At 47.5% G+C, this 144,179-nt stretch overlaps 2 protein-coding genes and 1 long non-coding RNA gene across 5 annotated transcripts; all 3 read right to left on the bottom strand.

Moving 5' to 3' along the window:
* Positions 1-6,502: 6,502 nt before the first annotated feature.
* Positions 6,503-9,754, bottom strand: LOC113890164. The gene is made up of 2 exons (XR_003510436.1): positions 8,707-9,754; positions 6,503-7,952 (listed from the first exon to the last, which is right to left on the bottom strand). It is a non-coding gene; the product is annotated as an uncharacterized LOC113890164 (long non-coding RNA).
* Positions 9,755-34,208: 24,454 nt separating this feature from the next.
* Positions 34,209-38,505, bottom strand: SMIM12 (small integral membrane protein 12). 2 transcript variants are annotated; one of them, XM_027537909.1, is made up of 2 exons: positions 38,397-38,505; positions 34,209-35,141 (listed from the first exon to the last, which is right to left on the bottom strand). In XM_027537909.1, the coding sequence occupies exon 2, from the start codon at positions 35,134-35,136 to the stop codon at positions 34,858-34,860; it is 279 nt and encodes a 92-aa protein (XP_027393710.1). In that variant the 5' UTR covers positions 35,137-35,141; positions 38,397-38,505; the 3' UTR covers positions 34,209-34,857. The 2 variants fall into 2 exon arrangements, with proteins under 2 accessions (XP_027393710.1, XP_027393711.1); XM_027537910.1 differs by lacking the exon at positions 38,397-38,505 and adding an exon at positions 35,223-35,322.
* Positions 38,506-45,813: 7,308 nt separating this feature from the next.
* Positions 45,814-107,688, bottom strand: DLGAP3 (DLG associated protein 3). 2 transcript variants are annotated; one of them, XM_027537908.1, is made up of 13 exons: positions 103,826-103,920; positions 103,481-103,589; positions 85,811-85,893; positions 83,247-84,404; positions 78,813-79,018; positions 78,411-78,483; positions 67,527-67,740; positions 66,933-67,246; positions 66,403-66,488; positions 48,881-49,365; positions 47,844-47,935; positions 47,439-47,582; positions 45,814-46,718 (listed from the first exon to the last, which is right to left on the bottom strand). In XM_027537908.1, exons 4-13 carry the CDS (start codon positions 84,351-84,353, stop codon positions 46,500-46,502), a joined length of 2,940 nt encoding a protein of 979 aa, XP_027393709.1. In that variant the 5' UTR covers positions 84,354-84,404; positions 85,811-85,893; positions 103,481-103,589; positions 103,826-103,920; the 3' UTR covers positions 45,814-46,499. The 2 variants fall into 2 exon arrangements, with proteins under 2 accessions (XP_027393709.1, XP_027393708.1); XM_027537907.1 differs by lacking the exons at positions 103,481-103,589; positions 103,826-103,920 and adding an exon at positions 107,550-107,688.
* Positions 107,689-144,179: the final 36,491 nt, after the last annotated feature.

The following is a 144,179-nucleotide window of genomic DNA, read 5'->3' as shown; positions in this document are numbered from 1 at the left end:
AGACTTCACTTTCCTTTCACTTTAAGCTACTGTGGGCTTCCTAGGTGGCACTAGAGGTAAAGAACCCGCCTGGCAGTGCAGGGGACATAAGAGAAGATCCCCTGGAGGAGGCGACTCCCATGGACAGAGGAGCCTGGCGGGCTACAGCCCCTTGGGTCGCAAACAGTTGGACACAACTGAAGCGACATAGCACACACATTACTTGCTGGAGTTTTATCAGAGCCTAACTGACCTGTGAGGGAAGGAAAATATTCAGCTCCAATCCCCTATTGCCAACTTGTCTCACCAACGGGAAGCAGGGAGGAAATACATGAGAAGATCTTGTGAGGCTCACAGTCAAGAACCTCATAGAGACAATCATAGGACTACAGAACACTTGCCTTGTCCCCACACCTCCCCACCACATTACTAAAGTTCTATTTACAGCAGTTCTCTTTACCTAGTACATCATGACCAGCTAGCAGGAAAAAAGTATGAGACATACTAAAAGGCAAAAACAGTTTGAGGAGACAGAGCAAACATCAGAACCAGATACAGATATGATGGGGATGTTGAATTTACCAGCCTGGGAATTGTAAATAACTATGATTAATATGATAAGGGCTCTAGTGAATAAAAGAGATAAGATGCAAGAACAGGTGGTCGATGTAAGCAGAGAGACAGAAATGCTAAGAAAGAATCAAAAGAACTACTAGAGATTTTTTTAAAACGGTATAATAGAATTAAAGAATGCCTTTGAGGAGTTTATAAGTAGAATGCACACAGCTGAGGAAAGAATCTCTGAGCTTAAAGATAACACAGAAGAAAATTTCAAAACTGAAAAGCAAACAAAAAAACCTGAAACCAACAACAGAATAGAATATCCAGGAACTATGGGATAACTACGAAAAGTATAATATATACATAATGGGAATAAAAGAAGAAGAAAAAGATAAAAGAACAGAAGAATTATTTGAAGCAATAATGACTCAGAATTTCCCCAAAATTAATGTCTGATACCAAACCACAGACCTAAGAAGCTCAGGAAACAATAAGCAGGATAAATGTCAAAAATACTAAAACCAGGCAAGTGTGGCATCACTGACTCAATAGACATGGGTTTGAGCAAACTCCAGGAGATGGTGAAGGACAGGAAAGCCTGGTGTGCTGCAGTCTATGGGGTCTCAAAGAGTCAGACACGACTGAGTGACTGAACAACAACAAGGCAAGTGTGTGTTAGTCACTCAGTCATGTCCAACTCTTTGCGACCCCCATGGACTATAGTCCACCAGGCTCCTCTATGCATGGGATTTCCCAGGCAAGAATGCTGGAGTGGGTTGCCATTCCCTTCTCAAGAGTATCTTCCCAACCCAGGGATTGAACCCAAGTTTGCTGCATTGCAAGCAGATTCTTTACCATAGGAACCACCAGGGAAAATATCATATTCAAATTGCAGAAAATCAAAAATGAAGAAAAAAAAGTCCTGAAAGAATTCAGAAGGGAAAAACACCTTACCTATAGGAAGAACAAAGATAAGAATTACATCTACCTCTCCTCAGAAACTATGCAAGCAAGAAGAAAGTAAAGTGAAATAAACTCAGAACAGAGGGTAAGGACCTCAACTTGACAAAGAGCATCTACAAAAAACCTACAGTAAGCATACCTCGTGGTGAGAAACTAGAAACTTTCCCACTCAGATTAGGAATAAGGCAAAGATGTCTCCTTTCTCCACTCCTTCTCAATGTCACAATCAAAGGAGTCAAAAAGTTATGTCTATGTACTGCTGCTGCTGCTGCTAAGTCGCTTCAGTCGTGTCCGACTCTGTGCGACCCCATAGACGGCAGCCCACCAGGCTCTCCCGTCCCTGGGATTCTCCAGGCAAGAACACTGGAGTGGGTTGCCATTTCCTTCTCCAATGCATGAAAGTGTAAAGTGAAAGTGAAGTTGTTCAGTCATGTCCGACTCTTCGCAACCCCATGGACTGCAGCCCACCAGGCTCCTCTGTCCATGGGATTTTCCAGGCAAGAGTACTGGAGTGGGGTGCCATCGCCTTCTCAGATGTCTATGCACACACTACTGTAAGTGGATAACCAACAAGGACCTTCTGTATAGCACATGGAACTCTGCTCACTGCTATGTGGCAGCCTCCAGAGGGAGGTTTAACGTTGTTTGTTAACCAGCTATATTCCAATATAAAATAAAGAGTGTATATGCATGTAGACAAAAAAGAACTATTAAAAAATACTTATGTCCACAAAATGAAAAACAAAGAAATTTTATACCCACACAAAAACTTGCACATAGATGTTTATAGCAGCTTTATTAAAATTTTCCAAAACTTGGAGACAGCTAAGATAGCCTTAAGTAGGTGAGTGGATAAACTGTGGTACATTCAGACAATGGAATATTATACAGCACTAACAAGAAATGAGCTATTAAGCCAATGAAAGACAGGAAAGAAATTTAAATGCTTATTACCTAGTAAAAGAAGTTAAAAAGCTTACATACTGTATGATTCCAACTATAGGACATTCTGGCAAAGGTGAAATTATGGCAACAATGAAAAAAGATCAATGGTTGCCAAGGGTTAGAGAGGAGAGAGGGATAAATAAGAGTACTGATGATTTTAGGACAATTAAAATATTCTGTATGGTACTCTAACAGTGAATACATGTCCTTATACAGTTGTCAAAACCCACAGAATATACAGCAGGAAGAGTGAACCCTAATGTAAACTAAAGACTTTGAGTGATGATGATGTATCAATGTAGGTTCATTAATTACAACAAATGTATCACTCTGGTTCTGGATGTTGATAGTGGGAGAGACTGGAGGTGGGGAGGGAAGAAGGAAGGCGGTATATGCGAACTCCGTACTTTCTGTTCAATTTTGCTGTAAACCTAAAACTTCTGTAAAAATGATTTGTATTTTTTAATATAAATTTATTTATTTTAATTGGAGGTTAATTACTTTACAATATTGTATTGGTTTTGCCATACATCAACATGAATCCTTTAACTAAAAAGGAAAAATGGAAAAAATATACCACACAAATACTAACAGATAGTTGAATGGCTATATAGACAAGATATACTTTAGAACAAAGAATACTACCAGGGGTAGGAGAGCATCTCATAATGTAAAGGCACCAATTCAAGGGACTTCCCTGGTGGCCCAGTGGTTAAGACACCACACTTCCATTGCAGGGGGTGTGGGTTCAATCCCTGGTTGGGGAACTAAGATCCCACATGCCACACAGTGTAGCCAAAAAAAAAAAAACAAGTTTAAGAAGATATCAGATCAGATCAGATCAGTCGCTCAGTCGTGTCCGACTCTTTGCGACCCCATGAATCGCAGCACGCCAGGCCTCCCTGTCCATCACCAACTCCCGGAGTTCACTCAGACTCACGTCCATCGAGTCAGTGATGCCATCCAGCCATCTCATCCTCTGCCGTCCCCTTCTTCTCCTGCCCCCAATCCCTCCCAGCATCAGAGTCTTTTCCAATGAGTCAACTCTTCGCATGAGGTGGCCAAAGTACTGGAGTTTCAGCTTTAGCATCATTCCTTCCAAGAAATCCCAGGGCTGATCTCCTTCAGAATGGACTGGTTGGATCCCCTTGCAGTCCAAGGGACTCTCAAGAGTCTTCTCCAACACCATAGTTCAAAAGCATCAATTCTTCAGCACTCAGCCTTCTTCACAGTCCAACTCTCACATCCATACATGACCACAGGAAAAACCATAGCCTTGACTAGACAGACCTTTGTTGGCAAAGTAATGTCTCTGCTTTTCTTAAATGGGTATTAATGCTCCTAATAACAGAGTCTCAAAATGCAATATTCTTAAAAAAAAAAAAAAAAAAGAACTAGGTTGGAGGACAAACACTACCTGTTTTTAGGACTTACTGTGATTTAAAAGGTGTGGTATTAGTAGAGCAATAAACAATAGATCAACAGAACGGAATAGAAAATTCAGAAATAGATCTACACATATGTTGCCAGTTGCTTTTTCACAAAGATGTAAGATAAGCAAGTGAGGAAAGGATGGTTTCTTCATCAGATGGTCCTGGAACAATTGGATATTGAAGGGAAAAGGAACCTGAGCCCTTACCTCACACCATACATAGAAATTAGCATCAAGTAGGTCAAAACCCTAAACATGAGAGCTAATAATAAAAACTTCTAGAAGCAAAAAGAAGATAAATTCTCGGGTTGAGTAAAGATTTGTTAGAACACAAAAGTACAAACCATGCAAGAAAAAATTGATAAATGGAATTTCATCAATAATATAAGTAAACAAGGAAATGCAAGTTAAAACCATAATGAAATACCATAACAAAACCCACTTGGAAGGATAAAAGATTGATCATACCAGGAACATGGATGAATTTTAAAAACAAGCTGAGTAAAAAACACAAAAGATGATAAGTTATACAATTCCATTTATAAAATTCTGGAAATGACCAAACTTCAGTGAGAGAAAGCAGATTGATGGTTGCCAATTTCCTGGGCTGTAAGTAGGGCACCATCTCTATTAGAACCTACCTCACAGGGTTGTTGCAAGGATTAAGTAAGAATTAAATGAGATAATCTCTCTAGGGAACTTAGTACAGACCTCACACATGGAAAGAATTCAGTGATGGTTGTGAAGTGAGAGTCGCTCAGTCGTGTCCGACTCTTTGCGACCCCATGGACTGTAACCTGCCAGGCTTCTCTGTTCATGGACTTCAGGCAAGAATACTGGAGTGGGTGGCCATTCCCTTCTCCAGCTATTCCCTTTTCCAGGGGATCTTCCCAACCCAGAGATTGAACCCAGGTCTCCCACATTGCAGGTGGATTCTTTACCATCTGAGCCACCAGGGAAGCCCTAGTGATTGTTAGTTACACATATTTTTCAAAGCACTGATATTTTTGTGGCAGAGCCTGCTAGGATTCACCCATATCATGTTGTCAACTTCTTCCTGGACACACTGCTAGACCCCATTTCTAGCCTCTTTGCATTTGGGTAGGACCACACAACTAGTTCTCACCCATATGTAGATGAAATGTGTATGATGAAATGTAGTGATATGAGTTACTTGTGAGCATGGCAGTTAGGAGAGGGTTGCCTTCCCCATGATCTCTCCGTTTGCTGGAGGATAGAGAGGATCCGGTGGAGGACTCAGACCCTAAAAGAGAATGAAATTACAGCCTGGAAGAAGCCTGGGTCCCTGAAGGACTGCATAAAATAGCTCCCTCCTTCCCCCACTATGAAATAAGCAACAAAGGAACTTTACCTGTATTAAGCCGTGGAGAGTTGTGAGTGTGTGTGTGTGTGTGTGTGCGTGCACGCATGTGTGCTCAGTCACTTAGTCACGTCTGACTCTTTGTGACCCCATGGACTGTAGCCCACCAGGCTCCTCCATCCATCTTGCTGAGAATATCCCAGCAAGAACACTGAAGTGGATTGCCATTTCCTCCTCCAGGGAATCTTCCTGACTCAGGGATCGAACCCAGGTCTCCTGCATTGCCAGGAGGGTTCTTTACCACTAAGCCACCTGAGAAGCCCCGTGGAGAGCTGAGTGAGTTCTTATTGCTGGTGTTATTGCTATAGCATTAGTCTGCTTGACTAATCAAATATATGTATACCCATCCTCATCCTTCCAACTCTGAACACCACTCCCCAAAAGCTCTCAGCTTTCTATTCTTCAGTTTCCATCCCTTGCTCTATGCTCAACCTCCATCTTTATTTTTTCTTATAGTCCCTAGTCCAAAGTCATTGAAAGACCAAATCCCACCAACAATTCAAGGTTCTACATAGTACACTTTATCTATGGGCAGTGAGGCACAATAGAATGAACATAACTTGGCATTTCTAAGACTTAGATCCAAATCTCTCTATAAATTGCCAGCACTGTGACCTTGGTTGTGTGCCTTTCTCTCTGAGACTCAGTGTCCCCATCTGTAAGTTGGGAATAGTGTCCCCATCTGTAAGTTGGGAATACCAGCGTCTTCTTCAAATGATTGTTGTGAAGGTTAAAGTAGGTAACAGATGGTAGAGCCTATACAGCCTGATCCACATGAGTCCTCCAAGTGAACCCAGAACTACTTGCCTCATCCCCAAAGGCTACCAAGGCTGGCCAGGCTCCCAGGAGCCAGCCTACAGAGCAGAGGTCTGTGAATAGGTGGGGAGAGGTACTCCTGGCCCCAGGTAGGATAGCATCTGCTCAACCCCTTTCCCGAACCCAAGGAAACAGGACTATAGACCTCTTACTGCTAATATTGCAGCTACCTCCTTTAAATCACACACTGACAAGTAACACCAGCAGCACCCATCATGTACTAATGCTGGTTACCATCTATGGGATTTATTGTGGTATATATTCCCCAGAAGAAAAATAAGATGCTAGAAGCACATTTCATTTTCACAGCAAGCCTAGGAGGTACTTATTCTACCGATGAAGAAAGCAGAGTTCAGATAGATTTTAAGTAACCTGCTGAAAGTCACATAGCCATTAGATAGCAAAGCTAGAAATTGACCTGTTCATACGTTCAATCTTCCTTTGATTTATTCAACAAATCATTTCTGCTCCCTGCTCTGTGCCAGGCCCTAGGCTGGGCCTGAAGACACAAAAATGCAAGGAGACCAAGTCCTCAAGGTGCTCACGGAAAGAGACCCCGACTCATTAACTACAGTCCCAAGCAGAATGGAGCCTGTGCAATACTCGTCCTGCTGTGGTCCCCTCCTCCCATTCTGCTACCTCCCAGAGCTGTAGAACCCCAGCAACAGCCCAGAGCCATTTCCTGAGGCCACTATTTTCCTTGGCTCCGTGGTGGGAGATAGTGTGCCCAGCAAGGTGGAAAACAAGACGGGGGAGGGGAAGCAGACCTTGCAGCAACCTGTCCCTGTCGCTGGTGGGAGCCTGGAACAGACGGGGCTGCTCTGGTGCGCACCCTCCAGCCCCTCCAGGCCATTGTTCCCGTGTTGTGACAGGGGGTTCAGCTGGGGCCTGCAGACCGGGGGCTTCCTCCCCAGCCCGCCAGCCTGCCGTGCTTGGACAGCTGGAGGAAACAGGCGCTGGGGAGCCAGCTCTCCACTCCAATAACAACAGGCTGCCTGCCCACTGGCGGCCTTGCTGGGGGCCCGGCCTGGAGCCAGAGAGGCCACCCCACTCCACCCCGCCACTGGCAAAACATGTTTTCTTGTTTTCCAAGGGGGGACAGGAGGCTCGTACCCATCCTGAGTCAACACGGGAGCTGATAAGCACAGACAGGCCTGGCTGCCAGGGTGCCAGCTGGGGTGGTGGAGACAGGAGTAGGGCCAGGGCCAGGCCTACCTGGGAGACCATTCTGGCCAAAAGGCCAGGTTCAGAGTCAGAAGAGGAACAGCAAGGCCCTGGCTGCTCCAGGGATAAAGCTCCCAACCTCAAATCTGCCTTTACTGAAAAGAGAAGACCTCAGGGGCTGCCAGGTTACAAGCACCATCACTGACTCTAGACACCCAGCACACTGACCTATGTGGGTGCAAGTGCCCATCCACCAGTGCCTGCTTCTCGGCCAGCCTCTACGCCAAGCCTATTACCAGCATCACCGTTTTCAGTCCTCAGAGAACATGAAAAGTGAGGACTGCTGCCCATCACCTTTCTTAGATGAGGAGACTGAGGTTCAGGGAGGCAAAGTGACACACCCAAGGCCACATGGAGACCGGTGCCCGTTTAGGATCTGAATCTACACTTGCCAGGCCAGAAACGTCATGTCCTTCTGATCACACTCTAGACAGTCCTACAGACCTTTGTATTCACAGGGGTCTTTAGCTCACGAGACACTTAACAAGTTGACTGTATTACTTTCTTTAGGGCTACAGTGGGAGCTGCTATCAACCTGCCATTTTTATCAGGAAGCTATCAGTGTCTTAGTTTCTATATTCCCCAAAGCAGATCCTGCGGTAAGGATTTGAATGCAAAGTCGTTTATTCTGGAGTTGATCCCAGGAAGCTCCTACAAGGGAGGGAAGAAGGAAACGAACTCAGAGTGACTCAAGAAGCTGGGACTGCTATGGGCAGTCGGGGCTCAGTCCTGGTGGAGACTCTGGGACACACACAGGACGAAATTGTGCCCAGAGACACGAGGAAGCTGCGGTATTTACCCACCACTTCCTCCCAGCTCTGGCTGAGAGCTAAGGTGCTGCTCCTGGTCCCTTAGCTCTCCAAGCCTTCAGACTGCCCCGTGAGGGTGCTGAGCATGGCCCTGCAGCCAGAGAAAGTCCTCAGGCAGAGAAACACAAGCTGACACAGTATGTGTGGGAACAGTCAGGGTCCAGAGGACATGAGTGGAGTGGGCACTGACAGCCACTGTGACAGTTAGTAAAACAGGGAGCATCACTCTCTTTTGTAGACATAACCCCTTGTCCCCTTAGGCTAAACCATCCCCATACACTATGCATATGAGAGTTGTGGTCCCATAGGCCCCTCCTCAGCTCTAAGAGTCTGATCTCTCATCAAGGGTGACAGCCCCTGCAGCCAACCCCAAAGGATTTGCACCCCATGAGGATATTTTGAGTCCCACCATCCTCAGCAATTCTGACCCTGCCCAGAGAGAGCCCAGGTCCTTCGATCCCTCCCACTGCCACCTCTGCCTTCCATCTCCACCCACGACTTCCCCTCCAAAAGGCTGGGATAGCATTTCTTCTCCTTTTGGGGGAGATGATCTTAATATTAAGGAGCCATATAAGCAGTTCCCCATTGCCCCTCACCATTTCTCCAATGATGCCCAGGCTCTTGTTCAAAGAAGATCCATGGTGGGCTGCTCACTCGATGCCAGAGTGCCCAATGCAGACACATAAATGAGGCTGCAGCCAGCATTCTGCTGCACAGATGAGGGAAAGCTCTGAAAGTCACCTTGTCACCTTGAGAAATGGGATATTGCCTGTCATATCATTAAACAAAGGATGTCCCGGTCATCAGCGAATGCAGCCCTCCAACAGGAACTGGTGAGCCCTGAGGAAACTCAGGAAGGAGAAGAATCCCTGACTTCTAATAGCCATCAGACTGCAGCCCCTCCTCATGGTAAACCCTGAGGAAACTCAGATGCGAAAATATAGGATACTGGTCCCAGATAGCTGAAGTACATATCAAAGAAATAATTTCCATGAGCCCAGATTCTTGCAGCTTCCCTTACACAGAAAAGCACTAGATTCCTTAAGATACTTGGTTTTAATTAACAATATCTTTTGATGATCAGACTATCTGCCCTTTGTTACAAAACTCCTGTATATCCTGACTTCCCCCTTTGCCTCCTCAGAATAGTTCTCTCAGAACTTTTTGAGGTGATGCTCCTGGGCTTGAAGTCGTAAAAATTTCTGACAAATAAAACGTAACTCCCAGGGACTTACCTTGTGGTCCAGTGGTTAGAAATCTGCCTTGCAATGTTGGGGACGTGGGTTCCAGCCCTGGTTGGGGAACTAGGATCCCAAGAGCTGAGGGGCAACAAAGCCCATATGTCACAATGAAGGCCCAGGGCAGCCTAAATAAATAAAATTTAAAACATAACTCCCAACTTTTAGGATGTGCATATATTTTTAAGTCAACAAACTTTAACCCAGGACACTCCCTCCTGATTCCAAGTCTTTGGAAAATACAGGGTGAGCATCCTGTCACTTGAGGTTTGTAACAGATGCTAGAAAGCAGTGCTCTGTCCGCTTTGGTCCCAACACTGGCCCCTACATAGGGGTACACCAAGGTAGAGGTGGGGGGGTTTCCCTGGCGGCTCATCTGGTAAAGAATCCACCTGCAATGTGGGAGACCTGGGTTCGATCCCTGGGTTGGGAAGATCCCCTGGAGAAGGGAATGGCTACCCACTCCAGTATTCTGGCCTGGAGGATTCCATGGACTGTATAGTCCATTGGGTCGCAGAGTCCGACACAACTGAGCGACTTTCACTTTTCACAAGTAGTCCACCCCACATGTGGGCAATAAAGGGGGGCATTGTCTGTAGCAAATTTTAAAATAATAAAACTGGCTAGAACTCAGCCTCCTTTTCGTTTTTGCCACACAGTGGCAATTCTAGAGAATGTTATTGACGAGCTAGCACCCCGCCACCAAGGTGGGCGGCTCCCACCACCACCCCCAAGGCACCGGCGCTCAGCGCTCAGTGCCCCTCCCCTCCCACTCTGTGACTGACATTCATGACGAGCCAGGCAGGCCTTTCCTTCCCACTGAAGGGAAGTGCTGCCTCCAAACTCTTCCTCCACACACTACCCTGTGCAATCCTGCTCTCAGCTGGCATCAATCTGATCCCTGGCACTAAGCTCCCTGGCCCAGACCTTCTCCAAGAAGTGTTCCTCAGACTGTTCTCTGACTAGGGATCTAGCCTGAACAACAATCACTCACACTTGACCCAACTCCCACCTCCTCTCTGATTTCACAGTCCTCACTCAGCTTCCCTTATTGTCCTCTGCTCTATATTTGCTCTGCTCTTGTCCCGCAGCACACCTGCTTCCTCCCCCACGGCACCCAGGGTCCTGGCCTGAGAATTCATACCCAAAATGCTTGGCCTCCAGCCGGCCTACCTCTGGGCAGTGATCTCTTGATGCTCATACTGCACAGACTCACAGGGAGCACTGGAAGGTGACATCTTCACCTGTGCATTGCGTCATCCATGTGCCCTCTGAAAAATCCCCTTAAGGGAGGTCTGGGTTTGACAGTTGATCACTATCCGAAGTTATACGATAGCTGTGCTTAGGTTTAGGGTCTGTCTCCCTCCACTGGAAAATAAATTTCAAAAGGACAGAAACCTGGTCCATCTTACTCCCCGCTGCATCCGCTACCTAGAGCAGTCCCTGGGACACGGGAGGCATGCGGAAGCTAGCAGCTCAAAGAGTCAGATGAGTTTTCCTCAGCCCACACTTTGGACCCCGCTGGGGTAGCCTCCACCTCCGAGGCCCTTGGGCTCCTCTGCCCCTCTCAGCCACCCCACAGCCCTGCTGCGCCCTCCAGACTCCTACCTGTGCTCCCACCACCCCTCTCGTTTCCTGAGGTCTGCATCTACCCCCAGCATCTGCTCAACCTCTCAGTAGTCCATGGGATCAAAACTCAGAAGGTAGGAGAGCAGAGTGTCTGAGCGCTAGGACCCTGGAAGCAGACAGTCTGATTCTTAACCTCTCCAAAGCCTAGTGTCATTTCACCAACAAGATAGCAAAAGTAGTAATACCCATCTCAAAGGTTGTTATAGGGATTGAATGGGCAGCTGAATTGTCAGATGTGTAGTGAGCCTTCGGTAGCATTTACCATTATTATTACCAAGTTAATAATATGTTTCTTGTTTATTTCTTGGTTTGGGGGTTTCTTTTTACTTTTTCACTTGTTATTTTTTATTGGAGTGCAGTTGCTTTACAATGTGTGTGTCTATACATATATGTAACATCTTTTCTTTATATATATATATATATGTACAATGGAATATTGGCCATAAAAATAATGAAATAATGTCATCTGCAGCAACACGGGTGGACCTAGAGATTCTCATATTAAGTTGAAGTAAGTCAGATAAGTGCCGCATGATATCACTCACATGTTGAATCTAAAATATGACACTGCTGCTGCTGCTGCTAAGTCACTCAGTCGTGTCCAACTCTGTGCGACCCCATAGACGGCAGCCCACCAGGCTCCCCCGTCCTGGGATTCTCCAGGCAAGAACACTGGAGTGGGTTGCCATTTCCTTCTCCAATGCATGAAAGTGAAAAGTGAAAGTGAAGTCACTCAGTCGTGCCCGACTCCTCTCCGCGACCCCATGGAGTGCAGCCCACCAGGCTCCTCCGTCCATGGGATTTTCCAGGCAAGAGTACTGGAGTGGGGTGCCATTGCCTTCTCCGAAATATGACACAAATTAACTTATCTACAAAGTAGAAACAGACTCACAGACATAGAGAACAGACTTGTGGTTCCCAAGGGATGGGGGAGGAATGGATGAGGAGTCTGGGATTAGTAGATGTAAACTATTATATAGAGAATGGAAAAACAACAAGGTCCTTCTGTATAGCACAGGAAACTATATTTAATATCTTGCGATAAAGCAAAATGGAAAACAATATGAGAAAGGATGTGTGTATGTGTATAACCAAATCACTTCAGTTCATCAGAAACTACACAACATTGTAAATCAACTACACTTTAATAAGTTTTTTAAAATGAGGCTCAGAGACCCCCACCCCACCCCAGGAATCCGAGGAGGCTCAGCGGCGGGGGCTCCAGCTGAAGTGACATCGCAGACAGAAGACCAGGGCAGACACACTGCAGGCTCAGCCCCCTGAACAGACCCTGCAGCGGCCGCCGATCCCTGGGCCATTCTCTCTGGACTCAGAGTCCTGAGCCCGATGATACATCCCCACCCGAGCTGCCAGAAAGGGCACGGGAGGACTACCTTGCAGAGGGACACCTCCGTAGTGAGGGATGGGGCTCAGCTTCCTTCCGAGACTTACGTGAGATTGCCTCAAAACCAAGAGAAGGGTGCCAGGCAGCCAAAACTCCATGGCAGAGGTCAGCCCTAGACCTTTGCCTTGAGGAGCTAACAGTATAGGAGGAGAGGTGAGCCTGACCTTGGAGCACGTGATTCCCACGTTTCCCGGGTGTTGTCAGTGGAGCTTTCTGAGGACGTGAGTATGAGGAAGGCTCAGAGAGAGGCCCTGGCTAGCCCGGTTCCCTCATTTCAGGCCTCTTAGAGCCTTTGACGGAGAAGGCAATGGCACCCCACTCCAGTACTCTTGCCTGGAAAATCCCATGGATGGAGGAGCCTGATGGGCTGCACTCCATGGGGTCGCTAGGAGTCGGACACGACAGAGCGACTTCACTTTCACTTTTCACTTTCATGCATTGGAGAAGGAAATGGCAACCCACTCCAGTGTTCTTGCCTGGAGAATCCCAGGGACGGGGAGCCTGGTGGGCTGCCGTCTATGGGGTCGTACAGAGTCGGACACGACTGAAGCAACTTAGCAGCAGCAGCAGCAGAGCCTTAGATGTGCCAGCGTGTGCTGTGAAGGTCCCGGAGAGGAAGAGAGCATCAGCTTTCCCCCTGTTCGACCACACAACCCTTTCCTTGGAGAGTATTCCATAGGACGGGTATTCTGTTCCCGTACCACATTAAGGGAAACTCCGATCTAACTCAACCTTCAGACAGGGAAACTGAGGGACTTTCCTGCCTCCGTGGCTCCCCGGCCTTCTGACTGTCCAGCCAGGACTCAGGAAAGGGACCTGCTCCCAGGAGAGGGGCCAAGATGGAGGCAGCGACCTGGGCCAAGACAATTGCTCAGGCCCTCTCCCCGGCCTGGTGCCCGCCGACATGAGCTCACCTCCAGGTGCAGATGAACAATGCACACTCTCTAGGCCTTCGGGGCCCACTTCCACCTTCAGGAAACCCCTTCCAGGGAAGGAAGGCCAGTCATGGCAGCCCAAGGCCATTCAGAGCCAGGTCCCAGTTGCCTCAGCATCAGAGGGAAGGAGGCAGGACACCCAGCCATTAGCAGGAGCCCAGGACCTGGCTGAGGAGGTGTGCCAGAGTCCAGGCCCCCTAACCTTCTCTCCCACCGCTGCATGGCTGTGTTACCTTGGGAAGGTTAGTTAAGTCTCTGAGCCTCAGTTTCTTCAGCTGAAAGAAAATCCACTGAATTATAAATGACTCCATAGGATCTCCCTGGACATCCAGTGGTTAGGACTCCACACTTCCACTGCAGGGAGTGTGGGTTTGATCCTTGGTCTGGGAACTAAGATCCCACATGCTATGATGCACAGCCAAAAAAAGATTCAGTAAAGTGTGAAGTATTCTTCAGATATGAAGTACTGTTGAAACAAATGTGCTTCTTTTTCTTAATGAGAAACCCTGAAAAAGACTTTGCAGGTAGGTCATGGCAACTCTGGGTGGGGGGTCTTCCCCAGAAAGAGGTGTCTCCTATTTGGTTATGTTAGGCATGCCCATGGCCTACCTAGAAACAGAGACAGGATAGCACTGGCATGAGGTATTCATTCCAGCAATATTTCCTGAATGCGACTAGAGTGCCAGGAATTGGGCTCAGAGTTACACACACACACACACTTCACACTGGCTCACACCTTCCATGTCTGCCCTGACAGTCCATGCTGCCCAGAATAAACTTTCCCTCTTAACCTGGGAGATTTCTATTTATCCTGCCAACCTAGGACAAGGGGTCACCTCCCCAGGGAAATTCTTCCTGGCCTCTCCTCTCTCCAACCTGAGCTGATGCCCCCTCTGTGCTTTCTGTGTGCAGACTCTCATCACTGATCCTCCTGTCCTAGAGGGATCTTACCTGTCTGTACACTTGTCTCCCGAAGTGGACTGTGAATGACGAGGGCTATAAGTCTAGTCCAGCACATACAGGTTGAGTTAAAGAATGTAACCCAACTTTCAGCTCCTTCTGTTGTGGGAAGCCTGGGGTTTTCCCTCATGCCAATCCTTGAAGCAAGAGTCCACATGCCTTCCCATTTACCCTAAAGAAAACACATTCCACATAGCATCTGACGGCTGGACATTTTGTAAAGAAGACAGACCACACGCACACCCCACAGCAAGATCCTCCAAGTACTCGTCAGACATGTTATTTCCAATCTCCTTCCTATGACACCAGTAGTCCTCGATGGTAACCAGAATGATGTCCCCCTCCCAAGAAATCCATGTCCTAATCCCCAAACCTGTGATTATGTCAGGCTACATGGCAAAGGGGAATTAACTTGCAGATGGAATTAAAGTTACTAGTTAGCTGACATTAAGGTGGGGGATTATCCTGAATTATCAAAGGGGTCATAAAAAGCAGACAAAGACAGCACAGGTGAGAGGTTAAAGTGATGTAATATGAGAAGGATTCAGGCTGGCTTTAAAGACGGGAAAAGGAGAAAGGGAGATATGTATCAAGGAATGGAGGTGGCGCCTGGAAGCTGGAAAAGGCAAGGAAACAGATTCTCCCCTGAAACCTCCAAAGAAGAATGCAGCCTGAGGATGCCTGGTTTTAGCCCAGTGAGACCAGTTTCAGACTTCTGACTCCCAGGACCACTGGAGCACACTCGTTTTAGGCCACCAAGTTCACGGTCATCTGTGTCAGCAACTACAGGGCACTAATGCATCCTCTTGCCCTTCCCCCTTACCATGCCCACACTCTCCAGCAATTCCACTCTGGCCCCAGACTTGCACAGCTCACCCAGCTGGACAAAAGCCCTGCAGTTTGCCCAAATCCACCCTTCTTAAAAGGCTGTGTAGCAACCATCTTTTGTTATACAAGGCATATCCCTCAACAAGCAGGCTCACATCTTCACAACTAATCAAAATACTCCTTCCAGATTGATACAATACTCTGAGATATTCTCCTGGAAGGAAGTGCCAATAAACTGATTTTCTCCACCTTACAAGTGAAAATAATAATTAGCTAACATCTGGGAGCACTTGCTACAAGCCAGGCACTATTTTTAGTGCTACATGTGTTAACACATTTCATCCTCTCAACAACTCACTGGAGCAGGTGCTGGTCTCAGCCCCATCTTACAAAGAGTTTAGTCACACAGCTGAGATTTTAATTCAGATGGTCTGGCTCCAGTCTGGGCTCCTAACCACTGCATATCCTGGCCCCCAGTATGAGAGCAAATGAATAAATGAGGCAGGTGTGCAAAATGCACATGGATATGCGTGCGGACGGATGTCTGTGTGTGCAGATGCTGAGGAACCAGGTCTCCTGAAGACAGAAGTCCTGTGCTCACATTTCTCACAGTCCAGCAGGAGGTGGAGACCAACTCATCAGCCCAGTGCTCTGAGGGCATCTGCTCACGGCTCTGGGAGCACAATGGGAGGGTCCTGATTAGATAGGAGTCAGGGAAGGCTTTCTGGAAGAGGTGGAACTGAGCCGAAATTTGAAGGGTGTGTAGGCAATAGTGCAAGGTGTCAAAGGGCATTGGGTCAAAAAGACCCTGAAGCCTGAAAGAGAAATGCAGAGACAAGACAGAGCCATTGAGAGACCAACACTGACTGCAGAGTAGAGAGGCAGAGAAAGAGGCAGAAAACAGCTGACTGTGTCATGCCTGGCTGTTCCTGGCCCAACCTCCCTCCAGCTCTGGGACAGAAAATAGCCTGGCTGACCCATAGTGTACAAAGCATTTCCTGTGCAGCCCTGGGGACCCCTGAGCTGCACTTTCTCAGGGGTGGGGCTGGTAGGGGTGGGGCAGTGAGGGCAGAGGAGGAGGGGATGTAGTCTCTCGGAGGAGAGTGGCTCAAGATGGGAAGGAAGCGTGTCCACGTATGTGCCGGGGCTGTGTGTGCAGGAAGGGACCCCGGGTGGGGTGATGTGCCTCTGTGTGCACATGGCTGATCCTGCGGTTCATGGGTCTCTTTGTGACAAATGAAGGCTGGGTGGACACACAGCAGGTCATGGCAGCCACCTCCCTGTCTTAGGTCTGGGGACAAAGGGCTCCTCTGGAAACTTCTTGAGGACACAAGCCGTCTCCTCTGGGAAGCCACCAGCGTCAGTGTTCCTGGAGCAGCTTCCAGGGGCCTCTTTATCCTGCCTTCTCCCTTCTCTGGTCAATGACCTGGTCCCAACTTCTGCTGGGGACTGAGTGATCCAGCCAGAACCTTCCCTGAGGACCCTTCCCAGGAACAGGAAGAGGGCTGGGTGGCCTCCAGAGCCCAGAACATCTAATGGGGGAAGACACCCTCCCCTTAGGGAGATCCCTAACATCCCCCAGGGCCTTCTCCGTGCCTCCTGCCCGGCCCTCCCCCGAGCCGCCTCCCTGAGTCCCTGTCCCCACATTTCCCAAGGTAGTTTTTGAGACTATCTTTAAACCAGCTCTCTCCATCCTGTTTTCATGCAGTTTATTATTTTACCCACAACCTCTGTTAGGTTGATTTATTTATTTTTGGCCGTGCTGGGTCTTCACTGCTGCAAGCAGCCTTTATCTTGTTGCAGGGAATAGGGGCTACGTTTCCTTTCAGTGCGCAGGCTTGTCCTGTGGTGGTTTCTCTTGTTGCAGAGCACAGGCTCTAGAGCTCGGGCTCAGTAGCTGTGGTGCACAGGCCCAGTTGCTCCACAGCATGTGGAATCTTCCCGGACCAGGGATTGAACCCTTGTCCCCTGCATTAGCAGGTGGATTCCTAGCCACTGCACCACCAGGGAAGTCCCCCTTGTTAGATTCTCTCTCCGAAACATGCGATGTCTTTGAATCTAGTGCACACATTTTTCCTGTTTGATGGACCTGCTTTCTGAAACATCCTAGCAGAGACTGAGTGGCCAGTTGCTGGACTGCTGCAAAGGGGATTTCTGACAGGGCTTTCATTTTCGGCTGGGTAGACTCACACACTCGTCCAGGTGAAACAAGGGCTTTCGGGACAATCAAAATTATGTTCCCTCACTCTCCTCCTAAGTCTGAAGTCTTAGCCCATGTCACCTCAAACTCTGACACACCTAACAACCAGCCAGGACCTTTGATTCCACCATACTGGGGCCCAGGAAGCTCACCCCAAAAGACCACAGAAGAGCTTCAAGCCTGGAGGCACACTGGCTTCTTCTGACCAGGCGGCCAGACCTTCCTGTCCCTCCCTGGGGCCACTGCTCTGGCTCCCTAGTGGCTGCACAAGTGAGAGGTGCTATCATCCACTGCCTCCTAAAGGAGACCAGTGAACTGCTGGATTAAATAACAGGAAGTAATTTGTGGAGCACCTATCATGTGTCTCCTTTAACGGACACAATTGGTAAAGAATCCGCCTGCCAATGCAGGAGACGACAGAGACGCAGGTTTGATCCCTGGGTCAGGAAGATACCCTGGAGTAGGCAATGGCAACCCACTCCAGTATTCTTGCCTGGAAAATTCCACGGACAGAGGAGCCTAATGAACTGCAGTCCATGGGGGGCAGGGGTGCAAAGAGTTGGACATGACTGAGCGTGCACACGACATGATGAACCCTCCAAGGGAACTGCTATTCTGTTGAAGAAGGGGCTTCCAGGGGAGGCTAAGCCAGGATTCCAAGTCGGGTTGTCTCTGACACATTGGATGGGCAATGCCCCCTCTCCCCAGCACCCCTTCACAAGGGGGGGGTCAGACATGGGGGCATATACGGGAAGCAGGCTCCTAGACGAAGGGGACCAGAGCACGATGACCTTCCCCCGGACCAGCTCCTGGGACTGGGTCAGAATCTCAGGGAGAGAGGAAGAACGGCTGGCTGTGGGGCTTTCTTTCCCAAGGGATCACGTGAGAGAAAGCTCACAGGCCACACTGCTCTGGGGCCCAGCAGCGATGTGCACGATCCAGATTTGGGGAGAGGAACCTTCTCCTCACTTGATGGAAATCCCTGTGGATCCAGTTCTGTGGACTGACAGAAGTATGGTGCTACCTGGTAGCCAGTCAGTTTGCAAATCTGAAGGCCCTGAGACAGCATTAGGCAGAGAATAAGGGCCTTTTCAGGGGCTCCATAGCCCTCTGTGGCTGGCAGGCCAGGACCAGTCATGAAACAACAGACTGTGAACACATGTGAGATCTACCAGGGACCCTGAGTAGACAGAAGTCTGGGTCCCAGAGGTGGGGAACTGTGAGGCAGGAAAAGTGGGACATTAAGGCCAGTGTGATTTCGTTTGCAGCCACAGGTTGGTGAGGCCAGGGAAGGTCACATCTCATGCATGATAGAGATGGGGGTGAAGCTCAAAGAGGGCAAGTTTCTGGTTCCACAGCCACACTGCATCCAGGACACCAGCCGACCTGGGTCACTTCTCACACCCACTTCAACCCCAAGGTCCCATTAATCCTCTTGGTCAGCCCCACCCCGGTTCCATTTCTTTTTTGTCTTTTCAAACTATGTATTTATTTGGCACCACCAGATCTCAGTTGCAGCATATGAGACCTTCAGTCTTCATTTCAGCACGTGGGATCTTTAGTTGCAGCATGCAGATCTACCTCCTTGACCCGGGGTTGAACTTGGGCCCTCTGCATTGGGAGCGCTGAGTCTTAGTCACGGGGCCACCAGGGAAGTCCCCCAGTTCCATTTCTAAAGCCAGTGCATTTCCACTAAAAACTACTGCAGCAGAGAGGGCTGAGCCCATGTGGCAAACCCTTGCCCTGCCCGAGAGGCATCAGCACACCTGTTTCCCCTAAATATCAGCCTCCTCTGAAGACCGGGGCCCCGTCCGCAGGCCCTGCAGAAGCGACCACGTCTCACCAAACGCTTCTCTTCCCCCAGGCGCCACCTACTAGCCAAGCACCAGTGCGTCTCTTCTCCGGGGTTTCTGGATTCGGAAACAAAGGATCAGAGTTGTTACTGTAACATGTCAGACTTGGGAGCTCTCAGCCGCTCTATTGTCCTCCACGTGGAAGAAACCGGTTTGCAACGAAATAGGCTGGAGCGTGCAAAGAGCGAGACACAGGTACGAAGTGGAGAGCGGGTGTGCTAGGGACCCTCAGGTCTGCCCCTGAAGCAGCTCTGAGAACCATGAAGCTCTTCTTTGCCTGAAAAGTGTAAGTTGGATTTTGGTCACTCGCACGAGGCCCTGCCCAGCCCCCATGTGCCCTTTCCCCTCCATCGCTGGATGGGCAAGACAAGGAGCAGCGCCAGGGAAAAGAAAAGCTGGAAGGGGGAGCGCCAGTGGGGCCGTCCCTTGGGACTTCTCCCGACAATGGCATGGGCAGCACACTGTTCTGGGTGGAGATGTGTCCCCAGATACCTCCAGCCCCTTGCCGGCAGCGAGGCAGGGAGAGGCAGAAACGGGTGGTAGGGGCAGTTGCCAGTATCTTTGGAAACCTTCTGATGCCTGGGGACCACATCCCTGACCGAACTTTGCGTGAGCAGGGAGACAAAGAGGAGAGGTCAGATGGGAGATAAGAGAATGGCTTGCTCTATGCTGGGGAGGAAGGGGCCGACCCTGGGCTCGGGTGGAGAAGGGGCTGGGAGGTGTCTGGCCAACAGAAGCAAATTAGATGCTTGTTGTTGTTGTTTGGTTGCTAGGTTGTGTCCGACTCTTCCGCCACCCCATGGGGTGCAGCCTGCCAGGCTCCTCTGTCCACGGAATTTTCCAGGCAAGAATACTGGAGTGGGTTACCATTATCCTTCTCCAGGGGATCTTCCCGACCCAGGGGTCAAACCTGCATCTCTTGAGTCCCCTGCACTGGCAGGCAGATTCTGTACCACTGAGCCACCAGGAGAGCCCTACTCAGAGCGGCTTGAGTCAGCCCTTTCTCTTTTCTTTCCTGCAGGGTCCCCAACTGTGAAACATGCAATGGGAACAGAATATACTCTGAGTTAGAGAACCCTGATATCCCCCGAGTCTGAAGACAACTCGGCCTCCTGTGCGATCCCAGGCTCACTCCTAACCTTAGCACCTGCCAAGCTCCTCTGAACTCTGACTGCTGTGAGAGTGGCACCTGCCCAAGGTGGGCAAGCACAGGGGCCCACACCACTGGCCTCCACTGGAGGCAAGCTGGAGCTCACTGTTGGTGCAAGCTGCTGGGAAAGGACAGAAAGCTGGGACATGGGCAGGGAGGGTGAGCTCCTCCACAGGCAAGATCCAGCCCAACGCTAATGATTTCAGCCAGTCTGATGTTCAAGGCAGACAGATTTCAGAACTGGAGTTTCAGGAGATGCGTGTATTCAGAGCAGGACCCCAGTCCCGCAGCTCAGGAGTACGGAAACCCAGCCCAGCCCCTCTAGGGATGAAGAGAGGGATACTAACGAGGCTAGCTGGGGTGTCAGGAAGCAACGTGAACGTGAAAGTCGCTCAGTCGTGTCCTACTCTTTGCGACTCCATGGACTATACAGTCCCTGGAATTCTCCAGCCAGAATACTGGAGTGGGTAGCCTTTCCCTTCTCCAGGGGATCTTCCCAACCCAGGGATCGAGCCCAGGTCTCCCACATTGCAGGTGGATTCTTTACCGGCTGAGCCACAAGGGAAGCCCAAAGCAGGTCAGGAAGGAAAGCAGGTCTTAAACGACATCAACTGGGAAGGTGCAGCTGGGCTGAGACGACTAAGATCCAGAGGCCTCAGAGCTGATGCTGGAGGCCAGCAAGGCCACAGGAACGGTTCTAGTGTCTACATCAAGGAAAGGAGAGACAAAGCGGGAAGAGAGTCTAGAGCAGCAGCCTTTGGGGTAAAGAGTCTCATGGTGGTAGTCGCTCCCCCAGGTCGAGGCAGTTGGGATTCGTACATGCATGGGGGCCGTGGAACACTGTCAGGCAACGCTCAGAAGGGCTCTCTGTTCAAGGTAGGGCTGGAGTGACAGAGACAAGAGGGGGAAGAAGAGAAAGGAAAGCATATCTACCTTATTTCATCTTCACAGAAACCCTGCAAAGTCAATGCGATTATCTCCACTATACAAATGGAGAGACTGAGACTCAAATAAGTCTAGTAACTTGCCTAGGGTCACACACTTAGTTAGGCCAGAGACAGGTTGGAACCCAAGTGTCTGACTCCAATGTCCACGGTTTTTCCACCTCACCATGTGGCTGAGGAACAAGTGCCCTTTCCTGGCACTGACGGATCAGGGCTTGGAGGGCAAAGCCGTGGGCAGCCAGACAGTGTTCTAACGAGCCTCTTCCTGTGCGAGGTCTGTTCTGTTACAACCTCATTACTTGGCCTGAAGTGCATTTCTAGAACTCGGACACACCCAGACCCACACATAAGGCCAAAGGCACATGGCCAAAGAAAAATTATCTGCTTCTGCGCCTTCCCTTAGTGCAGATAATTAACAGCTGATTTGATATTCTTGGCATAAAGGAAGGCAGAGCTCTGCTTTGTCTGGGCTATTAAAATGCCTCTTCACCCGCTCTGCACGGTGATTCGCTCACTCACCGGAGAACCAGACAGCATGGGCAGAAGTGAGCTGGAAGGGAAGGAGCTGAGGGTGGAGAGGGCACCACCACTGCCCAGACATCCAAAGCGTGCCAGGTACCGAGCTAAGCACTTCAACAAGTTACGCAAGTAAGATGAGTGTCCGTGCCTTACAGGAATGAAGACTGAAGCTCAGAGAGGTGAAGCAATTTGCCCAAAGTCACACCTTCGAGGGGGGCAGAGCAGGACTTCAAAACTCAGGTCTGCCTGTTTCCAAGGCCACTTTTTCTCACACTGGCTCTCGGTAGAGATCTAGAAAACCCACCTGCTAACAAAGTGCCTGAACTCCTTTCCAGCTCTCTTGGGCACCACACCTGAAGCCAGGTTCCGGCTACAGTCATCCTTTCTCCCAAAAGTTCAAGTTCCCAGGAGCAAGAGTGGACCCCAGCCCCCAAGCCCATTGTGCTACCGATGACAATGAGAGGCAGGCAGGCGTCCCCTCCTCACCCACCACTTTCCTCCCCACCCTGCGGGGTGCTGCCAGTTTAGCACAATAGAGCATTCTGTGTCCAGGAGCCTCTGCTGGCGGCCCCCTGGCTTCTGCAGCCCCTCCAGACAATGGCAGGGCCCAACAGGCCTGATAACCGGTGACAAATGTATGTGAATGACCAGCTCACAGGAAGTGGCCTTCAATAGTCCGATAGCTTCCTGTATCCTGACATTGTGAAGGCCCACTTCCTGTGCTGTCTCCGAAAATACAGCAAGGCAGAGCTGGGGGCAGGGGCAGAGTCCACCCCCCAGGCCCAGGCACTATTCAACCCTCTCCCCACCCCCACCCCCATGCCACCAGTCTCACCTGACTCCTGGCCAAAACCCGCCCCAGCCCAGGCACAACAGAGGACCTATTCTTAAGAGTCTGCAGCCTTCCTCAGTCACACCGCCCCCACCGACCCCGCCCGCCTGCGCCCAGTTCCAGGATCCCAGGCCTTCTGCTGGGAAGGGCTTTCCCATGGCTACTTGCATACCTCGGGTGCGCTATGAACACACTTCCCCTGTCCGCAGGTCACTCGACACCGAAGGATAACCTTCAACAGGCTTATGAATGCACATTAAGTCTACCCTTCCACCTTATCTCCCCAGAGGGGACAATCACAATTCCTTCAGCTTCCTCCTTGTCCAAAAAAAAAAAGCACAGCACAGCAAGAGCCGGGAAGGCGGGGACGCCTCTACCCTCGCTGAGCTCCAGCGGGACTCAGGAAAAGGCTTTCCCAGGCTTTGCCTCCCCAAGCACTATGTCCCCTAGAAGGAGCTGGCCAAAGAGACTGAGACCGCCTGCCGACTGGTAGGGCAAGCGTCCGGAGTGTCTTCCACGGAGTCAAGCACAATGCTTAGCGCTCTCCCCTTCGACCGTCTGGTGACAGAGGTAGTAAATCCTCAAGTTAAAGACAACCACTGAAATAAGCCAGACGGAGGAAGACAAATACTATATGTCATCACCTATATACAGAATCTAAAAAACAAACTGGTGAAAAACCAGACAGACAGACACTCCCAAACGAGTGGTTACCAGTGGGCAGAGGGAAGTGGGGAGGGGCAAGACAGGGGTAGGGGGTTAAGAGGTACCAACTACTGTGTATAAAATAAATAAGCTACAAAGATATGTTGTACAGCACAGAGAACATAGCTAATATTTTATCAGCTAAGTCGCGTCCGACTCTTCGAGACCCCATGGACTGCAGCACGCCAGGCTTCCCTGTCCATTGCCAACTCCCGGAGTTTACTCAAACTTATGTCCATCCAATCAGTGATGCTATCCAGCCATCTCATCCTCTGCTGTCCCCTTCTCCTCCTGCCTTCAATCTTTCCCTGCATCAGGGTCTTTTCCAATGAGTCAGCTCTTCGCATCAGGCAACCAAAGTATTGGAGTTTCAGCTTCGGCATCAGTCCTTCCAGTGAATATTCAGGGCTGATTTCCTTTAGGATGGACTGGTTGGATCTCCTTGCAGTAATATTTTACAATAACTATAAATGGGTATAATCTTTAAAAAGTGTGAATCACTCTGTTGTACACCTGCAACATAATATTGGACATCAACTACCCTCAATAAAAACAATTTTTTAAAAAAAGACAAGCACATGGAGAAGCTAAGTCACTGGCCCAGGGTCACTCAGCTAATGAGAGGCTGAGCCAGACCTCCCCAGCCTTGCTTGGCACCGGGAGATAGGTTTAGATAGAGGAAAGGGGAGGATACCTTTCAACCCCTCCTCTCATACCCGCTCTAGGACACCCACCCACCCTCCAGACATTGAAATTCCCCCAACCCTGGAGAGGGGCAGGGGGCTGCACCTCCACCCCCAGCAGCCTGCCACTGTGAGCATTGTTCTACAGTTTCAATACCAGGGCACTGAATCAGCCTCAGGCCATTGTGGTCGCTGGTAGGAGGGGGCGGCTGCTGTGGGAAGCAGGGAGAGGTCAAGAAATGACAACCTATTCATCGCCCTCAGCCACGGGAGACCTGAGAGCCAGCAGCTCAGCCAGCAGGAGCCCCAGGTTCCGTGAGTCCAGGAATCGGGCAGAACAAAGAGGTCTCTGGAGATGGAAGGAAGGAGGGGAGGAAGCCCTCGCCAACTTTCCCACCCTCCACCCTCCACCGTCACAGGGTAAAGGGAGCAACAGCCAGCTTTCCTGGGGGTACAGAAGAACCCAAAGCCACCAGCCCAGGGCATACCTCCCACTGCCTTCTCCACCTGTGACTTAGCCTCTGAGTCTCAGTGTCCTTACCTGGAAGGGATTAAATGAGATATCATGGAGCACCCAGCCCCACTCTCATTCGAGCTCAGGGAGCAAGCAGCTTTTCCTTCTCAACTTTTCTGGGCTTTCTCTGCCTCAGGTTCCCCAGACTAATAAGGTCGACGAGGGTGGTTCCTCACATCCAGCCCTTTGCCAAGAAGCAGGAAACCTCTGCCATCCCAGGACTCAAGGAGCCGGCAGGGCAGGAGGTCGCTGGCAGCCTGGCCGAAAGCACCATCATATCATGCCTGCCTCCAACGCTGGCTCCTGGACCCTCCGGGAACCCGAAGCCACGTGAGACCCAGGGCTGCTGACCCGAGGGAGGTACCCAGGGCTGAGGAGGGCCAAGGCACCAGGGGAGGCCCTTGCAGTGATCTCTAGAGCACCGAGTGGGGCGGCCTAACAGTGACAAGGATGTGGGCTCCTGGATTTGTCATCTGTGACCAATTCAGAATCCTGGTAAACCTCTGAGCCACTTTCCCCCCACACTCAGCTTTTTACCAGAGGACACAGCTCAAAGGGAAAGTCTTCACCAGAATATCAGCCTGAACCAAACCAATCGGGTAGGGATATCTTCCGGGAAAAAATGAACAGGAGGGATGCTTGGATTCTCAGTGCTGTGTCTACCCTCCCAGCATGGAAGGTCCACAGTTGCAGAGTTCAGCTAAAACCAAGACGGCTGGAGCCGTTCCCTTCAAAGTGCCCCCGCGGGGAGATTCAGGGGTTACGGCTGGCCTCTAATAGCTGCCTAAAGGCAGAAGGATGTCCAGACTCCGATAAGAAGGGGAAGGATAGGACCCGTGCCTGTGGTCCAGACCGCTGACTGCTCCTTCACCCAAGAGATCACAGGGATCATTGGCTCAGAGGGTTCCGTGAGGGAGCGGAGAAGCCAGCCCCAGCCTCACCTGAGGACCAGGCCAGGGATCCGTGGGCTCCCACCTCAGGAGGCAGGGACCTGTGTCCAAGGCTCTGGCCACAGCCACTCTCCCCAGCGGAGATTTCCCCTCTTCTGAGTCGCTACTCTGTCTGCCCTTCTGGTATGGGTTGAATTGTGTCCCCCCAAATTCATACATGGAAGGCCTGACCGCTTCCCCTGAGCTTGTGACTGCATCCAGGGACAAGGCCTTTCACAAAGTGATTAAGTGACAATGAGGCCATTCGTGGGCCCTAATCCGATCTGATCGGGGTCTTTAGAAAAAGAGGAGATCTAGACACAGATGCCAGAGGCTCAGGGGCCAAGAGGAACAACCTTTTGAGGAGACATCAAGAGCACGGCCTCTGAAGCCAAGGAGAGAGGCCCCAGAGGAAACCCACCCTGCTGGCCGGCACCTTGATCTTGGACTTTAAGTCTCCAGACTGTGGGAGAACACATTTTTGTTGTTTAAGCCACCCTGTCTGTGGTATTCTGTTGCAGCAGCTCTAGCAAGCTAAGACACTTCCCCTGCCTCGTCAGGGGATTGTGAAGAAGGGTCTGGGGGTTCTCTCCACTCCCAGCCGAGCCTCACAATGGGCTGGTGCTCTGAGAGCCATGGCAACCCAGGCAGGGCCCCTTCAGCTGAGCCCTAGCCCTTCTGCCCCTCGGAAACCCCATCTGCCTGCAGGCCTATCTGTGAGCCAACCAAGGCAGGGCTGTGTGGGCATCAGGGACTCCCCAGAGCTGGGGATGGAAGACAGAAGGAGTACTGAGGGATGCGGGCGGGGGAGGCAAACAGCAGGAGGGCAGCATCAGGTGGCAGAGCCAAGGGGCCCCAGGGCTGAGGACTGGGGCCCCTCATCATTCCCAGCCCTCTGCCACGGCACTGCCGGAGGCCTCGGTTTCCCTCTCCAGTCAGGCCAGAGACCTGAGTCTTGAAGTGTGGGTAGAGGCACCGGATGGAAAATTACCACCAATCAGGGGCTTCCCTGGGGGTCCAGTGGCTAAGACCCCATGCTCTCAGTGCAGGGGGCCTGGGTTAGATCCCTGGCCGGGGAACCAGATCCCAAGTGCCACAACCAAGACCCAGCACAGCCAAATAAACACATGCTTTTTAACTACCACTGATCAAAATAACCAACCTTTCCTAAGTGCTAACTACACGTGTAAGTCTCTTGTGCCAAATGCCTTGCGGGGGTTTTCTCTCCATCCTCACGGTAACCCTGAGGTAAGTAATATGTTAGTCCCGCCTGACACGTGAGATGAACCACTGAGAAGCAGCTTGGGAAAGGCCACGCAGCTGTCCGTGGAAGTGCTGGGCTGTGAACCCAAGCAGTCTAACTGCAGAGCCGAGTTTCTCAGAGGGCAAAGGGGGCGGGCTGGGATCCGAGCCCATCGAGGTCCTGGCGCAGGACGGTGAGGCAGGGGCCAGCCAAGGACAGGGGTTTAGGGACAACAGCAGCGGAACAACCCACCTTGTTGTCAACTGACCAAACAAGAAACACAGAGACCTCCATCTGTGGGAAAGACTGTGACCTCCTACCCTCCCACACATGAGGAAAACAGCTTGGAGAGCATCAAAGGGGCAGAGCTGCCCCAAAGGTTTATCTTTGGTCTGTATGCCGGGAAAACCAAACAGGGAAAGGCAGGAGAAGCAGGCTGCAGAGATAAGTCAGGCCAGCCGGCAGCAGAGGGGCCACGGCAGTGCCAGCTCTGCACCCGGTGCCAGCACACTCTCAAGGGTGTTTCCCTTGGTCAGGTCAACCAGTGGGCAGACCAGTGGACCCCAGTTTGCTGTGATGACGAGAAGCAAACCGGGAAGGGGAGGGGTGGTGGGGTGGCCGCAAGCCCGGCCTTGCCAAGAATTCCCAGTGTTATCTCGGGTGAGCTGCTTCCCGTTCTGGGCCTGATCCCCCGAGTGACCAGAAGCAGAACCGGGACTCCTCTCCTCTCTATTTGCGCTCCTTGGGGAGGAGGGGCAAACAAGGAGGGCTTCAGATAAACACCAGACGTCCCAGGCCAGCTCCTTGATAAAATGAGGACACCCCGGGAGTTCCCTGGAGGTCCAGTGGTTAGGACTTGGCTCTCTCACTCCTGTGGTGCGGGTTCGATCCCTGGTCAGGGAACTAAGATCCTGCAAGCCGTGCCACATAGTAAAAGAAAAAAAAAGAAAGAGAGAGAAACCTAAGATTCCCCATGGTGCGCAGTGTGGCCAAAAAATAAAGTAAAATGATTAATTAAGGAAAAAAAAAATTGAGGACACCAAAGCCTGTTCCTTCTCTTGTTTCCAAGGCTTCCAACTCACCTATGAACCCACCCTTCCCTTCCAGGCCACAGCCAGAGGGGAGGCATGAAGGGGAAGAGAGAGAGAGCACACGCACAGACGCTCCAGAAGCAGTGGTACCCTCAGGCTCACAGGCGTTCCCACGCCTTCCCAGCATCTGTGTTGCTCGGAGTCAACCCAGGGGTCCACAGAGGCTGAGAGCGAGCTCCAGCTGGTAAAGGCATTACAGTTCCCCAGGCTCTGACCCAGGGCCCCGCGGGCGCCTTGGAGGGCTCCCATCCACCCTGCTGAGCTGCTGCACGACTCTGATCACCACTACACGAAGGGTTTCCTGAATGCTTTCCTGAGGACATTGTTCCCCTCTACAGAGTCATCAAGGTCAAATTCATCATGGGCTAGGCTGGTCCAGGTCCTACCCAGTGGGGAAAGCCCGCCCTCTGTCCAAGCCCCACTTCCCCCGGGAAAATTCAGCCAGTGCGTTCACCCGTTTTAGCACATTACCAGCCTCAGCACGGCAAAGCCATAGGAAACACGGCTGCCATGAGCTCAAGACTGCCAGGCAGCACAGAGCACACACCTGGGGGGCCAGGGGCAGTGGCTGGGGATGGGGGGAATTCACAACTAGAGACAGACATCTGGGACCCTCGCTCCGTCTTCCCAAGAGGCTCGTCTCCACACCCAGCCCCAGGACGTGCTCCGTCCCAGAATCACACTCAGGGGCCTCTGAAGTCATTCAACATTTATTGGAAATGGCTCTGTGCAAGGCTTCGTCCCTGCCCTCAAGGAACTCACAGTCTAGGGGAACAGACACACAACCAACCCAATGCCCTTTGTAAATGCCGCGGGAGGAGAGCGGACCCCAGGCCGGAGAGGCAGTCTCTGCTCAAACTCCTGGGCCGTCCTGGAGTAGATCAGAATTCACCAGGCAGCCCAGGAGGCCCGCTGCGCAGCGCAGACAGAGGCCTCAGGATCCAGATGGGCACAGCACAGTCAGGAGGTGGCACAAGCCAGACTGTCCTGGGGATGGTGCGAGGGAGGCGGGGGCAAGACGGCGAAAGGACGTGCGTGGCGCACATGGGGCTCAGGTGAGAGAAGCCATGGAGGTCTTTGAGGAGTGACCTCATCAGAGATGTGTTTGAGAGAGAAAATGCTGGTAGGAATGGGAAGAATTTTCAGGAAGAGACCAAACGTTTAGGCCAGAGGTGATGAGGGCAGGGAAACGAGATGGAGAAAACAGAAGAAGGAGAGAAACTGCCATGTTTCTCTTCTTCCCCACCCGCCAGGTGGGTGGGGACGGGATGGGGCGGGAGGGTCAGAACCCAGCTGAGCAACAGGAGAAAGGAGACAGAATCTACGCTGAACACTGCGCTGGTGTTTCACAAACACTCCATCTTCATCCCCACTGTACCGAGGCTGCTTAGGAAAGCTGAAGTGACTTCCCTGGTCACACGACTAGATTACACAGTTAAGCTGCAAACCCACGTCAACACCTTGAACCATCACAAAAATCAAGACACAGAGATACATAGTGAGCTGTTTCGGAGAATGATCTGGAGCCTGGGGGGTGAAACTCACAACTTGAGACAGACATCTGGGAGTCTTCAAGGTAGATCAGCAGGTGGCTGAAGGCACAGGTGAGGCTGAAGCTGTCCGACAAGAAAACAAACATGGATGAAGCTGGAGGAACACTCATACTTAGGAGCACAGGAGGCGGCAATGGCAGAAGAGACAGCCGGGAAAGGAAACGGAGGTGGTGGTATTGAGACAGAATTCCACGACGCGTGCCGGACACTGCAAAGCGTCAGTATGGCTAGGAATGGACACCAGACTTGCAATCACAAAGGCTTTTAGCCAAACTGGCTTCAGCACTGTAGTGGTGGAGGCAGAAAGCAAGCAGCAAGGGTCAAGAGGGATGCAGGGATGGGCTGAGGAGGCTGGTTTATATAAAAAAATAAAAGAAGTCACCTTGAAGGTTGCCTCTGAAACCATACAAGGGGACGGCCAGGCCACATGGTCACATACAATCCTCCCGCTGCGCTAAGCAGCTCAGGCCCGGAACCAGACAGAAATGGACAGTGGAGCCGGGGCTGGAAGTGGAATAGGGGCAGTGGATACAGGCCTAAGGACACGAAGGACTTGACTCTTCCAGAGAAAAGAACTGCCCTTTCTGGGACTCCAGTAAACATGTTTAAAAATATCAAAAATATGTGGAGGACCCATTTGGAATTTTTAAACAAAAAACAAAGCCAAGGCTTATATCTGCACTAAGAAGGATTTGATAAACAGATAACTAAAGTTAACAAACTTAACTCAAAAGGAATAAACAGCTTTTACGTACATACAGACGATGAGATAGCTGGATGGCATCACCGACTCAATGGACATGAGCTTGAGTGAACTCCGGGAGTTGGTGAGGGACAGGGAGGCCTGGTGTGCTGCGGTCCATGGGGTTGCAAAGAGTCGAATACAACGGAGCGACTGAACTGACTGAAGTACATCAAGGTACCCATGGGACAGGAAGCAAAACGACACATACTAATTATTAATAACGCCTCTTTACTCTTAAAGCTGATTCCCCGTGACTTCTCCTTAGCAGACTTTGGAGAGACTGTTCAGGAAAAGCACAGAGGAGCATTTATGTCTGTCTATTCCATTATCAGACTGGCTGCCGTCCCAATTCGATAAAAGGGGGACTTTACCGGGATACAACAGCACTTGCGTGTTTCTGAAGCTCTAAGCTGGCTTCTCACTCTTTTTACACAACAGGGAGGACAGCGGTATCCCCATCCTTCCAAGGCCAGCCGGGGTGGAGGTCGCACCGCTCTCGTGCCTCCAGGTCCAAGGCTCCCTGTTCCAGCCATCCTGAGGGCAACACTCTCGGGTGCTCCCCCACACCTTGCTCCCCACTGCTCGTCTCTGACCTTGAGACAGCACCCATATGACTACTACTTGGCAACACAGGTCGAAGCCTGCACTTCCCTAGGCAGCCTGGTTCTGGGATAAGGCAGTCCCTCCTGTGAAACACTCCCCAAGAAGCTCTGGACCAGCAGACCTATGAGGGTGGGTCGCAGGATCACTCTCCCAGCCACAGTTGCTTGCTCTCTCCTCCTGATCGCAGCTCACCAGGACCACAAGGATACACGGAACTCTTTTTCTTGCGAAAAAACTAAAGCAGCCAACATTTACTGAGCACCTACCTACTGCCATGGGCTCTGCTAAGAACTTTACATATGATATCTTAGCTTTGCAATAACCCAGCAAAAATAGGTATTCTTATTCCTGTTTACCAGAAAACTGACACCTGAAGTTGAGAAAGGCTACATCACTCAGTTAGCAGTTGAGGCAGTATCACACATCTGCCGAACTCAGGATCCACTTTATTTTCACTGTGCCACACAGCCCTGGTTCACCATTCTACAAGTGCCCAGAGACCCGTGCCAGAGGGGAAAAGGAAAAGTAAGATAAGACACGAGCAAGCCTCTTCGTTTTCACTGCCCGGTTCCCAAGTGACTCTGGGGAGTCTAATCTCACGGTGCTTCGCTCAGCTGACAGCCTCATCAGCCTGGGCCCTGGCAAGCTGACAAGGGTCAGAGGGCCCCCGGCTGGCTTGTCCTGGCAGCTGCCCAGCTGACTTGCACTAACACAGCAACAGGCACAGGAAAGGCAAGAGAGGGAGTGGAAAAGCACCAGACACCAGGCCCCTGAGGGCAGAGCAGTGAGCCCTGACATGCTCAGACAGGGCAATGCTGCTCCAAGGCCAGCACTGGGCTCCCCTGGTGGCCCAGCAGTAAAGAAGCCGCCTGCCACTGCAGGAAGCGCAGGTTCGAGCCCTGGGTTGGGAAGACCACCTGAAGAAGGAAATGGCTACCCACTCACAACATCCTTGCCTGAAAAATCCCACGGACAAAGGAGCCTGGCAGGATACAATTCACGGAGCCGCAGAGTCAGACATAACCAGTGACTAAATAGCAACAAAGCCACCACTATTACCGGGGTGGGGAGGCAAACCCCAGGGACATCTGCTACCAGTATGTTTCAGGGAATCAGAAAGTGTGGGAGAAAACCAGGCTGTGCCCTGGTTGGTCCCAGCAAGTCTGGCCGACCTTTGCCAAATCCACGGAAAGCCTGCTGCTTGGGACTTCCCTAGTAGTCTAGTGGTTAAGACTTCCCCTTCCAACGTAGGAGGAGTGGGTTCGATCCCTGGTCAGGTGCTAAGATCCCACATGCCTCATGGGCAAAAAAACAAGTAAAACAGAAGTAATATTGTAACACATTCCAAAAATGACTTTAAAAATGGTCCACATCAAAAAAAAAAACACCACCCTGCTGCCTAACATTACCTGAGCGGAGGCAAGAAAGCAGGCGCTATCTCAGGGCCCCACAGCAGCAGGAGAGCTCAGCCAGCCTGTGGGAAACAACAGCCAGCTGGGAATATTGATAGACTTGCTACAGCAGAAATTCAGTGAGAGCAAGCCCTCCGAAATGAAATTACTTAAAGGGGGCACAAAGTGAGACTAGAAGAAGGGAGCAACTCGGATTTCCAAGGACAGGGCTTCCTCTGCCAGGCACTGGGAGGAGGGCCGGCAGGGCTGGCAGGGTTATTCTAAAACATCTGGAAACCCAGAAACGTCCTCATCCGTGGGAAAATGTTTTTGGTGTTACTTCTGTTATGGTTTCTGTCGTCCGATGTTTTGCTTAGGCTGATATTAAACTACGTATGTGCAAGATGCCCAGAAGTGTTTCGAGGGATCTCATGTTTGCCACAGTTGTCCTTAAAGGTCCTCTCTCAGATTTCATTAGAACGCGAGGGGCAGCTTGACAGGTGGCAAACTGGCAGCCGCCAGGTCAAATTAACCCTATGGGTATGTGAGCATACTTAGAATTGTTTTAAAAAATAAACTGTCAACATTTGAAAATCAGAAGTTTCCATGCCAAAAAAAAAAAATCACAAAAATCTGAATTTCTAGTATCTTTTTAGGGGAAAAAAAAAAAAGATAAAAATCTGCTATCTCTGGCCAAAAGCACAAACTGGAAGAAGCTGCACAGCCACTGCCCCCTTCAGGCAGGCCCGTGCTTTCCAGCGCCTGTCATTTAAGACACCTCACTGACCCCTGTGGGCCTGAGTGCTGCTCCCGTGAAGGGATCCCAGGCTTGGTGGCACTCGAGACTGCCACAGGGGGGCAGCACTGGCGCGCTGATGAGGCCCGCGTCAGCCCCAGCCCATAACCAAACTGATCCCAGCACATCCTTTCAGAACCAGAAACCTCATCAGTAGCAGATGCTGCTACCCCACGTTCCCCACCAAATTTACTCCCTGAGAAACAGCAGCAGTTCACCTCAACATTCCCACCAGGCTTCGGCCACTGAGGGGGAAGCCACTGACTTGACTTGCCCCTCCTTCTCTGGCGAGCATCCTTTGTATCCCCCGGTCCCCCCACGCCACAGCCAGAAGCTCGCCTGTTCAGTTCTACCTTCACCCACCTGGTAACACCATCAGGCCTCAATCCTGAGGTAAGAAGCAGGGCAAACGCCCTCCCCCTTTTAAGGTAGTTCATTCTTCATCAAACACACTACTTGCCTTTGCTCACTCAGGGTGAAGGTCAACTGACTTCATGAGGCAACAGGTCTGCTCTCTGCTCTCACCCTCTCCAACCTCACTGGCAACGTCCTTAGTGGCAGCATTTAGTATAAGCTCCAACTGCGCTTCAGGACAGACGTTCAGTTATTATGCATTAAGACCCTTAAATTAATCATTCCACTTCATCCAGAACGCCATTTACTGTTCCCACCCATTTCCTGTATTCCAAAATGCAGGAAAAGTCTCATATAAGACACTCTTGGCAGTATTTCTGAGTGAACAATCAGAAACAACCCAAATGTCCAGGAAACAGTTAAAAAACAAACTAAGCTATAGTCCCACTTGATGGGCAACTGAAAAAAATTAGGATTATGAAGACCATGTGATAAGATGGAAAAGTGATTCTGATATGAAATACTATGTAAAAAGAGAATATAAAATTACATGTTCAGTAATGGTAAGTAACTAAAATCAACTAGGCCAAGAATTAGTGAAAATATCAAAATGTTACCTTTTTATCTGTACTAGAGATCTCGGAGTGTGGGTAACCATTTTTCAAACCCCCTACCAAATATTATGTATATATTCTACTTTTTATGTGTGCATATGAGTATGAAGTTGGAAAATTTGATGTTAATTGTCAAGCTCCCTAGTCTACTCTAATTTAGACTTTGAAAGTCTATAAGCCTCTTGTTATCACGATAAAAAGGCCCATGGGAACCTGTGCCTCTAGGACTCACCGTCTCCAGGATCCAATGCAATCACACTAGTAAAACAAGGCTCCAGGGCCCTGAAGTCCTTAGTTAAAGGCCAATGTTATCCTACCTGGAGATGTCTGCACTTACATAACTCCTAAGGAGACCCCAAACACCACCTGGAAGATAGATCAAAATGGTTCTCAGACGCCACTTTAATCAAGTTTTGCACTACACAGTAATGGGGAGCGGGGGTGAAAGATGGTGACTGTTTTCAAGCTACTTCACCTGCCCCGAGGCGAACAGTCTGGGCTCCCAAGAACAGAAAACGGCGTTCCTTCCCAGGGGAATCCCCTCCCTGAGCTGCCAGGACAGGATTTCAGGGAGAATGAGCACAAAGGGCAGGGCAAGCTAGTTAAGAGAGCCAGGTAGATCTGTCAACTCTTGACAGTGCAAACCGGAACTAGGCATGAGGTACCCCACCACCCCAATCCCAGCCACTCCCACTTGAGGCCAAACTGCCTCCCCCCGGGACTGACAGCCAGTGTTCGTTTCATAACTCTGCCCCCAGTGGTGCACCCAGCAGTGCAGAAGCCCCAGCAGTCGTGGCCAACCTTCAGGACCTTCAGGCCGGAACCCTCCCAGGCCTTCCTCTTCACTGGCCCCTCCGCTTCCAGTGCGTCTGCCTCGCCACAGCAGAGCAGCCAGTATGTGTGTGGCTGTGGGGGGTGGGAGGGGCCAGAAGCAGCAATAAAGCAAATCAGACGTGGGTTCTGGGGCTGCGTTGACATGGTGGCAGGCCCAGCCATGGCCTGCGGAAGGCCCCAGAGGGCCCTGGGTCCTCCATTAGTTCTTCTCCGGGCGGTTTCTGTTCAGGACGGCTTTAGGAGCAAATTCCAGCTTGTCCTTAAGGCTCACCACCTGGGTGTGGTCCTTGCCTAGCAGCTCATCCAGCTTGCGGTCCTCCCGGCGCTCTGAGATGCTCTTCTCCTCCTCCACAGGCTGTGGCTCCTTCCCCCTGATGAACCATTCCAGGTGGTAGCCCACAGCCCCGACCACGAAGGCCACGGGAAAGGTGACATACGGAGCATAGGTGCGCACCACGGTCCAAAGCACAGGCCACATGGCATCTGCAGGAGAGCACAAGGCCATTAGGGAGAGGAGCGCCCTCCCCACCAGGCACGGATAACCCACCGCGGTGCTCCGCTTACCAGGCGGCCTGGCACGACGTACTGAGCATCCACCCCGTGCAGAGCAACGCAAGAGGGCACCCCGCTTTATGCAACAGTGGGGTCCCTGAAACAATCTAGGCAAGGTCAGAAGATCCCACTGTTAGGGAAGAGGGTGAGAGTCTATTTTATGGACTACACTCTTTGACAGTTACGCAACCATGTATGGCAGTGTTCCCCACAAGAGACCTTCTGAGCCTTACCTAATAAAGCTTCAAGCCTGCCGGTGACCCCAGGTCCTCCCTGCACAGTCTGCCAACATTTCAAGAGTCGGTAAGAGCCTTCCTTTGCTCTATACAGTTTCTCCATCAGCAGAGCTAGCCACCCCTTCCCCACCGCACACAATCCCACAGTGAGTCTCTTGTCCTTTGACCCACGTAAAGAAGGAGGAGCATGTTTAGGCAGCCAAATCCATTACCCAACCAGTCTGGATTTTAGGTAAAGAGATAACGGTTTTTTCCTATTCTGAACCTGACTTTCCTGACTAGACGAACCTCTACAAATCTGCTGGCCAAACCCCTTTCAAAATACACTCTCTTCAACCAAAGCCATATCCTCATATTTACATAATAATCTCTTAAAAATATCACCAACCCATTATACATTCTCTGGACACACTAGAACTTGAAAGTGAAAATTCTATGCTTTTTTAAAAAAAGAAAAAGCCACTGTACAGAACTTCCCTGGTGATCCAGTGGTTAAGACTCCACGCTCCCAGTGGATGGGGCCTGGGTACGCTTCCTGGTCAGGGAACTAGATCCCACAGGCGGCAACTAAGAGTTCAAATGCCACCAACTAGAGATTCTGCTTGCCACAACTGAGGCAGCACACAGCCAAATAAATAGCAGTTGATAAAGAATCTGCCTGCCAATGCAGGAGACGTGGGTTCGATCCCTGGGCCAGGAAGATCCCCTGGAGAAGGAAATGGCAACCCACTCCAGTATTCTTGCATGAAGAAGTCCATGGACAGAGGACCCTAGCAGGCTACAGTCCATGGAGTTACAAAGAGTCAGACACTACTGAGTGACTAACACTTTCACTTTTTTTTTCCATAAAACAAAACACAACACTGTACAAGCCATGGCCCTAGAGTTTCCAGAAATGAAGACAACACCAGAAGAATGTAAAAACACACAGAGTGGGTCACTCTAATGGCCGTTCAGTCTCAAATGATTATTATTAACAATTATCGAGGACGCCGCACAATTATCATGATAGTGATAATCATGTTTATTTATTGTGCACCAAGTGCCAGAGCTTGGGGTGAGCGCTCTATATATTCCATCTTCTCTAAAACACACGGCCACTCTGTGATAGATGGCATTACCAGAGGATTAAGCCACGTGCCCAAAAGTCTCACCTGAAATATCACTCCTTTTGTACCCCTGTAGGTGTTTCCCCAGCTCGGCTGTCTCTGGTCTGCCTCACCAAAGCTCAGATGACTCTCTCCCTCTCTCCTTGGTTCCAGTTCTCTTTGGAGGAATCCCAGCATTTTGTGGACCCAAGATTGTAACGGACCATCACTGGGGGAAAAACTGCCAGAGCAGCTCTGAGGTTGCGCTGAGTCCCTGTCTTAGCACCAGGCACTATGCCAGACAATTCACACAGCGGTCGTCACCTGACCTTCACAGGGGAAGATCGCCTCTATGAGGAAGGCATTACTAGTCCAGATTGTTGTTGAAGGCCACAAAGGCTCAGGAACATAACCTTAACTGGCCCAAGATCACCAGAAATGACAAAGCCACTAATTGGAACCCAGGCCTCTCCATCTTCAACACCTATGTTCCTTCAACTGGAAAGAACACCCTGCAAATAGGTGTGTGTGTGAGCACACAGTTCGCTCCACGCAGTCCTGTCCGCCTCTTTGTGACCCCATGGACTGGCTTCTGTCCAAATCCTGGTCTTGAAGAGAGCTTCCTGTAGTTCTTCCCCATCAACTTGGCACTTCATTACCTAGAAGAGCTTCTCTTTTTGAAAACTCTGAGATTTGTGATACACTCTGAGATTTGTGAAATGATAAGTCACCCTTGAAGAATCTCAAACCTAATACGTCTTCATTTTCTTTCCTATCTTGTAAGCAAGTCCTCTGTGAGTAAACACTTTCCCTCAACAGCAACTCTCAGCACAGGTCACCAATTTGTCTTAAAATATATGAAGCATGAGTCCACCATGTTTTTCTCTCTCATATGCAGCCCAAGGTCTCCCTCTGTGGTTCACATTCTAATCATCCCCAAATAACTTAATCTATTCATTTAGTCAACATTTAGAACCACTTTGTCTGTGTCGCACATTGGGCTGGCCTATCCCATTTGTGCGCATTTCTCAAAACACTTTGCGGTCCAAAAGGGCAAGGCAGAGGTTTGTGCGTTCCCAGTGTGGCCTATCCATCTCCCAACCTTCCCCCTCCGTCCGGCATTAAATGCTGAGGAAGTCTGTTGAATGAATGAGCAACTGGCTTGTGTAAAACCACTGCAGTCATTCAACCACCCGCCCTTAAAAGGCGGCAGGAACACAGCATGTTCTAGATACTCTAGATACTCTAACAAGTCATCCCTAAGAGGTCAAAACGAGAGGCCAAAGTGTCTGGCAAATACCGCTAGGCCTATTTCCAGCCCCGCACGGAGGAAGTCTGAGCAAGAAAAGGTCAAACGGGTAGCAGGGGAAACCTGCCCTTGTGCCGGGGGTCCTGGAGGCCCAGTGAGATGAGAAACTGCAGTCAGGAGATTTGAAAACCGTTAACAAGGGCAAAGGAGACCAGACTGGGTGGAAAAATCAACCCTGACCTTCACTGAGACCGGTCCAGGGATGAGAGCGCAAGGAGGTCAGGGTCCAAGGGTCTGCCCTTCGCCCTTCTCTGGGTTGCCCGGGCCCGGCCCCTGTCCCACCTGTCTGACCTCGTCGGGTCCGTCCTCACCCACGTGCCTAAGACCGAGAAGCCCTGACCGCTAAGTGTTCGCAGGGCGCTCAGACGCTCACGCCGAGCCCGGGGATGAGAGAGGGGCCATCTCTTCTTCTCAGGCCTCGTCAGGGCCAGAGCCAAAGCTAGGCATTACCCCTCCCCTAACTCAGAGGTCAAGGCCACGAGGCGTCACCACAGCTACGGGCGGCCCAGCAGCAGCTCCGGAAGAGGGACCGCCTGCCGGGACGCGTGCTCACCTGCGCGAAAGTCCGCACACCACCGTCCGGACCCCGCCCTCCAGCCGAGCTCCTGGAGCCCAGACACCGCCTCTCCCAGCGGCCCGCGGGGCCTAGCCCCGGGACCCGCCCACTGGCTCCGGCTCCCTCGGAGCGCAGGGATTGGCTGCAAGGACTGGGGAAGCTAGGCGCCCGCAGCCGGCCGCGCTGAGCTGAGATGCGTAGAGCGTCGCCTTCCGGCCGGGAGGTTTCTCAGTGACGTCACCACGGGCTTTCGGTTGGAGAAAGGATTCAACTGATGTTGACTGCTGCTAAGTTGCTTCAGTCGTGTCCGACTCTGTGCGACCCCATAGACGGCAGCCCACCAGGCTCCCCCGTCCCTGGGATTCTCCAGGCAAGAATACTGGAGTGGGTTGCCATTTCTTTCTCCAGTGCATGAAAGTGAAAAGTGAAGGTGAAGTCGCTCAGTCCTGTCCGACTCTGAGCGACCCCATGGACTGCAGCCCACCGGGCTCCTCCGTCCATGGGATTCTCCAGGCAAGAGTACTAGAGTGGGGTGCCGTCGCCTTCTCCGTGATGTTGACTAGGCGGCTCCTAAGACTTTGGTCTGGGCACAGAAAAATAAAAAACATGACCCTTGACCTCAAGAAGGGTTCAGCAGAGTAAAATCTAGAACTCTTAAAAAACTATTCCGATCTGGGCTAGCTTTCTAGCCGTGTGACATTGGGAAATGTGTGACATTCAGCCGTGTGACTGAGCCTCCTTTCCGTCTTATGCATAGACGTAATAACACCCATTTCACAGGATGTTGTGAGAGTTGATGAGATAATGTATGCAAAGTGCTCTGCTGGCACATCGCAAGCAGGGGAATAAATGACACTACCGTTAGTATCAGTTCAGTTCCGTCGCTCAGTCGTGTCCGACTCTTCGCGACCCCATGGACCACAGAACGCCAGGCCTCCCTGTCCATCACCAACTCCTGGAGTTTACTCAAACTCATCTCCATTGAGTCGGTGATGCCATCCAACCATCTCATCCTCTGTCGTCACCTTCTCCTCCTGCCCCCAATCCGTCCCAGCATCAGGGTCTTTTCAAATGAGTCAGCTCTTGGCATCAGGTGGCCAAAGTATTGGCGTTTCAGCTTAAACATCAATCCTTCCAATGAACACTCAGGACTGATCTGCTTTAGGATGAACTGGTTGGATCTCCTTGCAGTCCAAGGGACTCTCAAGAGTCTTCTCCAACACCACAGTTCAAAAGCATCAATTTTTCGGGGCGTTCAGCTTTCTTTGTAGTCCAACTCTCACCTCCATACATGACTACTGGAAAAAACCATAGCCTTGACCACAGGGACCTTTGCTGGCAAAGTAATATCTCTGCTTTTTAACATGCTGTCTAGGTTGGTCATAACTTTCCTACCAAGGAGTAAACGTCTTTTAATTTCATGGCTGCAGGCACCATCTGCAGTGATTTTGGAGCCCAAAAAAATAAAGTCAGCCACTGTTTCCACTGTTTCCTCATCTATTTGCCATGAAGTGATGGAACCAGATGCCATGATCTTAGTTTTCTGAATGTTGAGCTTTAAGCCAACTTCTTCACTCTTCTCTCATACAAATAATTAAAATACAGTAACACCTAAGTCTTACTTGGCCTGGCACCCCACTCCAGTACTCTTGCCTGGAGAATCCCATGGACGGAGGAGCCTGGTAGGCTGCAGTCCATGGGGTCGCTAAGAGTCAGACACGACTGCGTGACTTCACTTTCACTTTTCACTTTCATGCATTGGAGAAGGAAATGGCAACCCACTCCAGTGTTCTTGCCTGGAGAATCCCAGGGACGGGGGAGCCTGGTGGGCTGCCGTCTCTGGGGTCGCACAGAGTCGGACACGACTGAATCGACTTAGCAGCAGCAGCAGCAACACCTAAGTCTTACTTGGCCCCCCAGGTGCAAGTATTCACTCCCTCCTCTGTGTCCCGACTGCACCCTGTACAGATGTTTATTTTATAGTGTATAGAAGAAGAAGAAAAAAACACCAGAGTGTAGGCTTCATAACACCCCAACTAGCTCTGCGTCACCACCCATGTGATGCAGCAGTAACACATATTAACCCCTCCTCTTCCCCCAATAGAGACCATTGTTTCACACCTCCATGCCCTTTATTTACACTTTTTCATCTACCTGGATTGCCCTTCCCACCTTTCTTTACCAAAGGAGCTCTGGCTTGTTTTTCAAGCTTAAAGGACACCTTGGTAGGAAGCCTCCTAGATTGCATTATCAGGTTAGATCCCCTTCCTGTACAATCTCAAAGATCTCAATGCTAAGTTCTGACAATGGAGGAGGAGAAAAAGGAACTGATAAAGAAAGGTGTAGGAAACCAGGGACTTCCCTGGTGGTGCTGTGGCCAAGACTCTGTGCTCCCTATGCAGGGGGCCCAGGTTTGATCCCTGGTCAGGGAACTAGCTCCCAGATGCTGCAACTGAAAGATCCCTAAAGCTACAATGATGATCAAAGATCCCATGCTGCAACTAAGACCCAGAACAGCCAAGTAAATAAGTATTTGAAAAAGAAATGTATAGGAAACCACTATTAGCATAAAGTGTTCACTAATTGAATATGTAGAGAGAAGAAAGCTATGACAAACCTAGACAGCATATTAAAAAGCAGAGATATCACTTTGCCAACAAAGGTTCGTCTAGTCAAAGCTATGGTTTTTTCCAGTAGTCATGTATGTATGTAAGAGTTGGACCATGAAGAAAGCCGAGTGCTGAAGAATTGATGCTTTTGAATTGTGGTGATGGAAATGACTCTTGAGAGTCCCTTGGACAGCAAGGAGATCCAACCAGTCCATCCTAAAGGAAATCAATCCTGATATTCATTGGAAGGACTGATGCTGAAGCTGAAACTCCCAATACTTTGGCCACCTGATATGAAGAACTGACTCATTGGAAAAGACCTTGATGCTGGGAAAGATTGAAGGCAGGAAGAGAAGGGGGTGAAAGAGGATGAGATGGTTGGATAGCACTGTTGACTCCATGGACATGAGTTTGAGCAAACTTTGGGAAATAGTGGAGGACAGAGGAACCTGGTGTGCTGAAGTTCAGGGGGTTGCAAAGAGCTGGACGTGACTTAGTGCTGAACAACAACAACAGAGAAGGGAACAGAATTGCCTACATTAACTAGCTTTCTGTCAGCCAATTAACATGTGCTAGGCATTGGGGATGCAAAAATAGCTGGGACCATCTTTTCCCTCAGGAGTTGTCTAATGTGGAAGCAGAAGGGTCTAGGAAATGTCGAGAGAGGGTGCAAAATGTGATGACAGGAGTGTGCACAAGCAGCACAGAGAAGGATCCCCAGGAAGAATCAGGGAAGATTCCCCAGAGGAACCTTGAGTCTCAAGTGCTGGCGAGCAGTTCTGTTGCCTGAGAACTGAGTGGGGCTCCAGGACACAGACTTAGGAATCAGAGAGTTGTAGATTCAAATGCTGGCCCTGCTGCCTGCTAATCTCAGAAAATCTGTTCACCCAGTGTTTTAAAAAAAATGACAAAGAGACACTTTCCTGTTAGTCTAGTGGTTAAGATTTCACCTTCGGGGATGAGGGGGGAGGGGTGCCATGTGCACTTTCGATTCCTGATTGGGAGCTAAGATCACACATGCTCTCGGTCAAAAAATCGGGAAAAAAACAAAACAAAACAGAAACAGCATTGTAACAAATTCAATGAAAACTTTAAAATTGGTCCACTTCCAAAAAAAAAAAAAAATCTTAATAAAAAAAAAAAAAAATCCCTGGGTTGGGAAGATCCCCTGGAGAAGGGAAAGGCTACCCACTCCAGTACTCTGGCCTGTAGAATTCCATGTCCATGGGGTCACAAAGAATCAGACACGACTGAGCAACTTACACACTTTCACACACTTCACTTTCAGCTCCTCCTAAGTGCTTGGTAATTGGTCACCCATATGTTTTGCTTTCACTTTATTTTTAGTGTTCCTCAAATTCAGGCCTCCTTCTGCAATGTCCTATGTCCATTTATGGCATTATTTAGTAAGCCAAAAACTTGACTGACATTTTCAAGGCCTCTTCATCTTTGCATTAGTCCCCAGATCCAGTTTACGGCACCTAGGCCTCCTCAGTGTCTCTCAAATTCAACATCATCCCTTACCTGGACCACCTTGGCAACTCCTTCAGTGATCTCCCTGCCTTCCATTGTCTCCTTCAGTCCATTTCTTTCAAACGCCTAAATAAAACCATGACATCTCCAGCTTACACTCATGGGTCCCTTCCAGCCACACCTCCTTTATTTCTTCTCTACCCCCGTCCTGCCTGTCACCTCTCTCAGTCTCTGCTCTTCCCATCATCTACTACACACGTACTGTTCCATGACTTTGCCCAAGTGGGTTCGTTTGCCTGAAATGAATGTCTTCCCTTTTCATCCCTGACTGCAAAACTCTTAATTCATCATGCAAGACCCAGTTCAAAAGGCCTCTCTTGCAGAAAGCTTTCCCAGACTTGCTGGCTGTTAGAGGCTCCCTCCTCTGGTCTCTTCAGCCCCCTGGGTGAATACGCCTCCCTTTGTGTATTGTCACCCTGCTTATTTAACTTATATGCAGAGTACATCATGAGAAACGCTGGACTGGAAGAAGCACAAGCTGGAATCAAGATTGCAGGGAGAAATATCAATAACCTCAGATATGCAGATGACACCACCCTTATGGCAGAAAGTGAAGAGGAACTCAAAAGCCTCTTGATGAAAGTGAAAGTGGGGAGTGAAAAAGTTGGCTTAAAGCTCAACATTCAGAAAATGAAGATCATGGCATCCGGTCCCATCACTTCATGGGAAATAGATGGGGAAACAGTGGAAACAGTGTCAAACTTTATTTTTCTGGGCTCCAAAATCACTGCAGATGGTGACTGCAGCCATGAAATTTTTTAAAAGACGCTTACTCCTTGGAAGGAAAGTTATGACCAATCTAGATAGCATATTCAAAAGCAGAGACATTACTTTGCCAACAAAGGTCCGTCTAGTCAAGGCTATGGTTTTTCCTGTGGTCATGTATGGATGTGAGAGTTGGACTGTGAAGAAGGCTGAGCGCTGAAGAATTGATGCTTTTGAACTGTGGTGTTGGAGAAGACTCTTGAGAGTCCCTTGAACTGCAAAGAGATCCAACCAGTCCATTCTGAAGGAGATCAGCCCTGGGATTTCTTTGGAAAGAATGATGCTGAAGCTGAAACTCCAGTACTTTGGCCACCTCATGAGAGAGTTGACTCATTGGAAAAGACTCTGATGCTGGGAGGGATTGGGGGCAGGAGGAGAAGGGGACGACAGAGGATGAGATGGCTGGATGGCATCACTGACTCGATGGACGTGAGTCTGAGTGAACTCCGGGACTTGGTGATGGACAGGGAGGCCTGGCGTGCTGCGATTCATGGGGTCCCAAACAGTCGGACACGACTGAGCAACTGAACTGAACTGAACTGTGCCATAACTTTGTGTTTATGTGACTCGCTAAGCCAGACAGGAGCAACTCAGGGACTGGATCTAATCCTTCACATGCCCATGGAGCCCAGCACAACAACCTGGGCCACAACACCCTAAGGAGACTGCCCCCGTCAGCCCCTCCATCGGCCCCACACAGGGAGGTTTTAGACACCACGTCTGCAGTGGGAGCCTGCACAGTCTCAGATGCTGCCTGTCCTCTGCCATCCACTCCCATATACCTCTTGGTCCCAGCAAGCCTGGCCTAGTTTCTGGGAAAACATGCAGACTCATAAAAAGCTGTATAATGTAGAGGGGTAAACTTAGACTCAGCCATTTCCTGGCTTCATGATTTGGGGTAAGTTGTTGAACCTCTCCAAGCCTCAGTTTTTTCATCTGTAAATTGGAGTTGATAACAACACCTGCCTCATATGATTGCTTTGAGTGTTGTCTAGTTCAAACTTCACCCAGGTCCCCACTTTCGAACCTCAGGATGATAAAGTCACTCAGCCAATGTCTCTCTTGGCAAGTCTGGGGTTAACAGACTTATGAGCAGTTCTAGATGAAACTTGAGAGAACCAAACAATTTTAGTGTTCCCAAACCTGGCCAGCATCAGAATCACCTCATTTGTCAAAAACTTATCCAAGGGCAAAGATTCTATTCACTTTGTCTTGCACAGGAGCCCTCTTCACCTCCCAGTGTATAGAGGACCTCTTGCTTTTCAGGTGGTCTTCCAAACCAGCCTGTAAAATATCTGCTCATGTCACTCTCCTGTTCAAAACCCTTCCATGGCTCCCCATGGCCCTCAGGACCCAGGCCCACCTTCCTCAAATTGACCCAAAAGCCCAGCATGATCAAGCCTCTGCACTCCCAATGCCTCTTTCTCCTCCAGGCTTCTGCAGAGATGTTCTCTGATCTTGTATGTTCTTCAGAGCCCTCTTTCAGGGGCTAATACCTAGTCATCTCTCCAGCACTCATCCTTATAATGTAACTGCATGCTTACTTTCCCATACAGCTGCTAGCACCACAAGAGTAGAAACTTGTTCAGGACTATCTTCCCAGTGATGGACAGGGCCAACCATGGTTCTTGATAAATACTTGCTGAATAAATGAATGAGAACTGGCTAGTCCAGAGTGACCCAGAAGAGCAGGCAACCCCTTGGGAAAGTTCTTCCTCCTGTCTCAAGGTGACATGTCAACCTGAGGACTGTAAGGAAGACATGGTGGGTAGGAGCTGCCAGTTTTTTCTGGGCTCAAAAGGCTGTAGAGCTAAAAGCTCAGGATTGACACTGGACAGACTTGGATCTACACTCTTAGCTCTGCCTGTGACTTTGGCCTGAACACTTGACCTCTCCTGAGCTTCAGCTTTCTCATCTGTTAGAAGATTGAGCTACATTCATGTAAAGCACTCACATCTTGCCTGACCCACAGCAAGCATCCGATAAACATTAGGTTGGGGATGCCACTTAGCTTCCCAGGGAAGTTCTGTTCTCTTTTGCTTCCCATCAATGTGCCCATGCACTGGAGGCATCAGAAAATGTGACGGCGCAGAACTTAACAGTTTTCCGGAGCAGAGAGAACACTGGCTTTTTAGGGGAAAGAACACCAATATTTGCTCATATCGAAGAACAGCAGCCCTCACTGTTTATGAAGCACATGCTTCCCTCTGGGGCGGGGTGGAGGTGGGGGCACGGGGAAGGGGGTTAGGAAGCCCAGGGAATTGGAAGGCGTAAAGGAAACCAGATTGAACTAGGAGGTGAAAGACTGGCCTTTCCACCCCCACCCCGGCCCCTCTAGGAGGGTCCTTCTGTCGCCACCAGGGGGCCAAAGCCCCTTTCCCCCAGCTGGCCCACGAAACCCTGCTCTCCCCAGATCAAGAATGTGGGCTCGGGCCTTCCCACCCGGCTCCCTGGCTCCCCCACGCACGCACGCGCAGAAGTGGCTTCTTCTGGAGAGAGCAGCTGGCTCAAGTGCAGTTCTGCCGTTTTATTTTTCCTGGGATACTCAAGGGGATGTGGGAACAGCCACAGGTGTGGTGAGGGGAAGCCCCCATCTCCCCTCCCCAGCAGCTGGGGAAAGGGGAGCGGCCCAGGCGCCCTGGTCCTGGGTTGGTCCAGCCACTGTGGTCCCTGGGCCCGGTGGGCTGAGGGCTCAGGGGAGAGCCCCTGGGAGGGTGGGGCGGGCTCCTAGGCGGGGTTCGGGATTCTTCATAAAAAGCCACGAAGCTTGATTTCCCCACGAAGCCCAGCCCCGCGGGGTGGGGAGGGGGGTGTGGGGTGGGGAGAAGGGGGACGCAGAGCCCAGATGGGGGACCCGGCCCGGCCTGGCCCGTCGGGGGTGGGGTGGGGGAGTAATGGCAGAGATGGTGCCCGTGGGGAGCAGGTGGGGACGAAGCGTCGGACCTCGAGGAAGAGGGGTCCCGGTGGGGGCACAGGGCGGAGAGGCACGGCCCCCAGCCCAGCCCGGGCGCCTTCGCGTGGGGTCAGGAAGGTAAAAAACCCACGAGCGCGTGACGGGCAGCAGGGGCCGGGGCGTGCGGTGCCGGCGGGGCGGGCGCACGGGGCGGCCCGCGTTCACAGTGACCTCGACGCTGGGTGTACAGTACGGGTAGAAAACCGCGGGCCCGGGCCCGGGCTGGGCGGGCCGGGCCGGTCACAGCCTGGTCTGGGCCTCGGGGATGTAGATCTCGATGCTGTCGGCGCTCTCGGTGGCCGAGCTGTGGCGGAAGGAGGCGGCGCGCTTGGCCGCCAGGAGCCGCTTGCGCGCTTCCTGCCGCTGCCGGTCCACCGAGTCCAGGGAGCGCTCCTTCACCGGCACACCCCGGCCCCGCGAGGGCTTCTTTGGTATCGGCGGAGGGACCTTCTTCTCCTCCTGCCGGCAGAGGAGCGGCGCTTAGTTTGGGGGCGGGGTCCCGGCCGACTCCCCACCTCGCTCCCCCTCGGCCCCGAGGAGTTCACAGCGCACACCTCTGACTCGTGAGCCAGGCTCTCGAGAGCGCGTGCGGGCCCCCCCAACCCCCCACCCCGAAGCCCCAGGGGTGCTTGTTCTGCCAAGGTCAAACTCACATTTTTCATCTTTTAAAAAAGGTGGACTCGTGCGCCCCCTGGTGAAGCCGTTTTCGCCCTCTCGCATCTGAGAGAGAAGGTTCGCTCCCTCTTGGGGAGTGGATGCTCTCCCTCCAGACCCAGGGGGTAGTGCAGCGCCCCTGACCCGGGCTAGGCAATGCGGGTCACATTCCAAGCTGTTGGGCCCCATCTCTATGAAGGTCTAGTGAGATGAGGGCTGAAGGTCCCCCCACCGTGCCTAGAGCCAAGCTGAGGGCAGTCTGCCATTCTGGCTCCCTCAAACTACAGCCGCAGCCACCAAAGAAAGGGGTTCTTGCAGCTCAGGCAGTGATGAGATGGTTCTTGCCTTGGAGCCAAGCAAAGGGCAGTGACCCAGAGGGTGGTCGTAGAGGGTCCCCATCACCTGTCCAGGTCTGCCTTGGCTACCCAGGGTCTCTTCTCCTGCCCTCCTCTCCCCCGCCCGCACTCTCTGGGGAAGGGCATTTCCCAGGCTCTGCACTCTTGGCTTGAAGGGACCTCCCCCCACCTTAGGCTCCAGGAGTTTCCAGCTGTTGGCCTTGAGTTGCTGTAGCTCCAGGAACTTGAGGGTCACATCCTCGATAGAGAGCTGCAGGAGGTCCCAGAAACCCGCCAGGTCCTGGAAGGTGGGCACAGGGAACGCAGTGGGGTCCTGCAGTGGAAGGAGTCAGAGGGGAGGCAGCCAGTCAGAGAGGCCTGAGCCCCAGCCGGAACCTGAGAAAGCCCCACCCCACCCTCATTGTCCAGTTCAATCTGGGAGAGTGGAGTGGGGACCAGGAGGCAGGGAGACAAGAAAGAGCCCAGACCTCTCCATCATGGGCACAAACACCTGTGCTCACTTCCAGGCAGCCACACGCTCTGGGCATCTACCAGGCACACACACCCGGTGGGCTCTATGCCCATGAGCACTCACCATGCTTTGCTGACACAGTCGGAAGAACTGCTGAACCTTTTGGGACAGGAGAAGTTGTGTGCTGCCCACGGCACTGCGGATTTTCTCCAGGACTGGAGAGCAAAAGGAGATGGGGGAGGGGAATGATGCCTCTCCTTCCTCTGCCTCCAGGAAGTCTGCATGGGATGACTCTGACCCCTCTTGTTATCTGGCACCATCCATCCGTCTCCTCCGGCCCCTCCCCATCCCATATGTTCAAGATACTAACAAGCAATTCCTGCCCCACTTCACCAAGAAGACTGACTCCCCAGACACTGATGTTTCTTCCATCATACGATCTACATTTCTTGACTGGTTATCCTCCTGTGTCCTCTTCCCTCCCATGTCAGAGGACAGATGGAAATCAGCACCAGTCCAGTCCTACAGCCTTAGCCAGCCAGGCACTAGCTCAGTGATGCCTCGCTGGCAGAACTTCGTCACCCATCAGCAGGTGAGTCCTTGGTTCACTGAGAATTACCAAAGAATGAATTACCAAATTACCAAACGTCCCCGACTCATCTTCTAGTCACAATCCTATCAGCTTGAGGGTTCGGCAGTAAACCGTTGTCTCCCCTCACACTGGACCTGGCAGGCACCTCTGGCAGGACCATGTCTTCCTGGCTGAGTCTCCTTCTCCCAGGCCGCAGACAAGAGCTGACCCGCATACCGCCTCCCCCTCTGCCTGAAGTCCTGCTCTCACACCTGGATCAGACCTGGATTCCCAGCCAGTCCAGGTGGGAACAGGGGCTCCTGGAATCTCCATGGCCTTGGGCTGGTAGCGATCCTAGAAAGCCCAGCCCTTTCACCCGCTCACTTTCCCCAGTCCTAGCTCTGGCCTCTGAAGCTGCTTGCGCTTCCTTCCAGGAGCTCCCGGCTTGCTGCCAGTGGGAGCCACCAAGGTCTGGGGTCACGCCGCCAAACAGAAAGGCACAGTCACGCCCAAGGTCCTCTCCTATCCCACCGCATTCCCAGCCACCGCCAGCCCCCGTGCCTCCGGCGCACAGAGTCCCCGCACTCACTCTCCTCCGGCAGCTCATAGTCCTCCGCCTCGCGCTCCATCTGCTGGCACCAGTGCTCCAGCTTCTCCACCTCCGCCCTCAGCATCTTGATGAACCACTCGCCATCCCGTGGGCAGGGGGACGTGCGGCCCGAGTCCGGGAGGCTACGTGAGCCGCGCTCCATCCAGGAGTCGCGGCGCCCGGACCCGGGGCCGGGGGTAGGGGCAGGGGCAGGGCCGGGCGACCCATCGGTGGCCGGCGGCTCGTACGGCAGTGGGTAGCCCTCGCGGTAGGCCCACTGGCCCTGCGTGTGGACCGTGCGGAAGACTGAGTAGGTGGGGGCCCGAGGCCCGGGCTGGGGCTCAGAGGCGTGCCTCTGGAAGGAGCGTCCGAACTGCAGGGCCTTGTCTTCTGTGGCCACGGTGGCCAGGCCGGCCAGGCCCTCTAGCTCCAGGTCAGCCTGCACGCCGGCTGTCACACTGTTAGAGCGTTTGAACCTCGCCCGCCTGGTGAGAGAGGAGGCGGTCATCTCTGCCCCTGCCCAGTCTCACCCCAGCCTCACCTGCACCCCAGGCCAAAAGGGATGAGACAGGAAACCTACAAAGTGATGGACAGTCATCCACCACCTTTAAATGGATCAGTCTTTGCCACCAGTGAGCACATAATATACCTACCTGCTGCACCGGTTCTGGACAGGGGTGATGGTCAAAACATTAAACCACACATACTCGATGGGCAGAGCAGAGGCTGGCATATACCCATCAGACAGACAAAGCCAAAGTGCTAGGGCGTCATCCTGCAGAAGCTGGGTTGAGGGGTGGACCAGAGGGGCCCCAGGAGGGTCCAGGGTGGTGGCTCTTCGCCACAAGCACAGAAGTATTTCAGCATTTTAACACTGTGTCTTTGCTAATTTATACCAGCTGTATGGGTATGTCCTTAGCTCTATGGAGAGACAAATCAGCTATGGCCCAGAGAGGCCCACGGTCACCCAGCTGCGAAACAGCAGAGCCAGAATGTGGACACAGGGCTGCCACGCACCACAGCCCAAGAACTCCCCATCACACCAGCTGCTAGAACATCAGGAAGAACTGTCTTAGAGCAGCTGGGGGAAGGGGGGTGGGCTTCAGCTGGGAGGACTTCTCCTCTAGGGATCCCATGGCTCAGCACAGAGCCTGGCCAGACAGTCAGCCAGTGCCAAGACAGCTGAATTAAGTTGTTGACAGGAATGACACAGGGCCTGGAAATTTCTTGTCTTTGAGTTAATAATATGCAAATCTTATGCAAAACAGAGTCAATTGGCCTTGTTCTGCCCCCCGCACCCCGCCACCTGACTGAGTTCAGTCAGAGTGAGGGCTCTTTTCTATGAAGAAGTCACTGCTCCCGAGGGGCATGAGGGTGGGGTCAGACAACACTTAAAGTGAGAGTCAGGAGATGCAGGGGTGGCAGGGAGAGATGAATAGAAGTTTGCGGTCTGGAAATTCAAGGAGCAGGCAAGAAAAGCCCATGTGTCCTAAGCTACCTCCACTCTCATGGTCAGAAGAAAAAGGGGGTTGGGAGCTAGGTTTAGGGGCTCCTCCAGCTTCCTGGGAGACTCCCACAACCCCCACAACTTCAGCCTTCCTCTTGCTGTCCAGGTCTTCTTTCCCTGCCTGCTTCCCTCCAGCTGGCGGGCTGCCTGCTGGGAGCCTGTTGCCATAGAAACCAGGCCCGCAAGGATGCAGCAGGACCCAGGAAAGAGAGATGCACTCATGTGCAGTCTCCAACCAGCCCTATGTCCCAACCCCCACCGAGAGAGAGAGAAAGCAAGAACATATCCACATTGCGTCCTGCATGGTCTTCACCTTGCCGCCTGCCCTGTCTTCCCTGATCAGGATTTGCATCATTCTTACCTTGACTACTGGATCAGCCTCCTTTTAGACACCACTGCCTCCACTCAGTATAGCAGAGAAGAGCACAGGAATAGAAGGCAGACCTGAGTTCTAATGCTGGCCTTGATGCTATGTGCCTTTGGGAAGTCACTCACCTTCCACCTGGACCACCTAGTACATATATGTGTGTGTGTGTGTGTGTAAAATACATTATATGGTATATATGAATATATATTACATACAAACACACACCCATATATGATATAAAATGATATGAATGGACCAGTACCATTGTCAAGGTATCTCGTTTCTCTAAAATTATACTTTGCAGGTGGGGCATGAGTGTAATAGGTGAGGGAGATTAAGAGGGACAAACTTCCAGCTATAAAATATTATAAATAACTCACAGGGGTGAAATGTGCAGCATGAATAATATAGTCAATACTACTGTAGTAACTTTATATGGTGACAGATGGTAACTAGACTTATCGTGGTGACCACTGCAATATATATTTTATATATATATATATATATATATATATAGTGTATGGAAATACTGAATTTTTAAATAAAATTATAATTTTAAAAATTATGTCTTACACAACTATACCTATGCATATTTTAGGATCTGGGGCCCAACTTTCCCTCACCAATCCACCCAGGACTAGAATAGTCTTTCTTTCTTTCTTTAATACTTATTTACTTATTTAGCTGTGCTGTGTCTTAGTCAAGGCACAAGGGATCTTTATTCTGCAGTGCAGGATCTTTAGTTGTGGCATGAGAACTCAGTTGCAGCATGTGGGATCTAATAATAGTTCCCTGACCAGGGATCAAACCTGGGCCCCTGGCATGGGGAGTGCAGAGTCTTAGCCACTGGACCACCAGGGAAGTCCCTGGAGTAGTCTTTCTGAAGCTGACCTCTGCCCAACTCATTCCCCTGCTCAAAACCCTTCATTGCTCCCCACTGCCACCAAGATAGAGTCCAGGCTTCCTGTGCTGATGTTTACTCTGGATGCAGTTCCCTCTGATTTCATCCAGCTTGCACCCTCTTTGCTCCCCAAGTAGATTCTCGTGGCCCTGACTTTAGCCTCTGCGCTTGCTATTCCCTCACTTGAAAGGGCCTTCCTCCTCCCCACCACCTGTTGGTTCCCTGCTCAAGTGCCCTCTTCTGTGAGCCTTCCCTAGACCATCCTCAGAACACGTCTCTCTCAGCGGTCTTCTTGCACACGGAGGCAATCCCACTCTTTAGGGCTGAAACGGCACCCACTCCAGTGTTCTTTCCTGGAGAATCCCAGGGATGGGGGAGCCTGCTGGGCTGCCGTCCATGGGATCACACAGAGTCGGACACGACTGAAGTGACTTAGCAGCAGCAGCAGCAGCAGGTGGCTCAGTGGGTAAAGAATCCTCCTGCTGAGCAGGAGACACAGGTTCCATCCCTGGGTCAGGAAAATCCCCTGGAGAAAGGCATGGTAACTCACTTCAGTATTCTTGCCTGGGGAATCCCATGAACAGAGGAGCCTGCTGGGCTACAATCCATAGAGTGGCAAAGAGTCAGACATGACTGAGCACTCATGCATGCCACTGTTTGGTTACATTTTTCTGTTTCTGGTGAGAGTTTTGTGTGTCTAACTGAACTGTTAGGATGCCCTTTGGCTTCCTTTGAATATTTTTGTGCTTTGAGCTCCAGTTAGTGTCTGGCTCCTTCAGTGCTCCAGCAATTGCAAACCACGCTGGGAAAGGTGGGGCTTGCCCCAGTAAATACATTAGTGAAAATATGCCTTCCCTATTTGCTTTCCTGTTACCCCCACGAAGCATGGACCTGTCCTTCAGTATCCCTGGGTCTGTGCCTTTCACTATCCTCTGAGAGGTCCTGAGAAGATCACTCTGTGTCTTGATGGAAATAGGCCACATAGTCTGGAACTTCAGAAGCCTGAGTGCTCCAGGCTTCATGGTTCTCAAATCAGTACCTCAAGGAGCTCTCTCATCGTGTCTACTTGAAGGAAGACCAAAGAAATTGAGGAGCTTATAGGATTACTGGAAACACAATCTTTACCAACACTTCCAGCCAGGAGCCAGAGATTTGCACAGCGCAAGCAGGAACTGGTCATCCTTGAGCAAGTGGCACTTACAACTAGCAATGTAGGACTTCCCTGGGGGTCCGATGGTTAAGAATTTGCCTGCAGGGCAGGTGTTTGATCGCTGGTCCAGAAAGATTCCGCATGCCGTGGGGCAACTAAGCCCACGCACCACAACTACTGAGCCTGGGTGCCTAGAACCTGTGCTCTGAAACAAGAGAAGTCACCGCGATGAGAACCGCGGGCACACCAACCAGAGAGTAGCCCCCGCTTGCCGCAACTAGAGAAAACCTGCCCGCAGCAACAAGACCCAGCACAGCCAAAAATAAATAAATGATTTTAAAAATAAATAAAACTAGCAATGTGGGATAAGATTACCCAAGAAAAGAGCAATGGAACGAAGATGCAAAGGCATTTCAGGGGCTGGTAGAGACAGTGTAGCCCCAGATGTGTCTAAGCCAGCGAGGAAAAGGAAGAAAATCAAGAGAAAGTCACCTAAAAGCAGAAAGGAGACCAAAAAAGTGGGGAGTCCCCCCAAAAAAGGGTCTCAAGAGGGAATGAGCAGCCAACTGGAAAATGCAACCAACTGAGAATGAAATTCAGAGAAGGCGATGGCACCCACTCCAGTGCTCCTGCCCGGAAAATCCATGGATGGAGGAGCCTGGTGGGCTGCAGTCCATGGGGTCGCAAAGAGTCGGACACGACTAAGCGCCTTCACTTTCACTTTTCACTTTCATGCACTGGAGAAGGAAATGGCAACCCACTCCAGTGTTCTTGCCTGGAGAATCCCAGGGACGGGGAAGCCTGGTGGGCTGCCATCTATGGGGTCGCACAGAGTCGGACACGACTGAAGCGACTTAGCAGCAGCAGCAGCAGAGAAGGAAAGGTGTCCACCAACTTGGCAACATGGAAGCCACTTGTGATCAGGGCAAGAGCCAGTTTGGTGGAGTATGAGCAAGATGCAGAGGCAGGGGGCTGTGAGAAGGAGTGTGTGCCTGAGTGCTCAGTCGTGTCCGACTCTTTTCGACCCTATGGACTGTATGTAGCCCGCCAGGCTCCTCTGTCCCTGGGATTCCCCAGGCAGGAGGTGGAGAACACCAGGCAAGACAATGGGCTTCCCCGGTGGCTCAGCGGTAAAGAATCTGTCTGCAATTCAGGAGACACGGGTTCCATCCCCAGGTCAGGAGGATCCCCTGGAGAAGGACATGGTAACCCGCTCCAGTATTCTTGCCTGGGAAATCCCATGGACAGAGGAGCCCGGTGGGCTACAGTCCATGGGGTCTCAAAGAGTCAGACAGGACTTAGCGACTAAACCACCACCACCAGGCAAGACAACTCTTCCAAAGAGCCTGGTAGAGAAGGCAGGAAGAGAGAAGGCAAAGTACTTTTAAGGAAGGGATAATATGATTATCTGGCAATTATATCTCAATAGGACTGGGAGGAGGGACATTTTATTAAGGATGGTTCTCACATGCTATATCCCTAAGGGGCAGGGAGAATAATGGCCCTCCAAAGAAGTCCATGTCCCAATCCCCACAACCTGTGAATAGGTTACCTTCCACAGCAAAAAAAGACTTTGCAGAAATGACCACATCAAGGATCTTGAGATCCTGCACTCTCCAGTTGTGTACATTTTAGTCAAAAGAGTCCTTATAAGTGAAAGAGGGGAGCAGGAAAGTCAGCATCAGAGAAGGCAATGGGGCAACAGGATCAAGGCTGGAATGATATCATGTGAGGACTCTGCCCGCCACTGTTGGCTCTGAAACCAGAAATGGGCTACAAGCCAAGGAACGCAGACAGCCTCTCTAAACTGGAAAAGGTGACAAAATGGAGGCTTGCCAGAGACTCCAGAAGGGATCAGTCCTGCCAACACCTTGATTTTAGCCCAGTGAAACCCAGTTCAGACTTCCAACCTCTAGAAATGTAAAATCATAAATATGGATTATTAGATGCTGCTAAATTTGTGACTATATATCCTATCAGCAATAGGTAACAATGCAATTTGTAAAGAGAAGTCAACTGAAGCTAGAGAATAGAAAGGCAGTAATCCAAGGACCAGATATGAGGGGAATAAATAAAAACGAATATCCTCTGAGCAGTTAGCATGTGCTAGAGCACTTTATATGCTTTAATCAATATGCTCAATCATCACATTAGTATCAACCCTACTTACAGGTGAGAAAACTAAGACTTAGAGAAGTTAGGTGACTTCCTGAGACCTGGTGGTATCAATTTAGGGCAGTCTGTCCACAGCGGCCAACTCTTAAACCATGACACTCCACTGCTTCCCTAGGATTGAGGGAGAGGGGCAGCCTTAACCAGAAAGGCAGATACCTCAAGCCCTGAGACCAGACTGTTGGAGAAGGCAAGGGAAGACATGCAAGCTAGAGGTTGGTCCAGAAGTGGAAAGAGATCCCACCAGATGACCTTAATTGTTACAATAAAATACGCAGGGACGGGACTTCACTGGAGGTCCAGTGGTTAAGACTCCATGCTTTAACTACAGGTGGCACAGGTTTGAACCCTGGTCCCACTTGCCGCAAGGCATGGCCAAAAAATGAAATATAAATTAAAAAAATAATAAAGTAAGCAGGGCAGTTGTCTGCTGGAGATTAGGGGGTAAGGAGGCTGGGAGAGGAAATGAGAATGAACAGCTTTTGGGGATGCAGGCTAGCAGAGTGGTTAAGCATGTATGCTCTGGAGCCACACGGCCTAGGTCCAAAGCCCAGCTCTATGGTTTGTGCCTCAGTTTCCTTGTCTGTAAATGAGAACGATAACAGTACCTATTCACAGGAGTGTTACGATAAATCTAAAAAATTTAACAGCACCTGGCCTGCCCATTGCAAATGTTAGCTATTATATGGTAAGGCAGGAAGGCTTGTAGCTTGCACTGAAAAGAAAGGGAGGTGGAAAATAAAATAATGGGAGTGTAGCACTGAGAACCCAGCAAGACCATTGTAGTTACTGATTATCATGATTGCTTTTGATCATTTCCATCTGTTCTCCCACAGCACTCTGAATAAAACCTCTTTTATACTCCATATCACACTGCATTATAGTTGTGTATTTGTATATCTGTCTCCCTTCTTCAATCGGGCAGTTCCTCAAATAAACGTTGCTTGAGTGGTAGGTTGGTTGGTTTGTTGGGTGGAAGGAAGGATGGCAGAGACTATGAATCACCCTTCAACATCCATTGCCCTTCTCCCTTAATTATAGAATCCCACAGTTTTAAGTTAGACACATGGCCACTTCAAACAAAGATTCTTTTACCAATTCCTCTTGCAGCCAGGTGCAGCATGTGGTTAAGTTGTAGCTCAGGGGATATAAGCAGAAGTAGAATGTGCAACTTTCAGAAAATGTTCCTAAAGGGAAAGGGTATGCCCTTCTTTGTTCCTTTCTCCTCCCTGCTGCCCAGAATGCAGACACGATGGCTGGACCCCAAGCAGCCACTTTGGAACATGAGATGGAAGCCAAGTACTGAGGATGGAGAAGCAATAAGGTAAAAGAAGACTGGGCCCTGACACCGTGTAGCACCCACCAGCCCTCAACTGACTCTCTGGACTTCTAGGCAAGAGAGAAATAAACTTCTGTCATATTTGAGTCACTGTCATTTAGGGATTTTCTATAACTCACAGCCAAACCTAATCGTAACTCTAACAGATCCATTTTCAGGGCACTGAAGTGCAGGGCTTATGCCCCTATTTAGTTCTGGATCTGGCAGTATTTGCTGCAGTCTTCACCAACAGCTGCAAACACAGGATAGAAACTGGCTTCAGTTATGAATCACCATTAACTCATAACAATGCCTTTCACAATATTTTCTCCCCAAGCCTTTTAACACGGTTGAGGAGGCCTTCTCCCCTCAAGTCCTTTAGAATGACAATGTCACATTCCTGATGCTTCTGGAAGCTGTCATCATGGTTACTTCTGGAAGATGTTTCTACTGTGATTCTCTAAGGGATAACAAAAGGCTCTGGGAAGAAACTGGCTTATCCCATGAGATGCATTGTCCAAGGAACGCTCAACTTTCTAGGAGTTATCAAGTGGTTTTGCTAGGAGTATTTGGCAGCAGACTGGCAGGGGTGGGAGGGAAAATGGGCCTGGAGATTTCAGCAAGGCTCAGCCATTGTACCAGCTCCCTCTCTGAGAAAGCATCCAAGAGCTTAAGCATATAATCAATCAGGGATCCCCGAGTCCACCATCCCTAGCCTGGGGGCTGTCTCCCGACCTCCACCCAAGTGGGGCTAGGATGGGAGACTGAGAATCATGACCATCTTGGAGTTGACAGCAGAGGACTAGAGGTGGTGTCCACCCCCCAGTCTTGTGGCCAGTCAGCAACTCACTGCTTTTGCAGGACTGCTCTTGGAATATAACATCATGAGGATGGATGCATCCTGTTCTTTCAGCACATTCCCTTCACAAGTCGAAGTGCCAGAAATGACCATGATACTAAGAAAGGGGTGGACTTCCTGCACAGAGTTCACCAGGTATCCCTAAGTGGGCATTTGGATGTAAGCAGGGTTGTCAGATAAAATACTACAGGACTCTCAGTTAAATTTTAATTTCAAATAAATAACAGCTAATTTTTTAGTATATGTCTCAAGTACTCTTTGGGAAATAGTTTTACTAAAAATAATTCACTGCTTATCTGATAATCAAATTTAATTGGCTAGTATAGTGTTTTCTACTCATGTTTTTTGTTTTGTTTTGTTTTTGCTAAATTTGGGATTTAAGATAAGATCTTAGTGGGAGAGATCTAGAAGTGGAAGCTACAAGGGGATCCCATGATTGGAGAGAGTCAGAAGTAAAAATCACATGGTTTCGATGTTCTTAGAAGGCCCTAGAACAGACTTCTGATATTCAGCAAGGACATTTGATGCATTCTTTTATCAAGGCCCAGAGTATGCTGGGTCTGGAAAGACAGGTGCTGTGGGATGCTCTGAGACAGGGCTGGTAACTGTTTCTTAACTATGCTCCCTCCCTCCTTCCCACCACAGAGTCTTAGCACCTGCTGGTCCTTCTGCCGGGAACGCTCAGCTCCCACTTCCACCTTGTTGATTTTTGCTCATCCTTCAGGTCTCCACTCAAATGTCACCTTCTCCGCAATGGGGAGTCCATGCCTGACCCCCATGACGGGTCCAAGCCCCGTATCACACACTCTCACAGTGTATATACCTCTCCTCTGAGGCTCCTGCAGTTATACTTCTGCATCACTTAGGAGGTTCCTAGATTAATGCAGCAGCAAGCTTCACAGTGCAGGGTTGTGTCTGGCTGGGTCCCCCTCTGTATCCTTGGTGCCCAGCACAAAATATAACACAAATACCAGGGATACAATTAACGCCTGTGGACAAATGAATCTTAGGTGGGGGCATGGTGGAGATGGAACTGAAGGGGCACCAACCCAAACTCCTGTCTGTCTCTAAGCCAGGCCACCACTGCTGATGAACAACAGCAAAGACCCACAGGCAACTCTCAGGTGTTATGGGCAATAAATCTGAATTTTTCACCCAAAACGTTAGCAGAGAACCCCTGCATGGCAGAAAAGGAGAAACTTTTCCTCCCCTGCCATTTTTAAAACCAAAGTACAGAGAGAGAAAGAGAGAAATACTGGGACCAGTGAGACAGGAGCAAGGACGAGAGAGTCCAAGAAAATTTGGTGGCAGCGGGTGGGGGGGCTAAGCCTGGATGCATGCCTAGAACGGCTGCTGGTACTCATGGCTCACTTTTACGTACCAGTTGGGACATGGTGTGTGGTAAGTCAGACTTTGAGTGCCAGGGACATAAGGGACAGAAAGGACAGCGCAGGCGCATAACTAAGGATGCCTCCAGCAGACATACAAGCGAACCTGGCCAGAAAGATGCGCCAGATTTCTTCTCTCCCCACCTGTCACCCCCTCCGGACTCCCAATGTGATCACCTGTCCCAAGCAATTCAGTTCCTTAGACATTGATCCAACACCATCTCCCCTCCCCAACTCACCCCTCCAAACCTCTCTGAGCACCTACATGAGGACAAGGAAGACCTCAGTCTCTACCTGTCCCCACCCTTCCTGACTTCACTCCAAATGCTTCCAAAATCAGTCCACTTCTCTGTCTGCTGTTCATGGCCTAGTCCAGACGACTGATCGATGTAGTGGACTGAACCAACTTAAGAAGTTCCCACCCACCACCCCCATTCACATAGAAATGCTGGATCAAGCAAAGCCCAAAAGGTGGTTTTGCTACAATGCCAAGCTTGAAAATAGGAAAGAGACAACTTCAAGTATCAGAAACAAAGAAGAGATTCAAAATCTGAGTGGTGAACAGGAATCTCAGCCAAGTGAGCCACAGGAATACGGGCCAGACATATGCTAGAGGCTAGATGGTAATGCCCAGGGAGGATAAAAGGAGACACCCTGAGCCTGTGCATCCTGGGGACCTGGAAGGAGACCCCATGAATAAAGCCAGCAGCCAAAAAAAAAAAAAGGTTGTTTCATTTACAAACGCAGACTAAAAGACTCATGTCATGATTCAGGTATGTGGCCTGGAAGCAGGATGCTGAAAAATCAGAATATTAAGGCTGCCCTGTGTGTGGGTGTGGGGTCTGAATGAGTAGTACCAGTGAAATACAGAAACCTCAAGCTGAGATATTAACTCTAAAACTGGTCCCAAGCTCAAGCAGTACTTTGGCATAAAGGGAATTGAACCCAGGAGGAAGCAGTGGGCAGTAACAAGCAATAGTGAACACATAAATTGTTAAAACATGTTTGTAAATCCAAACTATTAAACCATAAAAGATATAACAACAACTGATTTGGCAGGGTTTTTTAAAGAGGTATAATCAGAATAATAGAAAAACATAACATGGAAAATGAGAACTAAGAAGGAAATTAAAGTGTTTCAAGGTTCTTATTTTGTGCCTATTTCAAGATAGAAATAGTAATTTCAGACTCTATTAGAGAAATGTGAAATTAAGTATATTTGTTTGAAATCTGAGGGAAATCATTACTAAAACATATACTTCCAAACCAGTGGAGAGATGGAGGGAACAGGAGAAATAAAGTCACCTTGATCAGGTCAATAGATGGCAGAAAGTAGGGGAGGATAAAAACAAAGAAAAAGCATGTCCGGAAGAAAATTTTCCAAGAGATGATAGAGATAAGGCCAAATAAATCAGTAATCAAAAATATATAAATGGATTAAATAGGTCTACTAAACTCTAGCCCCATACTGCTTATGAGCGACATATCTAAAACACGAGGATACAGAGACATGAGGAGACAAAGGATGGAAAAAGATGCAGTGGAAAATTAATCAAAAGAAAGCAGACATAGCAATTAAACCAGGCAAAATCAACTTCAAGGCAAAAACCAGCAATAAGGATGAAAAGCATCCTATTTAATGATAAAAGGGCCAACCCATCAAGAAGATACAATAATCATAAGCCTGAATACTACTGACTTAAAAAAATGCACAATGTAAGGGCTGCCAGTTAAGTTTTACTGGAGGCAAAAAGGACTGCAGCCTGGGAGATACAAGCTCAGATAGCTCTGAGAAACTGCTCAAAGAGGTGAGGTGGAGGGACAGTATACACGTGATTTTGGAAAAGGGGGAGTACGTGCAATCAAGCACAGCTTTTTGTAGAAAGTTTCTGCTGATAAACAGTTGTCACGGTGAAGGATTCTAGTGCTTTTCTAGATATGATGAGATACAAGAACTGGGCTCATAGAAACAGCTCCTGAGAACATCTGACTATCTGAAGGCCTGTCCTGCCGGTTTTCCCGCAGAATGCCTCATTTCTGCTCTCCATCCTGAGCTCCTTCATGGGTATCGGAGGTGCTGCTGCAGCAACAGCACATGATGTAATCCTCGTAGAGGTGGATGGATGGCAAGCACCCACGGCAGGTGCCAATTTGTGGTCGACAATACTAAATAGCATTCTTTCAAGTTAAAGAAAAGGATTAATAAAATTCCCAGGGGAAACAGCACATCCATAATCATGTAAGACATTTTTAACACACCTGTCTCATAACTGTTAAACATCCAAAAACCAAAGGTAAACATTTGAAAAATGTAATTTGTAAGTCTGACTACATATACGTATATGATGAAGAAGCCCTGACATATTCTAAGGAATAAATAGCATACAGAATGCATTCTATAACCACAATGTAGAAAATCTAGAAACTGAGAATGAAAAGGAGCCCCGCACACACACACACAAAATACATTTGGAAATCTTTAAAAAAAATTCTTCTAAATAATTTACAAGTTAAAAAAGAAATTATGATGAAAGTTACAAACTAGTTAGAACTGAACAATGAAAACACTGCACCCTAAAACTGATGAGATACAGATACAGCAATGTAGTTAGAAGCGAATGGATAACCTTAAAAACACATTAGAAAATAAGAAGTAGTGTTCTAGAGGCTGAAAATAAACAAACATGGTGAAAGAAAGAAAATAATAACACAAAAGTAGTAGAAGAAAGGAAATATTAAGGGTCAAAGAGAAACAATAGAGACACTCAGCCAAACCAAAAGCTAGTTTTTTTTTTTAAGACTAATAAAGGACAATTTTTAACAATATATTAAAATAATAAAATATACAAACCTTGGGCAAAATGAGTCAAGAAAGAGAGGCAGGGTATAAATATGTGGTATTAGGAATAAAAATGAGGCACAGCTTATAAATATGTTAAAATTTTATAAAATTATAATAGTATCAGAATATTTATACCAAAAATTTTGAAAACTGTCGATTTTTGTTATAGGGCCCATTTTTTAGAAATACATGAGTCACAAAAATTGACTCAAGAAGAAAAATAAAACCAGACTGGATCAATAACCTGGAGAATCCCAGGGATGGGGGAGCCTGGTGGGCTGCCGTCTATGGGGTCACACAACTGAACACGGACACGACTGAAGGGCCTTAGCAGCAGCAGATCAATAACCGCTAAAGAAACTGAAGCTGTAGTTTGAAGTTTCTCCTATCCCAGAAAGGCATCAGGCCCAGACAGCTTTATAGGCAGCCTTTACCAAAACTTTAAGGGAGAGATAACCCTTATTTTACACAAATCGTTTCAAAGAACAGAAACACAGAGAACACAACCAAGCTCATTTTCAGAGTCGAGCATAACCTTAATGCCTGAACTAAATAACAACAACCAAAACAAAATTGTAGGCCAATATCATTTATGAACATAAATATAAAAATCTCAAGTAAAGTAACAGCTATTCAAAAATCCAGCAATGTCTATGAAAATAACACCACAAGACTGTGACAAAAAATGTTAGAGTTCCATATACTCATTTTTCTCTTTGTCTGCAGCAATAAGAACCCTAATTTTCAGCTCTGCTCATTGCACTTTGCTTCCCAATAAAAGACTATTCCACAGCCTCCCTTGCAGCCAGATGCCACCATGGGATGAAGCTTTAGCCAATGTGATGTGTGAAAGTGCTGTCTGTAACTTTTAGGAAGTCTCTTAAAAAGGAGGGACTGCATCCTCCTCCTCTCTTCCTCCTTGGTACTGCTCAGAATGCAGACAGGATAGCTAGGGTTTTATCATCAGCTTCTTGGATGAGTGCTATACAAAGGGTGGAAGATCAGCAAGATAAGAGGAGTCTGGGGTCCTGACACTGAACTTCAACATCCAGGCTTTTTATTTGTTTGTGTGCATGCTAAGTCACTTCAGTCATGTCCAACTCTCTGTGACCCCATGGACTGTAGCCTGCCAGGCTCATCTAGCCATGGGATTCTCCAGGCAAGAATACTGGAGTGGGTTGCCATGCCCTTCTCCAGGGCATCTTTCCAACCCAGGGATGGATCCTGCATCTTCCCTGTCTGCTGAAAGTGAAAGTCCCTCAGTCGTGTCTGACTCTTTGCAACCCCATGGACTCTACAGTCCAAGGAATTCTCCAGGCCAGAATACTGGAGTGGGTAGACTTTCCCTTCTCCAAGGGATCTTCCCAACCCAAGGATCAAACTCAGGTCTCCCACATTGGGGGAGGATTCTTTACCAGCTGAGCCACAAGGGAAGCCCAAGAACCCTGGAGTGAGTAGGCCTTGTTTAGCCAAACTTAGCCCTGTTTAGCCAAACTTAATCCAAATTGATAATGGGATCCATCGAGGTTTAACCCAGGAATGAAGGAATGGGTCAACATGGAAAAATCTATCAATATAATTCAGCACATTACAGATGAAAGGAGAAAATCTAGGATCATATCTCAGTAGATTCTGGAAAAGCACTCAATAAAATTCCACTCTCATTTTTTATTGAAAAATAAAAACTCTTAGCCTACTAGAAATAGAGAGGAATTTCCTTAACTGGTTAACGATTTCCATCAAAATCTGCAGCCAACATCATCATACTTCTAAGTGGGACTTAGAAGATATTCCCTAATATCAGGAATGACACACGAATGCTACACTCAACAGTGAACTAGAAGTCCTAGTCGACACACTGTTATAAGAAAAAGAGATTTTACTTTTATCTATTTATTTACTTATTTGACTGTGCCATGCAGCTTGTGGGATCTTAGTTCCCTGACCACGGATTGAACCCACACCCTCAGCAGTGGAAATGTGGAGTCCTAACCATTAGACAGCCAGGGAATTCCAAGAAATTTTTAAAATATAGATTTAAAAGAAATATTCTCATTTGCAAAACTGACTACATTAAAAAAAGTCATGATTTTCAGACAAACTTTGGGTCTTAATAAGACAGAGCAGAAGGTTGCTGAATACAAAATCAACATGTAAAACCTAACAGTGTTCCCATACATTGGTAGTACCCAGGTATACATTTAACAGGGAAAAAAGATCCCTAACCTCAGATTGTCCACCATGCCCTCCTTCTGGACCATGAAAAAATCCTGCTTCCTAGCCTCCCCATGTCTGCCCTTACTTCCCTCAAATTAATTCTTCACTCAGCAGCTAGTGATCCTTTGTAAACATAAATTAGATCACACCACACCCCTTCTTTAACCTTTCAAAGGCCACTCATCAGTTAGAATCAAATTCCAAGGGGAGTTTAGGGAAGAATGGATACATGTATATGCATGGCTGAGTCCCTTTGCTGTCCACCTGAAACCATCACAACACTGTTCATCAGCTATCCAAGTGTCCAAGTGTTAGTCACTCAGACGTGTCTGACTCTTTGTGATCCCGTCAGGCCCCTCTGTCCACAGAATTCTCCAGGCAAGAATACTGGAGTGGGTAGCCATTCCCCTCACCATGGGATCTTCCTGACCCAGGGATCAAACCTGGGTCTCCTGCATTGCAGGCGGATTCTTTACCATCTGAGCTACTATACTCCAATATAAAATAAGAAGGTTTTTTCAAAAAGAATTAAGTTCCAGTTCTTTATCATGCCCATGCTCTACATGACCTGGCCCCACCTATTCTCCAATCCACTGCCTCACAACCACCCCATCCTGTTCCACACCAGCCATATGAAGCTTCTTTCAGTTCCTGAAGCGTGTCACTCTTTCCTCTCCCAATGCTCCCACATAGCACTATGCCCTCTTTCTGGGATGCTTCCCGCAAGCCCACCAGCCCCCCACCCGCTATCACCTGAGTGCTCCCAGTCAGCCCTCAAGTCTCAGCTTAAATGTCTCCTGCTTAATCTGAATAAAGTCCCTTCTCTCTTAGCACCTGATTTTTTCTTTCATATGACCACTGTAATGTGTAATAATATCCCATTACTTGTTATACCATAGTGTGTAATCATATTTTTACTCATGTATTATTTTCTTTTTAAACTTTATTTAATGTATTTAGTTATTGGCTGAACCACACAGCCTGTGGGATCTTAGTTCCCTGACAAGGATCAAACCCACACCCCCTGCACTGGAAGCACAGTTTTAACCACTGGATCTCCGAGGAAATCCCACTCATGGATTGTTTACTTGTTGCCTTGATTCCCTTCTAGGCCACAATTCCTACGAGGGCAAAAGTCATGTCTTTCACGCTTCCCGGAGCATTTAACAAAGCTGTCATGTAACAGATGCTTAATAAGCATTTTCTAAATGAATCAATCCAGGAGTGAAGGACAGAGTTTGCTGATTTAGCTCAGGTCTCAGCAGCATGCTTGCTGTACTCTTCCCAGGATTCAGGTTTGTTTTGCGGAATGGGGGACCTCTGGGGGTCTCTGTGGATGAGGGACCAAGAAGCCTCATCAAGAGGCAAACGGGGCCACGTGGGCTTGGTTGATGGTCCATGGTTCAGCATTAGAGTTGGCGGCAGGGTTCTGAACACAGAGCTGCACCTAGCCATGACTCCTACCCCACCTCTCAAGAACTCAAGTCATGGACTTGCAGGATTTGGTTTGCCATAAAGTACAACTTTTCTGAGCTCTTTACGGTATATTAAGAATTTGAAGGGGACCTCCCTGATGGTCCAGTGGCTAAGACTCCACACTCCCAATGCAGGGGCCTGGGTTCGATCCTTGGTCAGGACTAGATCCTACATGCTGTAACTAAGACCCGGTGAAGGTAAATAAATAAAAAGAATTTGGAGGACAGGAGCTTTCAGGAATAATGGGGGCAACAAGGGTGTCTTTTTGCTGTCCTCGATAGAGACGTTCACAGCCTTAAGAACATATGGAGCTGCAGGGAGCTAACATGAAGAGGAGGAAAATGGTGAAGCCCCACAGGAACTTCAAGAAGTCTTGATCACACACACACACACACACACAAAATGCTCCCAGGGGTTCCCAGAAATAGCTGGGGGAATTTAGGGAAAGTCTAAAAGCCCAACAATGGCAACCAGAAACAGAGCTGCTAAGGACTGCTACGGGCACTCTAGTTTTATTCCTTCAGGGGGTACGCCTGGGCCACACAGATTACCATGAAACTCTTCCTGCCAGCCCCAGGCACCACTTAGGGCCACTGGCCTGGGAGCAGGGCAGCCCAGAAGGTAGATGGGCCACTGTGGTACTGCTGCCTGGTCATTAGGGAAAGAAAGCATCTTCCACAGGAACGCAACAACAGAGGGACTCCTTCCAGTGTTCCCTCCAGAGCTCTCAGTGCTAATTTTTCAGTTGGAAATTAAGAAAACAATCTTTCTGAGGCCATCTAATGCCAGAGAGTGGCTGTTGATTTCTTGGGTACAACACACACTCAAGCATATAATAGGTACCCCCGACTGGTTAAATGCTTGTGTGAGCCGAATGAGGAGGAGTGTTGTATCGACCAGGGGTCCCTGAGAGGCAATCTTCATGTTTATTTCTTTTTGAGCTCACATACTTGTACACCACAGGAAGTCAGCAGGGACTGGAAAAATCCTGTGATCCTCTGTAAAGCACAGCTGCTTGCACCCACCTGCCACTGTTCCCTACCACCCCCTTCCCTGGACCTCTGTATACCTCCTGTCCACCACTCAGCACCTGGGACAGGCACTGGAACTAAGAGAACTCACTTGAGATCTGATGACTGCCCAGGGTGGGGCATCTCTTCGAAGAACCTCTATGGCTGCTCTGATGCCTCCCCAGTAAAAGGGCTTGCTCCCCAGGACCACGAGGAGAGGGTTACAGGGAGACCAGGCCTGTGAGGCCCTTATGCAGCCCTCTCTCCTCTTCTCCCCCTGCCCACAAGGCCTGAGATATCCCCACTGGGACCTACCTCTTGTCTTCTTCTACCTGTACACCGATGGAATGGAACTCTCTTCGACTCCTATTCTCCGTGTCTGAGTCCGAGATAGTCTCCACCTGGTGGCAAGGTTGGGGAGTCAGTAGGCAGAGCTAGACCAAGGCCCTCAAGCTCTTCCTCAGGGAGAAGGGCAAGCGATGCCTGAATCTCAAGCCAGGGGGTAGATCCTGCCAATATGACCTGCCTGAACAGGACGGCAGACCCCAGAGGTTAGATGCATTAAGGTTACAACTTCTGGGCACCGCTCCCCGCTTGCCAGGGGTGATGGTGCCAGGATGAGGGACAATGATGTGGGCCCGGCTGTTTGAAGCAGCAACCCCAACCCACGCCCCGTCGATGATCAGGCTAAGAGCAAGCGAGGAAAAGGTCTGTGTATCCAGAAGGCCCCACTGACCCTCTCAACCCATCCTCAACATGGCCAAGGCCATACAGAATCCATGGTGTTAAAAATTTAAGCAACCAAGAAAAAGCAAAACTTTCGTTGGCGCCTCCTCCGGCCATACCTGAACCCCGATGGACGGCCGCCACTTCCGCTGCCGCGCCAGGCTCCGCAGCTCCTCCCTGCCAGGAATGGTCTTGATGATGAGTGTGGGGGGCTTGGGGCTGGCCCGGGGTGGCACCGGCGCCAACTCCAGGGTGCGCGCGCCCATGGCCGGGCCGTCCAGCCCGTCCGCGGAGCTGCAGCGCCGGGCTGGGCCCTCCGCCGCGGTGAAGCTCTCGTGGGCGGAGTCGGTGCTGCTCTGGGCGGTGATGGAGATGCGGGGCGGGGCCTGGCTTCCCGGCGGGATGGGGGGCGGGGCCTTTCTGAAGTTGAAGGCTGCGGCCAGGGAACCCAGAGACACAGCGGGTGAGAAACGCCGTCCCGGTAAGAGTCTGTGGCCGACCACCCCCCACACCCACGCAGTAGCACAGGACCCAGCAGCCACGCCTAACCCACGTGCCGCTACGTAAAGAACCACGGATCATCCCTTCATCCGGCCCAGAGAGGCAAGCGATCTGCCCAAAGTTGAGCAGCACGGCCGCGACCAGGGCCGGAGCTGGAACCCAGATCACTCTCCAACCTAGGGCTGGGCCAGGGGCAGAGAGGGCATACTCACAGGAGCCGGGCCTCCCTGAGACAGAGGCAGGGGCAGCAAGGAGGGGCAGGCAGTCGTCGTCTTGAGAGCAGCCAGCCTGGATGGCCCGGAGGTAGCTGTGGCTCCGCATGCGGAAACAGCCGGGCAGATCCAGAGCGTCCACGGCCTGGGACTCCAGTTCCCCAAACACGGACCCGCACACGGCCTCCAGCTGCTGGTTCAGCTCCTCGCTGAGCTGGGAGCAGAGACCAGAAGGACAGTTACCGTGGTGCTGGAATGGGGGCGTGTCTGAGGCACTTTGCCTTAGGAACATCTCTAGTTCTGCAGAGGCTGGGTCTCAGTGTGAGACTTAGGTATTTGAACTAAAAGAAACCCCCAGCCCATGCAGAGAAAGATGGAGGCACCTCTGCCCTGTGCTGGTCCCGGGGCCTGCTTTGGGATCAACCTTGGTGTCTAATCTTTCCCCTAAATACTCCTCCCTCTGCCCCAGCTATACCTCTCCCAGACAGCGCCATCTTCCTCTCCACCTGATCCCATCCCCTCAGGGTTCTCTCACCTGACCCCTGGGGGAGAGGACAAGGGAGCTGACAGCCAAGTATGGGGGGTGAGTACTGCAGGGAAGAACAACTTTTATTATTTATGACCTGAAAAAGTGAAAGTCACTCAGTCATGTCCAACTCTTTGCGACTCCAAGGACTGCAGTCCACCAGACTCCTCTGTCCATGGAATTGTCCAGGCAAGAATACTGGATTGGGTGGCCATTTCCTTCTCCAGGGGAATCTTCCCCAACCAGGGACTGAACTCAGTTCTCCTGCATTGCAGGCAGGTTCTTTACTGTCTGAGCTACCAGGGAAGCCCATTTATGACCTACTGCATTACAAAAATGATCAAAAGCAACCTATAGAGATATAATCATGTGGAAGGAAGGAAATTAATGAGTACATAATGGAGCAAAAATTATCAACCTTGTAGTGTTTCAAGCCCTCCCCCACCTTCTGCCCACTAACTAACGAGGGACTCAGCCTGGTTCAGCCTACAGGTTCCTAGCCTGCCCTCCTCCTCTGAGGGAAGTTCAGTCACTGAGGATCAAGATTCTTGTTTTTGGTTTTGATAGTTTGTGATGCAGAATCACTTTGTGATGTGTTAAAAAGAATTTAAGCAACTAAGAAAAAGCAAAACAAGAATTTTGTTCATGGAACCATGTTGCATAACACTGCACTAAGACTAAATACACCAGAGGCTGTTGCTTCATTTGCTTTGAATGAGCAAACTGGCAAAAAGAAAATATAAAGGTATGGAAGAAGGTGGGTTAGTGGTAAACTCAACACTCAGGGAACAGGATGGTTGCATCTTTGACCTTGAGCTTCAGAACAGCCAGCACTTTGCGTATAGGCTGTGGGTTGTTTGCAAGGGCTGTGTTGTAAGACTCAGCTGGACTCAAATGCTGGCTCTGCTAGTTCCTAGCAGTGTGGCCTGAGAAAGTCATTTAAAGTTTTTGGGCCCCAGTTTAATCACCAGTCAAATAGGAAAGATAATGGTACCATACTCGTAGGGCTATTTAGGGAACTCAAAGAAAAACATGAGAGGCACCTGGTGCCTGTAAGCCCTCCATCTGTGCCGTGTGTCTCAGGGCCTGCCTGGCAAACACAGGCCAGCACTCATGACAACCACACTAGTCTTGTCACTGAGTCCCAGAGAAATTCCCCCACGGGTGATTATGCAGAGGTCACTGGATGAAGTCATGGACAAGGTCCTCAGTAGCAACCAGAGGATGAATATGACAGCAAGTATCCCGTGGCTGCATCTTGTGACACCTCCCAGGAAAGAGTCATGGCATCCTATTTACGTGCAGTCAACAGAGAAAGGAGCGGCTTGATCCACGTGTAAAATGTAGCTCATTTCCAAACTCGGCCTCCAAAGTATATATGATATTATAACACTACAGTCTACCTCAAATTGAGCAGGAATTCCCATCCTATTCTACCGATGGGCAAACCAAGGCTCAGAGAAGGTAGATGAATTATTCAAAGATGCCCAGCATGTACGTGAGAAAACCAAAGTGCTCAGTTTCCTGGCTCTCCTGCCAAGCTGACTGAGTATCAGAATTTCCTGGAGACCTTGTTAAATTTACATTAACTTGGGCACTACCCTAAGGATCTGAACCCAGAGTTCTCTAACTCTAAGCCTCTCTTTGTTTTGACTGCTTTGAAGGTCAGAGCCAAATTCTCTGGAGATTCAGGTCCAGTGATTCCAATATTAGCCCAGTAATTAAAAAGGAAGACTGTCTTCAGCTTTTTTCTAAACGAACTTCATTACAAGTGTACAGAAATTACAAAAAAAGTGTTAGTCGCTCATTCGTGTCCAACTCTTTGTGACCCCATGGACTGTAGCCTATCAGGTTCCTTTGCCCATGGAATTCTCCAGATAAGAATACTGGAGTGGGTAGCCATTCCCTTCTCCAGGGGATCTTCCCGACCCAGGGATCAAGCCCAGGTCTCCTGCATTGCGGGCAGATTCTTTACCATCTGAGGTACAAGGGAAGCCAATGGACAAATCACAACTCCTTGTGAGTCTACCTCTCAGTTTCCTGTCTCTTGACCTCTGGGGTACCTAGCACCAGTGGTGCCAGGCTATTTCTAAAGCTCAAGAGATAAGCTAACTCCTGCTATTTCTAGGCGAGGCTCAAGACACTCCCCAACCAGAACCAATCCAGCCCAGAGGGTCCCTCTGAAGCACAAGAAAGCTGACCCAACCCCAGGAGAGAGCATTTTGACCTCAAGTCTGAACACCAAGGATAGAAGGAGTCTCACTCTGTGGCCTATCTCTGTATCTCTAGCCCTCTTCTGTGTGTAAAGCACTAGGCATAATATCTGGCATATAGCAGATGCTTCATAAACATGAGCAGACTTCCCTGGTGGTCCAGTGATTAAAAATCCACCTGCCAATGCAGGAGATAGGTTCAATCCCTGGTCCAGGAAGATTCCACATACCATGGGAAAACTAAGCCCAAAAGCCGCATCCACTGAGCCCATGCACCTAGAGCCTGTGCTCTGCAATGAAAGAATCTACCACAATGAAAAGCCCATGCACTGCAACTAGAGAAAGCCTGCACCAGCAATGAAGACCCAGTGCAGCCAAAAATAAATAATAAAATAAATAAATTTTAAAATAGAAAGAAAGAAACTGAAGTTGCTCAGTCATGTCTGACTCTTTGCGACCCCATGGGCTGTAGTACCCCAGGCTCCTCTGTCCATGGAATTTCTCAGGCAAGAGTACTGGAGTGGGTTGCCATTTCTTTCTCCAAAATTTTAAAATACTCATGTATATAATAAAAACAAATAAATTTACATTGCTACTATTATTAGTAGCAAGAGGTTCTTAAATCACAATGACAATACTTCTCAGAGGCCCCTCTTTCCCAAAGGTTCTCAAGCTCTTGAAATCCCAACCATATGTTAGTTCCATAACCAACTCTATCTAAGGCAGACAGAAGGCGGGTGAGGAACTCCCCAGGGCCACACATCTTCCATCTCTACTAGCCAAGAGGAACTTCTAGAGTTCCAATAAGGGACCAGGACCCAAGAGAAATGCAGACTTTTATAGACTCTCAGAGGAATATTGCATCTGAGCTGATATTTACTGTATTACAAGTATGAAATTGTAACATTATGCTGTGAATTCTCCTATTTTCCCTATACAGCCTTCTATCCTGCTCCCCCTGACACTTACTTTCAGGTGAGTCAAACATCAAAAAATCCTCTTGGGAAATAAGAACCTTAGCCTTTCTGCAATCCAGACTCAGAATCAGTATTTCCAAGGCTGTGGGATATTTAAAAGAAAATATTTTGTTTGTGTCTAACTGAAAACTGTCTGTACTGGTGCTGGTGGGTCTAGTTGGGGGCGAGGCAACATCCTGTACACTTTACATATAGCATTTGGCTTAGATAACTTTGGAAAACCCTCTCATTTTAAAACATTCTAAAACACTGGATAAAATATAACAAACATTTCATATGCATAGCTGAGCTCACAAGAAAGAGAGATAAGTCCCCAGGGGACAAAAACAAAGAGGAGATTGGAAAACCAGAATATTAACTGTGTGAGCCAATGCTGCAAACAGCCCAGTGGAGGTGGGAGGTAGGGGGAAGGGGGAGCTGGTCTCAGTAACCAAAGGACTTAGATTTTGACGCCCACTTGGGCGTAGGAGTAAGGCCCTGGGCCCACATGAAGCATGGAATTGGAAATGGGAACCTGCATACAAGTAGAAAAGGAGAAAGCTTTGATAAAATGATAAACTAGGAAAAAAATCAATTATCGGCACAGACTGATGACAAAGGAGGTAGTCAGAAGTCTAGGCACTGAGGAGGGGGGAAAGAAGATAAATTCCCTAAGGATTTACACTCACAAGGTAGTTTTCACACAGACACAGGATTTTGTATCTACATGGGCCAGATCCCTCCCCAAATTAAAAATAAACATGAAATGGTCCCAGACCAAGAACAGTCCAACAGAGCAATCTAAAAATCTGGGGGACCCACTCTTAAGCCAAGCTGATGAGGATGATCACAAATAAAGCTCCACTGAAGATGACCTCATATTAGAAAGTGTGATCTGACGTGGCCCCTAAATCTTCACCTCCTGGCATTCACACTCTCGCATAGTCCCCTCCTCTCGAGTGCAGATTAGACCTATTTGTCCACTTCTGATGAAAAGAATATGGCAGATACAATGGCATGTCACTTCTGAGATTAGATCACAGAAATACCAGGGCTTCCATCTTGGACACATTCTCTCACTCTCTCGGAGCCTTAGCTCTGGGGGAAGCAAGTTGCTGTGCTGTGAGTTGTGTTATATTATGAGCCATACAGTGAGTCCTACACATTACGGATATGAAGCCTGCTGACCGCAGGTGAGCATGGAAAGAGATCTTCCTCTACTCAAACCTTGAGATGACTGCAGCCTTGGCCAACACCTTGATACAGCCTATAAGACATCTGACCCAGGTGGCACCAGCTAAACTGTGCTCAGATTCCTGACCTATAGAAATTGTGAAATAATAAGTATTTTTTGTTTTAAGACTCATGTTTTTATTGGTTTGGTTTTGGCGACACTGGGTCTTCGTTGTGCTGTGCAGGCTCAGTTCCTGGTCGAGGGATCAAACCTGCGTCTCCTGCACTGGAAGGCAGATTCTTAACCACTGGACCATCAGGAAAGTTCCAAGACACTATGTTTTGGGGTAATTTTTTTATGCAGCAATAGGTAACTGGGCCTCCCAAGTAATGCTAGCAGAAAAGAGCCTGCCTGCCAATGCATGAGACATAAGAGACACAGGTTTGATCCCTGGGTCGAGAAGATCCCCTGGAGGAGGCCATGGCAACCCACTTCAGTATTCTTGCCTGGAGAACCCCATGGGACAGAGGAGCCTGGTAGGCTACAGTCCAAAGGATAGGAAAGAGTCGGACATGACTGAAGCAACTTAGCACAATAGGTAACTAATATAAACAGCGACAGAAATAAGAACTAAACTTTTATTGAGTTAAGCTATTGAGAATTCAAGGTTTATCTGCTATAGCAGCTAGTATTACCTTAGCTAAAGCAGATTAGCTTTTAAGCTATGTTTAAATTTTCTAAAACTTAAAAGATCAATAAAGCTGAAAACATAAGGATAGAATAAAAGCTTTGGGGAAAAAAAGCAGAAAGATTTCCAAAGAAACCAAATCAGATTTCTAGGTGGGGGGAGGGGAGGGGAAAATTAAAACACAAATAATGAGTTAAGTAGTAAATGAAACACAACAGAAGAGAAAAATAGAGAACCAGAAAATATATCTGAGGAACTTACTCCAAAGGCAGCAAAGAGAGGTAAATAAATGGAAAATATGAAGGAGAGGTTAAGATATATAAAGGAAATGATAAAAAATACCCCAAACACAACCAATAGAAGTTCTAGAGGAGGGACTAGATAAAATATGTCTGTGTTAGTCACTTAGTCGTGTCCGACTCTGTGTTACCCCATGGACTGTAGCTTGCCAGGCTCCTCTTTCCACGGAATTCTCCAGGCAAGAATACTGGAGTGGGTACCCAGTCCCTTCTCCAGGGGTCTTCCTGACCCATGGATCGAACCTGGGTTTCCTGTATTGCAGGTGGACTCTCCAGGGAAGCCCAGATAAAATGTAGAAGAAGCAATATTTTAAGAAATAATAATGGTGGTTTAGTTGTGAAGTCATGTCCAACTCTTGTGACCCCATGGACTGTAGCCTGTCAGGCTCCTCTGTCCATGGGATTCTCCAGGCAAGAATACTGGAGTGTGTTGATAATAATAGTCTAGTCATTAAGAATTTTCCAGACTTCTGACTTCAGACATAACAGAGTGAGGATACCAAACCCTATGCCCTAAGACAACTATAAAGCTGCACAAAGCTCTCCAAAACAACCATTTTATCACTCTGAAAATCAATCAAAGTTATACAACAAAGAAACACATTCATGAAAATTGCTGAACTTTGGGTAAGAACAATGAGTCTGTAGTGTCCTCACCTGGAGTTGATCCCATAACACAAGTTCCCAGCTCTATAAGTTGCAATAGTTCAACTAGGGTGGACCAGGCTATGAAAACCAGCTGCTTAACTGCAACTAACAAAGGGGGCTCACTTTATTCTGAGCACTGTCCATTATAGTGTCAAGAATAAGAATAACCAGCAGCACTAACAGGTTGAGGTTTCAGCACTGTTTAGAGGCAAGCAATGGGCCTGGCAGACTAGACAGGAACTTGATGGGGAATTCTAGAGGGGAAAGATAGCCACAGAGTGAAAAGCACTTCACACAGTCTGGGTTAACTAGAGGCTGGGTGCATGTACTACAAAAATCAGAAAGGCCTTGAGCCCACCCACATATCCCTGGCCAATAGAGCCTATGCATATGTACAGAAGGAATGTAGGAGAGCCTGTGAAAAATAGAAGCCAGAGCAGGCTTGAAAACAGCAATGTCTGTATTCCTCAGCTCACACACAGAACCATGAAAGGAGAGGAAGGAAGCCTTACTGGCTTGAAGTTTTTGAGCACAACCTCTGATCAGTCTCTGGCTGGACACTAAGCTATGCAGAGACAGGGTCAACCCCTAGGAAACCAGGCTTTAAAATAAAATCAAGAAAGAAAAAAAATTAGTGGAGACATCAGAGGCTACATCTGGCAAGGTAGACAGATTTCACAGATTTAGACCAGGAATTAACAAATAAACAAAGCAATAGCAATCTTCAAGAGGTAAAATAAGAATCCAGAGTTGCTACAATATATTAAATAAAATGTACAGTATTCATGACACTGTGTAAATAAATGAGAAAATGTGAATGTCCCTGAATGTTTGATTTATTACACAAAGACTACAAAGTAGTTATTATAAGAATGTTCAAAGAACTAAAGGAAATCATATTTAAATATTTAACGGAAAGTATGACAACAGCAATGGCATTAATAGAAAATCACAACAAAGAGAAAATTTTTAAAAAAAGAAGAAAAGAATCAAATGGAAATTCTAGACCTGAAAAGTACAATAACTGAAATTTAAAATTGGCTAGAAAGGCTCAGCATAAAAAGTTATCAGTAAAACTTAAGATAATCAGCATAGATTATCCAATATAAAGAATAGAGTGGGGTGAAAGATTGAATAGAAATGAGCAGTGTCTCAGAGACCTATGGGCGACATCAAGTATACCAGTATGCATGTAATTGGAGTCCCAGAAAAAAGATGAGAGAGAGGAAGAAAAAATATCTGAAGAAATAATGGCCCCAAACTTTCCAAATTTGCTGAAAAACATTAAACCACAGGTCAAAGAAACTCAATGAATCCAAAGCAGACTAAATACAAAGAGATTCATACCCAGACACATTACAGTCAACTTTCTAAAGACAAAGAGAGCATATTTTTTAAGAAAATCTTAATAACCACAAGAGAAAAAACAATTCATTGCATACCAAAAAAAAATTATTAATTGACTTTTTGTCAGAAACCATGAACACCAAAAACAGTGATATTCAAAGTGTATAATCAAAGTGCTTAAAGAAAAAAAAATCAACCAGGAATTCTATATTCAGCAAAACTATCCTTCAAAAAATGAAGGAAAAATAAAAATGTTTCCAAATAAATACAGACTGAAGAAAGTATTGCCAGCAGAGTTATCTTATAAGAAATACTAATGCAAGTTATTCAGGTTAAAAGGAAGTGACATCCAAGGGTAATTCAAATCCACAGGAAGAAATGAGGAGCACCAGAAATGGTAAATATGTGAGTAAATATAAATATGTTTCACACTTTTTCTCTCAAATTCTTTAAAAGACATAAGATTTTAAAAAGGTTAAAAAAGACAGAAGAGTGTGCAAAGTAATTATTCCATTACCATTATCAGTTTATAATAAGTTTTAGCTTATAACACATATATAGAAAATATATATGGCAATAATAGCACAAAGAAGGGAGAGGAAAAGGAGATATATTAGAGCAATGCTTGTATATTTTACTAGAATAAACTAGGTTTTAATTAGTTACACAGGTAATTCTTAGTGCAATCACTAATGCACTAAATAATATAGTAAAGGGAATTAACAAAAAGAAATAAAACTGTACACAAAATATTTAATACAAAAGAAGGCATAAAGGAAGAACAGAGGAACAAAAATGACATGAGACAATCCAACCAAATCAATAATCACATTAAATGTGAACAGACAAAACACTCATTCAAAAGCCAGAGATTGTCAGACTGGATCAAAAAGCACATAGGTTGAAAGTAAAAGGGTGTACCAGGGAACAGGAACATGAGAGAATGTTCCAGATTTGATGAAAGACATGAATCCTCAGATTCTGGAAACACACGTGTGTGTGTGTGTGTGTGTGTGTGTGTGTGTGTGTGTGAGCATGCACACACACATACACATCACTGTGAAACTGCGGGACACTGAAATCAAAGGCAAGATCTTGACAGCAACCAGAGAGAAGGGAAAATTACCAACAAAGACAGTTGGGTCAATAGCAGCCTTCTCAACAGTAACAACAGAACAGATGACAGAGGAATATCTTCAAAACACAGAGAAAAATAAATGTTGACCTAGAATTCTGTAATAAGCTAAATTATGTTCAATAGTGAGGGTAAACTATATTTTTGGTTAAAGGCAGAATTTGCCACTGACATGTACTGAAAAAAATTACTAAAGAATTTACTTTAAAAGGAAGGAACGAGAGAATTCCCTGATGGTCCCGTGGGTAGGATGTGGTGCTCTCGCTGCCTGGAGCCCAGGTTCAACCCCTGGTCAGGGAACTAAGACCCCACAAGCCACACGGCACAGCAAAAAATAAAATAAAAGGAAGGAATGAAACGCAAGAAGGTATAGTGAGAGGGAACTAAAATACTGTACATGCTAAAGTACTGAAGTACAAACTAAAATACTGCAACAAGTACATGTGAGAAAGGAAGAGGTGATCAGAAGCAAATGGAGAAGACAGTGGATGGAGCAAGTAACCTGGAGAGGAAGGGAAAGGGCACCAGCAGTTTGGTTTTGGACATTTTAATTTTGAGATGTCTACTCAGCATCCAAGCGAGATTTCAATACACAGTTAGATATACATGCCCAGTATTTATGGGAGAATGTGGGCTGATGATAAACATTTGGAAGTCATCAGGCTCTCAATAAGATTGAAAGCCATGAGCCTGGATGAGCTCACCCAATGAGTGAGTGTAAGAAGAAGTCCAGGAAGTAAGCCCTGGAAAGCTCCAGTGTTTAGATCCTGAAGAGTTTGTGGGCCCCAGTGACACAGACTGAGAATAGGCAGCCAGAGAGAGAATCTAGAAGAATCTAAAAGATGTGGCATCCTCAAGGCCCACTGAGAGAAGTGTTTCAGGCAGGAGAGAATCATCAGCTGTGTTAGATGTTGCTGATGGCTCAAGTGAAGCAAAGACGGAGCATTAACAAGTAAGTTTAGCAACATAGGCTGGTCTTATTGAAAAGATGACTGTGCCAGTCAAGATTCCCTGATTCAGGAAATGTAACAAAGAAATGCTGAGAGACAGCAGCAGCAACAAACAATGAGAGCCAAGGAGGATAGACTTTTGCTTTTTGCATTGCTTTTTTTCCCCAGCAAACAGTAAAAATAGCTAACCTTTATCAAGTGCTGGCTCTGTGCCAAGAACACTATTATAATGCCTATTTTTAAATAGGGAGAGTGGGGCTCAAAAAAGTCAAGTAACTTGCTCCAGGTCACTCAGCTGGTAAGAAGTGGAGCTGGAATTCAAACCCACCTCAAGCATTCAATTACTAAACTGCACTGCCTTCTTTAGTTAAGGGGAAAGTCTATACTTGGGTATAGAACTCACACTTATAAAATACCAGTTTGGGACTAGCTTCCTTGTGTTTGCATATATTTTTTCTGAACTCCCAAAAACCCTCTGATATAAGCATCACTACAATTGTCATTTCCACCATGAGAAAACAGAGGCGTTGAGAGGAAAGTATCTTGCCAGTGGTCCCCAGGGTGGAGTGGAGAGGAGAGAGCTCAAGCCCTGATCATCTCTGAGACTGAAGCTCTGCCCTCTTCAGTCTGTGCGGTCAGGCCTGCCTTTTACATGGGGTGGGGGAGTTGGGGCAGTCAGACCAGGACAGGGCTAGGGAAGCTCAGAGAACTGACACTGCCCTTCCAAGTCCATCACTTGGAGGATGCTTGGCGGTTTTTAAGGATGTGCCTCTCTGAGATCCTCAGTCTGATTCAGCTCTGAGAATCCCAGGGCATGCTTCCCAGCTCCCCAGAACCAGAGCTGTGCTCTCTCCAGGGGCAGATTCCTGATTTTTAAGACCAAGGCTGAGCATGGGAGCGAGTCCTCCTCCCCACCCCTTACCCCTGGCATGCTGGGCTGCTTCCTACCTGTCCGGTGGTGAGGGAACGGCTGTAGCCAGGAATGGAGCTCCGCGGGTGGATCCGGGGTGGTACACAGCAGCTGGGAGAGGTCAAAATTCCAGATTCAGAATGGGGGTCTGCTAGGAGGTGGGGGAGGGGAATGAGAGCACTGGGGTCCCTGAATGGGTTCTGTTCCTCAGAAGCCCCCAGAACCTCCAGGAGGAGACTGCTGAGTAAAAGGACTGTGCTAAAGAGGCATTCAGATAGGGGCTTTCACGGGCACCCCCTCTTCATATGGGCCAGAGCGAGACTGCCCAGTGGAACCCTAAGCAGGGAACCTGATGGTACCCACAGGATGCACACCTCCTGCAGGCACCCAGCATCAGCTTGCTGCCCCCTCCCCAGCCCCCAGCTCTCCCTTGTCCTTACTTTATCCGGGCCTGGTCCACACTGGAGGAGCGGCGAGTGGTGAAGCGCCGGGCGACCGCTTTGGGAGATGTCTTGGGGCTGCCGTCTGAGTCTCCGCTCTCCTCATCCCCCATGGCTTTGATGTAGCTGCCGCTCCGCATCCTGCGGCAGGGGATCTCCCCGTCCTTGCCCCCAGTGGGGTAACCCCCCCAGTCATCTTGCGGCACCTGCAGGGACAAGGGGCCTCAAGCACCTACTAAATCCTGAAGCAGGGACCCTCTTTCTTCACTGCCAGTGGGAGATGCACAGCCCTGGCTCAAGCAAACCACGCTCAGGAATATGTCAAGGCAGATCAGGTGAGGTCTCCCCTACAGGACATGCCTCTTCATCCTCCATGGGCCTTCTGCTACCTGACTGAGGGCCATCTAAAGAGTCTAAGGGCTCCCATGATAGGTGCCAAGAAGCTCAGAGGCCAAAGTGACCTGTGTCAATCTCACGCCTAGCAGTAAGGCAGCCCCTGACATCAGTCACCTTTCACCCCTCCTTCTCCTTCATCCTCTTAATGTGCTTACATCCCAAATCCTCTGACGTCCCCCTCCCTTCTGTGAAGAGCCACAGGAGGAGCGACATCAGTTTGTGTTTCAGAAAGAGCACTTCAACAGTCCAAACAGAGGTTGGATCGTGGAGAGCCAGGAGCAGGGCAGGGGCTCAAGTGGTGAGAGGGAGACCAATTAAGAGGCTGATGCTGTTATCCAGGCAAGAGATGATGAGGCCTAAATTAAGACAATGACAACGAGGGGGAAGACAAGATGGAAATGAGAGGTGTTCAGGAGCATCAGTGAGCCTGATTAGACTTGGGGGGTGAGGGGGCGGGGAGCAGTCGTGGAGGACTGGGAGGCTGCCGGCTGAGGACCTGGGGGATGGTGTTGTTGCTCACTGAGCCACAGAATCCCAGAGAAACAGATTTGGGGGAAAGGTGATAGGTTCAGGGTTGAGCATCTTGAGCTGGCAAAGAACTGTGCAGCAGGTGGTTGAGTGTTTGGTTCTGGAGTTCAGTGGAGAGATCTGAGCTGGAGGCAGACATGGGGGAGTCATGGGTGGCAGCTGAATCCATAGGAGTGAATGAAAGAGCCCAGAGGAAAGAAGAAAGAGAGGTGGGCAGGGATCCACTGACATTTAAAAGGGGGATGAGAAGAAAGGGAGAGGAGCCTATGGAGTCACCTGAGAAGGAGTGGGCAGATGGGTGGGAGGGAAGTCAGGAGAACGCCCTGTCACGGAAACAGGAGACATTTCCAGAATAGAAGGAGTTGATAATGTCAAATGCCACAGTGCATGCTAAGGTTAGCGGTTTGGGCTGGGGAGTTAGAACCATATTCAAATTCTGGCCCCATCACTTGCTAGCTGTGTAAATGTGAGCAAAGTTGGTTAAACTCTGCCACAGTTTCCTCACCTGTGAACTGGTAATGATAATTACGCCTGCATCACAGCACTGGTGGAAACAATAAATGAACCAACAGAGAGTAAGGGCTCAAGATTAACTACCATAACGGTAAGCATTGAGAGATAGGAGGGTTCTCAAGAGGCCATTGGTGACCACTGCCAGGACATTTCAGAGGCCAGGAGTGTGGAAGTCAGTCCAGTAAAGGGGAAAATGAAAGCAAATGGTGGAGTCTATGCTCTAAGAACTTGGAAATGAAGGGGAGACAGGAAGGAGATGGAAGGGGGTATGGGGTTAAGGAAAGTTTGTTTTGTTTTGTTTTTAGGATGAGAGCGATCTGGGCATGTTTGCAGGATGAGGGAAAGAGTCAGTAAAGAGAAAGATAGTCTTTAAATGTGGGGAGGAAGCAGGGACAGTTCATGGATGAAAGGGATTCCGAGGAGATGGGCTCAAGCCCTATGGAGAGGTCACTGCGGGATGCGTGGTCCTAGCATCATCTCTGAGCCAAGAAGGAAGGGGATGATGGGGGCTGGGGATCTTGATGAGTCTGCACGTGGGTGAGGGAGTCCATAATGGTTGGCCTGTGCCTGTTGAAAAGAACAGGCTAAGTGGGGGTGGGGATCAGGGTTTGGGGAGAGCATAGGGTTCCAGAGAGGAACAGAGACTGTAGGGTGAGGCTAGAGGAGAGGCCAGAGGTTAGTGTGAGAACAGGGACTAAGGGATGGGTGGGCCCCATGAAGGAGCCCTCGGTGGGAGGATGGGGGGGTGCTGGGCTCAATCAAATGGGAACACAGGGAGGAGATGAGGCTCCATAAAGGAACAAGGGCTCCAAGTGAGAAGGGGGGTTCTGGAAGTTGGCAGGAGACCTGAATCCAGTGGGAGAATAGAGTCTCAACAAAAGGGCTGGGGAACCAACCAAGACACCTGGGCAGATGCAGCCAGCTTCCCCTGCTTTTGTGCCAGGGGAGTGCAGGTTGTCTGTTCTCTGCCAAACAGGCTCAGACTTCGCAGTCCTCAGACCCCCTGGAACCCTAGCCCCTGACAGGGCCTCCCCTTCCCCATACTCTACAGAGAGGAGCCACAGGCAGGCAGAGGGAGGTGACAGGACAGCCAGGACACGCTCTGCCACTCTGCAGGGTTCCCACTCCATAGCCACCGCAGAGCTGCCGGCTCCTCTGCAGGACACTGTGAGGTGCATGTTAAAAAGGAAGCCCCCAGGGAGGTCAGGGCAGCCCTGGAGAAGCAGCAGGGAGCAGCGGAGTGGAGGCAAGGCTCCAGGGATGGGAGAAGAAGGGCTGGTGTTCTCTCCTGAGCCCTTTCTTCTGGACCCTTCAATTCCCAGTTTAGAGAGCCTTCCTACCCAGGGAGAGGGCAGTGCAAGACCAATCCTGAATCCCACAAGTCTCCAGTCTCCCCTTCTCTCTCTCTCCCCCTTCTGCTTCCACTATGGCCCTTGAGCTTTAGCAAGTTCCCCACCCAGGAGAGCCCTAACATGTGAACAACTTACCAAACAGGCCAGTGATACCCAAAGGACATGTGCAAGCTCAATTCTCCATGCCTCTGAAAATGCTGCAGCCTCTTCCTGGAACACTCAGTCCTGGAAACACTGCACGCGACTAACTCCAACTTGTCCACTGCGACTCTGTTCAGGGGACATTCTTCCTAGAAGCTGCTCTGAGCAGCCCCTGGCCACCACCACCCAAGTGGGTGAGGTGTCTCCTCTGGGCTCCCAAGGTTCCCAAAGCTCTCTCCTCTCGCCGCCTCCCTGCACTCTATTCTCTGTGTGCTGTGCTTAGTTGCTGTCATGCCCGACTCTTTGCCACCCCATGGACTGTAGCCTGCTAGGCTCCTCTGTCCATGGGGATTCTCCAGGCAAGAATACTGGAGTGGGTTGCCATGCCCTCCTCCAAGGGATCTTCCCGACCCAGGGACTGAACCCGGGTCGCCTTCATTGCAGGAAGATTCTTTACCATCTGAGCCACCAGGGAAGCTGCCTTGTCTATCCCACTGTTAAACTGTGAACTCCTCCAGGCAGCATCTGTGTCTGCATCTTTGCATTCACAGCACCCAGGGAACACTCATAGAATGAATGGATGTGGATTAACTATGTGAAATGTGGGTTTGGGGGATAACCCTAAGTCTACTGGACTTCTAGAACTGGAAGAACTGGAAGTTCTAGAAGTGGGATGTGGGAGAGGAGTGTGAGGCAGAGAAGAGGAAGGTGGATGGCAGGAAGAGCCCCTAACCCCATCTCTGTAGGATGATGGAGAGGGGACAGTGAGGGATGGACCAAGGCTCCATAAGAAGAAAGGGTCAGAGCTCCTAGCCTCACCTGCAGACACCACAGAGGTGGTAAAAGAAGACAGGGACAGTGTTCCAGTTATCACCCACACCATCCACTCCCAGGAAGCCCTAGCCCGCTGCTAGGTCTGGAGCTCAGACTTCAGTGTGCACCCCAGCTCAGCAAAACCCACAGGACAGGTTCCTGGCTCTTCCACAGCCTCGTGGGTGTCCCACCGCAGGTTCCCCAGAATGACAATACCAGCAGAGGCACATTCTAGAAATAACTGACCTTCATACCCAAACACTATCTGGACCACCCAGATTTGGGCAGAAAAGAGGTCTGGAGAAGGCCTGGGGGCAAGACAGCTGCTTTCCAACTGCTGACCTCCAATCTCGGGGAAGCACAGGCAGGCAGCCCCACTCTGTCCTGTTCACTGCTCACCCTCAACCTCATTCTGCCTCCAGCCTCACAAGAGAGAGGCCGGCACAGCTTGTCCTAAACAGCAGGCAGAGGAAAAGTCTTCCTGGCACTGACATACATCAAAATAGAAGGGCCCTTTCACTGCACAAATGGGGAAACTGAAGTCCCCAAGACAGTGAGGCAGGGAAGAACCCGCTGCCTGCAGACCCGTCATCATGGGAGGAGCTGGCTCCCATCCAACCCCTTCCACAGCCCCCAGGGTAACACTGGTGAGGACTGAGGCTCCTGTTCCCCACCCCTACCAAAGCCTCACCTGCAGATAGTGATAAGTCCTGGCTTTGGCCTTAGCCTCCGGCCCCAGGAGCCCCTTGCTGGGCCCGGCCCCTGGGTATCCATCCCGGCCCTGGCTGACCATCATGGTATGCCAGGCACTTCGCTTGACTGATTGTCCATCCAGTGACATGGACATGCCAGTGCAGGCAAGACAGCGGCCTTCTGACCCCCCCGAGCGCCCCTTGAAGCTCAAGTCCCGGTAGGACCCATCCGGAGCCTCCAGGCAGAAGGGACCCCCGGGCTCCCCAGGGGGCCGTCCACCGGCCAGGAAGCCGCTGTCACTGTCCAAGTTGTCATCGGAGCTCCACCAGCCCGCGGCCTTGGCCTGGTGCCGGCCATCCCCCTTGCGGTCCTTGCTCTTACTCCTCTTGCCATGCCGGGACTGGTGGTGGTGGTGGTGGTGGTGGTGATGGTGGTGGTGGGAGGCGTGGGGGCCACCAGAGCTCGGGCCTGGGTAGCTGTCTCCCCCGGAGCCACCTCTTCCCTCGGCCTTGGGCCCATTGTAGTCCCGCTTCCCTGGAGCCTCCAGAGAGTGGGACTTGGCAAACAGCTTCTGCACAGAGTGGACCAGGTGCCGGATGCGGCTGGGGCTCTCGCTGCGGGCCTCCGGGGCAGTGCCAGACCCCGGCCCAGGCCCGGGCCCAGCCCCTGCCGGACCCCGCTGGTATGGCAGCGTGTGGAAGCCATCCTGTTGAACTGGCAACTGCTTTTCAAACTGGTCCAGCAGTGTGGGAGGCAGGCGGGGGGCACCCTTGCCCTGCGGGTGGCCCACACAGTCTTCACAGGTGTCGAAGGGGCCCTGGCCGGGGTACATCCTGGGGAAGGTGCTGCTACCCCCCCCAACCCCGGCCCCTCCTGGCCCTCCCTCGGGGCCTATGGATGGCCCCTCACTCAGGCTCAGGGGCCCTTCAGGAGAAAGGTGTCCCAGGCCAGCTCTTGGGGCACAGAAGCGGGGCTCGGTGGAGAAGGCCTCCCCGGAGCCCACCAGGTACGGGGCCCTGGCAGCAGGGCCCACGTCCATATGCTGCTGGTCGGCAAAGCGGGCTGGGCGGGGATGGCTGCCTCGGTCGCCATGGTAACCCCTCATGGCCTCAGCAAGGGCTCTTCATAGCGCTGGGGGCCAGGCCCCAGGAACCTCCTGGGAAAATAGGGAGCAATGGGATTAGGATCAAACAACAGGCCACTTAACCTGAAACTTTTATCAGGTATTCTTAGAACTGCTTAGGTAATGCATATCAGTTCGTTGTGGTTAATTGTACTGTCCTTACAGGCTTAAAAGTCGTACTAGACAAAGACACTCACAAGGGCACAAAGTACTATCACCATTCATCAAATGCTGCAAAGATGATAAATACTTATTCCCAAGAGGAAATGTCCTCAACCAAACGGGTTTTTTTAAAAAATCTTAGGTAAACAAAAGTAAAAAGATACCAATACAGACATAAAAACAATAGTCAAACATACGAGCCATCATGTGAACTAGCTTTTAACAAGCTGGTGTGAGGCAAATTGAGTCAGCACCACACCTGTGTCCCATCCCTACCCAATTCCCCTGCTATGAAGAGCCAGGGCTCTGGGTCACAGCTCCCAGAAGCAATAACCAAAGAGAACATTGGACCCAAATCTACATATCCATCACAATTCTGTAGGATAACCCCTCCCCTTCCTTCCACACCCAGTTCCTTCCATCTGGCTGGAGGCTCATTCTCCCTCCCCTCCAGGGCTGAGACAGGAAGGGATAACCTGAGATGACTCCTCCCTCCTCTGCTGGGTTCCAAGTATTCCCTGATGAAATTCCCCCCATGCCTTTTACCGCCACCCCCATTTCAGTGGAGGAGAGGTCATGAAGGGAGGAGAAACATAAAAGAGGAACACTGGCTATCCAGGCAGCATCTGAATCCTAAACTGGGGTTAGACCCCAGGAGTTCCTCCTCCCAGGAACAGTGGGCTGGCAGGGCAGGGAGGAGATGGAGGGAAAGCATTGGAGCCAGTGGCCCTGGCCCCCATCCCAGGCTTGCCAAGGCTACAGGACAGAGAGGTCAGCTCTCAGCAAGAACTGCCTCCAATCAGGACTCCAGAGCTGCCAGGACAGGAGCTACAGCAGGAGGGAGTGCCAGCAGGAGGGATGGGGACCAAGGAGCTGGCAGACGGCGCCCTCCCTCATCCCAGACCAGGCTCCTGGGCCATCTGCTGACTGTAGGAGATGACAGCCTCAAAGACTCCAGACAGCAGCCCCTCCAAGGCTCACCCTCCCCTCCTCCCCACCACGGCCTCCCCATACCCACCATGGTTCAAGCTTCTTCCAGATCCCGCTCACAGTTCATCTCTGAGCACTTGCCATGTACTGGGTACTGTGCATACTCAATGTTCTCTAATCCCCCTGAAATCCTATGTGTAGATGTTATCCACATCTACCCATGAGAAAATAGCTCAAAATGGTAAGGTCACAAAGCCGGTAAAGTGGGTGAGTCACTTTGCATCAAGATTCAAACCCAGCTTATTTTGATTTCAGAACCTTATCCCCCAGACTCTCCTATCACTCACCATCTGGGGTGTCCCATCCTTGGTGTCAGGATCTCCACCGCCAGGCAGAATCCTAACTTCAGAAGGCTCAGGACCACTGGCTCCTAACCGGAAAGAAAAGGATGGTAAGCAAAGAGGAAAAGAGATTCTCCCGGAGTCCTCAGAGGACCAGTCTCTGGCCTTGACAGTTTCCCTGCCCAACCCCCCAAGCCAGGACTGATTGGATCCCCCATGATGCAGAGCCTCTGGACCCCCAGGGAAATGAAGTTGGCTTCATTATGCAAATGCATGCAAATAAGCTTACAGGTTGGACTACCTCCAACTGCAGGTGTCTGTGTGATCTGTCCGTGGTGCTGAGCCACTGCATTTTCATTGCCCTCAAATATGATTCCATTCCACAAATATTTGTTGAGCAGCTACCATACAAGACTCAGAGTGAGACATGAATAGAGGTGATTTAAGAGTGGTCCCTGTCATTAAGAGGCTTATAGTCTAACAGGGGGACCAACCTTTCACATGAGAGGGTTATTTTAGGTCCCTGTATTTTTGCATAAGCTGCTCCCTCCTCCTAGAATCTTCTTTCATCCACCCCTCAACACATTCCCCTGGCTAACACTTATTCAGATTAAGCTCCGCCTTCCCTTGAAGACTTTTCTGGGTTATGCCTCTCTATTGCGTTTTTAGAATACCCTGGGTTCCCCCATGAAAGCAACTATCACATTGCACTGAAATTGTCTCTTTCAGTTTCTGTCTCCCGAAGTAGAATCTGGTCTTCTGCAGAGTAGGAACCAAATTCTGTTTCTCACTGGATCTCCAGCACTCAGCTCGGGGCTTTGCCCAGAGAGGGTACCTAACAAATGTTCACTAAGTAGATGAATAAATGACCGTGCTGGAAAGAGGTTCCAAAATGTTAGGCCAGTTAAGATGAGGGCAAGAGCAGATCCAGTAGAGGGAAACCGAGGAAGACTTCCCAGAGAAGAGTTTGCTTGAGATGGAGAACAAGATGGCTGTGTGTAAGGGAGATGGAATTCCCAGTGAAGGCAAGAGCATGCACAAAGGCAGAGGAGGTGGGAAATAAGCAATTTTGAGGGGTGGGATGAGAGAGTTCCAGCAGACATTTGAGGTTTGGAAAACCCTGGGAAGAGATGGGAGAGAGTCAGAAAGGAAGACGACTCTGAAGTTCGCAGCAGCCGTGACTGGAAGACTAATGATGCCATTATTAGACACAGGGATGTCAGGAAGAAGAGCTAGCTTTGCGGACATGATTAATAGTAGTGGAAGAGACACAGTCAGACAACAAGAAGAACTTCCTGACCCTGAGGGATGTGAGACAATGAGGAAGATTGTGAAGCCTCCTGGGAATCTTCCATAGAGGGGAGGGGAGGGCCTGTCCAGCCTCTGGCCCACCCTATGGCCTGAGCTGGAGAGGCTGTTGGTTACCCTGCCAGGAGGGGGAACTGGGGTAACCTTACAGATATCAACCGCCTACCTCCAGATGGCAATTCTTCTCCACCTTTACCCCTCTCTGGGGAAGCAGAGGGGACTTCAGACCAAAATGGCCTCTCAAGTAGTTATTGGAAAAGCACCGAGAAGCATCTCTCCACCTTGGAAAGATGCTTTGATAGCTTGGTCTTTCATCCATGGCACAGTCCTCCTCTTCCTTCCCCAAGCAGGACCCATGTCTGAGACTCACAGCACAAAAGGCTAGTTTGGCAGAAACCCAGACCACCCCGTTTGCTTTGTCTGTGGCCACATCAAGCCTGGGAATGTCCACACCAATGGTTTCCCACGCCCCCCATCACTACACAGGTGCTGCTGCCAGCCACTGAGCCTTCATCAAGATCTCATCAAACTCAGTCTCTTTAGCATCAATCCATGTTCTCCCCCACACCCGGAGGAGGGCATGGCAACCTACTCCAGTATTTTTGCTGGAGAATCCCATGGACAGAGGAGCCTGGCAGGCTCTAGTCCATAGGGTTGCAAAGAATCGAACACAACTGAAGCGACTTAGCACACACGCATGCACCGTGTTCCCCCAGCTCTAGTCTCAGAGGAGATGTGCCCTGTATTTATTTCTCTCCAGACAAAGCACTCCCAACTCCCTTTCCCATGTCCTATGGGGTAGTACTTGCTAGTGGAGAAAAAGCACAAACCCTGACACCACAAACCCTCAGACCACCCTGAGACCTGGTGACCCACCCTCTCGAAGCCTAATGATACCTGCTCACCTATCTCCAAGGATTTTAGTATCAAGTGATACAACGTACATGAAACCACGCTATAAACTCTAAAGATTAAGCAATATAGTCCCCCATGTGAAGCCCTCATTCTGGATTTCCAAAATCCCCAATGTCCAAATACTACACAAAACAATCAAATTCAAATTACTGAGAGAAAAGGAAGCTATCCGATTTCTGGATTTCTTAAAGAGATGATTTAATTGATATAGATTTAATTATATAAACTTCCTCCTATATCTCACGATTACCATCACATTCCTTCTGCTGCCTCCCCATTACTAAACATAATCAATAAGAAGGAAAAACAAGCAAGGAGGGGACTAATAATTCAATCCATCACCATGTCCTATGGATTTTGTTTCCTAAAAATAGATCTGCCCACTTATTTCCATATCTACCAAATCACTGTGGGCCGACTGGCCAAAACTCATTCTCAACTTCCTTTCCCCTTTCCCAGACTCCCTTGTACCTAGAAGTCACATGATTCACATTTCGATAATAATATATACATAAAAAAATCTGACGAGAGTCTCTGGGAAAGATTTTGCCTTTATAATAAAAGGGGCAGGACTCGCCAGTACCATCCTTCCTTTCTTTTCAGCTTGAATACAATCACAATGCCTGGACCCAGGGCAGCTGTCTTGCCACCATGAGAGCAAGGCATAGAGAATCACAGAAATGCCGGCCCTGGAGTCATCGAGCCAGGGAACCAACAGAAGCAGTCGCCTTCCTCCAGGCCTAAACGCAGGAAGGAATAAAGTCCTCTTTATTTAAACCGCTGTTGGCCAGAGTTTCTGTATTTGCAGCAGAAAGTGCTGCTACCTAATCTAACTACCTCAGAACATCATCTCCTGCCTGGATGTCTGCATAAGCCTCCTAAATGGTCTCCCTGCCTCCATTCTTACCCAGTTCCCCTCCAAATGGTCATTTGGAAACACAAATCTGATCATGTCACTTCCCTGCTTAAAACTCTTCACTGGCTTATTGATGTTCTTAGGATAAAATGCCTTAACCCATCCAACAAGGCCTGCAGGCTCTGGCCCTTCCTGGGCTTCCAAAATCCTCTCACAACACGCTCCCCACTTGCTTCCTCTGCTCCAGCCAGGCTGGTCTTTTGCAGTCCCACAATCCCTCCCATCAAGGGGCCTATTTCCCTCCCATCTGGAAAGCTTTTCCCATCCACCTCTGCCTTGCTAACTCCTACACACCCTTCAGATCTCAGCCCAGTTGTTGCTTCCTCAGGGAAGCTTTCTCTGGCCTCCCTGACTAGGTCAGATCCCCCTGCTGTTTGCTCTCAAGGCACTGTGTACCTCTATAGCTCTTCTATCATTACCATTTTCAATTTGTGTGATTCAGAAACTGTCTGTCTCTCCCATTAGAAGGTAAGCTCCGTGAAAGTGCAGGAATTCCATCCATCTTATTCACTGCATTATCTCCCCCATTCCTAGAACAATGCTTGGCAGATGGCATGTGTTGGGAAAGTGGATGCAAACCTACAAAGAACAAGATCCATTCACTTATGACATTTTAACTGCCTCCTTGGAAAAGTCCCTGATGCTGGGAAAGATTGCAGGCAAAAGGAGAAGGGGGCGGCAAAGGATGAGATGGGTTAGATGGGATCACCAATTCAATGGGTATGAACTTGAGCAAACTCCAGAAGATGGAGGAGGACAGGGGAGCCTGGCGTACTGCAGTTCATGGGGTCACAAAGAGTCGGACATGACTGAGCAACTGAACAACAACAACAGAAATGCCAAGGGATAGATATTACCCCACCCCACAATTTGCAGGAGAAGAAACTGAGGCTGGGAGGGCCTAACAGACAGTCCCAAGACTACACAGTCGGTGGCAAACCCAGAAGTGAAACCCAGCATAGCCTCACTCCAATGCCTTAGCTTTTCTCCTTCCCATGCTGCTGCCCAGGGAAGCCAAACTGATTAAACACCGTTCTGAAGGAACGCAGTAATGGATTTGTTTTTTTAAAAAAGGGAAACACAAAACTAAGAACCTCATACACACCACACTCTTCAGAGGTAACCAGAGTGTGGTTTAGCCCTTTCCCCTGTGTGGTGAGTACTGAATTTGTCCCAAGTCCAAGGTCAAACGAGTAGAGAATAGAGGAGGCTCCCTGAAGCCCTCAGACAACTCTGGGTGCTGGTGTTACTTTCCCCCATTATATGGCACCAAAGCATCTACCTACTTCCCCAGGACACAGCGAGCTGCCCAGGGGGTGAACTTCTGGGCCCAGGGAAGCAGCCACTCTTGCGATCGCCTGTGGCTGGCTGGGAAATAGGAGGGTGCCATGTGTGACACATTCTCTGATGCAACTCACATCTTTCTGGGATTGGAAGAAGTGGCACACATGCCGTCACCAAGAAATTACCCAATTTAGCACCAACTACACAATCCAGCAATTAGTTTCTTAAACCGGAACTTGCTGGGGCTGCCAGGCTGGCGGGGTTGTTGTTACAAATCTCACTGGGAAACCAGCTGTGTAATTCGCCAGGAGGTTGTCACTGCCCCAAGCAATTACCTTCCAGAAAAAGAATGGAAAATGGAGGAAGGAAAAGGGCTGCAGAGGAAAAGAGTCACGGTGCTTTCTTTTCCTCTCCCCCAGGGCCCTGCTTGGTCAAGCCAGCTGATTTTCCTTTCTTGAGACCTAGGTGACTCCTGGATTTCCTGCATCAAAGTAGTTCCTGGTATAGCCTCTGTTGTCAGACTCTCTGGGTTCAAATCCCTTTCCATTCACTCGCTAGCTGTATGTACCTGGGCAGATGGTTCGCCTCGTTCAGCCTATTTTCTCTTTGTACAATTAGAGTTATCAGAAAGCTATGAAGGCTGTGAGGGTCAACCAGGTAAAGCATATAATACTGTGCCTGGCACATGGTGAATCCTCAATAAAGGAGCGATAGGTATTTGTATTTTCATTTTTTAAACTTCCTCCATGGGTTTACAGTGTGACCTTGAGTAGGTCACTTAATCTCTCTGGGACAATTGTATAAGACCAAAAGTATTCTATAGGGAAAAAAAAAAAAAAAAAACCAGTTCTGAGACTTCCCTGGTGGTCCAGTGACTAAGATTCCTCACTTCCAGTGCGGGTGGCCCAGGGTCAATCCTTGGTCAGGGAACTAGATCCCACATGCCACAATTAAGAGTTCCCATGCTGCAACTAAAAAAGCTCTGCATGCTGCAAGTGAGACCTCGTGCAGTCAAATAATTAAATACATATTTAAAAAAAAAGAAAAAGGCAGTTCTTCCTCAAAATCATCCACACCTGCACCCTCAAGGATCAAGGAGCCTTTGACAAAGGCCAGTGTCTCAGAGGTGAACACAAAGTGATGATTTGGGTTAAAGATTTCAAAAAAGCAAGTATTAACTGCTTCATGCCTTCCCCCAAGAAGCTGTCTGGAAGAGGTACACACTGGACATGATGGTCCAGATGGCAGCAAAGGGTACGGTTGCTCTCTGGCTGGGGATCAGCCTTCTCTAGTCCCCTCACACTGAGCCTCTGAGGTCATCCCCATACCAGTTCCAATACAGCAGAACTTACAGCAACTTAGGCCTGGAACTCAGCTCACTGCCGTAGGCCTGGGCTCTTCCATGGCTGTGGGTGGAGGACCTCAGAGCTTCAGGCTTTCTTCTCCTTCCCTGGGTCAGCCTAACCAGAATGGCCAGAATTCTGCCTCAGTTTCCCTTTCCAGTCCTCCTCCACCCCCTATCCTGACAGCAGCTTGGAGGCTGAGGCTGTTTTGTCCACTGTGAAGGGGCCAGCTACTGGGGAGCCCTGACACAGAGCCTCTGACCTGTACCCCATGCTCACTGATGGGCCTTCCTCCTCTGGCCCCCCACCTTCTCCTGCATCCAGGGCTGTCTGAGCCCCCTTGACCATTTCAGCACTGGCTTTGTTCCGCTCTCTTGGGCAGGATCTCTGCTGCTGGGCTGGTTTCCTCGCCCCTGGCCTCTCTTCACCTCACTCCCCAGATTTGTCGCTGAAGACTCCGCATGGCTTCTGCCCAACCTCCACCCTTTGGACCCGAGAAAAACGTTCTCTTCCCCTCACTGCCCCAAAAAGTGGAAAGAAGGAAGGGTGAACAGAATAAGAGGGAGGGTTGGGATCTTTTTCATTCACTTTTATTACTTTATTTAATGAACTCCTCCTGGGGGTTTAGGGTAGGAATTTTACAGAAAATGGGCTTACTGCTCCAAAACACTTGTGACACGGGAAGATCCAAAGGCTAAATCCATCTCCTGACCCATCAGACGGTGCTCAGCCTGTGAATAACCCATACTACCTATAATCTCTTTGAAAATCCCACCTCAGGGGGCTTTATACTTGATGTTCTCTCTGCTGGAACACTCTGCCCCAGATATTCCCATGGCTTCTTCTGTCTGATCTTTCAGGTCTCAGCTCCGAGAAGCCTTCCCTGACCACTCACTAGCTGAAGTCGAGCTCCCTCCCCCAGGAATGCTCCACATCACCTGTTTCCATTGCCTTCATAGGGCTATCGCTCTTTGAAATTATTTTCTTTATCTAGCCCATGTTTATAGTATGTCTCCCCATAGCAGAATAAAAGCCCCAGCGGGGCAGGGACTTTGTCTGTCACGTGCTGTGGTACTCTGAGTGTCTAGAACAATGCCTGGCATGAACAGGTGTTCAGAAAGTATCAAGTGTATGGCTGCATGTCTTCACTTTCCACTCTACTCCTGTGCCCAACAGCCCACAGACAGGACCTCCACTCCTTTCCCCCTAAGGGCTCTGGAGAGCCTCTGGAGGGTGTGGTATTAGAAATCCCACCACCAAACCCAGCCCTGCTCATCATGTTTATCTAGCCCCTCTCAACTAGCAGGTAAGGATAGTCCTTTTTCAGCCACGTCTGGGGCTCTCCAGATGTGCCCCCTTTGCCTTCAAGGAAGGCAGTGAGGGGGAAGAGGAGGGGAATCTCCCAGCCCCAAATTGCTCTCTTCTTCCAGACAATCTGGGCTCCAGCTCCTCTCCCAGCAGAAGCCATGTGGCCAAGAGGTGCCAGAAGCAAAGTTCAGGCTTTTTCAGGGCTGTCAAAGGCAATAAGCGATACAGTTCAGGCTGCTCAGTCTCACGCCTCACCCCCTAGCCGCAGCCATGGTCAACTGCTTTGGGCCCATTCTTCCCTTTTTGTCAACTGATCAGTCCTCAGGAGGGTCTGCCTGCCTATGCTCCCCCTTCTACCTGCCTGTTTTGGGGAAGACATCCCAGTCCACCACTGAGAGACAGACCACCAGGATTAGAATCCTATAGGACCCTGGTCAGGGATAGCTAGCGAGACAGCCTGTGGGTCCTGGGCCTCCAGGGTCCACCGGTTACTAGACATGAAGCCTTAAGGAAGTCTCTGGACCTCTCCCTCTAGTTCAGTGTCTTCACTTTTCAAATGGGAGCAAGCATAGGTCCCTTCTCACCACAATGTCATGAGTATTAAGGTCATGCAGGTAAAACAGCACAGCGCTGAGAGTTAGCTCCTGACAACCAGGGAGAAACTGCGAGAACCAGTGAGATTTGGAAGCAGGGCCTTTGAGAGGATTTCTCAGCCTCCAGCAGAGGCTGGAGCCACACCTGACTCAGATCTGGACCAGGGATCCACAACTGAAAACTCACTTGTTCCATGTTTCACCCAGGACCTTCTGTTTGCCTGGGTTCTTTTTGAAGACCTCCCACCCCTGGAGATGCTGAAGACAGCAGAGCAGCCCCAGTGGTCAAAGATGATGGCATCTGAGGGAACCAGAGGCCCTTGATCTGTAGACCCCAGCAACTCCTGCAGCCAGGGCTAATGGTCTCTCTTCCAGCTCCAAGGATCTGGGAGGGCAAGTCCAGAGTGACGTTTTGCTGGGTATTGCGAAGACAATCATCTGCTTCCAACCATTTTCTCTCAGCCTACCTGCATGACCACAGGTCTCAATTCTGTCATCTGTAAAGCAGGGCTAACAAAACCTACCTCCTAAGTTGCAGCAATGAGTACTCAAGTTGATCCGTCCAAGGCAACTAGCACATGTGTTTCCACATGTTGGCTACTTCTGACTTCAGCACCTTAGTGTCTTCTTTTATTTGTATGTGTTTGGTGGGACTTGGGCTGTTGCTGCCCTGGGCTCCAGAATGCTGCCAGCCTTGAGCCTGCTATCAGAAAACAACAGGCAGAATCCCCAGTCTATGGCAAGGGTCCACTGGGCAGCAGTTTCTCAGCCAGGTCAGGCCTGTGGCCTGTCCTACTCCCTGGCCCACAGGTCTTGTTCCCTCACGAAGCCTGCCTCCTGGGCTGGCACACTGCCCTGCAGGCTCTCTGTGTGAGTTGGGACAGGGGCTGCCTGCTGTCTCCTCCAGGCCTCTCCCACAAAGGATTCAAGCACAGAGCTGGGTCCCATGAGGGCTGGCTGGTTGGTTAACAGCCAGGTTCATGAGGTGGCACCTCTCACTCCTCAGCTCTGCCTGGTCCTCCCCCAGCATCCAGGGTATCTTAACCTCTGCTCTCTTCTCTAGATTCCTGGGCTTAGCAGGAGCCAGGACCACAACAGGAGAGAGAATGGGGAGAGGAGTCAGCACAGACTGTAGGATTCTTCCATATGGAAAGCCTGTCCCCCTACCTTTGCCTCCGATGCAGTTCAGGCACCCTCTCTTCCAAGAAACCTCACCTAAGCTTGCCCACCTTATCAACCCCAGGGCATAGCAGTCGCTACCTTCTCTAAGGTCCCATACTTCAACACAGTAGGATAAAAATGTGTTTGCAGGGTGTGAGCTCCTTAAAAACCAGGATCCATCTGCTTTATCTCTGTATAAACAAAATCTGGCATAGACTAGATGCTCAATAAGTTCAGGTTAGTAATTGAGCCATTGTAGTACCCATCTGCTGGGGCATAGAAATAGGGTGAGAAATGGGAGAAGGCATGAGGGAAATGACTCCCTGCAGCTGGACCAGAACTCTGTAGCAGACAGGGCTGGTCCAGTATGATGTGGGTTTCCTGAAGAGCTGGGAGTATCCTGTCCAGGGAGGCATATAAGCGGAGATTGGAGAACCACCTTGGAGGATGGTATAGGATGCACTGAAGCACAGAACACATTTCAGATCACACAACCTCTGGCACCTTTCAACTCCAAAGCCTAAGGCTCAACTCACTGAATGTCTACAACTGAGCAGGCACTGTGTCAAGTGCTGAGTGTACTTTTTTGTGTAGTCCTCAAAACCATCCTTTGCAGTAGGTGCCATTATTACTCCCATTTTACAGATGAGGAGATTGAGGCTGAGAAATGTAAAAATTGCCCAAAGTCACACAGGTGGTAGAGGATTTGAATATGGATCTGGTCCTGGCCTGACACTCTCAACCACTAGGAGATCAAGCCCTGGCACATCTGAAGGAGCATCTCTCTGACCAAACTGGTCTGATGAGATCACCAAGTGGACTCCCAGTGTGCCCTGACTCATCACTCAGCCTCAGGAAATCTCCACCCTCGCCATCCCTCCCCTTGCACATGGGCATCCATGGCCCCAAGAATGTTTATTCACAATTTAACACGTGTGTTCTCCAGAGGCAGCTTACACAGCCATGCAGACTCATCCAACACAACTCACATGGCATTTGTCCTCAAATAACTAGTCACTGTCACATAATGTGCACACATACATACAGACTTGTTCCCACAAGGGTTCACACATGTGCATTTTCATCCAAAGGACATGGATGCTTATGCACACGGAAGCTTCACAGACACAAAACCTCACATACATGTTCACATTTATCCCCATACAACATACCCATGTTCATCTCACATCGCTTAAGCACCCACGTCTGCTCAATGTCATACATCAAATCCTCCCCCAACAAGAACTTTATCCATTGTTCCCAGATCTAATACTGGGCCCAGGTGAGCAATGATGCTGCCTCCCTCTGGGGTTGGCCAGGCAGCCCTAAGATGGGGAGATGGCTCAGCCTGCCTGTGATGGATGGAATTAATCTACTGAGCTGGAGAAACTAAATAATTAAATCCCTAATCACCCCCCAAGCCAGCCCAAGCCAATATAGCTGAGGGAGGGAGGGGGCTCTCAGGCCCAGACCAATATCCTAGAGAGGAGGAGGGGCTTGGGAAGAGAGGCCTAGACAGAACCCTCTAGGAGGGTTCTTTAGAAGGCAGACAAGCAGCCATGGTTCTCCAGGGCTGCCAGCCCTCCCTTTCCATGTGAAAATGGAGCAGCTTGGGAAGATGGCCCATCAGCACCCACTCATACAGAATGAGAGGGGGGTATGACCTTCTCCCACCAGCCCCAGAGCCCTTCCTGTCTCTCCAGGGTGTGGATCTTAGGAGAGTGAGGGGATGGGGGACAGAACATTCAAAGTGCCCAGGACCATCGTCATCCATGGTGATCGACTGCCCAAAGGGGCACTGATGCAGAATCAGTCAGGCCCCGGCCACCCCTGGAACAGGCCCTTCCCCAGCCTGGCGCAGAGGGCGGGGAAGGGCCCTCCACACAGGTGCGGCCTGCTTCCCTCAGGAAGAGGGGCCAGCACGTGACTAACAGGCTGAGGAAGGAGCAGAGGCCTGGGCAGGGGGGCTCAGGGAACGAGCCTGGGAACAGGCCCCAGTCTGATTGGCTGAAAAGTGGGTCATTTTCCTTTTGAAAAATAGGGAGAAAATGGGAGAAGTAGGTCGGGCTCTCATCCCCTCAGCCCCAGGCACCATCCCTTGTGGGGTGGGGCGAGAAGGAGAGGTCGGCACCTGCCAAAGCTCCCCCTCCCCCCCAGGACCCCACTGCGGCCCCCGGTACAGGAGGCCAAGGTCATCATCATTCAGGACGCCCAAGGACATGCATCCTCTGAAGCCAGGCCGGGAGCACAAGTCTCACCCTACGCTAGGGGCCCTGGGTCCAACCGGAGGGGTCGGGGGGCGCTCAGGCAGGCAGGACCTAGAGGAGCCCCCTCCCATCCTCCTGTCTGTGTGGTGTCTCCTCGCTTCTCTTCTCCCTTTCTTCAACGTCCACGTGGGCAGAGTCGTTGCCATGACACCGCGGGCAGGTGGGCGGCTCTGGCGGCTGTCTCGGCCCAACCCCCATGCTCAGAGCCCAGGTGGGAGGGGAGCGGCGGCAGCGCCCCCGCCCCTGGTCCAGAGGCGAGCAGAGATTGGCAGAAGTCCCCTGTCACACACCCCAGAAGCCCGACGGGTCTCTAGCTCTTGGAAAGGAAGCAACCCAGATGCAGGCTTGGGGGTCTCGGGGAGGAGCTCTCAAAGAGGACTTGAGGCCTTCATCCCCGCCCATCCCCGGCCCCTAGGAGTCAGGGGGCGGCGCCGGAGGGGCTGCCCCACGCTCCCACCTCTTCCTCCGTTTCTCACCCGCCGGCCTCCAAGCTTCCCCCAGGTACTAAGTTTCCGTCGCTTCACCCTAGACGCTGAATGGGCCTGCCTGAGGGCTAACCTCAGTGCCTCTTTCTGCAACCGAAGCTCAAGTCTCCCTGCTCTCTCCTTAGGGAGGAAATCAAACCAAGCTGAGACTCTCAGAGAGACTCCTCCCCTACCACCAAACCCCCAGTCTGTCCTAGAAATTGGCTCTCCATTCCTTGGGTGTCCCCATATCCCTGAACTCGCACACCCTGGGGCAGGCGGGAACCGCTCACTCCGAAATCCATACTTGCGGTCACAGCAGCCACCCTACTAGGAAAAAGGACCAGAGAGGAGCAGGGAGAGGAGGAGGGGCGGGGAAAGATGGGGGCCACCCAGTGGATGCCCTCTGAGGATGCTGTCCTGCCTCCCACCACATCTGGCCTCAGGAAGTCTGGGCCCAGCCAAAGGTCGCTGCCTCTGAGCACCCCTCTCAGGGTCCACATGCCTCCCCCACTTGTCTCTAAGTCTCTGTGACTCTGATGTCTGAAGACCCTTTCCCTGCTAGGACCCAGGACCCTACCCTTGTTTGCTGAGGCAGAAGCCCTGCTGCTGCTGCTGCTGCTGCTGCTGCTGCTAAGTCGCTTCAGTCGTGTCGGACTCTGTGCGACCCCATAGATGGCAGAACCTGCCTGGCAGTCCTTTGAGCCTGGTTGACAGAGGCAGGCAGATGTGTGGAGAGCATCATCCAGGGTTAGCTGGAGGGTGTCCAGCTTGTCACTCAGTGCTCATGGCATCCATACCATATTAACATATAAAGACGTTTTTACTTTCTCCCTTAGCTTTCTTTGACTACGACAGTAGTTATGACTGGCTTAACTGTAATACGTGTGCACACGTGGGCCTACGTGTGCATGTGCATGCATGCGTGTGTCGTGTACACTGTGTCTCCCTTTCGCCACCTCCTCTCCTGATGTTCCCCATCAGGCTGCCCTCACCCTAAATTTCCACCAAAGCTCTTCCAGCCGGTTCCTAACTGGTCTCCCCACCTTGTATCTCGGCCCGGCCCGATCCACTCTCCTCACTGCCTGCCACTGTGATGTACCTAAGATCTGTGTGTAGTGGGTGCCTCTGAGCCAGGCACTTCTCGGAACACAGTGGGTGCCGAAGCAACACCAGATCTCTTCATGCTCCATTCTCATGAAGTTTATATCCTAGTGGAAAAGGAGATGCTGAGCAAATGCATGAAATAATGGAGGTGGTAAGTGCTGAAATTTTTTTCTTGAGGTGAGAGGACAGCATGACAAGGGGGCTATTTAAGATAGACTGTGGGGGAGGCCTCTCCAAAAAAGTGACTTTTGAGCGAAGACTTGAATCAAATGAAGGAGTAAGTCACGTGGGTACCTGGGGGGAGAGCGCTTCAGGCTGAGGGGAAAGCAGCAGCCCTGAGATGAGGCTGTGCTCAGCTCAGCATCTTCGTGGAACCGAAAGGAAGCACTTGCAGGGAAGGAACTTGAAATCAGGAAGGTCACCAGAGGCTACTTTACACACAGCACTTCTGTCACTCAGGACCTACTAAGCAAGCACTCAGGATTTCACTCTGAGTGAGATGGAAAGCCATGGGAAAGGCATGATTCTGCTTCCCCACTGGCTCAGACGGTGAAGAATCTGCCTGCAATGCAGGAGACCTGGGTTCAATCCCTGGGTCAGGAAGATCCCCTGGAGAAGGGAATAGCTATCCACTCCAGTATTCTCACCTGGAGAAGTCCATAGACAGAGGAGCCTGGCAGGCTACAGTCTACAGGGTCGTAAAGAATACAACATGACTGAGCAACTAACACTGTCTTAGGCTGGCTGCTTTCATGGGAAAGCTCTCTGGAGGAGGGGCTGGCAAGGGAGGAGGTAGGGAGACCAGTTGGGACATTTCCTGTCACTGAAACACCTTTCTCTAAAGTTGCCCACCTGGTGAATAGCTGTTCAAGCCTTGGCTCAATGGCCTCCTCTTCTATGGATCCTTTACTGAGGCCCTCCCTTTCACACTCCGGAACTGACCAAGCCCTCCACAGACTGCCCCCACTCCTTAGCCCCCATGAATACATCTGTCCTCCTGCTTTCCTGAACACTCTCCTTTCTTGGATCCAGGTCTAGACTGTAAGTTACCTGAGGTCGAGGACCATTCCCAGTGTCCGGCACAGTACATGGCTCAACACAGGCATGAGACAAACACTGGCTGAATGAATGGATGAATGTGAGGCACATGTGGTAGAAGAGGGACTCTTCGTAAGCTGTGGTTAACCTGGGTGAGTGAGGTCATGGGTTGCCATCGGGCCAATGTTAGGACACACATGCACGTCAATTTGCTTCAATCATGCTTTACTGTTTGCGACCCATGGACTGTAGCCCCCCAGGCTCCTCTGTCCATGGTATTCCCCAGGCAAGAATACTGAAGTAGGTTGCCATGCCCTTGTCCAGGGAATGTTCCTGACCCAGGGATCGAACCTGCATCTCTTAAGTCACCTGAATTCTTTACTACTAGCACCACCTGGGAAGCTCAGTTTTAGCAAATGCCTCCATAGTTAGTAAGTGCATACATATTTTGCATATTCTGTCTATATACATATGAGCATTAGCATGTATGTTTACATCAACAAATCCCTCTTTTGGTAGGTATATTCCTGTAGATTTTTTCATATGTACACATTAGAAAGTGCATTTATGTTGAGTTATGCATATTAAGGCAAAGACAAGTGATGTACACATATACATCTACACAAACACATATACATGTGTGCACAGGCTGATACACACACGTGGACCTCCATAAAATCCCTGCCCCTTTCATCCACTGAGCCCAGACTGTCCTGTTTGATTCTTGAAACCTCAGTAGTAATGTTCACGTTCAAGTTCTCAAACTCTTTCCCTGTATACACTCCTGGGCACCATAGCATTTGATCAGCCTTGAGCTCAGCTCCCTTACTCAGCTGTCCCCAAGGCCTAAACAGGTTTCTCCTCTGCAAACTTCCTTCATACGGATGGTGGTGAGGAAGAGTGAGGCCCCATGAAAGATAATTTGAGAGACCTCAAGGAGCCTGATTTTTGGAGAAGAGCTACAGGCATCAGAGTGGATCGAGTTCAAGCATGTGTGAAAACAACTTTTGAACGGCCCCAGTGTTCAGTCAGAATCTCTCTCTTTCATCCTTTCTGTCACATCTATTCACGCGGATGACAACTTATATACATATATTCATATGCTGTTAATTCATGTGCTGCCACGTACACGCTCACGTGCACACTTACATTGACATATACATACGGTTGAGTGAGCACCCCACCCCCACAGGTTTAATTAGGTAATTGCCTTTATAGTCACATGTATACCCTGATGCATACATAGACTCCTACATATCTATACACATGTGTCTATGCAAACTCACAAATGTGTTCGTACACATTCATACAGCACTCTCACACTTACGTATGGACATACACGCAGTCACATACACACTCACAGGCAGAAATACACATGCACAGGCACCGGAAGAGCAGAAACACCCAGCCTCTCCTCTGGCTTTTCTATCCTATGCACAAAGCCGGAAGTCCATCTTCTCTCCAAGTGACACCACAAGCTTGCATTTGCTCTCTCCTCTTGCCAGTCTCCTAGTTCCTTCTGGAAAGTTGTTCGTATTATCAATAAGATATGCCCTACTCCTGGACATACTCCATTTCTACCCACTCACAGAAAAAAAAAAAAAATGTCATTCCAAAAAAGGGCTTTGTTATCCACTTGTCTCATGCCTGGAATAATCAGTATTTCCACAGACAACCTGGGAGGCAGGGAACATGAAGCAAGTGCACCTCAGACTAGGAGCACCTTTTTCTACCCAAAAGGCAGCCCTCACTCCCATATATCTAAAACTTTTTAATTCTAAAAGGAGAAATGAAGGGAAAATATTAAGGCCAGGGTTCTTCCTCCCAGCCCCTCTGGGTATGGCCCACAGCTCCCAGATTCCAAAACAGCTATTGGGGCAGAGAAAAGAACAGTACAAACATTGTCTCTGGGCACTAAAACTTCTTGGAATACCTCTCTTCTTCCCTAGAGGGCAGCTTCATGATGTCCGGTGAAACCCTCCCACCCCTGGAGGCTTAAAAATGTAAAGAGTGGGGGTAACCTGGGCTCACAAGACTAAAAGAAGCAACTATTTAGAGAGCAGGAGCTGGTTAGGGAGCAGGGAAGCAAACTGAAGACCCCTCCCAGCAGGAAAGCAGCTGCTGGAACACTAGATCGTGAATGTAGCAAGACTCTCCAAGGGGCCAGGGAGAAGGGGGTGGACATCCAACATTCCATGTGGGGGTGGAGGGGTGACTGCTTCAGGCAGTAGCAGCAGCTCCAAAGTAAAGTCTTATCAAAGCTGTTATGTAACCAAGAGAGCTGAGTAGAGCACAAACACCTCCCCTCCCCAAACAGGCACCCACACCCACACCCACCACCTCCCAGCACCCACAGCACAGGAAAACTCAGCTCCTCCCAAGCAACCAGAGAAGAATCATCTTGACGAGTTACAGGAAAAACATGATGGGTGAGGGGCTCCTTATTAACCAGAAGTCACATCTGGAAAGGTTAGAACTGGTTCCGTTTGGGGTCCCTAACTGCCTCCCCTTTTTTCTTGAACTCCCTGCCACATCCATTTTTTGCCCAGCATCCAGAAACTTTCTCCTTCCTCTCCCCTCAAGAAGGATGCCATTTGAATATTTGATTGTTCTCCTGGGGATGGGAGGTGAAGCTGCCATCATCCACTCCTGCCTGTTGTTCCCCCCCAGTCTCATCTGCATGTCCTGACATTTGGCTCTCATCCCCCTGGGATGACAAGAGAAGGGACCCAGAGAAATAAATCCTTGCTCTATTCCCTTCAGATTTACAAAGATGGAGCATAAGAACCCAGAAAACTGAGATGATCCTGACCCTAAGTTAGTGGGGAAAAGATTTACAAAGAAGATGAGGATTGAAATCCAGAACCCCAATCCCCCAATTTGAGTAGTTTTTTTCTCCCCCATATTTTCCTCTTTTCCCATTGCCCCATCACTAGTAGCCTCCTCCTTCTCTGCTCCATGGCACTGAACAACCCCACCCACTCCTTGAGTCCTTTGCTTGGAAACCTTCCTCCCCAACAAAAGTCTCTCTCAAATGCTGCTCTGAGCTGTGGCTGGGCTGGGCAAAACATGAGACAGTCTTGCAGAGTATTTCACTGCCTCTTTCCCGAATTCAAAAGTATAATGGGCAGGGGTATGCTACATGGTATAATTACCCAGAACTCCTGAGCTCTACCCAACCCAGGCCTAAACCAGCAAAACCTGAACCCTCTTAATTCAGATCTGCCTTGAGCCTGAACTTCTGGGACCCAGTAGGAGAAAGGCTGATGTCAGTACCCCCAAGCTTATTGCACTAAAAACTATCCAGGAGAAGAGAGCTCACAGCAGAAACATCATCATCTAGCCATACCCGCACACTAACCATATGGTAGTTTTAGAAAGGGGAGGAGGAACTGAAACAGGAAAAGAGGGGTCCCTTTCCCAAATACTATTAAGAACAGTGAGGCCTAAGGCCAGAGGAAGGACCCCAAAATCTATCTGTCCATCCAAGGACTCTGTCCTTGGAAAGTGGGTCATTTGGAAGAATTTTTCTAGTGAGCCCTCAACTCTGCCCATCACCGGTCCCCCAGTGCAGCCCCATTCAATACTCAGGACAGTTCCAAAGCAGCAAATCCTACCGAGTCAAATTCAGCACCTGGGACAGCTCCCAGCCACTCTGTGGCCCCATTGCCAGAAAGGCAGGATGCCAGAAACGAAAGGCTTACCCCACTATACACCCTCTTTAGTACAGAAGCCCCTCTCCCATGCCCCTCCCACACTCGCTCCCATCCACCGGAGGCACCTGGTACTCCTCCTTTCTCTCTGTGTCCAAAGAAAGGAAAGAAACCCAGACACGAGACTTCCCTGAGTGAGCCTAGAGAGAGGACCCCACCCACCTCCTTTCAGCCCTGAGCCTCTCAACGCCACTCACAGCTGGTTCTAAAACCACTTTCCTTCTCAACCACCACCCCCAAAAATAAAAGAAATACTCACGTGGGGGCTCCCAGCCCTGCAGGCAGATGTGGTGGGGGGAGGCAGAGACAGGTAGCTCCCCACACCCTGTTCTGAGCCCCCTTTCTGAAAGAGCCAGCTCCCATCTGGACTGGGGGGAGGAAAGATATGTGGAAGCACTGAGTGAGGGGAGGGGAGAAGGAAGAGGGGAGGAGGCAAGAGCGGGGGACTGCAGGGTGGGGATGTCAGGATAGGGGCGAGGGAATCCTTTTTAATTTCATTCTCTCCCCATGTCTACATCAGCCCTGCAGGCTCAGCTCTTTAATATTTACACACAGGAAGAGGAGAGGATGAGAAAGAACAGAGAGTGAGGAGGGCAGGGGATACCTGAGCTCAAAGGGGATAGAGGCAGGAGCCTTGGAGAGCTGGGTGCTCACACCATCCCCAGGTCATTTCCATTCTGAGCTCTTGACTGGAAGGAAGAAGGAACTCTGGGACCATTCTGTCCCTTTGTTAACAAGACACTTTGAAACAGCATCAGAAAAAGATCAGATCCCCACCCACATACCTGGACACCCCCACAAACCCAGATTTCTTGGGTGCCTTATGTTCAGATGGTAGAGGCAGTATTCATGCACAAGCATGTTCTGATGCTGGAGGCATGTTTGCATGTGGGCTGCTGTGTAAAGGTACATGAACATGTCAGCTAGCATGTACAGGTTTCTACAAGTATGTTTTCAGGATATGCACATGTAACAGCCCCTGCAATCATATGCAAACTTATATAATCATATGTGTAAACCAGTCCCCAAGCAACCTCCCCACAGCTCCCCAGCTACAGTCCCAAGGACAAGGCCACCCACCTCCCCAGACTCCCTTATTCACAGGCCCCTCCCTCAAAGCCTCACTTTTTCTTTCTGTGACATGGGGAGAAGGGATGGTGGGAAGGCATGCTGCATTTGAGCCCAGGGACTTGACAAGTTATTAGCAACGATGAGCTGGCAGCTCGTTACCATAACGATGTTGCCACCACCTCACCCCAGCTCAAACCCAGACTCCCCAGACAGCAGGAGGCCCGCTGAGCCAGCAGCCTTCAGACTGGGGGGCTGGGGGGGGGAGAGGGAATCAAGACATAGCGCTTGTAGAGTGGAGGGTACGCAGCTGTTCTTCCACCCCCCACTGAGAGACAAAGCTTTGAATCTACCAAGTGGGAATGACATCAGACTCTGGAAAGGTTTCCTGACCATGGGGCTGGTAAGATACTGGAAGGGGTCTGTAGAAGTCCCTCTAGACAAAAGCTTCTGTTGTCATTTGCTCCTCTGTCCCCTCACTCAAAAGAATCTCTTCTACTGATATTAGTAGATTACTAGAAAAAACGAACAAATAGGAGGCTCTTCTATGAATTTTGATTTTCCCACCTATAAAATGGGAACACTTTTCTTTATCATTTACCCGAGACTCTGGGAAAGTTTAATCAGAAAGAGTTTAAGAGTAACCACAAACCCTCCAAAATCAGACAAGCCCCAGAAGCTTCTCTACCTAACTGGAACCTATAAACCTATAAAATAAGGAACTATCAGGCCAAAAAAATGCATCAGAAACTGGATGGTATGAAGCAAAATGGAGCTCAGCCAGCCCAGGTTCCAACATCAACTGGAGAGAGATGATGTGAGCTGCCAGGTAGCAGCCAGCTGCTGCCACAGAAGAAAGTCTGGGAGTCTGGCCTGCAGCAGTTTCAGCCCCTCACTGGCAAGAATTAAGAGATGCCATGGCCTACCTCAGTGGTGGGTATGGCTAGGAATCCCCATTTTTAGGAACATCTGTTAACTCCTTCTCTTTGGAAAGGGGTCCCAGGTCAAAGGGTCTATAGCCTTAGGGTTATTGAGTCTTTGCTTCTTTTCCCCAAATCCCCTCGGCTCTGTTTTAAGGAGCAAAAGGTGGGAGTGGGGGTTTCCAGGAATGGAAAGCAACATGGAAGTTTGGAAAGTTCCTGGGCTAAGATAGCTAGGAACCCACAAGTTTGCTGTGTGACCTTGGGCAAGTCCTCTCCCTTCTCTGGGCTTCAGTCTCCTCACTTTGTAATTAAGAGATTGGACCAAGTCAATTCTAAGTTTCCTCCCCTGGCCATCATTCTGTAACTACATATAAGCTCACTCCTTGGACATGAGCCCCCTGGCATTAAATGCAGTGGGCACTGCCTGCCAGATCAGTGGGGCAGTGGGGGGTGGGGGGTGCGGGGGTGTATCTGAGGCTGTTCATCCTATGTTCGTGTTCCTTTTAGAAACACCTGCCACCCTAGCCCTCCCAGCTCCCTTTTTAGACCCTGATTCACTGCCAACTCACGAAGCCTCTCCCACCCCTCCCTCCTCTCTTCTCCCCCTCTCTCCCAGCTAGGCCTTGGCAGCTGGGTGCAGAAGTAGCCTCAGCACTCAGGGAATGCTGGGCGGAGGTGGAGGGCAGTGCCACCAGGGTCAGAGAGAGCACACCAGAGAGTACCACTCTCTAACCTTGGCCCAACCCAGCTCTTTGGGTCAGCAAAAGACCCGGGTTGGAGTCTTTCTGAACCTGTAACTAGCAGTGTGTGATTGTGGGGAATGCAATTCAACTCTCAAGCCTCAACATCCTCATCTGTAAGTGGGCATTATATTAGGTTGAACCACATGAAATTGCTGTTTTTGTAGGTAAAAAGCAAAGACAGTTGAATATTGGTAATTTCATATGACTTAACCTGCCCTGCCTGTTTCCTGGGGCTGTTGGGAAGAAGAGAAAGAGTTGAGAGGGGAGCATTTTTCAAAAGCCCTGAACTGATACAAGGACATTGTCTCTTAAATTATTATTACTTCAAAGAGCTTTTGCACAGACCCACCTGGAGTCAGTGGGCTGAACCAATGACCCAGAACTTAGAAATTGAGGACTTGGGAGTCTAGAGACAGCCACCTGCTCTGATGACTAAGAACAGGACAGAAGCCTCCACCTGGCCTCCTGAGCCCGTGGCGCTAAAGGGCCCTTGGTGAAACATCACTGGGGTGACACAGGTTCCAGACCTCAAGAAGGAGAAGCACACACAGGCACATACACTCCAGCTGCACCCCCACCCCACAACCCCCAGGGGCCTCAGTGTCCAACTAGAACACAACCAGTAGCATCACAGAGGGTACCCTCTGGGGTAGGTGAAGGTGGGAACCAAGGTGGAAAGTGCCATGCAGCTCTTGCCTGAGTGGGGTGAGGAGTCCCAGGGGAAGGGGTTTGATCTGACCTCAGAAAAGTCCCATCTCTCTGTCCCATCCCCAGCACCTCACCAGGCATCCCCTGGGGGAGGAGGGGACAAAGCCTAGGTGTGCGTGATTTCGAATGAACCCAGCTCAGATACATTCTCACACAGCACGCACCCCCCAACCACACACACACACATTCACGCAGGCCACGGATACCCGAACCCACTCTCGGAAACAGTCACACCAGCACACACACATCTGTTCACATACACACTCAGAGGACCCCCCCCAAGCACACACGGTGACAACACACACACTCACACACATGTTCACAGATACATACACGGGAACACCCTCCATACTCACACTGCATACACCCACGGACACGCACACACTCACCCACAATGACACACGCACACTCTCGCTGCATACACTCACTGGCACACACAGCCACCCACAGACCCACACGGTGACACACACGCTCATCACAGACACAGTGACATGCACTCACACTCACACACCTGCAGAGGAAAACTTCTCTCCGGATCTCCCTGAAACCTCCACTTCCCCCCACCACCCTGCTGGCTACTCCCGCTCAGACCCAAGCCTCAGCCGGCCCGGGGCTGGGCCGGGGCTGGTAGCCCCGCGGCTCTCCCCAAGAGCCGGTCCCCGCTCCTCGTGGTCTCCCAGCCGTCCCTCTGGTCAGGCCCGCCGACAGCCAGGCCCGGGCGGGGGCGGCGGAGGAGGCCCAGCCTTCCCCCATCCCCGGACCGGGAGCCGAGGCCGCCGGAGCCCGGGGCGTGGGCGGCGCCGGGGCCGCAGCCAGGCCGAGGCTGGGGGGCGCTGCAGAGGGCGCGGCGCGCGCGGCCCGGTCCCCACCCCTCCCCGCGGCTTACCTGGCCCGGCTCGGGCTCCGGCCGGGTTACATGGTGCCGGCGGTCCGGGCCGGGGGCGCTGCGGCGGCGGCGGGCGGGCGGGCAGGGACGGGGCCCGGCACTGCGGAGCCCCCGGCAGAGGGGCCGCGCCGGCTGCGGAGCCCCGAGCGAGCGCCGAGCGGCAGCGGGCGCGGGAGCGGGAGGTGGCCAAGCCACGGAGGCTGGATTTCCCGGGGACCAGGAAGGGGAGGCGGGGGGATCCCGCCCGCGCGCTCCGCCCCCGCCCCCGCCCCCGCGCAGGGCTGCCGGGCCCGGAGCCGGCGAGAGGGAGGGGGCCGAGCTCCCCGCCCCCGCACGGGACCCAGGAGGGCCGAGGTCGCCGCCAGCGGACGGCCGCCCAGGTCTCCGAGGAGCGCCCGCCTAGGGGAGGCTGAGCGACGGCGCTGGGAGGCCCAGGCGGGGGTGCGAATAAGCTCCCCCTCCCCGGGGACCACCGGGTCCGCGTCCGCTGGGGACCCAGGAACGGGCACACACAGTGTCACGGTCACGCACGGCCGCCTAGGCACAGGTCCGAAGCCCAGAGACGGGCGCTTGGGGAAAGAGTCACACAGCCTCCCAGACAGGGTCTCGCGCCCCACCGAGGCACAGTCACACCCTGAATGTCACACAGCCCCCCGGGCGCATCCCTCTAGGAGACGCTTTTCGGGTTTCGCGGATGAGCTACCCGACTGCAGCTGCTGGCCGCAGGTCTAAGGGCCCCTCTTCAGCCCTGCGTCCCCGGCTGGGGCGCCGTGCCGGGCTCAGAACCACAGACTGGATAGAGTCCCTCACCCACAGCCCAGGCAGCCCCACTGTGTGGAGGGAAAACCCCGCTCGACCTGCGGGCTTTGCCGGGGCCCCACCTGTGCCCACTGTGTCCGCCCACCTCTAGGCCCTGAGCCAGGGGTCGTGCCAAGGCGGAGGCGGGGTGGGGGAGGGAAAAGGGACGGTCCGGAGCACAGCCGGAGGCTGCAGAGCCGGGACTCGGGCTGCGGGAGCCAGGAGAGGCGGAGGAGAAAGGACTGCAGCAGTCCCTGGCTGGAATCCGTCTTGGCGCCCAGGGCGGTGCTGTAATGGGGGGGAGGGGGCGCACTGGGGAAACCGCTTGGGGAGGGGCTGGCTCTGGGTTCTGATTTCCTGAGGTGGGTGTGAGGGGAGCTCGGCCTCAGGCGCTGAAAGTTGGGGTGGAGAGTAGCGTGCATCCTTAAAGCCATCTTCCCTCTTCCTTCGTCCACCTTTTCTGGTCTGGAAAGCTGGGACGGTGAGGAGTGGGTTTGGGAGGCTAGGGAGACTGACCATCCTCCTCTCTAGAAATAGACAGACCTTGGAATAGTTTTGATTCAATATCCACCCGACAACCTTCTCCCTGTACCTCTTTGGGGCCACTGGCTCTCCTTATATAAAGGGGGAAACTGAAGATAGAAGAAGTAGAAGTCACAGGCCCAAGTGAATTAAAACTGAGAGTCACACTCTTTCCCCTTTTCCCAAGATGTTTAAAGATGCCACATGACATAAAGTTCTGGGGGGAGATAGGTAGACTGGTCACCTGTCCTGCTGCCTACAAGACCTAGTCAATCAAGAAGTTTCACCCTGAGCTGAGGTTGCAGAGAATTCCCAGCCCAGAGATCAGCCAAGACCAGATGTCAGGGAAAATCAGATAGAAAGCTGATCCTAGGAACCCACTTTAGAACTGCAAGAAGCATCTCACTTGCCATGAAGCATAAGAACAGCCTTCATGCAGGATGTTAAAAGGCACCGCCACGTTTTCTCAGGGTTTTTTTAATTATTATTATTTTATTTATTTATTTTTGACTGTGCAGGGTCTTCATTGCTGCCTGCAGGCTTTCTCTGGTTGCAGTGAGCATGGTGCACAGGTGTCCCATTGCAGCGGCTTTTCTTATTTCGGAGCACAGGCTCTAGGGCGTGCAGGTCCAATAGTTGGGGCACATGGTCATCGTTGTCGCACAGCATGTGGAATCTTCCCGGAACAGGGATCGAACCCATGTCTCCTGCATTGTCAGGCGGATTCTTAATCACTGGACCACCAGGGAGGTCCTTCTCAGTTCTAAAATGTACATTCTGTTCACTATTCTGAAACTGGAAACGCATCTCACAAAGGATAGGGACATTCTGTGTGGTTCTCTACTTTTCTCTTACAGTTTGTATAAAAGCATTGACATATATTAGAATTAGGAAATGGTGTCGTTTTCATCTGTTCCCTCCACGAATATTTACTGATTGTACCTGGCACCTTGCTAGCCTGCTGGGGCATAAAGATTAGTCAGACAGACTTTAGACAGTGTTCTCTCACACCCATCCAGTAGTGTATGAGGGAGACGGAGAGGTAAATCAGTCATTACTCTCAGGGCCAGCTTCACAGGAGTATGAGTGTGCAGTCACACAGAGCCCCACACTTACAAGCTTTATGCTCTGCTGTCACTGTTTTGAAATTCTCAATAATTTCTTTAACAAGGGACCTTGCACTCCACAAATCATGACTGCTGTGTTAAGAATTCCATGCCTTAATAGAGATGAGCACTAAATACTTTTAGAATCTAGAGCTCTGTCTGGGTGAAGAAAGGTAGTCGAAGAAGTCAAGAAGCATAACAGAAGCATTTGAATAGAGTCTCCAAGACTAGAAGAGAGAATTAGAGAGCCACACAGGTGCAGAGACAGAGAAACTCATCAAAATGTCAGTCAAGCAGTATGGCAGACTAGGTGCCTGGTTGATCCTCCCACTGAAAACATGATAAATGATTTTTTTTAATGATAGATGAAATATATTTTTAAATCTTCTTAAATGCATCAATGAGCTGGTAAAAAAAAAATAAAAATCCCTCCAGCCAAAATCTAAGTGAAGACAGAACCAGAGAAGTAAGCAGAGCACTGAAGCCAACTTTAGCCTTGGGGACTATAATACCTTGGTTGCAAAAGTGGCACTAATTTACCCCTCCATGAATCCATGATTTTGCCATATGACTTTGCAACTCCCTGCATCAAGAAAAGGCTCTGTTTTTCCACTCCTTAAATCTGGATGGACTTGTGACTTGCTTTAACCAACAGAATATGGAAAAAGTCATGGTGTGTCTATTCTGAGCCTAAGCTGTAAGAGGCTTGCCTGCTTCTACTCTTTCTCCTGGTCTTCTGCCTTCTTTGTGAGAACAAGCCTGGTAACCTGCTGTTGGATGAGAGACAAGATGCAAGAGAGCCTTGCTATCCAAGACAAGGTCATCATAGACCAGCCTGTAACCAGCTGACCCCCAAACACGTGAGAGAGTCCAGCCAAGAGCAACAGAGACATATATCTCACTGTGGCTGACTGTAGACACTTAAGTGAGACCAGCTGAATGAGAAGAACCACTCAGTCGGTCCGAGGACTGTTGAGTAATAATAATGCTTATTAATTGGAGCCACTGAGAAAACCACTATTCTAAAGGACACATGTACCCCAGTGTTCATTGCAGCACTATTCACAATAGCCAGGACATGGAAGCAACCTAGATATGTATTGACAGAAGAATGGATAAAGAAGGTGTGGTACATATATACGGTGGAATATAACACAGCCATTAAAAAGAACGAATTTGAATCAGTTCTAGTGAGGTGGATGAACTTAGAGCCTGTTATATGAAGTGAAGTAAGTCAGAAAGAGTCAGGTCAGGTGGTTCAGTAGTCCCATCTCTTTCAGAATTTTCCACAGTTTATTGTGATCCACACAGTCAAAGGCTTTGGCATAGTCAATAAAGCAGAAATAGATGTTTTTCTGGAACTCTCTTGCTTTTTCCATGATCCAGCAGATGTTGGCAATTTGATCTCTGGTTCCTCTGCCTTTTCTAAAACCAGCTTGGACAATGGAAGTTCACGGTTCATGTATTGCTGAAGCCTGGCTTGGAGAATTTTGAGCATTACTTTACTAGTGTGTGAGATGAGTGCAATTGTGAGGTAGTTTGATCATTCTTTGGCATTGCCTTTCTTTGGGATTGGAATGAAAACTGACCTTTTCCAGTCCTGTGGCCACTGCTGAGCTTTACAAATTTGTTGGCATATTGAGTGCAGCACTTTGACAGCATCCTCTTTCAGGATTTGAAATAGCTCAACTGGAATTCCATCACCTCCACTAGCTTTATTCGTAGTGATGCTTTCTAAGGCCCACTTGACTTCACATTCCAGGATGTCTGGCTCTAGGTGAGTGATCACACCATCGTGATTATCTGGGTCGTGAAGATCTTTTTTGTATAGTTCTTCTGTGTATTCTTGCCACCTCTTCTTAATATCCTCTGCTTCTGTTAGGTCCATACCATTTCTGTCCTTTATGGAGCCCATCTTTGCATGAAATGTTCCCTTGGTATCTCTAATTTTCTTGAAGAGATCTCTAGTCTTTCCCATTCTGTTGTTTTCCTCTATTTCTTTGCATTGATTGCTAAGGAAGGCCTTCTTATCTCTCCTTGCTATTCTTTGAAACTCTGCATTCAGATACTAATATCTTTCCTTTTCTCCTTTGCTTTTTGCTTCTCTTCTTTTCACAGCTATTTGTAAGGCTTCCTCAAACAGCCATTTTGCTTTTTTGCATTTCTTTTCCATGGGGATGGTCTTGATCCCTGTCTCCTGTACAATGTCATGAACCTCAGTCCATAGTTCATCAGGCACTCTATCTATCAGATATAGTCCCTTAAATCTATTTCTCACTTCCACTGTATAATCATAAGGGATTCGATTTACATCATACCTGAATGGTGTGGTGGTTTTCTCCACTTTCTTCAATTTAAGTCTGAATTTGGCAATAAGGAGTTCATGATCTGAGCCACAGTCAGCTCCCAGTCTTGTTCTTGCTGACTGTATAGAGCTTCTCCATCTTTGGCTGCAAAGAATATAATCAATCTGATTTCAGTGTTGACCATCTGGTGATGTCCATGTGTAGAGTCTTCTCTTGTGTTGTTAGAAGAGGGTGTTTGCTATGACCAGTGCGTTCCCTTGGCAAAACTCTATTAGCCTTTGCCCTGCTTCATTCCGTACTCCAAGGCCAAAAATTTGTCTGTTACTCCACGTGTTTCTTGACTTCCTACTTTTGCATTCCAGTCCCCTATAATGAAAAGGACATCTCTTTTGGGTGTTCTAAAAGGTCTTGTAGGTCTTCATAAAACCATTCAACTTCAGCTTCTTCAGTGTTACTGGTTAAGGCATAGGCTTGGATTACCGTGATATTGAATGGTTTGCCTTGGAAAATAGGCAGATCATTCTGTCATTTTTGAGATTGCATCCAAGTACTGCATTTCGGACTGTTTTGTTGACCATGATGGCTACTCCATTTCTTCTAAGGGATTCCTGCCTGCAGTAGTAGATATAATGGTCATCTGAGTTAAATTCATCCATTCCAGTCCATTTTAGTTCACCGATTTCTAGAATGTCGACATTCACTCTAGCCATATCCTGTTTGAGCACTTCCAATTTGCCTTGATTCATGGACCTAACATTCCAGGTTCCTATGCAATATTGCTCTTTACAGCATCAGAAAGGTCTTTACAGCATTGCTTCCATCACCAGTCACATCCACAACTGGGTGTTGTTTTTGCTTTGGCTCCATCCCTTCATTCTTTCTGGAGTTATTTCTCCACTGATCTCCAGTAGCATATTGGGCACCTACCGACCTGGGGAGTTCCTCTTTCAGTATCTTATCATTTTGCTTTTTCATACTATTCATGGGGTTCTCAAGGCAAGAATACTGAAGTGGTTTGCCATTCCCTTCTCCAGTGGACCACATTCTGTCAGACCTCTCCACCACGACCCATCCTGCCTCTTGAGAAAGCTATATGTAGGTCAGGAAGCAAGAACTGGACATGGAACAACAGACTGGTTCCAAATAGGAAAAGGAGTATGTATATTTTCACCCTGCTTATTTAACTTATATGCAGAGTACATCATGAGAAACGCTGGACTGGAAGAAGCATAAGCTGGAATCAAGATTGTCAGGAGAAATATCAATAACTTCAGATATGCAAATGACACCACCCTTATGGCAGAAAGTGAAGAAGAACTCAAAAGCCTCTTGATGAAAGTGAAAGAGGAGAGTGAAAAAGTTGGCTTAAAGCTCAACATTCAGAAAATGAAGATCATGGCATCTGGTCCCATCACTTCATGGGAAATAGATGGGGAAACAGTGGAAACAGTGTCAGACTTTATTTTGGGGGGCTCCAAAATCACTGTAGATGGTGATTACAGCCATGAAATTAAAAGATGCTTACTCCTTGGAAGGAAAGTTATGACTGACCTAGATAGCATATTAAAAAACAGAGATATTACTTTGCCAACAAAGGTCCATCTAGTCAAGGCTATGGTTTTCCAATGGTCACATATGGATGTGAGAGTTGGACTGTGAAGAAAGCTGAGTGCCGAAGAATTGATGATTTGAACTGTGGTGTTGGAGAAGATTCTTGAGAGTCCCTTGGACTGCAAGGAGATCCAACCAGTCCATCCTAAAGGAGATCATTCCTGGGTGTTCTTTGGAAGGACTGATGCTGAAGCTTAAACTCCAGTACTTTGGCCACCTCATGCAAAGAGTTGACTCAGTGGAAAAGACCCTGATGCTGGGAGGGATTGGGGGCAGGAGGAGAAGGGGACAACAGAGGATGAGATGGTTGGGTGGCATCACCGACTCAATGAACATGAGTTTGAGTGAACTCTGGGAGTTGGTGATGGACAGGGAGGCCTGGTGTGCTGCGATTCATGGGGTCGCAAAGAGTCCGACACGACTGAACAACTGAACTGAACTGACTTAACTGAAGTCAGAAAGAGAAAAACAAATATCATACATTAATGCATATATATATATGGAATCTAGGGAAAAAAAGGGTATTGAAGAACCTCTTTTCAAGGAAGGAATGGAGATGCAAATGTGAGAATGGACTAGTGGACACAGTGGGGGAGGGAGAGAGTGGGACGAATGGAGAAAGCAGCATCAACATATATATACCATCACGTGTAAAATGGATAGCTGATGAAAAGTTGCCATATAACACAGGGAGCCCCATCTGGCGCTCTGTGATGACCTAAGCGGGTGGGACAGCGGGGACGGGAGGGAGGCTCAAGAGGGATATATGTACAAATATGGCTGACTCACATTGTTGTACAGCAGAAACCAATACAACATTGTAAAAAAAATTTTTTAAATAAACAAATATAATACTATGGGCAACAAAAATAAATAAGTAAATAAAATGTTCCCAGATAGGTAGTACCCCAGGTGTCTAGCAGAAGAAAACATAAATCTTTGTTAGAGGAACTCACTTTCATCTCAGGATTCAAATAATTTCCAGCAATAAAATTCCAAAGAAAATGAACAGCAACAAATAGCAGAAACTCATCTACAAAGGAACCAGTTATTAGAATTATGAGACACAGATTATAATATATGTTTGATATATTTAGAGAAAATAATCCTGTTGCTTTTGGCTTTTTTTTTCTTGTCTTATTGTGCTGGCCACAGAACAATGTTAGGTAGAAGTGGTGATGGTGGGTATGTTTGTTTTGTTCAGAATTTTAATGCTCCACACTTTTTCTTTAGGATGATACTTATTGTGGGATTTTTGAATACCTCTCTTGATCAGGTAAAGGAAGTTCCACTTTATTGCTAATTTACTACAAGTTTTATCAAACATATGTTGAATTTTTCAAAGGTTTTTTCTGCATCTTTTGACATGATCATATGGTTTTTCTCCTTTAATCTATTACAATCAATTCCATTTCAGTTCAGTTCAGTTGAGTCACTCAGTCATGTCCGGCTCTTTGCGACCCCATGAACCGCAGCATGCCAGGCCTCTTTGTACATCACCAACTCCCAGAGTTCACTCAAACTCATGTCCATCGAGTCAGTGATGCCATCCAGCCATCTCATCCTCTGTCGTCCCCTTCTCCTGCCCTCAATCTTTCCCAGCATCAAGGTCTTTTCAAATGAATCAGCTCTTTACATCAGGTGGCCAAAGTACTGGAGTTTCAGCTTCAACATTAGTCCTTCCAATGAAGACCCAGGACTGATCTCTTTTAGGATAGACTGGTTGGATCTCCTTGCAGTCCAAGGGACTCTCAAGAGTCTTCTCCAACACCACAGTTCAAAAGCATCAATTCTTCGGCACTCAGCTTTCTTTATAGTCCAACTCTTGCATCCATACATGACCACAGGAAAAACCAGAGCCTTGACTAGACGGACCTTTGTTGGCAAAGTAATGTCTCTGCTTTTGAATATGCTGTCTAGGTTGGTCATAACTTTCCTTCCAAGGAGTAAGCATCTTTTAATTTCATGGCTGCAATCACAATCTGCAGTGATTTTGGAGCCCAGAAAAAGAAAGTCAGCCACTGTTTTGACTGTTTCCCCATCTATTTGCCATGAGGTGATGGGACATTTATTAATATTAATATTAAATTTCACTAATATTAAATTTACTTTCCTGAGATAAACCAAACTTACTTGAGGAGTTTAGCATTTATTTTACATATACTATTTTATTTGATCTAGTAGTGTTTTGTTTTGGATTTTTGCATCCTGTATTAATAAATGAAATAACCCTGATGTTTTCCTGTTTTTTGTTATTTAGGACTTGGTTTCTAAGTTATTCTAGCTTCATAGAGTGTGTTCTTGTCTCTGAAGAAGTTTGTATAAGAATAGGATGATTTGATAGTTGTAAGTTTGGTGAGACACATCTGTAAAGCCATCTGGAACTGGTGCTTTTTTGTTTTAATGGAAAGTTTTTTGTTTGGCCTTGTTTTGTTTTGTTTTACTATTACTTCTGTTTCTTTAACAAGACCTTCATTTATTTTTTTGCTGCCCTGTGTGACTTGTTTGATCTTAGTTCCCTGGCAGTGAAAGCGCTGAGTCCTAACCACTGGTGCACCATGGAATTCCCTAACAGGACTATTTACAGAACTATTTCAAGTTTTCTATTTCTTCTGCATCAATTCTAAGAATTTATATCTTGCTACGAATGTCTATTTTGTCTAAGTTTTCAAACATATTGTCATAAAGTTAATGATGAAATTCTCTTTTTATTTAAATTGGAGGATAATTGCTTTACAATGTTGTGTTGGTTTCTGCCATACAATAGTATGAATCAGTCATAACTATGTATATATATCTCCCCTCCCTCTTGAGCCTCCCTCGCACTGCCCTACCCCACCCTACCCTCTAGGTCATGACAGAGGTCATCACAGAGTGCCAGGCTGGGCTCTGTGTTGCGCAGTAGCTTCCCACTAGCTGTCTCTTTTACATAGAGTCGTGTATACACGTCAGTGCTATGCTATGCTATACACGTCAGTGCTACTTTCTCAATTTGTCCTGCCCTCTCCTTCTCACGCTGCGTCCACAAATCCATTCTCTATGTCTGCATCTCCATTCCTTCCCTGCAGAAGATAGGTTTATCAGTACCACTTTTCTAGATTTCATATATGTGTGTTGATATATGATATTTGTTGTTGTCTTTCCGACTTACTTCACTCTGTATAACAGGCTCTAGGTTACATCCACCTCACTACAATTGACTCAGATTCATTCCTTTATATGGCTGAGTAATATTCCATTGTATGTATATTATCTTTTGAATCTGCTTCCTCTGTAATTGTGCCTCCTTCATAATATGTATTCGTGCCATCTCTCTTTTTCTTGATTCTCATTGCCAGAGACTTGTCCATATTTTAATTATTGTAAAGGATATTTTTTTTTTGCTTTGTTGATCTTCTCTACTGTATCTTCTAATTTCTTGATTTCTGCCCTTATTTTTATTGTCTACTTCCCTCTATTTTCTTCAAGTCTACTCCTTCTTTAAGTCACTGCTTAAATTGGAAACGTAGTTTCTTAACTTTTGGCTTCTCCTTTTATTCTTATGTTTTTTCTTAAATGTTCCACAGTTCTTTTTTCTTGGTGCCCTGGATTTAAGTTGCTTCATGCAGTACCTTCATTGCCAAGTGTGGGTTCTTCCTCGTGGCGTGCAGGATCTTTAGTTGCAGGCATGCAGGATCTACTTCCCTGACCAGGAATCAAACCCAGGTCCCCTGCTTTGGAAGCATGGGGTCTTAGCCACTGGACCACCAGGTAAGTCCCACTTTTTCCTCTTTTTAAATATAAATAGAAAGGCTATAAATTATTCTTGGAAATTCCCTGCCAGTCCAGAGGTTATAACTTGGCATTTTCACTGCTAAGTGAGGGCCTGATTCCATCCCTGATGGAGGAACTAACATCCCACAAGCCTTGAGGCACTGAACTCCCCCCAAAAAATTACCCTTGAAAAACTATTTTCACTGCATTTCACATGTTTTCATTATCATTCAATTCTGAATATTCTAAAATTATCATTGTGATTTCTTCTTTGATCTGTGAGTTATTCGGAAGTGTGTTAATCATTTCCAAATAGCATTATTTAATGTACATTTTTGTTATTATCTTCTAACCTCATTGTATTGTAATCAAAGAATCCTGCCTGCACGATACTTATTCTTTGAAACTGCTGTGACTTAATCAATGCTTGTAAAGGTTACGTGTGTGCTTGTGGTAGTTAGTCTCCAAGGTGACCCCCCGTTATGCTCCTCTCAAGGTATTTATTCTTTTGGGTAGTCCCCTCCCACAATGAAATAGGGCTGTTATGTACAGTCAATAGGACACTGCAGAAATAACAGTATGTGCCTTCTGAAGCTACATCGTAAAACATTTCACAGTGTCTATCTTTCAGTCTGAAGTTGCTCACACTGAGGGAAGCTAGCTGCCATGTCCTGAAGACACTCAGCCCTGTGGAAAGAACTGCACGGGAAGGAACCAAAGCTTCCTTCCAACCACTAGCACCAACTTACTAGTTATGTGGGTGAGTCTGTTTAAAAGCAGATCCTCCAGCTCCAGGCAAGTCATCAGAAGACTGCAGCCACTTACAACATTTATGTGACTCTCATGAGAAATATTAAGCGAAAACTACCCAGCCAAGCTGATCCTAAATTCCTGACCCACAGACACTTAGAGATTTTTAGAATGTTTATTTTCATTTTACACTACTGAGTCTGTACAGCAGTGGATAACTAAGACCGTTTTGGAGAAGATTTTGTACTCTCTAATTGTAGAAAGGAGATTTATGTACAGTCAAGCTTCTGTTCATTCAGTTTTATTTTTTATATCTTCAATATGTTTATTGAAACTTTATCTGCTTGACTTGCCCACAATTTTTTAAAATGTGCTGAAATCTCCTCCTGTGACAGTGGATTTGTCTATATTATATTGCAGCCTTATCAAATTTTCTTTATGTGGTTTAAGGCTACTTTGTTAGGTGCATGCATGATAGGATTAAAGAGGAAAAATAAAGCTATCATTTTTTTCAGATGATATAATTGTCTGCCTAGAAAATAATCTAAAGACAAATTATCGTATTAGATCTAATTGTATTTAGCCATGTGTCTGGATAGAAGACCAATTTACAAGAGTCACTTGCATGTTTTTACATTAACACAATAATAAAACACGTAATTTGTAAAAGTATGTCACTTATAATAGCTATAGAGATGTTAGATATTTAATATTAAATCTAATAAAAGATACATAATAGCATAAATATTTACTCAAAGTCATTTAAAAAAAGGCCCAATCAATGGAGAGATATTTCACATTCATGGATAAAAAATTATAATTTTTTTAATGATCTCAGTTCTTCCCGTTCAACGTTATTTCAATTTTAAAAAATTTGATAAGCTGATTCTAAAGTTATTATGGAAAACTAAAGAACCAAGAACAACTAAGACATATTCTTTTAAACTTTTTATTATGAAAAATATCAAACATACACACAAATATATAGTAGAGAGATAACTATAATCCCCCCACCTGCATGATCTATTACCTATATTCAATTATTATAAATTCCTGGCCAATTTTGTTTAATCTATATCTTCTAGTCTCCCTCTCCATATTATGTTGAAGCAAGTCATAAACACATTTTATTAATACATATTTTAGTATGTATATAATGATCACATTTTTAAAATTTGACAATCCCTTAATATCATCAAACATCTAGGGAAACAGCCAATCAAATTTTCTGGCTTCTCATACATTGTACAGTGGACCTTTGAACAACATGGGTTTGAACTGTATATGTCCACTTATACGCAGATTTTTTTCAATGAATGTGTGAAGGCAATGGCACCCCCCTCCAGTACCCTTGCCTGGAAGATCCATGGACGGAGGAGCCTGTAGGCTGCGGTCCATGGGGTCGCTAAGAGTCGGAGACGGCTGAGCGACTTCACTTTCACTTTTCACTTTAATGCATTGGAGAAGGAAATGGCAACCCACTCCAGTGTTCTTGCCTGGAGAATCCCAGGGATGGTGGAGTCTGGTGGGCTGCCGTCTCTGGGGTCGCACAGAGTCGGACACGACTGAAGCGACTTAGCAGCAGCAGCAGCAGCAGACAAAGAAGAAGTGGCCATTGTTTCTGGATTTCCTCCTATTATTGCAAGACCCAACCCCTCTGGCTAAAGTGATTTCCAGTGGATTTATGGGACTGGAGCCTCTTTTTCCCTTTCATTTTCTTCTTTTCCATTTTTGGAACATAGACATTAAATACCAAGATATTTAAAAGCAACTACATATTTAAGACAAATTAGAGTGTCACCATGCATGCCCAGGAAAAGATACAGGCTCAGAAAATACCTAAGAAGATATTAACTTTACACCACATGTTGATCCTTGGTACAGAAACAGCCTACAAGAATTTATTTTTTAAAAAACAATAGCAAACCCTGGGGATGAAGGCAAAATCTGATTTCCAAAATTGCCACATTATTAGATTAAAATGTCTAGATTTCAACAAAAAAAGTCACAAAGCACACAAAGAAATGGAGAGGTATAGCTCATTCAAAGAAAAATAATAAGCCAACTGAAACTGTCCCCAAAAGAGACCTAATGGTGGATTTATTAGCCAAAGACTTTAAAACAACTGACAATAAAAATAAAACAAAAAGATATTCTGAGATGAAAAATACAATAACTGAAATACAAATTTACTAGAGAGTTTCAAAGGCAAATGTGAGCAGGCAGAAGAAAATATCAGTGAACTTGAAGATAGGGCAATGGAAAGTCTTGAGGCTGAGGAACGGGGAAAAAGAGGTTGAAGAAAAATATACAGAGCTTAAGGGACCTATGGGGCACCTTAAGGGGCTTTGGGGAAGGAGAACATTGTAGGAGTCCTAGAAGGAGACAAGAAAGAGAAAGGAGCAGAGAGAATATTTTAAAATCTCCCAAATTTGATGAAAGACATCTATATAAACATTCAAGAAGCTCAGTGAATTCCAAGTAGGTTGAACCCAAAAAGACCCACACTGAGACTAATTATAACTAGATTTTTAAAAGATAAAGACAAAGAGAATTTTGAAAACATATCAAAGAAAAGCAGTTTGTCACAAACAAGGGATCATGATTAAAATAGTAAGCAAAGTTCTCATCAGAAACTTTAGAGGCCAGACGAAAGTGGCCAATATATTCAAAGTGTTAAAAAGAACAAAGTTTGGCAAAGTTCTTTTTCAAAAAGAGGGAGAAATTAAGACATTTACAGATAAACAAAGCTGAGGAAGTTTGTTACTATCAGACCTGCCCTGCAAGAAATGCTCAAGAGTCCTGCGAGTTGAAATGGAAGGACTCTAGACAATAACTCAAAGCTGTATGGAGAAATAAGATCTCACTAAAGGTAAATTCATAGACAATTATAAAAGCTAGTATTATTGTAACAGTGATTCATAATTGTATATTTGGGGTTTTTTCTACATGATGCAAGAGACTAAACATTTAAAGAAAAATTAGTATAAAAGCTAATATTACTATTAATTTGGCTTGCAACTTCAAATCTTGTTTTCAACATAATTTAGGATACTAATGAATTTAAAAGAATTATTAGTTTATATTATGGGACACATTCTACATAAAGACAAAATTTTGTGACATGAACAACTGAAAGAGATGGGGACAGAGCTTTTTGTATGTTATTAAAGTTAAGTTAGTAAGTTCAAATTATTGTGTTATAATTTTAGGATTTTAAAATGAAATCCCCATAGTGACCACAATGAAAATAGCTCTAGAGTACACACAAAGGAAATGAGAAAGGAATTTAAATATTTCACTGCAAAGAAAAAAACACCTAAGCACAAAAGAAGATAATAATGCAAGAACAAGAGTGGCTATACTAATGTCAGACAAAATAAAATTCAAATCAAAATGCATTACAAGAGACGAAGAAGGACACTATGCTGAGTGAAAGAAGCCAGTTATAAAAAGATAAATACTACATGATTCCACTTATGTGAGGTATTTAGAGTAGTCAAAATCATAAAGACAGAAAACAGAATAGTGATGGCCAGTGACCGGAAGAGGGACTGGGGAGTAACTGTTGCAATAGGTATCGAGTTTCAGTTTTGCAAAAGGAGAAGAGTTCTGGATATGGATGGCAGTGATGGTTGTACAGCGACAAGAATGTACTTAATACCACTAAATTGCACACTTAAAAATGGTTGTGAGGGTAAATTTTACGTTCTATGTAGATTACCACAGTTTTTTAACTGAAGAAAAATATTAACAAATTTGAATTCTGTTTAAATTAAGCAGATGTTCACTAACAGACACCGTTAAAAGAATGAAAAGGCAAACCACAGACTGGGAATAAATACTTGCAATATATGTATCCAATAAAGAACTCATATCCAGAATATAGGAAGAATCCATCCAAATCAAGATGAAACAAAATAACAAGCCAAAAATTTTAATGAGAAAAAAATCTTGAGTAGTTCTCAAAAGAGGATCTCTCATTAGCCAAAAAACCTCAGTTGGATACCACACACCCAATAGAATGACCATATTTTTAACAGAACAATACCAAGTGCCAGTGAAATGTAGAGCAACTAGAACTCTGGTGTATTACTGGTAAGGGTGTAATGGTACAATCATTTTTAGAAAACTCTTTCACCATATCTCTTAAAGCTAAGCACACCTACACTATGACCCAGCAATTCTACTCCTAGGTATATATCCCTCCAAAATGAGTGCATATGTTCATCCCAAGACATGTACATGAATGTTCATAGCAACTTAATTCATACCAGCCCCAAACTGAAAACAACAAAATGTCCATCAATGGTAAGATAAGTAAATAAATGTTAGACTATTAATACAATGGAAATCACTCAGCAATAAAGAGAACAAACTACTGCTACATGCTACAACATTGAAAACGTTATAACCACATTCTCAAAATGTGGTCCACAAACCAGCTGTATCAGCATCACTTGGGAGATTATTTATTTAAAATACAGCATCTAAGATCTTACTGAATCAGAATTTGCATTTTAACAAATTCACTAGTTGATGCAAATACACATTGAGATTTGAGAAGCACTATTTTGATAGTTAAGTAGATGTATGCTAAGTCGCTTCAGTCGTGTCCGACTCTGTGCAACCCCATAGACAGCAGCCCACCAGGCTCCCCCATCCCTGGGATTCTCCAGGCAAGAACACTGGGGTGGGCTGCCATTTCCTTCTCCGATGCATGAAAATGAAAAGTGAAAGTGAAGTCGCTCAGTCGTGTCCGACTCTTAGCGACCCCATGGACTGCAGCCTAACAGGCTCCTTCGTGCATGGGATTTACCAAGCAAGAGTACTGGAGTGGGGTGCCATTGCCTTCTCCATAAGTAAATGTATATACATGTAAATTTTCACCAATCTATACATATAAGATAATACTTCAGATTGTACATATCCAGATCTATACATTTAAGATGCGCTCTATGGGTTATTTAAATTCAACCACAATTAAGATAATTGAATAAAAGTAATGATTTGGTTCACTAGTATTCTGAAGGGGACCAATGAGGATTTTTAAAATATCATTGCAACCTCATGGATTTAAACATACTTGACGTATTTTAATACACTGAATTAGTTATTCTACTTTTGCTCTCTTTTTCCCCGTCTTTGACCAAATGGAGTCTCTTCAAGCTGATGGCTGGGAAATTTTCAACCCCAGAAATCTTGGTGATTTCTTTACTTTTTAATGTAAGAAAATATTTCAACTCATTTTGTACATTTTCTGTCTAGATCTGAAAAAAGAAACAATTTCTCCAAGGAGCCAGGGTCCTTTTAATTTTTTATTTGTATATTTATATAAATACATATCAAATATATAATTGTATAACCAATAAATGTTTAATTATGTAACATCTATTTATTAAAGATATATATAAAGATTTATTATAAGGAACTATATCATGCCATTATGAAGGCTGAGAAGTCCCCAAGCCTATAGTCGGCAAGCTGGAGACCCAAGAGAATCACTGATATAGTGTGCTAATCCAAGTCCAAAGTCCTGAGAACAAGAAGGGCATTTGGTACAAGTTCCAGTCTGAGCAAAAACAAGAAAGGACCAATGTCAACTCAAAGACAGTAAGGCAGAGAAAGAATTCTTTCTTACTCAGCCTTTTTATTCTATTCAGGCTTCAGTACATTAGGTTGAGGAGGGAAATCTGCTTTTCACAAATGTTAATCCCATCCAGAAACACCTTCACAGACTTACCCAGAAACAATATTTAACCAAATATCTGGGTATCCTATGACCCAGTCATGTTGACACATAAAGTTAACCATCACAGAAGTATGTTGTTGTTCAGTCACTAAGTTGTTTCCAACTCTTCAGCCCCATGGACTGCTTGCAGCATACCAAGCGCCTCTGTCCTTCGCTATCTCCTGGAGTTTGCTCAGATTCATGGCCATTGAGTCAGCGATGCTACCTAACCATCCCCCTTCTGCTGATCCCTTCTCCTTTTGCCTTCAATCTTTCCCAGCATCAAGGTCTTTACCAATGAGTCAGCTCTTCACATAAGGTGGCCAAAGTATTGGAGCTTCAGCATCAGGCCTTCCAATGAATATTCAAGGTTGATTTCCTTTAGGACTGACTGGTTTGATCTCCTTGCAGTCCAAAGGACTCTCAAGAGTCTTCTCCAATAATTTGAAATCATCAGTTCTTCAATGCTCAGCATTCTTTATGATCCAACTCACATCTGCACATGACTACTGGAAAAATCGTAGCTTTGACTATACGGATCTTTGTTGGCAAAATGATGTCTCTGTTTTTTAATACACTGTCTAGGTTTGTCATAGCTTTCCTTCCAAGGAGCAAGTGTCTTTTAATTTCATGGCTGCAGTCACCATCTTCAAGTGATTTTGAAAGTGAAAGTGAAAGAAGCTCAGTTGTGTCCGACTCTTTGCAACCCCATGGACTGGAATTCTCCAGGCCAGAATACTGGAGTGGATGGCCTTTCCCTTCTCCAGGGGTCTTCCCAAACCAGGGATTGAACTGAGGTCTCCCATATTGCAGGCGATTCTTTACCAGCTGAGCTACGAGGGAAGCCCCTCCAGTGATTTTCAGATCAGATCAGTCGTTCACTCATGTCCGACTCTTTGTGACCCCATGAATCACAGCATGCCAGGCCTCCCTGTCCATCACCAACTCCCGGAGTTCACTGAGACTCATGTCCATCGAGTCAGTGATGCCATCCAGCCATCTCATCCTCTGTCATCCCCTTCTCCTCCTGCCCCCAATCCCTCCCAGCATCAGAGTCTTTTCCAATGAGTCAACTCTTCACATGAGGTGGCCAAAGTACTGGAGTTTCAGCTTTAGCATCATTCCTTCCAAAGAAATCCCAGGGCTGATCTCCTTCAGAATGGACTGGTTGGATCTCCTTGCAGTCCAAGGGACTTGCAAGAGTCTTCTCCAACACCACAGTTCAAAAGCATCAATTCTTTGGTGCTCAGCCTTCTTCACAGTCCAACTCTCACATCCATACATGATCACTGGAAAAACCATAGCCTTGACTAGACGAACCTTTGTTGGCAAAGTAATGTCTCTGCTTTTGAATATGCTATCTAGATTGGTCATAACTTTCCTTCCAAAGAGTAAGCATCTTTTAATTTCATGGCTGCAGTCACCATCTGTAGTGATTTTGGAGCCCAGAAAAATAAAGTCTGACACTGTTTCCACTGTTCCCCCATCTATTTCCCATGAAGTGGTGGGACCGGATTCCATGATCTTCGTTTTCTGAATGTTGAGCTTTAAGCCAACTTTTTCACTCTCCACTTTCACTTTCATCAAGAGGCTTTTCAGTTCCTCTTCACTTTCTGCCATAAGGGTGGTGTCATCTGCATATCTGAGGTTATTGATATTTCTCCCAGCAATCTTGATTCCAGCTTGTGTTTCTTCCAGTCCAGCGTTTCTCATGATGTACTCTGCATATAAGTTAAATAAGCAGGGTGACAATATACAGCCTTGACGTACTCCTTTTCCTATTTGGAACCAGTCTGTTGTTCCATGTCCAGTTCTAACTGTTGCTTCCTGATCTGCATACAGATTTCTCAAGAGGCAGATCAGGTGGTCTGGTATTCCCATCTCTTTCAGAATTTTCTACAGTTTATTGTGATCCACGCAGTCAAAGGCTTTGGCATAGTCAATAAAGCAGAAATATATGTTTTTCTGGAACTCTCTTGCTTTTTCTATGATCCAGCAGATGTTGGCAATTTGATCTCTGGTTCCTCTGCCTTTTCTAAAACCAGCTTGAACATCAGGAAGTTCACGGTTCACATATTGCTGAAGCCTGGCTTGGAGAATTTTGAGCATTACTTTGCTAGCGTGTGAGATGAGTGCAATTGTGCGGTAGTTTGAGCATTCTTTGGCATTGCCTTTTTTTGGGATTGGAATGAAAACTGACCTTTTCCAGTCCTGTGGCCACTGCTGAGTTTTCCAAATTTGCTGGCATATTGAGTGCAGCACTTTGACAGCATCATCTTTCAGGATTTGGAATAGCTCAACTGGAATTCCATCACCTCCACTAGCTTTGTTCGTAGTGATGCTTTCTAAGGCCCACTTGACTTCACATTCTAGGATGTCTGGCTCTAGGTCAGTGATCACACCATCGTGATTATCTGGGTCGTGAAGATCTTTTTTGTACAGTTCTTCTGTGTATTCTTGCTACCTCTTCTTAATATCTTCTGCTTCCGTTAGGTCCATACCATTTCTGTCCTTTATCGAGCTCATCTTTGCATGAAATGTTCCTTTGGTATCTCTGATTTTCTTAAAGAGATCCCTAGTCTTTCCCATTCTGTTGTTTTCCTCTATTTCTTTGCATTGGTCGCTGAAGAAGGCTTTCTTATCTCTTCTTGCTATTCTTTGGAGCTCTGCATTCAGATGTTTATATCTTTCCTTTAGAGCCCCTAAAAATAAAATCTGCCAATTTTTCCACTTTTTCTCCTTCTGCTTGCCAGGAAGTGATAGGACCGAATGACATGATTTAGGTTTTTTAATGTTGCATTTCAAGCCAGTTTTCGCTCTCCTTTCACCCTGAACAATAGGCTCTTTAGTTCCTCTTCACTTTCTGCCATCAGAGTGGTATCATCTGTATATCTGAGGCTGTTGATATTTCTCCTGGCAATCTTGATTCCAGCTTGTGATTCATCCAACCTGGCATTTAGCATGATGTCCTCTGCATATAAGCTAAATAAACAGAGTGACAATATACAGCCTTGGCATACTCCTTCCCCAATTTGGAATTGGTCAGTTATTCCATGGTGGGTCTAACTGTTGCTTTTTGACCTGCTTATGGTTTTTTAGGAGATGGGAAGGGTGGTCTGGTACTCCCATCTCTTTAAGAATTTTCCACAGTTTGTTGTGATCCTCACAGCCAAAGCCTTTAGCAGAGCCCATGAAGCAGAAGTAGATGTATAAGAAAATATTATTCTGAACTTGTATTAGTTCCAGGTGGCTTGGTGATAAAGAATCCACCTGCCGATGAAGGAGATGCAAGAGACGTGGGTTTCATCCCTGGGTCAGGGAGATCCCCTGGAGCAGGAAATGGCAACCCACTCCAGTATTCTTGCTGGGATAAACCCATGGACAAAGGAGCCTGGCAGACTGTAGTCCCTGGGGTCACAAAGAGTTGGACACAACTGAGCGCACACACAAACTTGGATTAAGAAGATTTTCTTGAATAAGACAAACAAAAAACACTGTCTAGGAAAGATAAGACTGATACACTTGACTATATTAAAAATCTTCTATTCATAAATCATCTTAAAGAAAATGAAAAGACAAGCTACAAATGAGGAGACATTTGTAACATACATAACTGACTAAGAATTGGCATCAAGCCTCAATACCACTATTAGAGAAACGCAAATCAAAACTGCAATGAGGTACCACCTCACACCAGTCAGAATGGCCATCATTAAAAACTCTACAAGTAACAAATACTGGAGAGGGTTTGGAGAAAAGGGAGCCCTCCTACATTGTTGGTGGAAATGTAAATTGGTCCATTCACTATGGAAGACAATACGGAGTCCTCAGAAACTGAAAATAGAATTACCATATGGTCTAACAATCCCATTCCTGGGTATATATTTTGACAAAATTATAATTCAAAAGGATACATGCACCCCTATGCTCATAGCAACACTATTCCCATAGACAAGACATGAAAACAGCCTAATGGATATATAATAGATACATATATAATAGATACATAATATACCATTAAGTACTGCTCAGCTTTAAAAAAGAATGAAATCATGCTATTTGCAGAAAAATGGATGCAACTGGAGATTACTATACTATACTAGGTGAAGTAAGTCAAAAAAGAAAATACCATATGGCATCACTTATATGTGGAATCTAAAATATAACACAATGAACATGTCTACCAAGCAGAAGCAGACTCATAGAGCACAGACTTGTGGTTGCCAAGAGGGAGGGTGGGGAAGGGATGAACTGGGAGCCTGGGGCTAGCAGAAGCAAACTATTATGTATAGAGTGGATGGACAACAAGGCCCTACTATATAACACAAGGAACAATATTCAATGTCCTGGGGTAACCATAATGAAAAGAATATAAAAAAGAATATATATATATATGTATGTATGCATGTATGTATGTGTATAACTGAGTCACTTTGTTGTATAGCAGAAATTAACAACATTGTAAATCAGCTACACTTCAATTAAAAAGAATTGGCATCAAGGATTTTGTAATTTCTTTATATGAATTTCTTCCAATGAATGAGAAAAAGATAATCAAATAGAAAAATACATGGTACAAGAGTAAGGTACATGAGCAAGATATATGAGTAGGGAATTCTCAGAGGAAAGGCCAATGGCCAGTATACACTCAGAGAGATGCTCCAACTTATTAGTAAACAGAAAATCAAGACCACATTGTGGTACTAACTTACACCTATTTGATTGGCAAAAATTAAGATATCTGACAATTTGAAATGTTGGAGAGAATGTAGATCAACAAGATCTCCTGTATTTCTTGTGGAGGTATAAATTCGAACAACCATTTTAAAATAATTAGGCTACAAAGTTTATTTCATAGACCCTCAAGGATAATACTGAAGTATTAACAACCAACACCACATGGGTACTGCCCAATTAAAACAGATGCCTGCCCAACCAGACTGGATGCTAGCCAATAGTTCTACTGGTGTGCACTGGCTTATTACTAATCCTGTTTTCAGCACAACTCAGCATTCCACCTCTATTTACATACACAGTGGAAACTTGCTCCTGTTTATACAGAGATAGATATAAGAATATTCATAGCAAGACTATGAATTAGTTAGTAGCTCTTAATGCCTCATCAAAATTCCCAGTAACAGAAAAATGAATAAAATAATCATGGAATAGTCACACAATGGAATTATAAAGAGCATGCCGAAATATGGGTAAATCTTAGTTAATATAATGTCAATTTTTCTCTAAGTCCCAGGAGATTATATACACTGTGATATGTTGTTTTTTTTTTTTCATAAAGTTCAAAAACAACTAAAACTGAACAATATATTTAGGTCACATAGATAGATTAAAAAACTGTAAAAACAAAAAGAAAGAGAATAATCATCACAAATTTAGGAAGAGGGAAGCACGGTTATAAGATGAAGAGGAGCAGATAGGTAGCTCTTCTGGTTGTTGGATGGTGGGACTGTAGGTATTCACTACATTGGACTTCCCTGATGGCTCAGAGAGGAATTAATCTGCCTGCAATGTGGGAGACCGAGCTTCACTCCCTGGGTCAGGAAGATGCCATGGAGAAGGGAGTGGCCACCCACTCCAGTATTCTTGCCTGAAGAATTCCATGGACAGAGGAGCCTGGCAGGCTACGGTTCATGGGATTGCAAAAAGCTGAACACAACTGAGAGACTAACACTTTCACTTTCGTACATACATACATATTCAAATCAGAGGTCTATGTCCAATGATACCATTGACTATGAACCAAGGGTAAAGATTTATCCAATTCTGTGTGTCTCAGACTCATTGAAAAGTAAAAGGTGATTTTGAAATATGAGCAAAGAGCAAGGAATTTTAAAGAATGACCAAGCAGATAAGAAAAGGAACTAAATATAATTTCTAGGAATGAAAACTGTAATAGTTATAATTAGAAACTCAATAAATGGGTTTAACAGCCAAGTGGATGCAGGTGCTAACTGAACTGGTGAAACAGAAAGACAGGGCTGAAAAAATACATGCAGGAAGCAGCATAGGGAAATAAAGCTCTGAGAAAGAAGGGCTAAGGGATGTGAAGGGAGCATGAGGTGACCTAACATACTTCTAATCAGAAGCCACCCAAAAGAGGGGGAGAACAGGGCAGAGGCAATAAATGGTGAGATAACAGCTGATAATTTTCCAGAACTGATAAATATATCAAGATGTAAATCTCCAACAAATTTCAAGTAAACAAATAGAAATAAATACACACCTACAACATCATATTAAAACTGTAAAACCAGAGATAAAAAGAAGATTTAAAAGCAGCCAAAGAAAAGACGGGTTGTCTTCAAAGAAGCAATAGACAAGCTAACCACTGACCTCACAAAGCAACAACAGACACCCAGAGGAAAATGGATCAGTATGTTCAATGGGCTGAGAAAACAAAACGGTCAACTTAAAATCTATGCCCCGTTAAAAAAGACTTTTCAAGGATCATGGTGAAATAAAGATATTTCAGAGAAGAAAAAGATCGAAAGATTGCCATTAACAGACTTCACTAAAGAAAATTATAGTAGGAATAGAGATGCAGACATAGAGTACAGATACATGCACACATTGGTGGGGGGGCGGACTGGGAGAGTAGCACTGACATATATACGTTATGACGTGTAAAACAGATAGCTACTGGAAAGCTGCTCTATAGCACAAGGAGCTCAGTTGGATGCTCTGTGATGACCCCGAGGTGTGCGATGGGGAGGGTGGGGTGGGAGGGAGGCTCAAAAGAGAGGGACTATATGTATACATATAGCTGATTCACTTTGTTTTACAGCAGAGACTAACATTGTATAGCAATTATACTCCAATAAAAAATAGAAAGGAAGTTCTTTAGACAAAATATCCTTTCATGTAAAAGTGATCTCAGATGGAAGGCTGGGATGCAAGAAGTAATGAAGAACAAAGAAAATAGTCAATATGCAGATACATATGAAAAAGACTTGACTGTATAAAACAGTAATAAAACAGGTTTGTGGGTTTTTCAAAGATAGAATTAAAACATACGTCAACAATAGTATATACCTCTGGAGAAGAAAGAAAAGAACAGAATTAAAGTTTCTAAGACCCTAGTATTTGGGGAGAGGAGGATAAAGAGATATATTAACTTCAGAATTTGATAAGTATATATGTTAAATTTTCTGAAGTAGTCAAAAAAAGAATAGAATACTTCCCAAACAGTTGTAGAAAAATTGAAATAAATATCCTCGATGAAAGTGGGAATCCCAGTAGCATTTCAAGATGATTAGGCTGTGGGCATGATGATAGAAGATGAGATTAATGATAAAGCAAGTCAGATTACAAAGGGTCTGAGGAGCCCAGCTGAGGTGTCGGACACCTAAGCAATGCGGAGTCAGTGAGGTTTTGATTTAGGTGAGACTGGCTACCCCACACCCAAGACCAGGGGCGGCGGCCGGGAGGACCAACCCCACATCCAAGGAGTGGTGGCTGTGCGGGCTCAGGAGGCCCTAGAGGCGCTATCCCATGCTGAAGGTCAGGGAGGGCGGCGGTGAGGAGATACCCCTCGTCCAAGGTAACGAGCAGCAGCTGCGCTTTGCTGGAGCAGCCATGAAGAAATACCCCACGCCCAAGGTAAGAGAAACCTAAGTAAGATGGTAGGTGTTGCAAGAGGGCATCAGAGGGCAGACACACTGAAACCATACTCACAGAAATCTAGTCAATCTAATCACACTAGGACCACAGCCTTGTCTAACTCAATGAAACTAAGCCATGCCCGTGGGGCAACCCAAGACAGGCGGGTCATGATGGAGAGATCTGACAAAATGTGGTCCACTGGAGAAGGGAATGGCAAACCACTTCAGTATTCTTGCCTTGAGAACCCCACGAACAGTATGAAAAGGCAAAATGATAGGATACTGAAGAGGAACTTCCCAGGTCAGTAGGGGCCCAATATGCTACTGGAGATCAGTTGAGAAATAACTCCAGAAAGAAAGAAGGGATGGAGCCAAAGCAAAAACAATACCCAGCTGTGGATGTGACTGGTGATAGAAGCAAGGTCCGATGCTGTAAAGAGCAATATTGCATAGGAACCTGGAATGTCAGGTCCATGAATCAAGGCAAATTGAAAGTGGTCAAACAAGAGATGGCAAGAGTGAATGTCGACATTCTAAGAATCAGCGAACTGAAATGGACTGGAATGGGTGAATTTAACTCAGATGACCATTATATCTACTACTGCGGGCAGGAATCCCTTAGAAGAAATGGAGTAGCCATCATGGTCAACAAAACAGTCCGAAATGCAGTACTTGGATGCAATCTCAAAAACAACAGAATGATCTCTGTTCGTTTCCAAGGCAAACCATTCAATATCACGGTAATCCAAGTCTATGCCCCAACCAGTAACGCTGAAGAAGCTGAAGTTGAATGGTTCTATGAAGACATACAAGACCTTTTAGAACTAACACCCAAGAAAGATGTCCTTTTCATTACAGGGGACTGGAATGCAAAAGTAGGAAGTCAAGAAACACCTGGCTGCTGCTGCTGCTGCTGCTGCTGCTAAGTCGCTTCAGTCGTGTCCGACTCTGTGCAACCCCATAGACGGCAGCCCACCAGGCTCCCCTGTTCTTGGGATTCTCCAGGCAAGAACACTGGAGTGGGTTGCCATTTCCTTTTCCAATGCAAGAAAGTGAAAAGTGAAAGTGAAGTCGCTCAGTCGTGTCCGACTCTTAGCGACCCCATGGACTGCAGCCCACCAGGCTCCTCCATCCATGGGATTTTCCAGGCAAGAGTACTGGAGTGGGGTGCCATTGCCTTCTCCGAGAAAGACCTGGAGTAACAGGCAAATTTGGCCTTGGAATACAAAATGAAGCGGGGCAAAGACTAATAGAGTTTTGCCAAGAAAATGCACTGGTCATAGCAAACACCCTCTTTCAACAACACAAGAGAAGATTCTACACATGGACATCACCAGATGGTCAACACTGAAATCAGATTGATTATATTCTTTGCAGCCAAAGATGGAGAAGCTCTATACAGTCAGCAAAAACAAGACTGGGAGCTGACTGTGGCTCAGATCATGAACTCCTTATTACCAAATTCAGACTTAAATTGAAGAAAGTAGGGAAAATCACTAGACCATTCAGGTATGACCTAAATCAAATCCCTTATGATTATACAGTGGAAGTGAGAAATAGATTTAAGGGCCTAGATCTGATAGATAGAGTACCTGATGAACTATGGAATGAGGTTCATGACATTGTATAGGAGACAGGGATCAAGACCATCCCCATGGAAAAGAAACGCAGAAAAGCAAAATGGCTGTCTGGGGAGGCCTTACAAATGGCTGTGAAAAGAAGAGACGCTAAAAGCAAAGGAGAAAAGGAAAAATATAAGCATCTGAATGCAGAGTTCCAAAGAATAGCAAGAAGAGATAGGAAAGCCTTCCTCAGTGATCAATGCAAAGAAATAGAGGAAAACAACAGAATGGGAAAGACTAGAGATCTCTTCAAGAAAATTAGAGATACCAAGGGAACACTTCATGCAAAGATGGGCTCCATAAAGGACAGAAATGGTATGGACCTAACAGAAGCAGAAGATATTAAGAAGAGGTGGCAAGAATACACAGAAGAACTATACAAAAAAGATCTTCACGACCCAGATAATCACGATGGTGTGATCACTCACCTAGAGCCAGACATCCTGGAATGTGAAGTCAAGTGGGCCTTAGAAAGCATCACTATGAATAAAGCTAGTGGAGGTGATGGAATTCCAGTTGAGCTATTTCAAATCCTGAAAGATGATGCTGTCAAAGTGCTGCACTCAATATGCCAGCAAGTCTGGAAAACTCAGCAGTGGCCACAGGACTGGAAAAGGTCACTTTTCTTTCCAAACCCAAAGAAAGGCAATGCCAAAGAATGCTCAAACTACTGCACAATTGCACTCATCTCACACGCTAGCAAAGTAATGCTCAAAATTCTCCAAGCCAGGCTTCAGCAATATGTGAACCGTGAATTTCCTGATGTTCAAGCTGGTTTTAGAAAAGGCAGAGGAACCAGAGATCAAATTGCCAACATCTGCTGGATCATGGAAAAAGCAAGAGTTCCAGAAAAACATATATTTCTGTTTTATTGACTATGCCAAAGCCTTTGACTGTGTGGATCACAATAAACTGTGGAAAATTCTGAAAGAGATGGGAATACCAGACCACCTGATCTGCCTCTTGAGAAATTTGTATGCAGGTCAGGAAGCAACAGTTAGAACTGGACATGGAACAACAGACTGGTTCCAAATAGGAAAAGGAGTACATCAAGGCTGTATACTGTCACCCTACTTATTTAACTTATATGCAGAGTACATCATGAGAAACGCTGGACTGGAAGAAACACAAGCTGGAATCAAGATTGCTGGGAGAAATATCAATAACCTCAGATATGCAGATGACACTACCCTTATGGCAGAAAGTGAAGAAGAACTGAAAAGCCTCTTGATGAAAGTGAAAGAGGAGAGTGAAAAAGTTGGCTTAAAGCTCAACATTCAGAAAATGAAGATCATGGCATCCGGTCCCACCACTTCATGGGAAATAGATGGGTAAACAGTGGAAACAGTGTCAGACTTTACTTTTTGGGCTCCAAAATCACTGCAGATAGTGATTGCAGCCATGAAATTAAAAGACGCTTACTCCTTGGAAGGAAAGTTATGACCAACCTAGATAGCATAGTCAAAAGCAAAGATATTACTTTGCCAACAAAGGTCCATCTAGTCAAGGCTATGGTTTTTCCAGTGATCATGTATGGATGTGAGAGTTGGACTGTGAAGAAGGCTGAGCACCAAAGAATTGATGCTTTTGAACTGTGGTGTTGGAGAAGACTCTTGAGAGTCCCTTGGCCTGCTAGGAGATCCAACCAGTCCATTCTAAAAGAGATCAGCCCTGGGATTTCTTTGGAGGGAATGATGCTGAAGCTGAAACTCCAGTACTTTGGCCACTTCATGCGAAGAGTTGACTCATTGGAAAAGACTCTGATGCTGGGAGGGATTGGGGGCAGGAGGAGAAGGGGATGACAGAGGATGAGATGGCTGGATGGCATCACTGGCTCGATGGACTTGAGTCTGAGTGAACTCCGGGAGTTTGTGATGGACAGGGAGACCTGGCGTGCTGCGATTCATGGGGTGGCAAAGAGTCGGACACGACTGAGCAACTGGACTGAACTGAACTGAACATGATCAGATCTGCTTTAAGAAACAGCTCTTTAACAACAGTGTGGATATAGACTAGATTTTATGTACATACACACTCACACATTTATATAAAATCTCACAAAGATAATCAGAAATCTCAGACTTTGCCAGGAGAGGAATACAAATGTCTCCCATTGACATTCACTACTAAATCTTGGTAGCTTAAAACCCAGACCTTGAGACTTCTCCATGATCCAATGCTAAGAATCCACCTTCCATTGCAGGAGATGTGGGTTCCATCTCTGGTCAGGGAACTATGATCCCACATGCTGAGGGTCTACTAAGCCAACACTCACAATAAAGAACCAGTGCAGCCAAAATTTTATTTTAATTAAAAATTTAAAAAACATGAGAACAAGATGGCAGAGGAGTAGGTGGACGTGGAGTACATCTCTCTCCACAGATACATCAGGAATACACCTTCACACACAGAAGTGCATGCAGAACACCAGCTGTGAGAGGACAGGAGTACCTGACCAGAGGAAAAGAATATATAGAACCACGCAAACACTCGGTAGGACAAAGGAACTAGGGAGAAAACAGGAGTGTTAGTAGGACTGGGCCTGCCTTCTGCCGGTGGGGGAACTGAAGCAGAGGTCCAAACCCCACATCGGGGCAATTGTCTGGGTCAGAGGAGAAACATTTTAAGGCTGAGAGTTAAACAGCTGACTTGTGGCAGCTTAAATGGAATCAGAATCAGACAGTCCTGGCCGCAGTCATACAGACCCCAGACAGGGATGCAGGTCCCCTGGAAGGTGCAGAGGCTGGGAGCTGGAGTTCAGGGATTGTGGAGCAATCCCAGGGCGACAGCTGCTACTGACTGCAGAGAGACAGATCGAGGGGATGTGAGGGAGGAGATTGTGGTGGGAAATGCCTGTGGAGAAAAACCAGGCAGCCATGGAAGCAAGGCAATACTGCTGAGTCACACATAGAGGGTGGAGCCATTATCAGAGCCTCTCTCTCCTCTTATGCCAGCATGGGCACCTGAACAATAGAGAGGCTGGGCCATCAAACACCTGACGCACTGAACTACAGAGCAGGACCCCACCGAGGGTGCTCCTTCAAGTGACTGATGCACCGAACTACAGAACAGGACCCCACCAAAGGTGGGGAGGCCTTAAGTGCCTGAGGCACCAATCTACAGAGTAGGACCCCAGCCAGGGGGGGCCCTCTAAGTGCTTGATGGGCCGGACAGCAGAGAAGGACCCCAGGCAAGGGAGACTTCTAAGTGCCTGAATGGGTGGAGCTACAGAGAAAGACTGGCCAAAGAGGCCTTCTGATTGCCAGCTACAAGAGGCTGGAAAAAAGACTCTGATAGGGCCATAACTCCTGCGGCGAAGGCAGTCTGTGTCCCTGCACACCTGGCGCTGCCAGGATCCCCACAAGCCAAGCAGCTGTGCCACCTTCACGCTTAACTCTCACTGGGGCAGAGCTGCCACAGGCAAAAAAAAGTCTTGCAACTATGCACACAGGGTCACTTAGGTCGTGTCCAACTCTGTGACCCTGTAGACTGTGGCCTGCCAGCCTTCTCTGTCAGGGAGGGGGTCTCCAGGCAAGAATACGGGAGCATATTGGCCAGTACTGGTTGCCATGCCCTTCTAAAGCACTATATTTCCTGCTGCCCTAGTCGACAACTCCCCTGAGTACCTGGAGCTGCCAGAACCCCTGCGACCCAAGCAACTGCACCACCTCCACACCTGGCCCTCACAGGGGCAAACCCAGGTCCTCCAGGGCAGCCACAGGAGCAAACCCCAGTGGACGACCAATGTGTAGAGGTGGAAATAAAACTACAATTGAAACTCAGGGGCAGTGTGGATAAGGAAGAAGACCCCAAACCTTCCCACCAGCTGTACAAGGTGCAGATTAAGTCCACATGATCAACTAGGCAGACTCTGTGTCTATGGAATATACAAAAGGTCATTGAGAGCTCCCACAAAAGAAAACGCACTGGTCCTGATAGCCGTGGACATTGGAGGCAAGAACAAACAGGAGTAGGACCAGATTAGAATCTGAGCTGCCCCCACAGCAGGTCCAGAGATCAGCACAGCGTTGGAGGGCATGCTAGGGAGGTGAGTTGGACCGTGACTCCCAGAGAGGTAAAGGACTCTGACAGCAGTGACTCAAGAAAAACATTTATTATTCTTAGATTTTGACTTGTTCTGTAGATTCTTTTGGATTTTTTTTCCCCTTTTTTCCCTCCTCTGTTGTAGTTGTCGATTTTATGGGCACTGCTGCTGCTGCTGCTAAGTGGCTTCAGTCGTGTCCAACTCTGTGCGACCCCATAGATGGCAGCCCAGCAGGCTCCCCTGTCCCTGGGATTCACCAGGCAAGAACACTGGAGTGGGTTGCCATTTCCTTCTCCAATGCATGAAAGTGAGAAGTGAAAGCGAAGTCGCTCAGTCGTGTCCAACTCTGCACGACCCCATGGGCTGCAGCCTACCAGGCTCCTCTGTCCATTGGATTTTCCAGGCAAGAGTACTGGAGTGGGGTGCCATTGCCTTATTGACACTATGAAATCTAATTAAGCTTTTGAGCTTTTTTTTTTTCTCAGTCACATTTTTTCTTGTTATAAACCTCTGCCTCTGTGTTGGGCTTTTGCAGTTCTATGCAGTTTTCTTTCTTTCTTTTTTTTTCTTTTCTCTTTTTTTAATTTTAAATTTTAATCTTTTAAAACTATTTTTTTCTACATTTATTTCTTTGTTTGCTTTTCCTACTGTTCTTTTCCCCTTGCAGTTAATCTTTAATGTATATAAATCTTCTTTATCTACCTCTATTTAACTTTGAATATCTATTCTTTCTTTCTTTTCCTTCTTTCCTTTCCTCTCAACATATTTGTTAGTTTTATTTTCATTGCTTTATTCCCCACTTGGCACCTTGCTTTAGTTTTGTTTTCCAGTTTGAGCTTTAGTTAGTTTTGTTCTGGTAGTTATAATTTTTGATTTCCTTTGTTCACTGGGTCGATCTATTGTACTTTATTTTTGTTGGACTGTTTTGATTTTGCTTATAGGTGCATACGTATATGAGTATATTCAGTCACACTTTTTATTGTTGTTATAAACCTCTGCCTCTACATTGGGCTTTTGCAGTTCTGTGGAGTTTCCCTTTTTCTTCTCTTTTCCTTTTTTCTTTCTTCTTCCATTTTTTTTTACTTTTCTCTTTTTTATAATTTTAATTTTTAATTTTTTAAACCTATTATATTTTTCTATGTTTATTTCTTTGTTTGTCTTCCTTACTGTTCTTTTCCCCTTGCAGTTAATTTTAATGTATATAAATCTTCTTCATCTACCTCTATTTAACTTTGAATATCTATTCTTTCTTTTCTTTCATTCCTTTCTTCCCAACATATTTGTTAGTTTTGTTTTCATTGCTTTATTCCCCACTTGGCACCTTCCTTTAGTTTTGTTTTCCAGTTTGTGCTTTAGTTAGTGTTGTTCTTAATTGTTAAATATAATTTTTATTTCCTTTGTTCACCAGGTCAATCTACTGTACTTTATTTTTATTGGATTGTTTGACTTTGCTCATGGGTGTATATATATATATGTGTGTGTGTGTATGTGTATATTCCATTATTTTAATTATTATTTGCCTGATTTTGTAACTGCCATTTGTCTGGGGTTCATCTTTAGTTTCTCATTTTTGGATATTTGTTTTAATTTCACTTAATGCCATAATATACCACTTGTGGAATCTTCATTCCTGACCAGAGATCAAGCCCTGAACCTTTGGAGTGGGAGCACTGACTCCGAGATGCTAGACTGCCAGATAACTAACCCTAGGGAGTATCAGACAGTGAGAACTCACACAAAGGAAAACACTTGAATACAAGACCTGGCATCACCTAACCACAGTAGCACCCTGTGCAGGACGCCTCATCTAAACAACAAACCAAACAAAAATAAAAGCCCAGTCATCAGCAGATAGGATTACCACCTCACTCAGCCTTGCCCATCTGAGGAAAAACGAACAAACAAAAATTCAGCACAAACCTCACCCTATAAGTTTACACAACCCACAGGACCAAACTTAGGAGGGCAGAAACCAAAAGGAAGAAAGAATTCAACTTTGAAGTTTGGGAAAAGGAGAGCTCAAACACATTAATTTAAAAAAGAAATAATGAAAAGGCAGAGAAATACTACACAAATGAAGGAACAAACTAGAAACACAGAAGTTCAAATAAATGAAGAGGAAATAGGCGAACTACCTGAAAAATAATTCGGAATAATGATAGTAAAGATGATCAAAAACCTTAAAAACAAAATGGAGAAAATGCAATAATCAATTAACAAAGACCTAGAATAATTAAAGAATAAACCTATAGAGACAAACAGCACAATTACCAAAATTTAAAATACTCTAGAAGGAATCAATAGCAGAATATCTGAAGCAGAATAACAAATCAGTGAGCTGGAAGATAAAATAGTGGAAATAACTTCTGAAGAGCAGAATAAAATAAAAAGAATGAAAAGAACTGAGGATAATCTCAGAGACCTCTGGGACAATATCAAATGCACCAACATTCGAATTATAGGGGTCCCAGGAGAAGAAGAGAAAAAGAAAGAGTATGAGAAAATTTTTGAAGAGATTATAGTTGAAAATTTCCCCAACGTGGAAAAGGAAATAGTCAATCAAGTCCAAGAGGCACAAAGAATCCCATACAGGATAAACCCAAGGAGAAACATGCCAAGACACATACTAATCAAACTAGCAAAGACTAAACACAAAGAAAGAATATTAAAACCAGCAAGGGAGAAGCAACAAGTAACATACAAGGGAAACCCCATATGCTTAACAGCTGATCTTTCAGCAGAAACTCTGCAGGCCAGAAGGGAATGGCAGGATATATTTAAAGTACTGAAAGGGAAAAATCTACAACCAATATTACTGTACCCAGCAAGGATCTCATTCAAAATTGATGGAGAAATAAAAAGCTCTCCAGACAAGCAAAACTTAGGAGAATTCAGTACCACCAAACCAGCTTTACAACAAATGTTAAAGGGATTTATATAGTCAAGAAATACAAGAGAAGAAAAAAGATCTACAAAATCAACCCCAAACAAGTAAGAAAATGGCAATAGGAACATATATATCAATAATTACTTTAAATGTAAATGGATTAAGTGCTCCAACCAAAAGACACAGACTGGCCGAATGGATACAAAAACAAGACCCATATATATGCTGTCTTCAGACCTCAAGACACATATAGACTGAACATGAGAAGATGGAAAAACATATTCCATGAAATAGGAAGCAAAAGAAAGCTGAAGTAGCAATCCTCATATCAGACAAATAGACCTTAAAATAAAGAATGTTATAAGAGATAAGGAAGAACACTATATAATGATCAAGGAATCAATCCAAGAGGAAGACATAACAATTGTAAATATCTATGCACCCAACATAGAAGCACCTCAATACATAAGACAAACATTAATAGACATAAAAGGAGAAATTGAAAGTAACACAATAATAGTAGGAGACTTTAACACCCCACTCACACTAATGGACAGATCATCAAAACAGAAAATTAATAAGGAAACACGTCTTAAATGATACATTAGTTGAGTTGGATCTCATTGATATCTTCAGGACATTCCATCCAAATGCAGAAGAATACAGCTTCTTCTCAATTGCACATGGAACATTCTCCAGGATAGACCACATCTTGGGTCACAAATCAAACCTCAGTAAATTTAAGAAAATCGAAATCATATCAAGCATCTTCTCCAACCACACACTATGAGACTAGATATCAATTACAAGAAAAAAACTGTGAGAAACAAAAACACATGGAGATTAAACAACACGTGACCAAATAACCAACAGGTTACTGAAGAAATCAAAAGGGAAATCAATTCTAGAACAAATTCTAGAAACAAATGACAATGAAAACATGACAACTCAAAACCTGAGGGATGCAGCAAAAGCAGTTCTAAGAGGGAAGTTTATAGCAATACAATCCTACCACAAGAAATAAGAAAAACATTGAATAGACAACCTAACTTTACACCTAAAACAACTGGATAAAGAAAAAAAATCCCAAAAATTAGTAGAAGGAAAGAAATAATAAAGACCCAAGCAGAAATAAATGAAAAAGAAGTGAAAGAAACAACAGTAAAGATTAATAAAACTAAAAGCTGGTTCTTTGAGAAGATAAACAAAATTGACAAGCCTTTAGCCAGACTCACCAAGAAAAAAAGAGAAGAATCAAATCAACAAAATTAGAAATGAAAAATGAGAGGTTACAACAGAAATAACAAAGGATTATAAGAGACTATTATGAACTATTATCTGACAATAAAATGGGTAAGCTGGAAGAAATAGACAGATTCTTAGAAAAGTTCAATCTTCCAAGACTGAACCAGGAAGAAAGAGAAATTATGAACAACCCAATTACAAGCACTGAAATTGAAGCTGTGATCAAAAATCTCCCCAAAAATAAAAGCCCAAACCAGATGGCTTCACAGGAGAATTCTATCAAATATTTAGAGAAGAGCTAATGCCTATCCTTCTAAAACTCTTTCAAAAATTGCAGAGGAAGGAACACTTCCAAACTCATTCTATGAGGCCACCATCACCCTGGTACCAAAATCAGACAAAGAAAACTATAGGCCAATATCACTGATGAACATAGATGCAAAAATCCTCAACAAAATTTTAGCAAACAGAATTCAGCAGCACATCACAAAGCTCATACACCATGATCAAGTTGGTTTTATTCCAGGAATGCAAGGATTCTTCAATATATGCAAATTAATCAATGTGATACACCATATTAACAAATTGAAAGATAAAACCATATGATAATCTCAATAGATGCAGAAAAAGTCTTTGACAAGATTCAGCACCCATTTATGATTAAAACTCTTCAAAAAATAGACATAGAAGAAACTATCTCAACATAGTAAAAGCCATATATGATGAGCCTACAGCAAACATTATTCTCAGTGTGAAAAACTGAAAGCATTCCCCCTAAGATCAGGAACAAGACAAGGGTGTCCATTTTCACCACTATTATTCAACATAGTTCTGGAAGTTCTAGCTACAGAAATCAGAGAAGAAAAAGAAATAAAAGGAATCCAGATCGGAAAAGAAGAAGTAAAGCTCTCACTGTTTGCAGATGACATGATACTGTACATAGAAAACCCTAAAGGTAGTATCAGAAAATTTCTAGAGCTAATCAGTGAGTTTAGCAAAGTTACAGGATACAAAATCAATACACAGAAATCACTTGCATTTCTATGTACTAACAATGAAAAATCAGAAAGAGAAATTAAGGAATCAATCCCATTCACCATTGCAACAAAAAGAATTAAATATCTAGGAATAAACTTACCTACGAAGACAAAAGAACTATACACAGAAAATTATAAGACACTATTGAAAGAAATCAAAGATGACATAAATAGATGGAGAAATATTCCATGTTCCTGGTGGGTAGAAGAATAAATATTGTGAAAATGAATATACTACCAAATGCAATCTACAGATTCAGTGTGATCCCTATCAAATTACCAATGGCATTTTCAACAGAACTAGAACAAAAAAGTTCACAATTCATTTGGAAACACAAAAGACCCTGAATAGCCAAAGCAGTCTTGAGAAAGAAGAATGGAGCTAGAGGAATCAACCTTCCTGACTTCAGATTATACTACAAAGCTACAGTCATCAAGACAGTATGGTACTAGCACAGAAACAGAAATCTAGACCAATGGAACAAGATAGAAAGCCCAGAAATAAACCCATGCACCTATGGGTACCTTATTTTTGACAAAGGAGGCAAGAATGTGCAATGAGGCAAAGACAACTTCTTCAATAAATGGTGCTGGGAAAATTGGACACGTGAAAGAATGAAATTAGAACACTTCCTAACACCATACACAAAGATAAACTCAAAATGGATTAAAAACCTAAATGTAAGACCAGAAACTATAAAGCTCTTAGAGGAAAACATAGGCAGAACACTCATTGACATAAATCAAAGCAAGATCCTCTATGACCCACCTCCTAGAGTAATGGAAATAAAAACAAAAGTAAACAAGTAGGACCTGATTAAACTTAAAAGCTTTTGGACAGTGAAGGAAACTACAAGCAAGGTGAAAAGACAACCCTCAAAATAGGAGAAAATAATAGCAAATGAAACAACTAAGGATTAATTCCCAAAATATACAAGCAGCTCATACAACTCAATGCCAGAAAAACAAACAACCCAAACAAAAAATGGGGGAAAGACCTAAATAGACATTTCTCCAAAGAAGACATACAGATGGCTAACAAACACATGAAAAGATGCTCAACATCATTAGAGAAATACAAATCAAACTACAATGAGCTATCATCTCACACTGGTCAGAATGGCCATCATCAAAAAGTCTACAAACAATAAATGCTGGAGAGGGTGTGGAGAAGAGGGAACACACTTGCACTGTTGGTGGGAATGTAAATTGATACAGCCACTATGGAAGACGGTATGGAGATTCCTTAAAAAACTAGGAATAAAACCACCATATGACCCAGCAGTCCCACTCCTAGGCATATGCCCCGAGGAAACCAAAATTGAAAAAGACACATGTATCTCATTGTTCACTGCAGCACTATTTACAATAGCTAGAATATGGAAGCAACCTAGGTGTCCATCAACAAATGAATGGATAAAGAAGTTGTGGTACATATACACAATGGAATATTACTCAGCCATAAAAAGGAATCCATTTGAGTCAGTTCTGATGAGGTGGATGAACCTAGAACCTATTATACAGAGTGAAGTGACTCAGAAAGAGAAAGCTAAATATCGTATTCCAACGCATATATACGGAATCTGGAAGAATGGTAC

This window comes from Bos indicus x Bos taurus, chromosome 3 (genome assembly GCF_003369695.1).
Source record: "Bos indicus x Bos taurus breed Angus x Brahman F1 hybrid chromosome 3, Bos_hybrid_MaternalHap_v2.0, whole genome shotgun sequence".
NCBI lineage: Eukaryota > Metazoa > Chordata > Mammalia > Artiodactyla > Bovidae > Bos > Bos indicus x Bos taurus.
Note: the sequence above shows the minus strand (reverse complement) of the source record. Positions and strands in the feature narration are given on the sequence as shown.

Excerpts from the sequence above, each read along its gene's own strand:
- SMIM12 (XM_027537909.1), bottom strand. The coding sequence starts at position 35,136 with ATGTGGCCTGTGCTTTGGACCGTGGTGCGCACCTATGCTCCGTATGTC.
- DLGAP3 (XM_027537907.1), bottom strand. The coding sequence starts at position 84,353 with ATGAGGGGTTACCATGGCGACCGAGGCAGCCATCCCCGCCCAGCCCGC. Across the intron at positions 78,484-78,812 it reads GTGGACCAGGCCCGGATAAA|CTGCTGTGTACCACCCCGGA; the intron begins GTAAGGACAAGG and ends GACCTCTCCCAG. Across the intron at positions 67,741-78,410 it reads GTTCCCTCACCACCGGACAG|CTCAGCGAGGAGCTGAACCA; the intron begins GTAGGAAGCAGC and ends CTCTGCTCCCAG.